The sequence below is a fragment of the Medicago sativa genome, chromosome 6 (assembly GCF_051527215.1).
Source record: "Medicago sativa cultivar Bolivia chromosome 6, Bolivia_mono, whole genome shotgun sequence".
NCBI lineage: Eukaryota > Viridiplantae > Streptophyta > Magnoliopsida > Fabales > Fabaceae > Medicago > Medicago sativa.
The window spans coordinates 44,916,132-45,038,027 of record NC_140754.1 but is presented as its reverse complement, the minus strand read 5'-3'; the positions used below and the strand labels follow the sequence as shown (position 1 = coordinate 45,038,027).

At 36.9% G+C, this 121,896-nt stretch overlaps 4 protein-coding genes, 3 long non-coding RNA genes and 2 other non-coding genes across 11 annotated transcripts; 4 read left to right on the top strand and 5 right to left on the bottom strand.

Moving 5' to 3' along the window:
• Positions 1-9,867: 9,867 nt before the first annotated feature.
• LOC146915445 (uncharacterized) lies at positions 9,868-17,006 on the top strand. Its single transcript, XM_085717837.1, has one exon. The coding sequence runs from the start codon at positions 11,348-11,350 to the stop codon at positions 13,952-13,954; it is 2,607 nt and encodes an 868-aa protein (XP_085573963.1). The 5' UTR covers positions 9,868-11,347; the 3' UTR covers positions 13,955-17,006.
• Positions 10,138-10,242, bottom strand: LOC146915446 (small nucleolar RNA R71). The gene has a single exon (XR_015017161.1). It is a non-coding gene; the product is annotated as a small nucleolar RNA R71 (small nucleolar RNA).
• Positions 17,007-28,010: 11,004 nt separating the features above from the next.
• On the top strand, positions 28,011-28,117 carry LOC146915444 (small nucleolar RNA R71). Its single transcript, XR_015017085.1, has one exon. It is a non-coding gene; the product is annotated as a small nucleolar RNA R71 (small nucleolar RNA).
• Positions 28,118-28,749: 632 nt separating this feature from the next.
• Positions 28,750-37,759, bottom strand: LOC146915443 (uncharacterized). Its single transcript, XR_015014601.1, has 5 exons — positions 37,065-37,759; positions 36,480-36,672; positions 30,852-35,162; positions 30,267-30,459; positions 28,750-28,949 (listed from the first exon to the last, which is right to left on the bottom strand). It is a non-coding gene; the product is annotated as an uncharacterized LOC146915443 (long non-coding RNA).
• Positions 37,760-50,798: 13,039 nt separating this feature from the next.
• LOC146915442 (uncharacterized) lies at positions 50,799-51,755 on the bottom strand. Its single transcript, XM_085721351.1, has one exon. The coding sequence runs from the start codon at positions 51,753-51,755 to the stop codon at positions 50,799-50,801; it is 957 nt and encodes a 318-aa protein (XP_085577477.1).
• A 24,974-nt stretch (positions 51,756-76,729) lies between these two features.
• On the top strand, positions 76,730-78,576 carry LOC146915441 (uncharacterized). Its single transcript, XR_015014602.1, has 3 exons — positions 76,730-76,926; positions 77,814-77,927; positions 78,259-78,576. It is a non-coding gene; the product is annotated as an uncharacterized LOC146915441 (long non-coding RNA).
• A 2,863-nt stretch (positions 78,577-81,439) lies between these two features.
• On the bottom strand, positions 81,440-84,127 carry LOC146915440 (uncharacterized). Its single transcript, XR_015013333.1, has 2 exons — positions 83,569-84,127; positions 81,440-81,651 (listed from the first exon to the last, which is right to left on the bottom strand). It is a non-coding gene; the product is annotated as an uncharacterized LOC146915440 (long non-coding RNA).
• A 13,996-nt stretch (positions 84,128-98,123) lies between these two features.
• On the top strand, positions 98,124-103,338 carry LOC146915439 (short-chain dehydrogenase TIC 32, chloroplastic-like). 2 transcript variants are annotated; one of them, XM_085717834.1, is made up of 8 exons: positions 98,124-98,320; positions 99,197-99,428; positions 100,046-100,125; positions 100,271-100,424; positions 101,434-101,512; positions 102,389-102,482; positions 102,849-102,895; positions 103,033-103,338. In XM_085717834.1, exons 1-8 carry the CDS (start codon positions 98,191-98,193, stop codon positions 103,189-103,191), a joined length of 975 nt encoding a protein of 324 aa, XP_085573960.1. In that variant the 5' UTR covers positions 98,124-98,190; the 3' UTR covers positions 103,192-103,338. The 2 variants fall into 2 exon arrangements, with proteins under 2 accessions (XP_085573960.1, XP_085573962.1); XM_085717836.1 differs by lacking the exon at positions 102,849-102,895.
• A 4,549-nt stretch (positions 103,339-107,887) lies between these two features.
• On the bottom strand, positions 107,888-113,971 carry LOC146915438 (SPX domain-containing membrane protein At4g22990-like). 2 transcript variants are annotated; one of them, XM_085717832.1, is made up of 12 exons: positions 113,769-113,971; positions 113,404-113,496; positions 112,721-112,779; positions 112,485-112,605; positions 111,965-112,276; positions 111,725-111,829; positions 110,836-111,290; positions 110,168-110,469; positions 109,777-109,982; positions 109,304-109,494; positions 108,800-108,933; positions 107,888-108,439 (listed from the first exon to the last, which is right to left on the bottom strand). In XM_085717832.1, exons 3-12 carry the CDS (start codon positions 112,771-112,773, stop codon positions 108,201-108,203), a joined length of 2,118 nt encoding a protein of 705 aa, XP_085573958.1. In that variant the 5' UTR covers positions 112,774-112,779; positions 113,404-113,496; positions 113,769-113,971; the 3' UTR covers positions 107,888-108,200. The 2 variants fall into 2 exon arrangements, with proteins under 2 accessions (XP_085573958.1, XP_085573959.1); XM_085717833.1 differs by having other exon boundaries at positions 109,777-109,967.
• Between the last annotated feature and the right edge of the window lie 7,925 nt (positions 113,972-121,896).

Here is a 121,896-nt window from a genome sequence, read left to right as displayed (position 1 = left end):
CGTTTCAACAGGAACCTTCTACAGTGCTGGGTTTATCAATGCTATTGCTGAAGATGCTGCTGAGAGTAGTTATGTGCCTACATTTGTTATACCAGGAGGCACTGTGAGAAATTGGGAGGCCATTGATGTTCCTTTAGTCATGCATGCTTCCATGTAATGTGTCTTGTTGCTCATGTTTTTCTTTGTTTTCAAAATAACAATCCTTTCGCTCTGCCCAAGGCGAAAGTGATATCATTGTAAGGGCATGTTTGTTTCGGCATTGCCGTTATTAATAAAAGTTGTCGTCTTTCTCGCGACTCTTTGTTTTTTACTTTTTAGTGCCTTTTTCTTGGAAATAATGGTAATGCCAGAAAAAACCAAAACATCTGTATTTTCTTATTAATTTCAAAAATCTGCATGAAAAACATTTTTTCTAAAATCATCCCAATCATATTATGCAGATTGAACCACAATAAACCCGTTGAACACAGTGACCCTATGGTTCCTCCAAATTTTGAATTCCCTGTATATGAAGCTGAAGATGAGGAAGATAATGAAGAGATACCGTATGAGATCACTCGACTGCTTGAGCAAGAAAGAAGAGCCATTCAGCCTCACCAGGAAGAGATTGAGCTCATCAACCTGGGTACTGAAGAGAACAAGCGAGAGATCAAGATTGGTGCTGCACTTGAGCCAGAAGTGAAAAAGAAGATTACTCAGCTTCTCCATGATTATCCAGATGTCTTTGCATGGTCCTATGAAGATATGCCGGGTCTAGATCCCAAGATTGTGGAACATCGGATACCAACAAGACCTGAATGTCCTCCTGTCAAACAGAAGTTGAGAAGGTCTCGTCCAGACATGGCTCTTAAGATCAAGGCTGAAGTGCAAAAGCAAATTGATGCGGGCTTCCTCATGACAGCTGAATATCCTGAGTGGATTGCCAACATTGTGCCAGTACCAAAGAAAGATGGGAAAGTTCGAATGTGTGTTGATTACAGAGATCTGAATAAAGCCAGTCCGAAAGATAACTTCCCATTGCCTCATATTGATGTACTTGTTGACAGTACTGCCCAATCCAAAGTGTTCTCTTTTATGGATGGTTTCTCTGGCTATAACCAGATACGGATGTCACCTGAAGATAGAGAAAAGATGTCCTTCATTACTCCATGGGGAACGTTCTGTTATAAAGTGATGTCGTTTGGGTTGATAAATGCTGGTGCTACCTATCAAAGCGGTATGACCACTCTGTTTCATGATATGATTCACAAAGAGATTGAAGTATATGTTGATGACATGATTGTGAAATCAAGTGATGAGGAGTAGCATGTGGTGTATTTGAAAAAGATGTTTGAAAGACTAAGAAAGTACAAGCTGCGGTTGAATCCTAACAAGTGCACGTTTGGGGTAAGATCTGGAAAATTACTAGGCTTCATTGTCAGTCAAAGAGGCATTGAAGTTGATCATGAAAAAGTCCGAGCCATCAGAGAGATGCCGGCTCCTCAAACTGAAAAGCAAGTCAGAGGTTTCCTCGGACGTCTGAATTATATTTCAAGATTCATATCTCACATGACTACTACCTGTGGACCAATTTTCAAATTGCTCAGAAAGAATCAGCCTGTTGTATGGAATGATGAATGCCAGGAAGCTTTTGATAGCATTAAAGAATACCTGTTGGAACCACCTATCCTTGTCCCGTCAGTGGAAGGAAGACCTTTGATTATGTATCTATCAGTGTTAGATGATTCAGTGGGTTGCGTTCTCGGACAACAAGATGAGACTGGTAAGAAAGAACATGCTATCTACTATCTGAGCAAGAAGTTCACTGACTGTGAGACTCGGTATACAATGCTTGAAAAGACTTGTTGTGCTTTAGCCTGGGCTGCCAAACGCCTGCGTCATTATATGGTGAATCATACAACTTGGTTGATATCCCGAATGGATCCAATCAAGTACATCTTTGAGAAACCTGCTGTTACTGGAAAGATTGCACGTTGATATGATAGGAAGAATTGAACCAAAAGCTTCCAACGGGCATCGTTTCATTCTAGTGGCGATTGACTATTTCACCAAGTGGGTTGAAGCCGCTTCCTATGCAAATGTGACCAAGCAAGTGGTAGTGAAGTTTATCAAGAATAACATCAAATGTCGATATGGTGTTCCCAACAAGATCATCACTGACAATGGTTCCAATCTGAACAATAGCATGATGCAAGCTTTATGTGAAGAATTCAAAATTGAACACCACAACTCGTCTCCTTATAGACCTCAGATGAATGGTGCAGTTGAGGCCGCTAACAAGAACATCAAGAAGATTGTTCAGAAGATGGTCACTACTTCAAAGACTGGCATGAAATGCTACCGTTTGCCTTGCATGGTTACCGTACTACAGTGCGCAGTTCAACCGGGGCAACTCCTTTCTCTTTGGTATATGGCATGGAAGCAGTTCTCCCTCTAGAAGTGGAGATTCCGTCTCTTCGAGTAATCATGGAAGCAAAATTAACTGAGGCTGAATGGTGTCAAAGTCGGTACGATCAATTGAATTTGATTGAAGAAAAACGTATGGATGCTATGGCTCATGGACAGTTGTATCAAGTGCGAATGAAGAATGATTTTGACAAGAAAGTCCGACCTCGAGAATTCAAGGAAGGCGAACTTGTATTGAAAAGAAGGATAAGCCAGCAACCCGACCCAAGGGGCAAGTGGACACCGAACTATGAAGGTCCTTATGTTGTCAAAAAGGCTTTCTCTGGTGGTGCTTTGATTCTTACACACATGGATGGTGTTGAACTCCCAAATCCTGTTAATGCCGATATAGTCAAGAGATACTTTGTCTAAAAAGAAAAGAACAGCGTGGTAGGTCGAAAACCCGAAAGGGCGGCCTAGGCAAAAATGCGCTTCCCGGTGGATCGAAAACCCGAAAGGGCGATCCAGGCAAAAGTTAGGGACAAAAAAATGAATATGAAAAAGCTCGCTGAGATTGTACGCAACTCAGGCAAGAACGAGCGCCTCGATGAGCCGAAAACCCGAAAGGGCGGTTCATGCAAAAATGAGGTTAACAATAAAAGACAAGTAACTATATCTGGCAAACCACCATCACTCCTTTGGGCATCTGCAACTGTCAATGATCATCTTCATCAGAAGCTTCTGTACTCGTGAATTCGAAATTTCTAAGAAATGTAGCGGTCATCGTGTTCAATGTATCACCAACCAATAAAATTACCATTTTCCAAGCTTTGTAAATCAGTGAAGTCATGCCTTTGGCTGACCCTCACTCTTCTACATCAAGTTGAGCCTGTGCTATTTGTTTGAAACTCTATTTTTCTTTCTATTTTCAATGCTATATACAAAATATTTTCTTCCTATTTGATGATGTCAATGTCTGAAACAAACATTTTTGAAAATTGAAAAATCCTTTTTTGTCTATTTTGAAAGCAAACCTGAGCAATAGGGTACATTTCAATGGAACATGCATGAATAAATGAATGTCAACGTCTACTTCAATACATGTTACAAGCAGGTTACTCCCCAGGATGATATGTGGTCAATGGCAAGAATGAAAACAGAATGAAATTGAAAAATGAAAATAAAAAGCTCGCTAAGTTGAAAACCCGAAAGGGCGGCTTAGGCAAAAATGAGCACTCCGCTGATTGACAACCTATGAAGGCAATTCAGGCAAAAATGAGGCAATGAAAAGAATTTTATTCCCCGGTGAATCGAAAACCCGAAAGGGCGGTTCAGGCAAAAGTGGGATCGAAAAATGGAAAAATGAAAAGAATGAAAATGATAAAAAGCATTGACCACAGATGCGAACATCCAATGTTTACCCAGCACTGACACGCCTAACAACGGCGACCTGTATCCAAGAATTTTCCAAGGGTCCCTCCTCTACAAGTTTTATTGCCCTCAGCCATGGTTTTGATACGTCTCTCAACGACGATCTCTCCAAAGAGGATTTCCATGTGAATATGTTATAGCACGAGCCGCTACGTGCCCAATCTTCCAATGTTTTGTCTGTCTCTGTGAAACTTCTCTGACAAACTACGAACCAATCATGCATTCCAAACATTCATGCATGCATAATCATGCATTTTATGTGCTCATACATTTAATAATCTTGTTATACCATACATACATGTTACATTTCCAATTTCAACTCTCAATCCAACTCAGTTTCCACTTTCAATTCAGTTCAATCTCCACTTTCAAATTCAACTCAACTGTCAAATTCAACTCATTTCCAATTTCGATCCAATCTTAATTTCAATTCAATCCAAATCTCAACTGTCAAATTCAATTCAATTTCGACCTTCAATCCAATCTCAATGTCAATTTAACACAGTTTCGATTTCCAATTCAATTCAATTTCAATCTCCAATTCAACTCAATTTCAATCTCCAATTCAATTCAATTTCAACTCTCAATTCAATGTTTATGTCTATGTCTCTGATTAATCTCAATTTTCAATCTCTCTTTCAATCTCAAACTTTCAATTCAATGTCTTTGTCAATATCAATCAACTCTCAATTTGCTTTCGGGCCAACAAAATGGTCATGTCTGTCTCCAAATCAAGTCAATATCAACTTACTCTCAATTTGTATCTTTCCAAATCAAACTTCCAATGCATATCTTGTTATCGGTCAAGTGGCTAGTTCGATCCAAAGAACAGCTTGTACCTGCTTATATACCTATACTTCCGGACAAACAACAAGTTCGATCCAAAGAACAGTTTGTACCCAGCTTATGCTTTGTCATCAGTCAAACGACAAGTTCGATCCAAAGAACAGTTTGCACCTACCTACATGATGTGGTGATGATCCAGCGGCGAGTTCGATCCAAAGAACAGTTTGTATCTACCCTTTTGTCTATATCTCCAGCCAAACAGCCAGTTCGATCCAAAGAACAGTTTGTACCTGTCTATCTGTTTGTATCTTCAATCAAGTGTCAAGTTCGATCCAAAGAACAGCTTGTATCTGCCTATATGTCTATGTTTCCGGTCAAGTGCCAAGTTCGATCCCAAGAACAGCTTATACCTATCTCTTGTTTTGTATTCCTTGGTCAAGTGGCTAGTTCGATCCAAAGAACAACTTGTACCCTGTTTTCTATCCCCTGGTTTGTCTACCCTGTCAATGTCCACCTGAATCCCCAGTGACATGACATGCTCCATAGACTCCAGTTGTTTGTCTTGCATTCATAATCAAAATATTGCATGACATTCATGATTTTGAAAATCCGAGAGCGTATTTTTATGTCCAAAAAACAGTGCAAATGTTAATATTTAAGTATCTTCGTCCTGTCAACTCAAAGACTTCGTCTCTTGACTCTCCGGACAAAGAAACTTAAATAGGGGCAGCTGTTATACCCTAATTTTGGACCTAAAAATACTAGCTCAATTCTCCTTTTCTTACATTTTAAGTCATTTGAACTGTCTCTGATCAATTACATCTTTCTCTGCATTTTATTTCAATATTACTTGCAAAATTCATGAAAAAGGGTATTTTAGTCATTTCCTGTATCCAAATTCATTTTAGTCCTTGGAAATTGTTTGAGTCCTTTCAAATAGTTTGAATAATTCTTTGTTTCCATTCTATGTCAAAATCCATTTCAAAAATCACATTTGAAGTCATTTTGAGTCAGTTTAGCCCTTAGGGGCATTTTAGTCTTTTCATGTATTAGAACTCTGTTTAAATTCTAAAAAATTGTCTCTGAGTCTTTTCAATTTGTCTAAATAAACTCTTGCTCTAACTCCATGTTAAAATCCATTTTAAGAATTGCATCTGAGTCATTTTGAGTCATTTTAGTCCCTAGGGGCATTTTGGTCATTTCACACGAAATTTTGGCAGAGAGAGGTTACTTTAAAGTACCTCATTTAAGTAGTTGGTTCGTTTTAGTCCATTTTGTGTTTTTTATTGGTTTCACTTTACGTTTATTCCAAATTACATTTTTAAAATTCAATTTTTATTAAGTTTTTTGCACTTTAGTCCTTTTCCTTTTTTCTTCCTTTAAAATTTTTCTAATTTGCATTTTGGTCCTCCAAGTCAAACTTTTATCTTTTAGTTCCTTTTTGGTCAATTGCATTTCAGTCCCCAAAAATTTTAACTATTGCAAAATGGTCCTAATTTTGTCCAGTCTATTTTTTTAGTCTTTTTTCTATTATTTTGCAGACAGGTCCTTGTAGTTCCCAATTTTGCAGAAAGGTCCTTTTGATAAAATCCAGCAAGGCCGAATTCACACAAGTCCAGTACAGGTGTCACAAGTCCATTAGTCCAGAGTATCACACTTGGCCTATAAATAGAGGCCAACTCATCAATGCAGAGGGGATCAATCACACAGTGCCAACTCACAAACACATTCACGTTTCTCTCTCCAGATCAAAAAGATCAAACCCAGAAATTTCACAAGAACACAATGAAGGTTTGAAGAATCTTCAAACCCTAACCGTTTTCCAGCAACACAATCCAACACAAATTCGTACCAAATTCATCATCAAATACACAGTTCAACAACAAATTCCACAAAAAACGAATCAAACAGCTTCAATTTCTCAATTGATTGAGAATCATTTCGATTCTCAGATATCTTCAACGAAGATTTCATCATCGAATCGTTGTCCTCTCCCTGCAATTCAAACCCTAAGGTGATCACAGGAAGAAGACAGTGAGAGAAGAGAAGAAGAAAGATCGAAAAGATTCGAAGCAGAAAAGAAGAAGAGGAGTTCACCGGTTCATTTCTCAGTTCGCAACAACAAAGAATCTACCAGACACATCAGGAAGGATTCACGAAGAATCTCCAGGTAAACTCATCAAATCCTCTCGTTTTTTTGTCATAAATCATCATCGAAGACTTGTGAACGAAAATGAACGATGAATCGAAACAAGAATCATGAAAACATTCGAAAAACTTTGAAACTGAAACCCTAAAAATGCAATTCGTGAAGATTCACCGTTCATTTGCAAAACCTGAGTTCAAATCCATAATCAGTGAAGAGGATAGAGTAGAGAAGTAGCTGTTTAAAAATGTAAAGAAAGTTTAGATCGGAGCATCTTGAAGCTCGCCGGAATCTGCACTTCTCACCGGAGAAGATGAAGTTTCCGGCGAAGCTCTACAACTAGTGAGAGAAGGAGAGCGTTCTAGAGAGAGAGAGAGGGATGTGGAAAGTGAGAGGGAACCGGTTCAAGGCCTTATATAGACCTGTGAACCGGTTCAACCCGCTCCAGGACCCATTTCCTGCCTTTCTTGAGCCCAATAACTTGCCTGCGTACTAGCCTGCTATGCGCACCCCCCTTTCCTGCATGTTTTACTGAAATTCTTGCTCACTGCACCCCCTGCCTTGCCTAAAAATCCTTTAAAAATTCCATAAGTTTTTTCACATGTTCTTGATATTCTTCTTGACTTTTTTGTGATAGTTTTATGTGTTAAAGCTTAAGAAAGATATATGTAGTATTTTCTTGTTAATTTGTTTACCATTTTCTTAAAATTTGTGAAGTTTTTGTATGTTTTGAGTCTAAAAATCCTTTGAAATCCTAAAAAATTTCTTACATGTTTCTTGTTAGTTTTGTGATGGTTCTATGATGATTTTGTATATTAAAGGTTAGTAAAAATGTTTGTGATGTCTTTCTTGCTTCCTTGTGATGTTTAGTGTTAAAACTTGTGAAAATTGCACAACCTTGATCCAAATTTTTGAAACCTATTGTTGATTGGTAACATGTGGATTAGTGATGAGCTTACATCTGTATTTGATGTGTTTTTTTTACTATATGTTAATGTGTTGTGGTTGATTACTTATTCTACAAGTCATGTGAACATTTGTTTGTGAAAATAAAGTGTAAAGATAAGTCTATGAATGTGCCATAATGATAACATGTAAAATGCACTATTATTTTGACTCGACTCACACATGTTTTGATCTTGATTTCTTTAGATTTTTGCATTGTTATGTTGGTATTGTGTGTCTATTTCAGGTATATGTTGATTAAAGGTCATGCGCGTCGTTATTAGGAAAAATGGTGGTGGAAAAAGAAGAAAAAAAAAGGTTAAAAGGCCAACAAGTCAGATGGAAAGGAAAGTCCAACACATGAGTCAAGTTGAATATGTCTTCACGTTTCAGAAGCACTTTGCCCACTTCCTCCATATTCTCCACTACCTTAGACATGATCTGAAGCACTCTCTGTTGAATTTTTTCCTATATATAGACCTTGGAGAATCAGTTGTAGACACCAAGCCTTTTAGAGAGAAATTCAGCAATTTAGAAACTTACTTATTCTCCATTTTCGTACTTATTGTAGGCTACGTATTTTAGTTTATTTTAAGAACAGCTACTCATATTTCAATTCCAATTCCATTCTTATAATACGATTTCAGTTTATTATTATTATTATCCCTTTTATTCCAATTGCCATTTGATAGCTATTATTAATTTGATTGTTCTGAGGTGATACGTAACCTTCCGAACCAAATCCTTTATTGCTGCTGCACTTTAACTTTACTTGTGAATTGATTTTGTCTTAAACATATCACATACTGTTGCGGTGTGGTTTGAAATTGATTTTTCATTGCTGTGATTTACTCTTGCCGTGCTTATTTCTTCAAGTCCCTGGGAGTTTCATTCAATTCCAATTGCTTGTAATTGTTGTGCTGCGCTGCTGTCCTGTTATTTCATATTGTTGCTGCACTTCTGTTCTGTTGCCGTGGCCTTTTTCTTATAATTGAAAGTATCCATCATTAACAGGTTAGTTTCTGCTCATTCATTTTGTTCTTTTAATTGTTTCAATGATGATGAATATTATAAACAAAAGCATGTTTATTATTATTACCATGTTTGAGTAGATTTTTATAGAGTCCGGAATATGATGAATGTCGTACCAATGATGCTCTGTTAATTTGTATGATTTGATATTGTAACAGGAATTATTTTTAAGTCTGAAAATTCTGATTTTTGAGTATAAATATTTACAGCGAAAGCTGAAATAACGTGATACCGGTTTCATATCGAAAGAGTGAAACTTGTATCTGACCGTAGAAAATTCAGAAATTGATTTTGAAATATAGCGAAAGTGTTTTCTTTAATTAATTTAGAAATTATAAATTTTCAAAAAGAGGTTTTAAAATTGTAATTGTGCATGCGAAAGCTGTCAGTTATAAGCTTAAAACTTGGTAACGGACGTGCGAAAGCCGACGGTACCTTTAAATTTGTTTTTCTACTAAAAATAACTTTTCGCACGTAAATTGATTAGTTTTCAAACGGAGTTTTGAAGTTGTAAGGCGTACACGCGAAAGCTGTCGAATAGATTACAAAGTCAAAATTCGGTGTCGTACACGCGAAAGCTGACGACCCCTTTAATTTAATTCTTTTTACGCGCGAAAATATTGTCCTGTTACAATAATAAAATACAATTTAGCAAGCATCAACGGTCGACACGAATTATATTCCGGTCTCTTGTCTTTAAAAGTAATTAAAAACAAGTTATTTTCCCAATTTTGCAACCAAATTTATTAGCATCGCCTTAGATAAACAACGTGACAATAGATAACGGTACTTGACATTGGTCTCTGTGGGATTCGACATCTTTTATACTAAAACCGATATTTCCGTGCACTTGCGGACCTATCACATAACTCTTGGCTTGATATTTCTTGGTAATTCTCATGTCATGGCTGAAATAAACCATTTGAAAATTGTCATGATATGGGGAATTAGGAGCCTTGATGCTATGGTAAATTTTAGATGTGCTTTGCCACCTTTAGATTAGAAGTCTCATTATTTTTTGTCAAGTTTTTAAGTGTTCCTTTTCCTTATAATTTTCATGCTATTAGACTTTGTGTTACTAACCATTTCATTTCATGTTTCATTCATTCATAAGCTGCGGCGAACAATTTCGAACTCAAACCGTCTCTGCTGCAAATAGTGCAGCAGAACCAATTCTCCGGAAACCCGACGGAGGATCCGAACTTGCACCTTTCTGTCTTCGTGCAGTTCGTAGATACGTTAAAGGCAAATGGCGTCGACCCTGAAGCCATTCGTTTGCGCCTATTCCCATTCTCCCTAAGGGACCGAGCCAGAGCGTGGCTACAATCCCTACCGTCCAATTCCATTACAACATGGAATGAGCTTAAAAAGGCGTTCCTAGCTAGATACTTTCCGCCGAGCAAAACGGCGCAACTCAGGAACCAAATCACCTGCTTTAGGCAGACAGACGGTGAGTCGCTTTTCGAAGCATGGGAGAGATACAAGGAATTAATGAGAGCTTGCCCCCACCATTGACTTGAGAAGTGGCTCATAATTCATACCTTCTACAATGGTCTGTTGTATAACACAAGAATGACCCTTGATGCTGCTGCGGGAGGTGCTCTCATGAACAAACCGTTTAATGACGCCTATGCTCTTATCGAAGACATGGCGCAAAATCATTACCAGTGGGGGAGCGAACGCGCTCAAGTGGAGAAAACACAACCCAAAGCAGGAATGTACGAAGTTAGCAACCTTGACCACATGAATGCTAGAGTGGATGCGTTGTACCATAAGCTTGACAACTTGTCCCTCGCTGCACCAGCTACTGCTGCTGCTGTGACTCCAAATTGCGAAATTTGTGGAGTTCTTGGACACCTCGCTGCCGAATGTCAATTGCTAGCTGGAACCGATCAGGCAAACTATGCGCAAGGTAACCGGTACTCTAACACGTACAACCCTGGATTGAGAAACCACCCTAATAACAATCCTACCTTTGCGCCCAGTCCTGCACCTGCAAATCCCCCTGGTTTTCAAGGCCAAAGAGGAGCCCCCGTTGCTCCTGTTGTTCCTAAAAAGTCAAACCTAGAACTTATGATGGAAAACTTCGTCTTGGCTCAGACTCAGCAAAACAAAGAGTTCATGAATCAAAACATTCATACAAATGAATTGATTAAGCAGTTGGCAAACAAAGTTGATGCTATGGCCACCCATAACAAAATGCTAGAAACGCAGATTTCCCAAGTGGCCCAACAGCAGGCAGCTACTGCTGCCCCAGCCGGAACATTCCCAGGCCAACCACAACCGAACCCCAAGGGACATGCTAACGCTATAACGCTTCGAAGCGGAACAGAGTTAGAAGATCCCGTTGCTGTGAGAGTTAGAGACCGAGACGTAGGAAAAGGTATTGACTCTGCCAAAAACAATGAGAATGAACTCGTTGACCATGGGCAAACATCCAAGCCTAAGGAGGTAGTGGAGAGTGAAAAAGAAAAACCTTATGTACCCCCTCCTCCATACAAACCTCAAATCCCTTACCCTCAAAGACTCGCCAAGTCTAAAACGGAAGGTCAGTTTAAGAAGTTCGTAGAGCTTCTAAAGACGCTTCATCTCAGTATTCCTTTCTAGGAGGCGATAACTCAAATGCCTTCGTATGCTAAATTCCTAAAGGAGATACTGACCAATAAGAGGAAGATCGATGACGATGGTACCGTAGCACTTACTAAGGAGTGCAGCGCCATCATTCAAAACAAGATGCCGCCAAAGCTAAAAGATCCAGGGAGTTTTTCAATTCCTTGTGTCATCGGTAACCATATCATCGATAAAGCTCTGTGTGATTTAGGTGCTAGCGTGAGTCTGATACCTTTGTCTATCTGTAAGAGGCTAAATCTAGGAGAGTTGAAACCAACCAAAATGTCCTTACAATTAGCTGACCGTTCCATAAAATACCCAGTCGGAATACTGGAAGATGTTCCTTTAAGAATCGGTCAATTATACATTCCCACTGATTTTGTTGTCATGGACATAAGTGAAGACTCTCACACCCCAATCCTCCTAGGAAGACCCTTTCTAGCCACTGCCGGTGCTATTATTGATGTAAAGAGAGGAAAGCTTACCTTTGAGGTTGGTGAAGAAAAGATTGAGTTCATACTGTCTAAATTCATGAAAGGCCCTGCCATAAATGACACATGTTTCTTTGTTGACATAATTGATGAATGCATTAAGGAACCGTCGTCAGAAGCTCCACCAACTGAGATGATGGTTGCGACTTCGACAGAGGAACTAAAGGAAGACGAGGATGATATTTCTCAACTTCTAGAATGCCTCGACCTTACTCCTGATCCGATGCCTGAACCAGAGCAACCAAAGATAGAGCTCAAAGAACTTCCCCAAAGCCTTAGATATGAGTTTTTAGACAGTGAATTGAATCACCCAGTCATAGTTAATGCCAACCTAGGAAAAGAGGAAACAAAGAAACTCCTTGATGTGTTAAGAAGATATCCCAAAGCAATAGGTTACACAATTAATGATCTCACGGGAATCAGTCCCTCTGTTTGTATGCACAAGATTATGCTAGAAGAGGATTCTAAAACCTCTAGAGAGCATCAGAGGAGACTGAACCCTAACATGAGCGAAGTGGTAAAGAAAGAAGTAATGAAGCTTCTTGATGCTGGGATTATCTATCCTATATCTGATAGTAAGTGGGTTAGTCCGGTGCACGTGGTACCAAAGAAAGGTGGCATGACGGTGGTGCAGAACGAGAAAGGAGTCTCAGTCGCCAAGCGCACAGTAACGGGATGGAGGATGTGCATTGATTATAGAAAGCTAAACAAAGCAACCAGGAAGGATCATTTTCCACTCCCGTTCATAGACCAGATGCTTGAGCGTTTAGCTAGGCACTCGTATTTTTGCTACCTGGACGGTTATTCGGGATTCTTTCAAATCCCAATTCACCCGGACGACCAAGAGAAAACTACTTTCACATGCCCATATGGCACATTTGCCTACCGGCGAATGCCATTCGGACTGTGTAACGCACCTGCAACATTCCAGAGATGCATGATGGCAATCTTTGCCGACTTCCTAGAAGACATTATGGAAGTTTTCATGGATGACTTTTCTGTGTGCGGTTCATGTTTTGAAAAATGTCTAGCCAACTTGGAGAAAGTATTGGAGAGGTGTGTAAAGGTCAACCTCGTGTTAAACTGGGAAAAGTGCCACTTTATGGTAAATGAAGGCATAGTCCTTGGCCATGTGGTGTCCAACAGAGGAATCGAGGTTGACAAAGCAAAAATTGAAGTTATTGAGAATTTGCAGCCTCCCACAACTGTAAGAGAGGTCCATAGTTTTCTGGGACATGCTGGTTTCTACCGGCGGTTCATCAAAGACTTCTCAAAAATCACCAAGCCATTAACTGGCCTTTTGATGAAAGACGCTGAATTCATCTTCGATGAACAATGCCTTGAGTCTTTCCAACTGCTGAAACGTGCATTGATCTCTGCCCCTATAATGCAACCTCCAGATTGGAACCAACCATTTGAGATCATGTGCGACGCTAGTGATTATGCAGTAGGTGCTGTTTTGGGACAGCGCAAAGATAAGAAATTACATGCAATCTATTACGCTAGTAGGACACTTGACGAAGCTCAGATTAATTATGCCACGACTGAAAAGGAGCTTCTAGCCATTGTTTTTGCAATTGATAAGTTTCGTTCCTATCTAGTGGGATCGAAGATTATCATTTACACAGACCATGCAGCTATCAGGTACCTACTAAGCAAGAAAGATGCAAAACCGAGACTTATTCGGTGGATACTACTGCTTCAAGAGTTTGACATGGAGATCCGAGATAAAAAGGGAACAGAGAATGTAGTAGCGGATCACTTGTCAAGAATCAATGATGGTAAAGTGGAAGAATTGCCCATAAATGACCATTTCCCTTATGATAGGTTGGTGGCATTTGTTAGAGCTGAGGCACCTAGATATGGTCATCTTGTAGACTTCCTAGAGGAAGGAAGCTCAAGCATAAAAAAGGACCCAGAGGAGGCATTAGCTTTGGGTAAAACTACAGTTCCATGGTACGCTGATATCATCAACTACCTATCTGCTGGAGTTCTGCCTCCCGATCTGACCTATCAGCAAAAGAAAAATTTTTCCATGACCTTAAGCAATACTACTGGGATGACCCCCTTTTATTTAAGAGAGGTGTTGATGGAATCTTCCGTCGATGTATCCCAGAAGATGAGATAGAAAGTGTCATTACCCACTGCCACTCCTCGCCATGTGGAGGACATATGGGTAAGTCTAAAACTGCTGCAAAGATCCTTCAAGCTGGCCTTTTCTGGCCCACCATGTTCCGAGATGTTCATATTTTCACTATGGAATGTGATCGATGTCAGCGCACCGGAAACATCTCCGGGAGACATGAAATGCCCCAAAAATACATCTTGGAAGTGGAAGTCTTTGACGTCTGGGGAATTGATTTTATGGGTCCTTTTCCGTCATCGATGGGAAATAAATACATACTTGTTGCTGTGGACTACGTGTCAAAATGGATCGAGGCCATTGCCTCTCCCACTAATGATGCAAAAGTAGTGGTTAAGATGTTCAAAAACGTCATATTCCCAAGATTTGGTGTCCCTAGGCTTGTCATCAGTGATGGTGGATCTCACTTTATATCAAAAATATTTGAAAACCTTATGACAAAGTACGGAGTGCGGCACAGAGCGGTTACCCCTTATCATCCACAGACAAACGGAATGGCAGAAATCTCTAACAGAGAAATTAAGCAAATCCTAGAGAAAACTGTCTCTGTTTCAAGGAAAGACTGGTCTTCAAAGTTAAATGATGCGCTCTGGGCCTATAGGACGGCATACAAAACACCCATTGGAACCACCCCTTTTAAGCTGGTCTACGGCAAATCCTGCCATCTCCCGGTAGAGCTAGAACATAAAGCATATTGGGCCATCAAAGCCCTGAACATGAACCATAGTGATGCCGGAGGAAAAAGGATGTTAGACCTGCATGAATTAGAGGAGTTGAGGTTAGATGCGTATGAGAATGCCTTGATCTATAAAGAAAGGACTAAAAAGTGGCATGATAGGCGCATTACTAGAAGGGAGTTCAATGAGGGCGAGTTAGTACTGCTATTTAACTCTAGGCTGAAACTTTTCCCTGGAAAACTTCGCTCTAGATGGAGTGGACCATTTGAAGTGACTAAAGTTAACCAATCCGGTGCAATTGAAGTTTGGAGTGGATCCACCGGAAAGTTCATAGTAAACGGCCAGAGACTGAAGCACTACCATCCAGCAGAGAAAATAGGACATGTCGCTACTCTAGTGATGTGTCCCCCTTAAGGGCCAAGCACTGAAAAGTCGAGCTACAGACATTAAACGAAGCGCTGCGTGGGAGGCAACCCACGAGTTTAAGTTTAGTTTTTTTAGCTAATTAAGTGAATAAAAAGATGCAATCGAAGATGATCAACACCATAATCCACCCCCTCCCCCATATTTTCATGCTAACATTTCCGCAGGTACAAACCACTTCATGATCATGCGTATGTACACGCCCCAGTTGATTCTATCGACGATTGATCTTGCTCGGTAATATCTTTCTTTTTCTCATATTTTTGTTTATTTTCATTGAGGTCAATGTAGGTTTTAAGTGTGGGGGAGGAATTTCCCACCTTAATGGTTTAGGATCTTCATTTTCATTAATAAAGTAGTGTTATCGAGTCAATGCATGTGCTGTCGAGTCATTTATGCTTGTGTTTTTGCTTTGTTATTTAATTTTCCTATTTCTTGAACCAATAAAATAAATTCCCAAATTTTCAAAAAAAAAAAATAATAATAATAAATTTGTTTTTCTTATTTGAAGGTTGAGTTTGATGATGATTTTGTGCATGTAAACACCTTTTCCTTTTTAAATCTCACTAAACTCATATCAGTTTCATTGTGAAAATTCTCTTTTTGAGAAAAGCACAAAGTCGCAGTCTTTGAGTAAGTGTATGAGTAGGTATTTTAAGGAGCACGTTCTAACTTTAATGGTAACTTAGACCCTTAAAAGTCTTCAGAGTAAAAGTAGTATAAGTTTGTGTGGGAAATAATGTGCCTTATTGTTATAAATTGTTAAACTAAAATAGGGCGGGAGAATGGCACCAACATGTGGAGGAAAGGACATTCTCTCTCTGACTTCCTAAATGTGGTGGTGACTCCCTAAATTGAGCTTAAGTTCCAAATCCCTCAAAAGAGGAAATAAATTCATCAAAGCTAGGGGGAAAGGACACCCTCTCCATAAAGACTTCCTACGCGGAGATGATAAAAATTTTGCAGCACTACTTAGGGTGATTTTGAATCTAGGAGGAAAGGACACCCTCTCCATAAAGACTTCCTATGAGGATAGATAGCCCCTAAGCAATCTGCAGTCCCTTGTGCTTAAATTGTTAATTTAATTCTAACTAAATTCCCATCTCTCTTATATGAAATGAAGAAATGACTTTTCTCGGTTGATTTACTGTTGAAGTTAGAACCTGTTTTCCTCATAATACCTCTTACACAGGCGTAATAAAAAGCTGGACTCCACACACACACTCACTTGAAACTGTTGTAGGGTTGATGTGATCTTTGAAAAGTGTTTAGGTTGTGATAAGTGCACCCTGAGAACAAAGCCTTGAAAAATAATAATGTAATTGATTTTTAGTTGATTATGTTTTTCTGAATTATGTTGATGTTGTCCCTTGTCTCTTGCTTGAGGACAAGCAATGGTTCAAGTGTAGGGGAGTTTGATAACATGTAAAATGCACTATTATTTTGACTCGACTCACACATGTTTTGATCTTGATTTCTTTAGATTTTTGCATTGTTATGTTGGTATTGTGTGTCTATTTCAGGTATATGTTGATTAAAGGTCATGCGCGTCGTTATTAGGAAAAATGGTGGTGGAAAAAGAAGAAAAAAAAAGGTTAAAAGGCCAACAAGTCAGATGGAAAGGAAAGTCCAACACATGAGTCAAGTTGAATATGTCTTCACGTTTCAGAAGCACTTTGCCCACTTCCTCCATATTCTCCACTACCTTAGACATGATCTGAAGCACTCTCTGTTGAATTTTTTCCTATATATAGACCTTGGAGAATCAGTTGTAGACACCAAGCCTTTTAGAGAGAAATTCAGCAATTTAGAAACTTACTTATTCTCCATTTTCGTACTTATTGTAGGCTACGTATTTTAGTTTATTTTAAGAACAGCTACTCATATTTCAATTCCAATTCCATTCTTATAATACGATTTCAGTTTATTATTATTATTATCCCTTTTATTCCAATTGCCATTTGATAGCTATTATTAATTTGATTGTTCTGAGGTGATACGTAACCTTCCGAACCAAATCCTTTATTGCTGCTGCACTTTAACTTTACTTGTGAATTGATTTTGTCTTAAACATATCACATACTGTTGCGGTGTGGTTTGAAATTGATTTTTCATTGCTGTGATTTACTCTTGCCGTGCTTATTTCTTCAAGTCCCTGGGAGTTTCATTCAATTCCAATTGCTTGTAATTGTTGTGCTGCGCTGCTGTCCTGTTATTTCATATTGTTGCTGCACTTCTGTTCTGTTGCCGTGGCCTTTTTCTTATAATTGAAAGTATCCATCATTAACAGGTTAGTTTCTGCTCATTCATTTTGTTCTTTTAATTGTTTCAATGATGATGAATATTATAAACAAAAGCATGTTTATTATTATTACCATGTTTGAGTAGATTTTTATAGAGTCCGGAATATGATGAATGTCGTACCAATGATGCTCTGTTAATTTGTATGATTTGATATTGTAACAGGAATTATTTTTAAGTCTGAAAATTCTGATTTTTGAGTATAAATATTTACAGCGAAAGCTGAAATAACGTGATACCGGTTTCATATCGAAAGAGTGAAACTTGTATCTGACCGTAGAAAATTCAGAAATTGATTTTGAAATATAGCGAAAGTGTTTTCTTTAATTAATTTAGAAATTATAAATTTTCAAAAAGAGGTTTTAAAATTGTAATTGTGCATGCGAAAGCTGTCAGTTATAAGCTTAAAACTTGGTAACGGACGTGCGAAAGCCGACGGTACCTTTAAATTTGTTTTTCTACTAAAAATAACTTTTCGCACGTAAATTGATTAGTTTTCAAACGGAGTTTTGAAGTTGTAAGGCGTACACGCGAAAGCTGTCGAATAGATTACAAAGTCAAAATTCGGTGTCGTACACGCGAAAGCTGACGACCCCTTTAATTTAATTCTTTTTACGCGCGAAAATATTGTCCTGTTACAATAATAAAATACAATTTAGCAAGCATCAACGGTCGACACGAATTATATTCCGGTCTCTTGTCTTTAAAAGTAATTAAAAACAAGTTATTTTCCCAATTTTGCAACCAAATTTATTAGCATCGCCTTAGATAAACAACGTGACAATAGATAACGGTACTTGACATTGGTCTCTGTGGGATTCGACATCTTTTATACTAAAACCGATATTTCCGTGCACTTGCGGACCTATCACATAACTCTTGGCTTGATATTTCTTGGTAATTCTCATGTCATGGCTGAAATAAACCCTTTGAAAATTGTCATGATATGGGGAATTAGGAGCCTTGATGCTATGGTAAATTTTAGATGTGCTTTGCCACCTTTAGATTAGAAGTCTCATTATTTTTTGTCAAGTTTTTAAGTGTTCCTTTTCCTTATAATTTTCATGCTATTAGACTTTGTGTTACTAACCATTTCATTTCATGTTTCATTCATTCATAAGCATTCCATATTTCATCTCCTCCTTCATCTTATTTCTTGCACTTTAAATTTTACCAAAAAAATTAGAATGTAAAACTTAGGAATTTTGTAATATTTTTTCCTATGCTTTTAAATTCTTGCAAGACCATAGCATGTATTTGTAACAGCCCGATTTTCGCTAGTTTTATTTTATTATTTATTTATGTGTGTTATATGTGCTCTTATGTGATTATTTGCCTCTGTGTGTATTTTTGGTTGGGAATTGTAGAATTCGGTGTAGAAGGGTATTTTAGTCATTTTGGACTTAGGGGCGTTTTGGTCATTTGAGGGCAGTGGCAATTTTGTAATTTTGCAGATAGTTATTTTTTTTTTAGTGCTTAGTAAGAGTATTATTTTACCAAGTTACTAGAGAGGGGGTAGTAATTATTTTAGTTACCATTAAGTGACCGTTAGTGTTATAATTTACCATTAAGTGAGTAGTGACATTTTGGGGTGTTAGAATAGAAATGGGTTAGGCCCATTAAGGTTTAAGAGATAAGCCCAATTGAGTAGAGATAGTATGTAAACTCTAGTTGTTGGTAAAACTAGGTTTTACAAACATTATTCATTTCATTTCATTTGAGAAAGAGATAGAGATAGAGACTAGAGGCAACAACAACAACAAGGGTTAGAAGGCAAAGAGGGATTCAACATCTAGGAGCAAAATTGAAGCTTGGGTTAGAGAATCTTGGTGTTAGAGGTAAGAGGGTTAGGTTTCAACCATAATTCACAACTTTTTCTCTTTACCCATTTTTGTAAAATTGTTGAATTGAACCTATTTGTTTTCAAATTCGTGTTCATGTTTTGATGCAATGTTTGAGTATGTAATTTGAATGATAATTGAGTTGTTAGTGATGAAATTACATGCTTAAGTGGTGGTTATATGTATACTTTGCATTTTTGTCCAAAAATGGTGATATGAGATGTTGTTGTGATGAATTGTTGGTAAATTCATGAGATATAGCTACTGTTGTTGCTGATATATGTTGTTGTTGATGAATAAAACATTGGGTAATCATAATTGGATGATTTTGTGTTGTTTTTGAATATTTGATGAAAAATGGGTCAAATGATGATTTTTGTTTAGAGAATGTTTTGGGGCAAATTTTATATGGAATTGAGTGTCTTTTCATGTTTAGAAATGTTTAGACAAACTTTGGGATCAAATTTGGGCATTGGGAAGTCAAAATTGGGGTTTTGGGGTGAAAATGAGGTTTTTCCCGAGAGGAACCTGTCACAACTCGCACTGGCGAGTAACGTTTACTCGCAGTTGCGAGCACTCGCAATGGCGAGCAACCTGCTCGCAGTTGCGAGCTGTTCAGTGCAGGCCCCCTGTTTTTGCGTTTTCGTGCCTTTTCACTCGTTTTTGTTTTGAACTGGTTTTTGGTGAAAACATGAATATTGTAGAGAATATTTTTGGTTTGACTTTCTAAGGGCGTTGGTTTGACTTGAATGCGATTTTTGGTTTGCAAGTTATGGGGAAACTACTCTTGAAACGTTTTATTGAAAAATCCCGCGTAACTCGTTCCAAGTCGACCCAATCCTTGTGGAATGTTTTTAATCTTTGAAAACTTGATTTTTAAGAGTGCAACAGTGATGGTTAAGCTGCGTTGAGGTGAACCTACTCATTTTTTGGGAAATTCTTTGAAAAATGATAATGGAGACGAACTTTGTGATTTTTATGAATTCGTCGGATTTGGCCGATGAAATGCTTACGTATCCTCTACTGCACACACATGTGGACTGTGAGAATACAAGGCATAGGCTATTGAGCTGGTTTACTTGGTTTTGAATTAATTGTTCAATTAATTTTAAGTTATGACTTGGAGAGACGAACTTGACTAAAGATGACTTTTGAGAATCAATTGATTGTGAATCCTTTATGGGGAAATGTTCTATGTTATGTGAAGATGATTGGTGGTGCAATTATGTGACAACTCTATGTTGTGTGATTTATGATGTTGTTAGTGTTTGTATATGTGTTAATTGGTGATGAATTGTTGATGATTGCATATATACATGTATTGGTGATGGTGAGGTGATTATTGTTTGTGTGAACATATGCATTTGTAGTTGAGTCATATGTTCATACATTCATGACTGATGGTGGTGGATTTTATATCCAAGACTGATGGTGGCGGATTTTATATCCAATTGAGGTGAGTACGATGTTTTTGTTGCATCGAAGGTGACGACCTTGGAGTGATTGGTACCACATGCATCTAGATGAGTCTAGAATCATTGCATAAACTGTTGGTGGGTTGAATTGCATTTGCAATGTGTTTGATGATTGTTCTGCTAACGGTGAATTGTGGATTGTATTATTGATTGTTAATTGTTGATTGACAAGGTGAGTTGGATATATGTGTATGATACACTTGTGGAGATGAACTTGGAATGATAGTATGTATATGTTGATATTACTTATGAATAATATGCATGAATTGTTATTCTTGAATATATCCTTCCATTTCCAATATTCATGATATATGTTTTTCGTGAATTATGATGATGTAATGCTAACCCTCAGTGGTTTACCACCTACCTTTCTGTATGGACGGGTAGATGGAGTGCAGGATGCTTTGTGTTGCTTGTTGATGCCGAGGAGTGGAGTCCTCTTTTTCATGCAAGTGTCTAGATTAGGGCTCTGATCTAGGATAGTCTTTGCATGTTGTTATTTGACTTTGTATTTTGGAATTGTTGAGCTATTTTGTTATTTGGAGTTGGGAGCATACATTTGTATTTTATTGGAGATCCAGATATGTCTATGAATTTATATGTTGTTCCGCTGTATGTTGTGTAACATGATCTTTATGCATGTATGATTTGTGGTTTATCCGGAGACGTAGCATCTATTTCTAGAATATTTCTGATATATTCGCGCGTTTTACCGCTTAATAGAAATAGGGTGTTACAGTATTTAGGCCAATGATGTAAAGGACAATGGACTCTAATAATGTACACCGACACAAGCACCGACACATGCACACACGTCACATAGATATTTTTAGATGTATGTCTAGGATATGCATGTTTAGATGTATGGTTAGGATTGAATGTTTAGATGAATGTTTAGGATTTACACTTAGAAAAATCTCTTTTCCAAAAAATATGAACAATATCACTCAAATCATTTTCACAATAAACCTTGGGATCCAAAATCCCATTGATTTTCCCTCTTATTTTCTTAATCAAATTTCAATGAAAATTAATCATACTTGACCTTTTTCCAAAATAACTAATCAAACCTCACTTTTTTCTTCAATCTCATGCCCTTAAGGCCTCTCAATCTCCATTCTTCAAAATTCCAATTTTCAAACTTAAAATCAATCAACAAAAACAAAAACATTTTTGGAAGAGAACTACGGTGGATTTGATCCCTTAAACGGGTACGTAGGCAAGGAATCAAAATTCCTTCAATTCAAATAAAATAAAAATTCAAACACTTCCTTCTCCCTCCAATTCTTCACTTAGAAACTCTTAGGTTCAAATAAACACTTTTCAAAATAGCATTTAAAAATAAAGCGCGCGCGTAGAAAATAAAGACGGTTCCTATAGGATACTATAGTCGTTATGGGTGCCTAACACCTTCCCGTAGCGAAAACAACTCCCAGACCTCGATTCTCAAGGGTTTTGCTTACTTTTTCCCTTCCCAAGAAAAAATAAGATATCACCGGTTAAAAAGGTTCAAACGTAATCAATGTTTGACACCCGAAAACCAGGATAAAACAAGATATGATGAGGAACAGGTTCTATCCCTAATGCTAAAGTAACCGAGAAAAGTCCTTTCTTCATTTCATATAAGAGTGATGGGAATTTAGTTAAAATTAAATTAGATCAACAATTTAAGCACAAGGGGCTGCAGATGCTTAGGGGCTATCTATCCTCGTAGGAAGTCTTTATGGATGAGTTGTCCTTTCCCCCTAGATTCAAAATCACCCTAAGCAGTGCTGCAAAATTTTATCATCTCCGCGTAGGAAGTCTTTTTGGAGAGGGTGTCCTTTCCCCCTAGCATTGATGAATTTATTTCCTCATTTGAGGGATTTGGAACTTAAGTTCAATTAGAGAGTCACCACCATAAATAGGAAGTTAGGGAGTGTCATTTCCCCCACATGTCGGTGCCATTCTCCCGCCCCATTTAACTTTAACAATTTATAAAGGGTAAAACATTTAAGCACATTGATTATTTCCCACACAAACTTATACTACTTTTACTCTAAAGACTTTTAAGGGTCTAAGTTAACACTAAAGCTAGAACGTGTTCCTTAAAATACCTACTCATACACTTGCTCAAAGATTGCAACTGGGTGTTTTTCTCATTGGAGATTTTTTTTCACAATAAAACAAGATATGGGTATAGCAAGGACACAAAAAACACAAGAAATCATTTTCATGTACAAGAAACACCCTTTAAAGAAGAGACAAAACAAAAAATTTATGCCATATTTTACATTAAAAACAAGCTACTTAATCATGCCTTTCGCAATAAAACAAAACAAAAGAATAAAGTTCAAGGGAGTTTGGAAACACTACGAATCTAGACACTTTAATAGCCCCCCCCCCCCCCCCCCCCCCCCACACACACACACACACACACACACACTTAGGGGAAGAATTGTCCTCAATGATTCAAAAGAAAAGAAAATTAAAAGAGAGGAAGAAGAAGAAGAAGTAGAAGAAGAAGGAGGAGTAGAAGAAGAGTAGGAGAAAGATAGAAGAGAGAAGGGAAGAGAGGAAGAGGAAAGCTCACAATATTTATTGAGGTCCATAAGGAGGACCTTGGAGATGAAGGTGTTGCATCATCCGTCGGAGCATCTCAATGTTTTCTTGTGTTAAGCGGTTGCCCCTTTGAACATCATTTCGAAGCCCAGAGATTTCAACACCTTGCCTTTGTTGCTTGGCGCTCATCCTTTCAACCTCGGTTCGCATCCATTCCCATCTTGCATCGTCATCTAGCTCTCCGGCTTCATGTATATGGTGCTCTCCCTCATGGTGCAAGTTGGCACCTTCTCCTTCATCATGGCCTTGCTCATCATGTACCTGGTCATTATCAACATACAACAAATTTTCTTCCATCTCGATGCCAGTCCGAGATGGGTTAGGAAGTAGAAGCAAGATAGGCACATTTAGTTTGAGTTGGTATTTCATGGGTGGACGATGTTTTATGAAATTCATTGCAATGAAAGTTTCAATGTTTAACCTATTGTTTCCCTCGATTTTGTTTATCCCCTCATCTTCACCCACTCCAAATTGCCTAAATATGTATGTGATGATTCCCCCCACCACTATCTCTCCCTTACCGGCAGGCCTAGTACCTACATGGTCAAGGTAATCAAGCAAATAGAAACAAGTGTTTACGGGGTGGTTGTAAAGCATTGCCCATAACATGGAGAGCTCATCCGACCTAGTGTTCCCTAACTCGGTTCTACCCCAAATAGTGCAAGCCATAACCCTCTAAAGATACCTAAGCACGGGATTATGATTGTTACTAGCTTTGTTGGATCTAGAGATAAAGTCCCTACGGCCGGTGATGCGTTCCCAAAAGACAGCGGGTTGATAGTCAACCGGCTTTAAACTTTGGTCCCAAGAGTCATGTATATACCCCTCATTTGCAAAGCCTAAAGCATCACAAAAGTTCTGAAGAGACATATCATAATCAACATTCATTAGCCGGAAAATAACTCTATGGTTAGGGTTATCATAATTCAACCCTTCCTTAGTGAAAGTAATAGAACTTAGAAACTCATAGGTGAAGTTCTCATAACCCCTCATAGGTCTCAACATCTCAATCCAACCTAGGTTTCCTAACAACTTATAGACATCATCCCTAATCCCTGACAACTTATAGACTTCCTTTGCTCAAGAACACAATCAAGAGACTTCCTTGCTCAAGCACAACTGCAAGAGACTTCTAACTAAACAAAATTACACAGAAAATTGTTTAAGGTTGAACACTTGATATACAATCAGAGGTGCTCACAATAAAAATCAGATACAGACTCAATGACTTAAGAATTTCTAAGATATGACTTTGAGACACAGAAATTCTAAGTGAATGCAGAACAATTTCAGCAGAGGTTTGGCACTTGTAAAAATGTTGTGAGTCTTTCGTTCAGCGTTCTTGCATTACCAATTTTTTGAGTCTTCACTCCTTTATATAGAGGTGTGAAAGAGACGTTGTGAAATTGCCAGCACATCAAAGAGTCGTTGTTGAAGCTTGATCTTTTACCAATGATATTTTGCCTGATTTGGATGTTGTCCTATGAAGAACAAATTTGAAATCCATTCCTTATCCAAAGGAACATCTATGCAGGAGAAGCCGTATTCTGGAGCTGTTTTCATGTCTTGTAGCGTGGACACAAAATAGAGTAGTGGAGAACGTGGTTGTACAATTCGTACATAAGTACAATGTCAACACTTTCGTCCAAAATTGCAAGCACATGCCTTCAAACACCTTTGAAATGACCGTTGCAATGTTCCACTAATTTTCTGCTATGTTTTCGAATCCAATAGACAGCTTTTGCAGTGTTGATTCTTCAATCTTTGAATCTTTTTCAAATGCAGTTGATCTTCAGCTTCTGGTGAAATGACTTCTGATGAGGCAGCTTCTGATGATGCAGCTTCTGATAACGCAGCTTCTGATGATGCAGCTTCTGATAACGCAGCTTCTGATGATGTGGCTTCTGGACCTCTTGTCTTCAGAAGCGGTAATCTTCAGGAGCACCATTTCTTCAGGAGCGCTTTACTCTCTTCAGGAGCAGCTTGACTTCAGGAGCGCTTTCCGTCTTCAGGAGCGTATTGCCTTCAGAAGCGTCTAAGCTTCATTTTCTTTTGCTCTTTATTTGCTCATTCAGAACCAATTAATGATGTAACTTTTTAACTGTGGTCCTGTACACTTGAACAAATATTAGCTAGTCCAATTTACAATTTTTAATACCTTGTTATCATCAAAACTCTTTAAGGTTCTTTGTTAAACACATTTTGTTCCAACAATTTCAAACTATAAGAATCAGGATATCTAGATGGATGCAAGGGTTTAGAGATTAGAATTTTATACCTATCCCGTTGCTTGTTGTCTTTGAACTTGATTCCATGATTCTTTTCTTGTGCTTGCTTCTTTGAGGGAGGTCCTCCGGAAGAGCTTGTTGGTTCCTTGCCACTTCTTCTTGAAGCCATTGACCTTAGGTTTGACCTTTGTGTGGTTTGGGGAAGGTTAGGGTTTGGTAAAGAACTTTGGTGGAAAGGGTTGGTTTAGGTTTGGGTTTGATGTTAGAGTAAGTTTTATGAGTTTAGTTGTGGAGTTTGGTTAAGAATTTGTGGTTTTGTAGGTTAGGTTAATGAGAATAGGGTTTTGGTGCATTATGGGTTTGGGTGGATAAAAGTTATTTTTGATTGGTGGTTTGTGTTATGAATGAAGTTTGTGATTGTTTGGTGAAAGAATTGAGTGGATTGATGAAGTTTTGAGGGAGTTATGAAGTTTTGAAGGTGTATGGTTATGGAGGTTTAGAGAGAAGTTTGAGAGATGAAAGAGGTTTGTGTTTGAGAATGAATGGAGAAGAAGAGAAAAATTGGGGTTATACCACACTAGAGGCCGGGCACGGCCGTGCCAACCTTGGCACGGGCCGTGCCAACATTCTGACTTCGATGGCCTTTTTTTGCTTTAGAAATCTGGCACGGCCGTGCCAACCTTAGCACGGGCCGTGCCAACCTTCTGGACACAGGGGCTTCAAAATTTTCAACTTTTCTCGAATCATACTCGGACAATTACCTACAAAACACTTAAAACAAAGGAAAACAAACAAAATAAAGCAAATAAATGTGTGGGTTACCTCCCACGAAGCGCTCGTTTAAAGTCATTAGCTTGACGGTTAGAAAAAGTCCTTAAATGGATCAAAGAGATCATGTTGTGTAGATGACGCTATAAAACGTTCTTCCACATCATGATCTTTAATCATGCAACAAGAGTAAAGAGCGGGACCTTTCATAACATTTTCCAACTCAAATCTACCACTTTGTCACTCACTTGAAAGACAATCCTACTGTTCTTAACATCAACGAGAGCTCCCGCTGTGGTGAGGAAAGGTCTACCAAGGATTATAGGGACGTCATCGTCCTCTTCAATGTCAAGGACCACAAAATCAGTGGGGATGTAAATCCCTTCTATCTTAACGGGTATGTCCTCAACAAATCCAACTAATTTCATGGTAGAACGATCAGCTAATTTTAATTCTATCTCGGTAGGTTTTAACTCTCCTATCCCCATCCTTTTAAAGCGAGACAAAGGCAGCAAACTAACACTAGCTCCTAAGTCACACAAGGCTTTGTTTATGGTTTCATTCCCAATTTCACATGGTATGGCAAAGCTACCTGGATCTCTAAGCTTAGGGGGTGTCTTCTGAATGATTGCACTAGTATCCGTGCCAAGGCTATTGTCTCATTGTGCTATATAGGCTCTTTCCTTGAAAAAAATTTCTTTAAAAACTTAGCATATTGAGGCATCCGAGACAAAGCTTCAGCAAAGGGAAGTTTAATGCAAACCTTCCTAAGTATGTTAACAAATTTTTCAAATTTTCCCTCCAAGTTAAGCTTAGCAAGATTTAAAGGGGATGGAGTTTTGTTCTCATCAAGTGGTTTCTTATCTTCTATCACAGTTTTATCATCTAAGAGCTTGACACTTTCTTTCCCAATATTTTTAACCTTAGCAAAAGTTTCGCCTAACTTACTACCCTCAATAGAAATGACATTAACATGAGCTTTAGGGTTGGCTTCGGTTTGACCAGGAAAGACTCCCGGTGCTTGAGAAAGAGTGGACACTTGTCGGGCTATTTGGGAGATTTGTGTTTCAAGCATTTTAGAATGAGTAGAGATAGAATCAACCTTGGTATTGAGTTTAGAAAGAGAATCGTTCAGAAATCCGGTTTGGTTTTTAAGTTCTTGAAGTTGTTTATTTTGGTTGGCAATAAAATTTTCCAACAAAATTTCCAAATTAGATTTCTTAGCGAATCTCTGGTTGTTTGCATAGCCAGGTGGTGCTACTTGTCCATAGGGGTTTTGATTTTTATAAAAGTTTTGATTTTGTCTCATCCCTTGGTTGTATTGAGCATAATTCATTTACTCAACACCGTTAATAGCACTACCTAGTTGGCAATCAACACCAACATGACCAGTTATATCACAGATTTCACAAGAAGAAGATGCAGGAGTAGAAGAGATAGCACCAACATTGAATTTTTCAAATTTTTCAGTTAATGCATCAATTTTAGAAGCAAGGTGATCATAGTTAGAGACTTCGTACATACCTGCCTCCTTTTTGGAGGATGAAGAACTAGTGATGGATCTCTCGTCGGTCCACTTGTAATGATTTTGAGCCATATCTTCAATCAAGGCGTATGCCTCCGTGTAGTTCTTGTTCATTAGAGCTCCACCTGCAGCTGCATCAACAGACATCTTAGTGGTATAAGACAAGCCATTATAAAAGGTGTGGACTATGAGCCAACTCTCTAGACCATGGTGAGGATAACGTCTAAGCATTTCTTTGAAACGCTCCCACGCATCATAGAGAGACTCCCCATCTTTTTGATTGAACCGAGTAATTTGGTCCCTTAGTTTAGCGGTTTTGGATGGGGGAAAGAACCGGGCAAGGAATGCTTGCCTCATCTGATCCCATGAGGTAATGGAACCGACTTCGAGGGAATGGAACCAAGCGCTAGCTCTATCCCTTAAGGAAAAGGGAAAGAGATGAAGTCTTACAGCCTCTTGGTTCTCCTTCATGGTTCCACTAATTCGTAGGAAAACAGCGATGTGAAGATTGCGATCCTCGGTGGGGGATCCCAAAAATTGGTTTTGCTGCACTAAGTTAAGTAGGGCAGGCTTAATTTCAAAATTGTCATCCTCAACCGTTGGGTACACAATAATGGCTTGTGGCTCAGACGTAGACGGCGATGCATACTCTTTGAGAGTGCGATTAGCCATGGCGGTATTATTTTGTGCCTCTCTCCTCCTTCTATGTAAAAACCTTTCGATAGGCCAAAAAGAGAATTCTAATCAAAAAGAAAAAGTTAATTAAATTAGTTAACTCCCCGGCAACGGCGCCAAAATGATTAACGTTGCACGGTCTATCGAAGTAATAGTAGTAAAAGAGTATCGTTCCGCTAGGGTGTTGGTCAATCTAATTAACTTTTAGAAAATGATTAGAGGAGAAGTGTAACACCCATACTAGAAATTACCTAGGATATCTAGTATGCTCGTTAAACTTGGCATTGGATACATTAAAATTACAATAATAAAATTTCTTCCGATCATATCATAAAACTACTTGTTTATACATTTAAAATAATACCACTGACGTGTACAACATACATGCAATGAAAAGTAAACATAATTGTCCAATTTCTTTCTCTACTTCATCACGAACTGCCCTGCTTGCGATCCACCTGTGTCTCTGAAATAAAATAAAAGGGATTGGGGTGAGACGGGATGTCTCAGTGAGTTCCACCTATCCTAGGCTGTAGGCAATCTCAGGGAACCTAGAATCGCCATTTGTCTCTAAACTCAACCATTTTTGGGTTTATGCAATTTATCATGCATAACTGAGCGATCGGGAGATAATTAGGATCGCTGTCTAAAAGACTGATATAATCCTGATGCTAATACTCAACTCATAATCATAATTATAATCATAATGTCTGTCATATTATGTTAGAAATGTTAGCGTTGAACAAACAATATTATCTGAGTTGATTTTACGGAATAAACTCAGGTGGAGTAACCCCGGAATTTATTCCACTCTGACCGGTAATAATTTCCAACTGGCGGGAACCCAACTGACGGGGATACCGGACTCCTCTTTTTGTCATGGGGTCATCCTTACGGATAGTGCCCGTTCCAACTGGCGGGAACCTTTCGTATCCAACTGGCGGGAATAGCGAAAGCCATGACTTATAAATTATTTAATATTATAAACTGAACTGATTCTCTGATAACTGAGTTAATCCTCAACTCCACTACTGACGGGGAGCTAGAGAGGAATAACTTATCTTAACTGATTTTCTTATAATGATAATTTTCCTGAGTCTAATAATAAAGACGTGGTAATTTCGTCTTTATTCTGAAATTAATTCTGATACTAACCTATTCAGGTTCTAGGCATATCGTTGTCATATGCCATTCCTAAAAGGTTATAAGATTTCCCCATATCCTGATAAATTAAATTCGTCTAATTAAGTCGAACTTTCATACTTAGAATTCTTTTCTTTCCAATGATTGGAAATCTACTCATGAATGATTTGTTTCAATGGCTAATTTACTCTAAACATTCTTTCACACAAATAAATATACACTATGGTAGTATATGATTAGAGGATATTCATAATACAATTTCGGCTAATATTCGATAAAATGAGAATTTAGAGTCTTAGCCAAACCAAACCATCATATCACTTTAAAAATATAATTTATGTTAGCTAAGAGTCGAAATAAAGTAATAGAATCCAACAATTCTCACTTTCCGGAATGTTAGCCGAAATTGCATATTTATTCATACTCACGTAAAACCTGTCACAATATTTTTCCTCTAACTCCTACATTACCATAAGCATATTTATCAACATAAAAACTATTTTAGAGTACACTAGCAAGGGAGTGAACCTTAAATCATAATGTCACTAAATTATGCTCTAATGTACCAAATCATAATTTATTATTCTAAAGGCATAATTTAACTACCCAAAGGGGAAGTTTTCTAACTAAAGGAACTCACCTCAAATCATTTGAAATAGCATAGGCTCATCTCAATCAACTTTTCAATCGCTTGTCCATTTCCGTCAAGCCTCTACGTTCTTTAATCACTTCCTCAAAACCGCTTAACTGTAGATTATGGCTTTTACTTCTCACTTTTGCATTTCTAACTTCAACCAAAGACACGCTCAACCTTGTAAGTATCCATAATATACCTGAAATCATTTTTAACAAATTTAACTTCACTTTGTAGCTCATTCCGGAAAAATCCATGTCAAACCCGTAAGCCATTTTTCAGCAAAATTTTACAAACTTTAAATACGTTTTCTGAATCCGTCCCTAATCCGAAACATACAAAATTTATATCCAAACTGAAGGGAATCCAGTGTAGTATTCAAAAATCCAATAATTACTCGATTATGGGTTACACGGCAGCATATACGGGCCAAAGAAAACCATACAAATTTTAACCCAATTCCATATCAATTTCTTTAATCCGATTCTAACTTCTCTAGTTATCATAAACAATAATAACATATACACAATACCACATCAGCCATCTATAATTTCTGTCCTAAGCTCAATTCCACCTCACTCAAGAACTTACCTCATTGAGAAATATTTTCTTCATCTTCTTTGAAATTGCACCCCCACCATTCCAATTTTGTGCTCTTGGATACAAATTATCTACATGTAATTTGTCAAACAACCAAAATTACTAATAAAATCACATAAGCCCCAATTTGGGATTAGGGTTTTGCCAAGGGAAAAAGAGAAGAGGAATACACTTATCTTTGATCCTTTACTCCTCCAACATGAAGGATTCCCAATGATTCTCTACATGTAAGCCATCCATCACTTGAGTTGAGAGAAAATTAAAATTAGGAAGAAAAGGTTTCGTTTGGACACTTCAAACAAGGGAAAGGACTATGTTTTGCTTCATTGAACTTAAGTGGATGATTTCAGGTACAAAGAAAAGATATGAGCTTGAAATGATGTCACAATGGAACATTTTGAGGTTGGGGGCGGTGGGAAAAAGGCTTCAGCCGAGAGAGAGGTTAAGAGGGAGAGAATTGAATGTTTTTCTTCCCATTATGTCCAAAAATATCTTCTATAGGATCCTTGCATTACCATTCTACCATTCTTATTCCTTGTAATTACATTACTACCATTAGTGAATAAAATGACTCTTTTATCATCTCATTTAATTAGAAAATGATCAAATTGTCCTTTCTCGATTATTTCTTCTCAAGCACGATAAAATGATACTGCATTTTACATGGGATTAAGTGGGATATTACACTCTACTCCCCTTAAAAAAAATTTCGTCCTCGAAATTTAGAGTTTACCCGTTAATAAGTACAAATAATTCCTCTATATTTTCGACTTTAGACTCTAACATACATCTGTCACTAACTGGTCCTTTATTTCTGACTCAAATATTGGTTTCCCTTGATACATAGTCTCCGGACTACTTAGCCATAGATACAACTGACTTGAATTAATATGTTAAACCGATTTCAGGACATGTTTTCCCAATCTCATATGTCGAAAAGATTCGATAATCACCTTCTTGTCCGTGATTTGTAGAATACATTATACACCCGATGCATCTGATATTTTTCGAGTAAATTCCTTGTTCCACATACTCTTAATAAATTGTCTTAGGTTACTCCTACTTGTTTACCTTCACTGAATTCTTGAAAAAAAAATCTCATACATTTAGTAACACTTCTATCGACTTCATCAACTTTTATCTTGTCTTGGACGGATATGACCTTTGGGTGATCTTTCATGCTATGTCTGGTCCCAATAAAATTTTATTTCTGAACTATGCCCCAAATAACGAGGTCTTATAATGATAATCATATCATACTCTGTATAAGATCGTCTTTACTCTGAGCAATATCTGACGTCAAGTTTATTTCATCAAAAGTAAGAATTGTTCCAACTTTCTCCGTTAATTAATACATAAATAGGTAAATGTTACTTCTGATGTCTGTTATGTTTTATCTGAATAAACTCAACATTGTGCTACCTCTAACATCTGTTGGAAGTACTAACTGACGAGTACAATCCATAAATCAGATTTAAATACATAGTGTACTAACTGGCGAGTACATTAAATATATAAATCTTATATGAGAATGGTGCACTGACTGGCGAGTACACAATACACGAGGTAGTACAACTGATAGCTTAATACATAACATATATTTGTAGTCATTCAACTTTGCTTCTTCTATACCAGAATTTAAATCAATCACGATACACCTTGATCATATTAGGATGAGTAAAAAGTATCATCATAGATCTTCTCTTGAACTTATATGTTCAAAATATACATTTCATTCTTGAACAATATTGTTATAGCTGTTACTCTAGGGAATGTCTTATCATCTTTTTCTTAATTCCATACTCATAATCTGAACATGCGTAGTCTCATACCGTAGATCACATAATTTTCTAACTTGTGTGATATCAATCTTTTCTTTACCTCAAAATATGGAGTTTAGATTCCTGAACTTCACGACTAAAATTGCATTCATATTCTGAGTAGTATCTGTTCCCTCAAATACATGTTAATGTTCCCTCAAATACATGTTAATATACCTGATATTCCATGATAGTATCTCAAACCAAAATATAAATAAAATCTTCAAGATACAACATTTATATCTTTGCCTCATACATGACTCCTTTTAACTAATCTGATACTTCTAAGTCATTCTTCGAAATCACGGCGTCGATTAACCGGGTTACATACTATAGGTGATTCCAATTTCCTATATTTAATAAGGTAGGAACACCTTCATCCTACTCTTACTACTTGAACTTTTTATATCTGTGAATCATGCGGTTTGGAAAATTGTTTAATTCGTCTCTTAAGATTTCTCATGAATATCTCATTCAAAGTCTTAAACTTTTGCACATTATGTTACTTCTTGCTGATTAATATCTCGCTGCGCTACTCTGATTTATTAGTTCACTTCGCTTAGGCGTACTGCTCCAACCATACTGTAAATTTCTCCATCTCATTACTACATGTTATGAACATGGGGCTAACTTTACACTTCTTGCTATTTCGAGCACCGACTTATGATCACTGACGAGTCATTTTCAAATACTGCAATTTTTTTTTCTTTAAACATGCACTACATACTTGTTCTCGCAAAGTGTTACTTGAATGATTCTCACATTCATATTATTTATGAAATAAAACATACTTGAAAATTCGCGGCTTATTTCCATTCTATTTCATTCATGTCGTGCTGATAACTATACTTACGAGCTCTCTTGAGATAACTTCAATTCTCAAAATCCATTCTAATCAACCAAGTCATTCTTTTAGTTTTTAGAACAATTACGTGAGAAAAATCATCAAAAGAAAATATTTGATTCCTTAATACTTTACTTCATTCTTAACACTTTCGCACTAACAACAACCTTCCATATAACGGAACCTTAAAATAAATTCTCAAATTCAAAAATCTTGATTAATCCTTATCACATCAACCTATTGTATTCATGCGTTAATACATTCTTGTGCTCTTGATAGAGCTTGACATCATTCGTCCATTAGTTCACTGTAGTTTGGCAACTTCTTATTCAGTCTTCATTTTTTTTTTCCAATTAGAAGTTACATCTTGTCTCTGACCGTTACCGGCATCTCTTTCCACTTACTGTTATCTTGTATTTCTTAGTTCGAAGAACAACTTAATATCATGATAAATGCAAGGGGTCTTATTCAATTTCCTTAGCGTACAATTCTTATTAGTTTAACTTTTCTGCAATTCCTTGCTAATAAAAAAATACATCCAAATCGTGTTCTAATCCGTAAGGATCTTTCCACTACTATTTATTCATCCTCCTTGACTCTTATGTTGCATAACATCTTCACTTTACTGATTCATAAATCTAGCACTTTAGATTTCGGGAGGTGCGACTAATCGAACATAGTTTATCTGACTTACGTTGTCCATTCAATGCTCGCATTGAGGGGATTTCCTTGTCTGCTCCAAAATAATTTACGTATTCCTTAATTAGTTCACCTAACAGTTCAAGCATCAAAATCCAGCTCGTTTCGGCATTCAAGTCTTTCACTTCTTACATACTCTACACCCACCGAGAGTTTATGAATTCCATTGTTCATCAGATAATTTTCTCATATCAAGTTCATCTTCTGATCCCGCAGTTCTAGTTACGCCTTTAGAAATACTCATTTCTTCTATACCTTACTTATGCCTCTTATATTGCGGCTCCTGTCAAAGTTGCAATTATCCCTTAGTCACCCTGAATATCTTACTTCAAAGGTATCCACATAAAAAGTGTCGTTCAACAATACATAGTACTCCGTCTTAATCTTAACATTTCCCTTATGTGCTTGAAGAATCTTCAGCTTCAAAGTTTAGCAACCACCATTAGGCATCAAATACTTCCTTAGCAAAATTCCCTATAAACCTGACACCCTGACTTTCCTTCTTCTTATGCTTCATTCCTCCTAGGTCCTATTCAGCTCTCAGACATTTGTTCTAACTGTCATATACTAGTTTGAGTTGATCAGGCTCAACTAGATACGACATTTAGAATAAATATCCGGAACCCAATGGTCCCACTGCATTTTATTGAATTCTAATGACCCAAGGCACGATCTGAATCGACCTGCTCTGATACCAAATTGTAACACCCATACTAGAAATTACCTAGGATATCTAGTATGCTCATTAAACTTGGCATTGGATACATTAAAATTACAATAATAAAATTTCTTCCGATCATATCATAAAACTACTTGTTTATACATTTAAAATAATACCACTGACGTGTACAACATACATGCAATGAAAAGTAAACATAATTGTCCAATTTCTTTCTCTACTTCATCACGAACTGCCCTGCTTGCGATCCACCTGTGTCTCTGAAATAAAATAAAAGGGATTGGGGTGAGACGGGATGTCTCAGTGAGTTCCACCTATCCTAGGCTGTAGGCAATCTCAGGGAACCTAGAATCGCCATTTGTCTCTAAACTCAACCATTTTTGGGTTTATGCAATTTATCATGCATAACTGAGCGATCGGGAGATAATTAGGATCGCTGTCTAAAAGACTGATATAATCCTGATGCTAATACTCAACTCATAATCATAATTATAATCATAATGTCTGTCATATTATGTTAGAAATGTTAGCGTTGAACAAACAATATTATCTGAGTTGATTTTACGGAATAAACCCAGGTGGAGTAACCCCGGAATTTATTCCACTCTGACCGGTAGTAATTTCCAACTGGCGGGAACCCAACTGACGGGGATACCGGACTCCTCTTTTTGTCATGGGGTCATCCTTACGGATAGTGCCCGTTCCAACTGGCGGGAACCTTTCGTATCCAACTGGCGGGAATAGCGAAAGCCATGACTTATAAATTATTTAATATTATAAACTGAACTGATTCTCTGATAACTGAGTTAATCCTCAACTCCACTACTGACGGGGAGCTAGAGAGGAATAACTTATCTTAACTGATTTTCTTATAATGATAATTTTCCTGAGTCTAATAATAAAGACGTGGTAATTTCGTCTTTATTCTGAAATTAATTCTGATACTAACCTATTCAGGTTCTAGGCATATCGTTGTCATATGCCATTCCTAAAAGGTTATAAGATTTCCCCATATCCTGATAAATTAAATTCGTCTAATTAAGTCGAACTTTCATACTTAGAATTCTTTTCTTTCCAATGATTGGAAATCTACTCATGAATGATTTGTTTCAATGGCTAATTTACTCTAAACATTCTTTCACACAAATAAATATACACTATGGTAGTATATGATTAGAGGATATTCATAATACAATTTCGGCTAATATTCGATAAAATGAGAATTTAGAGTCTTAGCCAAACCAAACCATCATATCACTTTAAAAATATAATTTATGTTAGCTAAGAGTCGAAATAAAGTAATAGAATCCAACAATTCTCACTTTCCGGAATGTTAGCCGAAATTGCATATTTATTCATACTCACGTAAAACCTGTCACAATATTTTTCCTCTAACTCCTACATTACCATAAGCATATTTATCAACATAAAAACTATTTTAGAGTACACTAGCATGGGAGTGAACCTTAAATCATAATGTCACTAAATTATGCTCTAATGTACCAAATCATAATTTATTATTCTAAAGGCATAATTTAACTACCCAAAGGGGAAGTTTTCTAACTAAAGGAACTCACCTCAAATCATTTGAAATAGCATAGGCTCATCTCAATCAACTTATCAATCGCTTGTCCATTTCCGTCAAGCCTCTACGTTCTTTAATCACTTCCTCAAAACCGCTTAACTGTAGATTATGGCTTTTACTTCTCACTTTTGCATTTCTAACTTCAACCAAAGACACACTCAACCTTGTAAGTATCCATAATATACCTGAAATCATTTTTAACAAATTTAACTTCACTTTGTAGCTCATTCCGGAAAAATCCATGTCAAACCCGTAAGCCATTTTTCAGCAAAATTTTACAAACTTTAAATACGTTTTCTGAATCCGTCCCTAATCCGAAACATACAAAATTTATATCCAAACTGAAGGGAATCCAGTGTAGTATTCAAAAATCCAATAATTACTCGATTATGGGTTACACGGCAGCATATACGGGCCAAAGAAAACCATACAAATTTTAACCCAATTCCATATCAATTTCTTTAATCCGATTCTAACTTCTCTAGTTATCATAAACAATAATAACATATACACAATACCACATCAGCCATCTATAATTTCTGTCCTAAGCTCAATTCCACCTCACTCAATAACTTACCTCATTGAGAAATATTTTCTTCATCTTCTTTGAAATTGCACCCCCACCATTCCAATTTTGTGCTCTTGGATACAAATTATCTACATGTAATTTGTCAAACAACCAAAATTACTAATAAAATCACATAAGCCCCAATTTGGGATTAGGGTTTTGCCAAGGGAAAAAGAGAAGAGGAATACACTTATCTTTGATCCTTTACTCCTCCAACATGAAGGATTCCCAATGATTCTCTACATGTAAGCCATCCATCACTTGAGTTGAGAGAGAATTAAAATTAGGAAGAAAAGGTTTCGTTTGGACACTTCAAACAAGGGAAAGGACTATGTTTTGCTTCATTGAACTTAAGTGGATGATTTAAGGTACAAAGAAAAGATATGAGCTTGAAATGATGTCACAATGGAACATTTTGAGGTTGGGGGCGGTGGGAAAAAGGCTTCAGCCGAGAGAGAGGTTAAGAGGGAGAGAATTGAATGTTTTTCTTCCCATTATGTCCAAAAATATCTTCTATAGGATCCTTGCATTACCATTCTACCATTCTTATTCCTTGTAATTACATTACTACCATTAGTGAATAAAATGACTCTTTTATCATCTCATTTAATTAGAAAATGATCAAATTGTCCTTTCTCGATTATTTCTTCTCAAGCACGATAAAATGATACTGCATTTTACATGGGATTAAGCGGGATATTACAAGAAGAGAGATTTAAAAGATGAGGTTCAGTTGTTGAAAGTAAATAACAATTAATAAAAATAGCCTTGGGATCATTGGTTCGTCATAATAACAAAGCCTTATCTAGACAAGACTTTAACTTCTAATTTCATGGTTTACACCTTAATTTCTAAAGACCGGTTTCCCTTTAGCCTCTCACCTTTCCGATGAAAGTCCGGTGAGAGTTTACCCCTAGTAACCAAGCCTATTTCGCTGACTTGATTACTAGAAGATGCTTATAAGGATTGAAACTACTTGTGTCTCAAGAATTGCAAAGACTATTTCACTGCCTTTGCAATTCTTGTCTAAATTCACTTGTTCCAACATCAAAGCTCCGCTTTCGCATTATGAATTGATGTTTGAGATGATGGATTAACAATTATCAAACCCTCCACTTTCGCTTCTACAGTTTGATAATGGTTAATTCATGTTAAAGTGGTGAATTTAGATTAGAAATTAAAGTTACATGAAATTAGGGTTAAAGCATTGGTTCGATTAGGATTACGTCATTAGACTTATGCAATAATCCCAAGACAAAGAAGTATACTCACTCATGTTCATCGTAGACATGGGGGAAGAAGAGAGAAAACAATAAAATAAATTGCGAGAAAGAAAGTAAAGAAAAGAAAAGAACTTTATTAAAATAATTGTCACTAACAAATTCTAAGAAAAGGTGAATGTTTATGATGGAGAGCTACTCTATTTATAGCTTTACAATTGACTTAAAATCTAAGCAAATATAAGGGCTAATCAGTAAAACTACAACAGAGTAACTTGGGCCCGAAGAAAAAGCAGCAAAAGAGGCTCTGGAGGGTGGCACGGCCGTGCCACATGTTGGCACGGGCCGTGCCAAGCTTCTGATTTTGTTGAGACATATTTTTGTCTCCGTATCTTCGTATTCTTGCACTGTATTTTCTCCAGTCCTCTTTCTTTTGCTCCAAGACACCTTCCACCATATATTCATTCCTGAAATAGAATAAAATGCAATTTAAAGTAAAAGATTCAAAAAGGAAATAAATTTGCAATAAAATAAAATCAAATCTAAATAAAACTAAACTAAATAATGCATTAAAATAGACTAAATTATGACTCATCAAAGCTCCTTGGTATATTTTGTTTGATGAACATATATTCCATCTTTGCATTGATTGATTTGAATTCCAAGGAAGAACTCCAACTCTCCCATCATGCTCATTTCAAATTCATCCTGCATTAACTTAGAAAATTCCTTGCAAAGAGATGCATTAGTAGAACCAAATATTATATCATCAACATATATCCGCACAACAAGAATGTATTTCCCAAGAGTCCTCTTGAAGAGTGTTGTGTCAACCTGGCCTCTTTTAAAATCATTTTTGATCAAGAAATTACTTAGTCTATCATACCAAGCTCTGGGAGCTTGTTTCAAGCCATATAGTGATTTCTTAAGTTTGTAAACATGGTTAGGATGCTTAAGATCCTCAAAACCAGGAGGTTGCTTGACAAACACTTCTTCCTCAATGACTCCATTAAGAAATGCACTTTTGACATCCTTTTGATATAATATTATGCCATGATTTACTGCATAGGATAGAATTAACCTGATTGCTTCCAATCTTGAAACTGGAGCAAATGTTTTAGTGTAATCAATGCCTTCTTGTTGACTGTAACCTTGTGCAACAAGTCTTGCTTTGTTTCTGACTACTTCACCTTTTTCATTCAATTTGTTTCTGAATACCCATTTTGTTCCAATAATGTTCTTCTGCTGAGGTTTGGGTACCAGATCCCACACATCATTCCTTTGAAACTGATTGAGCTCTTCTTGCATAGCTAGTATCCATCCATCATCGGAAAGTGCTTCATCAACTGTGGCAGGTTCAATCATTGATAACAGTACTATCATAGACTCTTCTTGTCTGAAGTAAGATCTTGTTCTTCTAGGACTTTCTTTGTTTCCAATGATTTGATCCTTAGGATGTGAAGACTTGTACTTGAATGTGTTCTTAGATTGATTGGCTTGCTGAGAGCCATCTAGAGCTTTATCAGAAGCAACTTCATCTTGTGCTTCTGAAGTTGGTTCAGCTTCTGGACTATCTTCGGATTCAGTTATCTGATCAGGTTCTGGAGTATCTTCAGGAACCCGTATATCTACAAAACTTTCATCTTGCTCTGGATTTTTATTTCCAGGCTCTTTGTCATCAAATTTAACGTGCATTGATTCTTCAACACAAAGTGTTTCTGAATTATACACTTTGTATGCCTTTGACCTTTCAGAGAAACCTAAGAAGATTCCTCTTTGGGCCTTGGCATCAAATTTCTTTAGGTAGAGCTTGTTATTTAGAATGTAACAAGTACATCCAAATTGATGATAGTAAGAGATATTGGATCTTCTTCCCTTAAAGAGTTCATATGCTGTTTTTTAAAGATAGGTCTGATATAGATTCTATTTTGGACATAACATGTTGTATTCACTGCTACTGCCCAGAAATGTTTAGCCAAATTGTTTTCATGAATCATGGTTCTAGCCATTTTTTTGTAAAGTTCCATTCTTTCTCTCTACAACCCCATTTTGCTGTGGAGTTCTAGGAGAAGGGAATTCATGGACAATTCCAAGTTTTTCACAAAAAGTTTCAAATGGTTCATTTTCAAACTCTCCACCATGATCAATTCTTACTTTTAAAATCTTCATTTCTTTTTCAGATTGTATTTGAGTGCAGAAGTTGTTGAATACATCATAAGCATTATCCTTAATTTTCAGGAATTTTACCCAAGTCCATCTGCTGTAATCATCAACAATAACTAATCCATATTTACTTCCATATAAGGATGCAGTGGTAACTGGTCCAAATAAATCAATATGAAGTAATTCTAAGGGTCTGGAGGTTGAGACAATGTCTTTTGTTTTAAAAGATGATTTCACAATCTTCCCTTTCTGGCATGCACCACAAAGTGCATCTGAATGATAGTCAATGTCTGGTAGGCCTTTGACAAGTTGCAACTTACTAAGCTTAGAGATTAATCTCCAGTTATCATGTCCCAACCTTTTGTGCCACATCCATTTCTTATCATTCACTAACAGAAGACAAATTACCTTCTGATCACCCAGTTCAGAGAAGTTAATCTTATAGACATTCTCCATCCTTTTTCCCTTGAATACTATGAACTTGTTATTTTTGTTTATTACTATGCAGTTGGTCTTTTCAAACATCACATCATAACCATTATTACAAAACTGACTGATACTCAAAAGGTTATGCTCAAGACCATCTACCAACCACACATTAATAATTGAGATAGAGGAGTTACCAATAGTTCTTATACCAGTGATCTTACTAGACTGGTTGCCTCCAAACTTCACATTTCCTCCTTCTTTCATTGTGAGGGTGAGGAACATAGACTTATCTCCTGTCATATGTTTTGAGCAATCGCTGTCTAAGTACCATGATTTTTGCTTTTCCTTTAGATGGTAGAGCAACAGATTTACTCTAGATACCAATTGAAGGTGGGAAAAACACAAGAAGAGGGGTTGAATAGTGTTAGCTTTTTCTTCGTTTTCTCCTAAGCTGAAATCAATGATCAGAAACAGATAGAGTTCTACTTCTGAAGTGATGTTCAGGACTAACATGCAGTGGATAAAAACAGAGAGAGAGAGAGAGAGAGAGAGAGAGAAAGAAGAAAGACACAAAGCAATTATACAGGTTCCTTCCACAAACCGGAAGCAGTTCTGTCCCCCTTGCACTTCCAAGGAGAGTTCACTAAAGATGTAATATCTGATTACAACTGTTCACTGCTAAACTTAGCAAGAGACTCCAAAATGCTCAAGCACAACTGCAAGAGAGTTCCTATGTTCCTGAACACAATCAAGAGACTTCATATGCTCAAGCACAACTGCAAGAGACTTCTAATCAAACAAAATTACAAAGAAAAATGTTTGAGGTTGAACACTTGATATAGAATCAATGGTATTCACAATACAAATCAGATACAGACTCTTAAGACTTTAGAATTTCTAAGATATGAACTTTGAAAAAGAAATACTATGTGAACTTTTGAATGTAGAACAATTTCAGTAGAGTTTTGGCACTGGTAAATTGTTGTTGAGTCCTTGCCAATCTCTAAGTCTTCACTCCTTTATATAGAGGTGTGAAAGAGACGTTTGAATTGCCAGCACATCAAAAGAGAATCGTTTAAAGCTTTGATCAATCAACAATGATCTTTTTTCTGATATGGTTATTGTCCTATGAAGGATCAATTTCAAATCCATTCCAATTGTGAAGGAACATTGTTGCAGGCAGAGCTATTTTTCTTGTCTTGTAGCAGAGACAAAAATAGAGTAGTGAAGGTAGTGGTTATACACTTCGCACAATTGTACTTTGTCAACGCTCTTTAAAGAATAAGCATCCAATGCCTTCAAATCCTTTCAAAATAGCCGTTGCTTCACTCTTTCAGTCTTCGGCAATGCTTAGACGATATTAAATCCATTGAACAACCTTTGAAGCTTTAAGTCTTGCATCTCCTGATGAACTTCAGCTTCTGGTGATCTTCATCTTATGATGAGATGCTTCTGATAAACTTTCTTCTGATGACATCATCACTTCAAGAGCACTATACTTCAGGAGCACTTCTCTTCAGATGCTTCAAGCTTCCTTTTTGTTGATTCCTTAGCTCTCTTTTGTTCTTCCGGAACCTATTTAAGATGCCAAATTTTTGTCTATGGTCCTGTACACTTGAACAAATATTAGCTTATCTAATTGACAATTTTTAATACCTTGTTATCATGAAAACTCTCAAAGGGTAATGTTAAACACATTTTGTTCCAACACAGACAACAATTGCATCCATTAACGATCTGAAAACACAGGACGGATAGCTGGCAACTGCTATGAACCAAATGAAAACTCAGGTCTCCGAGAATCTCCCTGCCCAATCTATACCAAACCCAAATGTCAGCTCAATCACCCTTAGGTATGTTAAGAATGTTGACGTAGAAGTAGGTACAAGGGCAGAAACGAGTGGCGAAAAAAATGAAAAAATTGATAAAAATAAGCAAACTTCTGCTTCTACTTCTGCTTCTGCACCTGCTCCTTCACCTAACTCACCTACCCCTAAACCTGATGAAGAGGATGAGCAGTCTAAACCATTTCCCTTTCCTCAAAGAGCTGTCAAGAGCAAAAAGACAGACTAATTAGACAAAGAGAGGGAAATTTTGGATGTCTTTAAGAAAATTGAAGTGAACATCCCTCTCCTTGAGGCCATCAAACAAATCCCTATGTATGCCAAATTCCTCAAGGAGATGTGCACGAACAAGAGGAAGCTAAAGGGGAACTCCTGAGTTAACATGAGTAGGAATGACTCTGCAATTATACAGCAGACAGGCTTGCTTCAGAAATGTGAAGACCCTGGAGTTTTTAATATTCCTTGTACCATAAGAGATATTGAATTTGGAAATTGCATGTTGGATTTGGGCTCTTCCATTAATGTTATGCCCACCTCTATTTATAATTCTCTTTCTCTTGGTCATTTTGCATCCTACAGGTCTTGTCGTTCAACTTGCAAACAAGAGCATTACTCGCCCGAAAGGTGTTGTCGAGGATGTGCTTGTTAAAGTTAATGATCTAATTTTTCCTGTAGATTTTTACATCCTTGACATGCAAAGAGAAACGAGTTCCACTAAGGCAAATCTCATTTTTTGCAGACCATTTTTGATAACTACTAGAACAAAAATTGATGTTTATGCAGGGACACTCTCTATGGATTTTGGGGATAACATAATTAACTTCAAAATCTTTGATGCAATGAAACACCCCAATGCAGAGCACTCTCTCTTTGCCTTAGAGTTACTTGCTGACTTAATTGATGATGAGTGTGCTAATGAGTTTACTGCAGATTCTCCCTCCTTTTCTGACCTTGATGACACTTACACTTGTGAAAGTTGCACTGATGTTCAATTATGTTCAACATGTGTTGAAAATGATTTACAGGTTGATAGTCATGATGTTACTGATGGCACTGACACTGATAATACAGACACTAGTGTTCTTGACACTGTCAGTGATGATACTTGCACTGATGATTTCACTAATCATGCCTGTATTGTTTCTTCCATTGATATACATGATGTTGCTAATGTTGACATTACTGCAAATTCTTCTACCATGCCACTAGAATCCATTGAGAAGCCACCCACTTTAGAGCTCAAACCACTCCCTAAAAACTTGAAATATGCGTATTTAAGAGAGAGTGAGACATTACCTGTTATTATCTCCTAGAATCTTGAAGCTGAACAAGAGGGGAAGTTGTTGGAAATATTGAAAACCCATAAGAAAGCCATTGGTTGGACATTAGCCGACATTCCTTGGATTAGCCCTTCCATGTGTATGCATAGAATACTATTAGAAGATGGAGCAAAACTAGTAAGGCAGCCACAGAGGAGCCTTCTTACACTTCAGGAACTACACCTTGACTCCTCGGGTGTGTTCTTTCCTTACTCTTACTTTATCCTTATTGTTACACTGAGGACTATGTTTGATTTAAGTGTAGGGGGAGACATTTTAGTTTTAAATTTTTAATGTTTTCAATTTTATTTTGAATTTTTATTTGTTTGTTTTTATTTTTTTTAAAGAAAAATTATGTTTTGGTATGATTTCATTGTTTTAGGCTTAGAGGTGTATGTCATGTTATGGATAACTTCTATGTTTTCTTAGTGTCATAAGTTGACTTGATACTAGATAGTGCATCAATTGTGATAAATCATTAACCTTAGGTTATGGCTTCCAACATTTGTTGTTTCTTGTGTGAATTCACTCATACTGTTAGTTACTTCTAGGGTTTGCCTTGACTCTTGAAACACTTGTTCACATACATGTATGGAAATGATCTAGGCCATCTTTCTTTCATAACCTACATTTAGCCAAATAAGCCTACCATGTTGTTATTATCCCTTTGTGAAGCCCCTTTGAGCTATTTATCCCATTCTTTGTTTATCACCTCATTACAAGCCAATTAAGTCTTTGTTTTATCCATTCTTTTTATGTCCCAATCTTAGTGGATGAAGGAGCTTGAATTCTAAATTTTGAATAAGTGTGGGGGGTGCTCATTATGATTCTAATTTTTATCTAATAAGGGAAAGGAAATATTATGTTGATTTGGCAAGATGGAAAGAAAAGAAAAAGAAGAAAAAAAATGAAGAAAAAAAAATGGAAAGAAAAAAAAAATAGAAATGAAAAAAGAAGGAAAAAAAATTTGTGCTAAAAGTTGTATTGTGGGCAAATTCTGATGTGAAGGCGTGTGAAAAGGCTATCATAGGATATGAAGAAATTATGGTGTTGAGTTCTATTATGTTGCTATATTTTGTTAATTTCAAATACCACTCATACTTACTATTCAATGAATTTCATGCTTCTTTATCCTCTTTGATTTATGGCTTAGTATTCCTTAGGTTTATCCCACCTGTACCTTGGCCCCGTTACAACCTGAATAAAGACCTTTTGATCTGTACATGTATGTGTTTCATTGTGTGGATGTCCTCCATCTTTGGGGACGTAAGAGGCTTGTCAAGCCTATGACAGTGCTAACTTTGATGATGTGCTTTGAGTGCAAATACTAACTCTGACACTCCATTTTATACAGATTGCACACACAACGAGGGATTGAGTGCACTTTATACTTATTTATTCTGTGAGGTTATATCATTCTTGATGCATTTTTAGTCTAATAGCCACCTTGTTCATTGCACCTGTCATAAGATGTTATTCATGATTGCTATGCTCCTTGAATCCTGGAATGTATAATTGCTTGTAACTTTGCAGTATGTTGTTTTTTTTTTTTTTTTGTTATCTTTTTACCTTGAGTCTTTATTCTTGAGTTTTGCTCGGAGAACAAAATCTTAAGTATGGGGGAATTTGATAAATGCATTTTTAATGTACTTTCTTCTATCTTATGTTATGGCAATTCTATGATTTCTCCCTTTACTTTTAGTGTTTTTAATGTGTTTTCTAAGTCTAGTTTAGTTTTACATTTATTTTATTTTTGCTACTGTTCTGGACCGGGCAAAAGGATCTTTGGCCCATTTACTTAGGTCCAATACAATCCAAAGCCCATACTCTACGCCTGGCAACATTACTTAAGACACACCCCTTCTCTGAGAGCGGGGTGCACGGAGTGAGTGAGACTGGTTCAAACGAACCACAACGTCTCTCTGCACGTTCCCGCAATAAACTCTCTAGCGGTTACACTTCCCACGATTTCGTAACCGCCAGAGCCAAGTGTGCCATTACAACGGCTCTGCAGCCCTTCATAGATTGGTCAACATAAATATTCAAAAACATCGCAGCGGATTTTAATTCAACAACATAATTAGTCTTGGCACGAAGGCCTCATCAAAACATCTCGTAATAATCCAAAAACTAAATCATAGTCATGTAAAATCATAAGCAGTACGTAAGGAATAGAAAATAGCCACAAAAGTTCCCATCTCGTTACGTATCAGAGCACCTAAAGACACAGTGAGAGATAGCCACTCACGACAGCAATCAACAACTACTTATTCTCGATCACTTGCAAGTTACTCATACGAAGAGCAACATTTCCAAGCAGAAGGGGTGAGATTCACAAACAATAATGTTAAGCATATAATTCAACAATTACATTTAACAACATAAACATCATCAACATGTCATAACAATGGTTATGTAGCATCATTATCATCATCATAATCAACTTCATAATCAACATCAATATCAACTTCATAAATCAACTTAACAACTTGACTCGACAATGCAACTTAACTCGAATATGCAACTCTATCATTATACTCATGCATGTGGTACCATTCTAGGGCATAAGCCCTCGTCGCTTTTGAGCATAAATATACTCCTAGTGCATGAGCCCTGGTTGCTATTGAGCAAAAGCTCCTAGGGCATGAGCCCTCGTCTTTAAATGAGTATGCATGGACTCAACATCTTACAACTTAGACAACATGAACGTCTTATATGACTCCAATAATTTGGATCAACATCTCACATCTTAGACCAACACATGCAGCTTTAATCAATAGTAAACAGCAACATGGCAGCACATCAATAATCTCAAGATATAACAATATCAAAATGTAATCATCATCTCAAAACATAACTTATAATTCACATAATGCATATACGATTATATATATCATCAGTAACAACATTAATTCATTTTATAACAACTTCACAGATCATCATTAATATTATATTCAAACATCAACAATTCATCAAGCATTTTTGTAAAAACATAATAAATTATACATAGCATATTTCCATGTCAAACCAAGGATACTAGAAAGATATCACAATTACCAACAACTTTCATGTTTATACCAAAGACCAATTTAAAACAGAGACGTGTGAAAAAGACGCAAAAACATGAAACAGAGAATGCTGTCACCGTACAATTTTACTAAGACCTCCTTGGAGTATTTTCATCGTAACTCAAAAACTAAAAGTCATTTTCACATCAAACTAAAGCCACTGGAAAGCTAACAAAATTATCAAAAACTTTCATGTTTACACCCAAGGCCAATTCGGTACCGATCAATACCAGTTTTCGTTTCGAAATCGAAAAGTTGTGCAAAAAGTCCATAAAAATTCACTGTGACCTATGTGCAGTAATTTGATAATAACTCAAGTTCTATAAATCATTTTGACGTCAGACCAATGGCATTAGAAAACTAACATCCGTACCTACAACTGTTGTGTTTACACCTAAGACCAATTCTGTACCGATCAATACCAGTTTCTATTTCAAAATCGAAAAAGTTGTGCAGAAAGTCCATAAAAATTCACTGTGACCTATGTGCAGTAATTTGACCATAACTCAAGTTCTATAAATCATTTTGACGTCAGACCAATGGCATTAGAAAACTAACATCCATACCTACAACTTTGGTGTTTACACCTAAGACCAATTCTTCACCGATCAATACCAGTTTCTATTTCAAAATTTGGGACAGAGATAAGAAAAAATCAGGAAAAGCAACTTATATTATTCAACTTCACATTCATTCAAAATCATCACAATCAACAACAACAACTCAACATAATTCATACCCAATTCATAATATGACATTAACAACAACAATCATCAACAACCACAAATCAACAACATTATAACATAAATCATCAATTATCACTCTTAACCCTAATTCTCCAATTCTCAAAAACTAAACCTACAACATGTTAAATGAAATTTTCAGAATCATAGACTCAAGATTATTGAATGATAGTCCCACCTTACCTTAAGAAATCAAAATCGCAGCCTCTCTTGGTCCTCTTCTCTTCACTTGACTTTTCTCCATTTTCTCCAAAACTGATCGTACGTTAAAAAGTTTCTAACCTAGCTTCTCTCCTATTTATAGCTCCTCTATCTATTCTATCTTATTCCTCTATCTCCCCCAAAACTCTCTAAAATCTCAAAACAACCCCTCATCTCAATATTTATTTTATTTTCAAATCTTATTTTATTAAACAATAAAATAAGCCACAACACCTCATAAAATCTCTAAAATCACATAAATCACGTAAATCTTATAAATATATTCTATACTCCATAAAATAATCAAATAATCAAAATGGGCGTTACACATCCCTCCACGGGGTGGTATGACATCCTCACCTTCACTTGTGGGGACGCCCAGAGAGGAACCAGCACAAATAGTTCCTCTCCAGCAAAGACCTCTGCAGGGTCCCCCATGACCTACAGAGACACCTGAAGATACCACGCCAAATGGTGCCCTCGTCAACAATCTGCTCAGCACGGTTCAATGACAAACGTCGTTAATCAAGGAACATAATCGACGCCTGATGGATCTGGAGCAAACGCGCCAACTAGTCCGAACCAGACGGACTCCTTCCCCAGTATGTAGCAGAAGAGGAATGAGCCCTCGCCAATCACATTACAGATTCCCGCGACACTCAGCAAGCGTCAGGTCTCCAAGTTACCAAGGAGATCGACGAGAAGGAGGTAACCTAGACGATCTCCACCCAGGCAATCTCCTCCCAGGCGATCGCCCTCTAGGAGGTCCCCTACTCACCGGTCTCCTCCAACGCGATCTCCACCAAGACGTAACAGGCGTTCTTGGTCATCCTCTAGCTCTGAGGACACTCGCGATGCCTGGAATTACCGTAATGCTTATGGCCCATTCACACGGCGCATCTGAGAAGCTCATATCCCCCCGCGGGCTAGAGAAGCCTCCACAGATGGACTTCTACGATAGGACAATCGACCCGGATGAGCACATCGAGAACACTGAGGCAGTTTTCACTGACAGATCGGTGCAAGGCGCTGTAAAATGCAAGCTTTTCGTCACTACACTAAGGCGAGGAGTTGTCACCTGGTTCAAGAACTTAAGGAGAAACTCCATCGATTCATGAAGCGACCACTGTTACGAGTTCACAACCCACTGCCAGGAATATACTTCGTTTCTTCAAAAGGAACATCCTAGCAAGGTTCGGAGTACCGGCCCTAGTGATATCTGATAATGGAACTCAGTTCACAGACCAAAGATTCCAGGACTACCTAAGGAAGATTGGAATCAAACAAAGTTTTACCTCCGTCGAGCACCCTCAAGCTAACAGCCTCGCCGAAGCAGCAAACAGGGTCATTCTACGAGGAATACGAAGGAGACTGGACACAGCCAATACTAAGTGGGCTGAAGAGTTGCATACTGCCCTCTGGGCCTACAGAACTACTCCCCGCTCCACTACTGGCAAGTCACCCTTTCAACTCACGTATGGGACAGAGGCAATCATACCCATTGAGCTAATCGAACTCACATGGCGAACTGACGTCAACAGTGACTTCCCAGCCAACACAGCGAATCAACGTGAAAAACTCGAATTTGTCGACGAAGTCAGAGACCAAGCTGCCTTGCGAGAAAATGCGCTAAAACAAAAAATATCCGTTCGCCACAGCAAAAAAGGTCGTAAAGAGAGAATTCGAAGTAGGCGACCTCATCCTCCGATGAAACCAGAAGGACTTTGAAGAAGGGAAACTCGCTGCCAACTGGGAAGGACCTTACAGAGTCCGAATGAAGACCGGAACAGGGGCTTACGGGCTCGAAGATCTCTACAAAGACACAATTCCAAGAACTTGGAACACCGAAAAGCTCAAAAAGTATTACACTTAGAGGGTAGACGACGTCAAACTACTCTAATGTACATACTCTGTTCAACACAACGAAATTCTCGCTCTCCAAGCGAACAATTAAACGGAAGAGGAAAGTCGTGCCACTCCTAATCCAAAAAATTAAAGGATAAGAGAAATCTACACAGCAGATTTTCTTACTCCTCAGTATGTACGCTTACTACTGCGACATCACTGCTCGGCAAGTTAGGTAGAACCCCAGCACGCGATGAGTGATTAACGCCTCAGTGCCTTGAACCTAGATTGATTTCTTCGTTCATTTGATGTTCTACATCCGAAACATAACTTTGGACACACATTCAGATAAACGATCTCTTCGATGTGAAGTACTGCTGACAAATACTCCGCGTAATAGTCAGAACTCTCAGGCCAAGACTCTTCCTTGCAAAACAACACAAAAGGTAAAATGTTCCAAACAGAGTAACTAAATACCTAGGAAGAGAAAGGAAGAACTTTGATTTAAAATAACAAGTCAAAGTAACAAGGTCGCAGGCGGGCATGCAAAACTCTCCAGCCATTAATTCACTCCTTCGAAATAATGACTACGGGGGGGTAGGCCATCCCACTTCAGAAGACTTACATCACTTCAAGCCTCGTTTCCCAAAAAGCGAGTAGCACTAAGAGCACACGAATTGTCACATGTTGTAAAACATACAAGATAAACAGTTCGCTCTCTACAATCACTTCAAACAGTATAAAAAAAGCCTCACACAACGAGCATTCAGATTCAAAACATTATACTTGAAAATAAAGCATACATTTTCGGACAAAGTATAATTGAGAACAAACTAATTATATTGCAAAGGTGCTAAAACCACGAAGGGTGCACAATGTCATTACAAGCATGTTTGTTAAAGAAAGATTAATTACAAGGCCCCAGTGGCCTGGGCATCGTCAATGTGCCCATTGTCTTCGTCAAGATCGGAAGGGGGAATGATCACCCCATCTTTTACATCACTAAGGGGATGAGTTCCTTCGATGATTAGGTCGACATTCGGGTTCACCACCTTCAGCTGAGTCACCGCCCGATCAAAGCCAAGCTTGACAACGTCCACCAAGCTTCCTTCCAGCTCACCAATCCTGTCCACAAGGTCGGCACGCCTCAGGACAGCAGTATCTTCCACCTCATCCTCCCCGAGGAGGTTCGCCTTTTTCAGAGCTTCCTCCAAAGACACCTTCTCCTCAGCCAGCTTCCGGGAAGAATTGGCCGCTTCCTCAAGAGCAGTTCGAGCTTCTGCCAATTGCTTCTTCAAGACGGCAAATTGACAGTCACGCTCATCAATAACTGACCTCTTGCTCCTTGCCTCTTCCTCAAGAGCAGCAACCTTAGCAGCCAGAACATCCCTCTCCTGCGCCAATGCATCGACACAGATTTCACCCTCTAGCGAAGCATTGTTTAGGGCCACGACGACCTCCAAAGCCTTCATAGTAGCAAAAACCCCGTTAGTTATCGCTTTACTCCGGCCAGCTGGACCCAAGTTCTGGATAATCTTCAGCTCGGGGTCGTCCAAGAAGAGGGTTGATTGAGGGCCGCACAGCTCCGGCTCAGACCACACTTTGGGAAGTTGAAGGAAGTCTCCCCTTTCAGAACGAACAAGAATTGCCCTGATCGGAGTGGTCGGCTCCTTAGCAGGTGTTCCCATCTTCTGCTTCCTTGCAGGCTCCCGCTCCAGATCTTCAGAAGGGTCCTCACCTTCCAAGTCCACCACAGGACTAGAGGTAGAGCCAGGACCAGAACCAACTATTAGGTGCTCCAAGGACTGGACGTTCTTGTGCCGCTTTTTGGCAGAGATTTTCTTGCTCGCCGCGCCCAAATCTTTCATTTTTCTACAAAACACAAAAAAGAAGAAAACTCGTCAGATCTGAGAAATGACGCACAAGAAATCAAGGTAACCAAGACAATCTTCAAAGTCTTCAGATGTCAACAACTCATGGGAATTGATGAGGCGGGGCTCTGTTACTGGGGTCCCGTTCGCACTCATCAATGGGTTTCCCCGTTAGTCAGTCTTGGTCCTCCGCGAAAGACTGAACAAACGCCCAAAGTTGTTGACGTAAGCCTTTTTCCTCATCCGAGAGATTGGCAAGGGTTCGGCCAAAATCCGTCGATTCATAGACAAAATGGTCCTGAGACCAGCATAGATGAAAAAAAGGACGGTGTTCCTGAACACCTTCCTTCATAACTTCCAAAAGACTATCTAAAGAGGCTCCACTCTTCGGTCGAACCAAAAAGAAGCGCTCTTTGAAACTCTGAACTTTATCAACAAATATCTCAAACATCTTCTGCGTCTGACGAAAGGAAACCCAATCCGCTCCTCGTTGCACGGTGAAAAAGGAGAAAAAGACATTCTTGGAAGCAGGAATGCGAAGGTAATCACACAACTAGAAAGCTCTCATAAAGGCATAAGAGTTGGGATAAATTTGCGAAGAGGACAGCTTGGTCCAACGAAGCATCTCTCGCTGGAAGTTGGAAAAAGGGAGCTGGAAACCCATGTCTTTGAAAACCACTTCATACATAGGAAAGGCATGGTTTTCATACTCCGTGCACACTCGATTAGACGTGCTCGGAAGAATCAACTCCCAATCTTCCACTTCTGAAATTCTAGCGCACTTGTTTTAATATGTTCTGTCAGATGTTTTAACGTTTGCAATGTTCCGTTTAATGTTCCAACATCACGTGATAAACAGAAGTAAAAATAAGAAAATAAATGACAGGAAAGTAAAGAACACAGTGAGTTTGTTGACCCAGTTCGGCACAACATACCTACATCTGGGGGCTACCAAGCCAGGAAGGAAATCAACTAGTGTAGTCCTTATTCAATAGCTCTCAGCAAACTCCTCATTTACACTATATGACCTAGGACCTATCCGTATAGACTTCAACCTAGGAACTCCTAGATATGAGATCCCATCTCACTATCCTAATGGTCAATCACAGCCTCTGTGACCTATTAGACCTAAACCAAAACAAAAGTAGAAGTTACCTTCCAACGCAAACAACTAGCACCTTGTTTCACAACTTCGGTGTAGTGCACAAGAGTATCAAACTCACACACAGTCCTAAACAAGTATCACAGGCGATACAAGAAAGGCACAAAGTAAGAGATTCTAAACTTGCATCACAAACGATACAAGAGCAGAATACATGAAGACTCAAACCGTAAAAATCTAAATTTTAGAATGACTGCTTCAATGAACAATTAGGTCTTGAAGTCTTCCTTTTATATTGAAGCAGCTTGGGCTAAATAATTCGATGGACTTCATCAAAGTGCAGATCGGTTCAGCTTAATCTGCAAGACAAGAATAAAAAACAATTCTGGAAAGTCCTAAAATGTCGGAACATTTATAGGAGCGTTCCAAACAATAATAAATATTTCCTAAAATATAATATCTACTTTAGAAATATTCAACAGCTGATTCTTAGATGATATGCGCGTTGCTTGATAAATAAGTTAAGGAAATATTATTTCCTTAAACAATAAAGGGCGCGCGTACATATAGGCATGAACCCAGGCACACTGAACCGTGCCAGGATGTTGGAACATTGTATCCAACATCTTACAGAGTTGCCTAACCACATGTTGGAACATTGGTTCCAACTTACAGAACAAGAATATTTGTTTTAGCAATAATGCAGCCAACACAAATACCCAACAATCTCCCCCTTTGGCAAATTTTTGGCTAAACCAAATTAAGGCCAGTACTTATAAAACAGAGGGATACAGAATACCATTTCTCCAATAGCATGAACATACACCAATGAAGAAACAACTAGCACACAGAATCTAAAGAGATACCTTAGATACACTTCCTCAAGTCATCACGAACATATATTTAAGAAGAAGGAGTAGCGGGTAGTATCACTCTGGAGATAGAAAGAGTGTGCATACATAGAATACGTAACGACTCTTCAATCACAGCTTCAGCTGGCAGAGGTATTACACTTGATCAGAGACATGCAGCAGCGGATCAGTTCAATAGCATAGTCTCAAGAGCAAAGGAAAAATAAATTCCTAAGCTACAACTAGGGAACATAAGTTCCTATACAGAGGATGTTCCAACATCCTTCACCACTAGAGCAGAGGAGAAATAAATTCCTATGATACATTCAGGGAACACAAAATCCCACACAGATATAGAGAGATGCAAGTTCTCTGAAGAGCAGAGGAAAACTAAGTTCCAATGCTACAGACAGGGAAAGAGAATTCCCACACATATATAGGATGTTCCAACATCCTTCATAGCGTCAGACAGGAGTACCTGCCACACATAGAGGCAAGGAAAAAAATAAATTTCCCATACCTACAGAGTGTTGTCACCAACCAACCATAGAAGCACAGAAAAATAAATTCCTATACTTACACGTGACAAATTTGGATGCCTTCAGAGTACTGCCACCAACAGCATATAGAAACAAGGGAAAAATAAATTCCCATACTTGCAAGTGACAGACACAGATGTTTAAGCTTCTGACTCAACATCCTTCACCCAGCTTGGACTAGCACAAGCACACATAGAAGTATCACTCCCCCTGAATATATGAACTTATGAGTGACTACTTACAGGAATATTCCATTACTCCCCATGAATACATGCATACAGAAATTCTGAACACTTAAAGGCTCCTAATGCATAGACAGACTTAAATCAGGATCTGGGCATAACATCTTTCAAGGAATATTCATTAACTAGCAAACCTATCAGCAGATATATGCTAGCAGACCTACCAAAGGTCACACAAACCACTTAGACTTTAAAAAGTCATACACACAGACATGTTCCATAATACAAAGAAGTAGCAAGGAACGTGTACACTCAGAATTCTAAGAAAAATAAATTCTCAGAATTACATCAAGATGTTGCAGCTTCAGTGCCAACATCTACACAGGGTCTTCTTAGACATTTTCCAACCTTCTATAGAGCAGCTGCAGGGAACATGTACATCATCTGAGAAAATTAAATTCTCAGAACCATCATAGAGATGTTGTAGCACAAGTGCTAACATCTACACAGAGTCTTCTTAGACATGTTCCAACATTCCAGAGAACATCAGCAGGGAACATGTACATAAAAAATACTGAGACCAAGATTCGCAGATTATCATTAAGACCATCAAGATGTTGCAACATGAGTGCCAACATCTACACATAACCTGACATAGTTGCAAAATAAATGCAACAACATGAAATAGCAGGCATACACAAAGCTGTAAGATTAGGATTAATGCAGACATAGAGAATATAGATATACCATTTTTCTCCCCCTTTTTAGCCACAAAATATATCAAATAGAAGAAAGAAAATGTAGAATCACCAAGAATAAACATAAGGGAAAAAGATAAATTCAGGGAAGTAGATAATACCAGTGGAATACCAATAGAAATGAAATACAGAGTATTAAGGTATTACAAATCAAAATAGGCACACACATGTGCACAAAATAGGGCATTGCCCATAAAATAAAGACAAACAATCATTCAGTAGTTCCAGAACTGCTATCTGAGTCTTCCATGTTGTCTTCATTACCATTATCCGCATTGTCATCCTCATCATCATTAACTCCTTCTTCCTCACTTTCTCCAATTCATTCTCAGCTGCAGCGTCCCTTCGTTCTAATGATTGGATCATAAGCTCAAACTGGGTTTTTCTTTCCTCCAGTATAACACAAGTGTCTTTGAGAGCAGCTACAATCTTCTGTTTTGTCATAAGTCCTGCAGCAGGTACAGCCTCAGATGTTACAACAATGTCTGGAACATGATTAGCACTAAACAATTTGGGGTGCAAAGTAAGAGGGGGTTCTCTCTTTTCTGGAACATCACTTGCCATTAGAATGTTGGGGTGCTGATCCAGAATAATGCTACATATCAGAGTTGGAAAAGCAATAGGCACTCTAGTGGCATCAGTTTTGGCATGCTTCATAGTTTGTGCGAAAATGTAGGTACCAAAATCCATCTTAGATTTAGACCCTACAGCATTTATAAACTTACCCAATCCAGTAGCAACACAGAGGAGTGTGTAGTGGGTACCCAGTTCACAGCAGCAATCCTGTTTAAAATAGCATATTTCACAGACAGTTTTCCAGACGAAATATTATTCTTTTTTGGGCCATACCTTCATTTGATTTGCAGTGATCTCTTGACACACTTGATTTTCTGTTACCTCCAGCTTGGGAAAATCAAACTCTTCAATACCAAGACATTTGTTGATGACGTTGGGAGAAAAGTTGACACATTCTCCTCTTACAAATACTCTTTGATATTCTCTGCTCAGGTATTGTCACATTCAACAGAGATGTTTACCAGAAATTCTTTTACCAACTTCTCATAACAATCACCGAGATCATATATTGTCTTCATTAAACCTGCTTCTTTGATGAGCTTCATTACAGACTCAATTTCTAGAGCCCCCTTGCCTAGTTCTCTTTCTAGTGTCAGTCTCCTATGATAGATAAATCTCCACCTTTGTGCATTCTCAGGCAGGTGAAATGACACCTTGTCAATAGGTACATTCGTGACTATCTCTACAGCTTTCTTCCTAGCAGACCTTCTTGAGGCAGATGGAATGATGTTTAGAACATCCTCTCCAACGTCACGTTCAGATTCATCAGATGACACAACCTTCCTCTTTCTTGTCTTCCCAACAGTAGATTTCACCTTCACCTTACTCCAACCTTCCTTAGGACCTACACCAACAGTCTTTTTCTTAGTTTTGGCGTTTTCCACCTTAGTAAGGACTGCCTTTCCTTTGTTACTCATTAGCCTCTTGGCTACACTTTCAACTTCTTTTTCAGCAAGTGGCGTGTCATCAGAGACAATATCATCAATGTTCACCATATCTTCATTACCTTTATTACCATACACATTTTCCTCTAGATCAGCCTCAATACTAGTATATTCCTCTTTCTTAGGAGTAGGTTTCTCGGTAGAGTGTCCAGAAGAAACTCTCTTATCAGAGTTAGTCTCCTGACTTGATTCATAATTCACTAGACCTTCTTTAGTCTCCTCCCTATATTCTTCATTTCCTTTAGAGTGAGTACTAACAATCGTATTTTCAGAGTTTACTTCCTCTGCTGAAGTAGTCTCAGAACAAAGTTTCTTATTTTCACCAATAGTAACAACATTCTCATGGTTATCAGGTTTACTCAAGGATGTTTCAACATCTGGCTCAACATCCACACTATCCTCATGTTCTTGTGCAGATACATCAATGTTTGCCTCCTTACCATCATTAGAAAAATCCATAACCATGGAAACAACACTATCTATGACATTCAAATTCTTTAAACCTAGCTTTCCACCAGATTCAGGTATATCAAAAATCAGAGGAGCATTAGAGTTACCTTTTTCATGTTCAGATCCAACAACATTAGAAGCTGTCTTGAGAGTGTCCACATTATCAGTGTTCTTCGAAACCTGGTTGTTGATGTCTTCCTCAGTAGTTATACGAGGGTTTCCCTTTTCACATAGATCAGATAGAGCAACCTCATATTCACCTTCGGTACAGTCTTCATTGAGGTGACTTTAGACGTGACTCTTTTTTTCTTTGAAGCAGACTTGGTGAGGGTTTTGCCTTTGGATTTGTTTGTAGGAACGGTTACGATTGGCTGAATCATTTTAGGAACTCAAGTGCTAATTTCTTGGCATCCATGCTGTTAAGCAATGATAGGAGAGAAGTTATTACGTGTTGTTTGCAGTTTCAAGTGGATGTTGGTCAGAAAACCTGAATTAACATGCAACAATGAATGTCTAGCTATACTTCTTGACCTATTAAACTGCTTCAACTTCTCATGAGAATGAATTCCAAATTTGCCCCTTAATTCATCACATTGCTTGGATTCTAAAACTATGACAGCAACATCACTTGATTGTTTCTCATATTGCCAAGAAACTTCATTATTCTTCTCACAAGGCCAACTGTCAGAGACATTTTTCCCATTATTTTCACAATCCAAAGTTAGACGATCAAATTCCTTAGGGGTTACTTGATGTTTCAACATTGTGTTTAACATTCACTACTAAAAAAACTGTGTTTTCGGACGGAATTTTCGGACGGAAGCCTTTTTGTCTGATTTTTTCGGACGGATTTGGGACAGTTTTAATGGAGCAAAATTTTCGTCCCAAATCCGTCAAAAAATCGTCTGAAATATTTATGACATGTTTGTTATACCCTAATTTTGGACCTAAAAATACTAACTCAATTCTTCTTTTCTTGCATTTTAAGTCATTTGATATGTCTTTGATCAATTACGTCTTTCTTTGCATTTTAAATCAATATTATTTGCAAAATTCACATAGAAGGGCATTTTAGTCATTTCCTGCATTCAATTCATTTTAATCTTTGAAAATTGTTGAGTCTTTTAAATTGGTTTGTATAAGTCCTTGTTTCAATCTCATGTCAAAATTCATTTCAAAAAATATCAGTTGAGTCTTTTTTTAGTCAGTTTAGCCCCTAGGGGCATTTTAGTCATTTCCTATGTCAAAATTTCTTTCAATCTTTGAAAATTTGTTTAAGTCCTTTCAAGGAGTTTGAATAAGTCTCTGTTTCATTCTATGTCAAAATCCATCTCAAAAAAATTGCATTTGAAGTCATTTTGAGTCAGATTTGCCCCTAGGGGCATTTTAGTCTTTTCAAGTGTCAAAACTCTGTTCAAATCTTAAAAATTGTCTCTGAGTCTTTCAAATTGGTTTAAATAAACTGTTGTTTCAATTCTCTGTTAAAAATCCATTTTAAAATTGCATCTGAGTCATTTTCAGTCGTTTTAGCCCTAGGGGCATTTTGGTCATTTCACACGAAATTTCGGCAGAGAGAGGTTACTTTAAAGTACCTCATTTAGGCCATTGGTTCGTTTTAGTCCGTTTTGTCAATTTTAATCGTTTCACTTTACGTTATTTTCCAATTACCAATTTTAATTCATTTTATTTTTATTTTTTAGTCCTAAATTCCTAAAAATTGCATTTTAGTCCATTTTTGTCCAAGTCATAGCCCAGTGCCACGTGTCAGTCTTTTATTTGTCCAAAAGTTAGTTACGCCACATGGCAGTTTGTTATTGGTCCAGGCATTACAGTCATCAGCTATAAAAGCTGACTCAAAGGCCAACTCAACACAGGTCCATTCATTACAAGACACATCATCACAAACAGATTCTACTTTTTCTCTCTTTGCATTTTCAGATCAAAGAACCAAAAAGCTCAAGAACAAGATGAATATCGCATGAACATTCATCATCACCTGCAAAAAATTCCAGAAATTCCAATTCCAATTCTAACACCGTTCATCACAAATCCATCATCATCAGTTCGGATTCATCACCAAACCGAACAAATCCATCAATCCAACAAGAATCAAGAACAACACTGTTCATCACGAATTCATCACCATCCACAAAGCTCAACATCACAGAATTCGATTTGAATTCGTCACTGTTAGTAACAGATTCAAATCGAAGCCTAAAATCAGAATCAAGACAACAAAAGGAACGGTACTGGAAAACGTTTGCAAGCTCAACGAATTCAAACAAGGAAGGAAGAAAGAAGACGTGAAGCATAGCAAACGGAGCAAGGAACGAGGACCGGACACACAACGGCGAGTTCAACAGGTAAATCGTTCATACTCCTTTTGTTCTCTTTCGTTATTGTTTCGCTCAAAAAAATTTTGAATCTCTTGTTTAGATCTAGGTTGTTAAAGCCTCGTTTTCGAAAAACTGAAGACGGATTCGTCTTCTCCATGGAAAAAGGGAGTCATAGATGTAAAAAAGTTTTAGATCGGAAGAGTTTTGATTCTCCGGCGACGGAAACGGCCGCCGGAGCTCCCTTTCCACCGGAGAAGACGACCGGAAGCAGGTCGGAGAAGAAGAAGGTATTGCAGACTCTCTCTCTCTAGAATTGTAGAGAGAGAGAGAGGCGCGTGTGTGTTTTGTGAGGGTTCCCCTTTGTTTTTCCTTTATATAGTTGCTATGGAATCCTACGCGCGCGCGTGCACTGCGTTACCATGTTCTCCTGCGCCCTTGGCCCTTGGATCTAGGGTTTGTGTAGGACTGGATCAATCTGACGGCTGCAAAGCATTTGGATCGTCCAGATCCAACTCAGACTTTGGATTTGGGCCCTTTCTTGCAGATCCTGTGGCTTTCCAATTTTTCTTTGCTATTTCTAACACTGTCTTTGATATTTGCATCCCCTAGCATGATTAAATGTTTTAGAAAACCCTAGGAAAATTTATAGAGTTTTTTTTAGTATTTTTGTGATGTTCTTGTGTTGATTTTACACTGAAAAATTTGATAAAAAAATATATAGACAATTGTAGTATTATTTCTTGAATTTCATGTTAAAATTTGGCTTAATTTTGTTTCTAATCCTTGAAGTGCACTTGTGATTCATGATGTGTGTTCTTGCGAAGAATTTACCATAACTTGAATGATTCTCTTTTAGTCATGTGCATATGTGGTATACTTGCTTGCTTTGCAAGTAATGGTGGTGGATAAGTAGTGTAAAATAGGTCTAAGTTCACATTAAAATGTGAGGCTTACTATGACTCTTAGAATCTCATTTCTTTTAAGACTTGGATGTCATGTCTTGAAAATGTGTTGAACCATGGGAATTATAGGTCATAGTTAAGCCTTGCCTTGATGAGGAATTCTAGGTCTATTTTACACTACTTTTGCTTATTTCATATCCATCCTTTTCCTCCTTTTGGTTATAATAGCTTTACTTACTTATATCCTTTTTTTCTATGCCTTATGTTACTAACAATTTCCTCTATTGTGTTTCATACCTCATGAGCATTTCATTTTCCATCTCACATCTTCATCCCTTTATTTTTCTACACTATAGAATTCATGCCAAGTTTAGAATGTAAATACTTAGAGGTTTTTGTATTTTACCTTTATGCATTTTAAATTTCTTGGCAAAGGGGCCATAGAATGTATCTAGGGCATGATGTAATAAGGACAATGGACTCTAATGATGTACACCGACACAAGCACCGACACACGCACACACCTCACTTTAGACATATAGCTAGAATATGCATGTTTAGATGTATGTTTAGGATTATATGTTTAGATGAATGTTTAGGCTTTATACTTAGAAAAATCATTTTCCAAAAAAAATGTGAACAACATCACTCAAACCATTTTCCAAATAAACCTTGGGGTCCAAAACCCCATTGAATTTTTCTTTTCATTTTCTTAATCAGAACTTCAATGAAAATAATCATATTTGACTTCTTTTGCAAATCACTAATTCAACCTCACAATTTCATAATCTCATGCCCTTGAGGCCTCTTTCTATTCTTCAAATTCCAATTTTCAAACTTAAAATCAACCAACAAAAACAAAAACATTTTTGGAAGAGAACTACGGTGGATTTGATCCCTTAAACGGGTACGTAGGCAGGGAACAAAATTCCTTCAATTCAACTAAAATAAAAATTCAAAAACATTCTTCTCCCTCCAATTCTTCACTTTAGAATACCTTTAGGCCTAATATCATATTTCAAAATAGCATTTAAAAATAAAGCGCGCGCGTAGAAATTAAAGACGGTTCCTATAGGATACTATAGTCGTTATGGGTGCCTAACACCTTCCCGTAGCGAAAACAACTCCCGGACCTCGATTCTCAAGGGTTTTGCTTACTTTTTCCCTTCCCAAGAAAAAATAAGATATCACCGGTTTAAAAGGTTCAAACGTAATCAATGTTTGACACCCAAAAACCAAGATAAAACAGCTGGCGACTTCACTGGGGAGATTCGAGAGTTACGCCTAGTCTTTATTTCCACGCTTGCGCTTGTATTTTTACTTGCTTCTTTTACTTGCTTTCCTATGTGAATAAATGTTTAATTTCTTGCAAACGTGTGGGGTGAGAATATCAAAAGTCCTGCACCCGGGCTGAGTGAACTTAGGATTTAGGAGGGATATAATCGACAATTCATTCCGGGGGTTGCCTCGTGTTTTGGATTATGCGATCAATCCCACATAGCTGAGGCATTTTGGGGGTGATGTTGTCGGCGCGTGTTGTCGCGTTTAGGCACTTTACTTCCAATTGTTCTATGACGCTATGAACCGTAGATAACCAAACCCATCCATGGCCATTTTTCTAGGATGTAGTGCGGAGGCTAAACCGAGTGTTGTCTCGAGTTTTAGTCGTCACGCGATACTACACTCAAGTTAGACCTTCCACGGATAATCATGGAGCGAGTGTTGTCTCGTGACACCATGATATACGTCGGAGAGGTTGCAACTTGGGAACCTTTTTTAGAACCCGGTTACTATTATCCCAAAGCCCTAGATTCACCGGACGCCGTGTCCACCCGTGACTCCATGACTTTGAACTTCAACCCACCATGTTTTCTCCGAACTTGAAACATAATCATGCATTCATGCATACATGCATACATGCATAAACTTTTTCCATGCATTTATCGGAGGACTTAGACAAGTCATCTTTTGAACATCACGGATGTGAACACCAAGTGATACCATCTCAACTAAACTTTTAGTTTTGCTCAAGAATTTCAAATAAAACCGTGTTTCTCCGTGATGTTCACAACCACTTTGACAAAGTCCTCTGACAAAAAAAAGAGTCTTTTTGCATTCGCATATCATGCATCATATGCATCATTCATCGGTCACAAATGGCTTCCCGTGCTCATTGTCTCCTGGTTCTTCTGCCGCAGTCTGAAAAGTGGCTCGTGTTCGCAAAGTCTACCAACCAGACAGAATTCATCAAACAAGATTTCACAAGAGAAGAATGATGGCTAATTTTGAAGAAAAAAATGCTCAGCTCCGTGCCGAATTGGCTGCTATGAAAGAAGATTTGGCCAAGGCACATGACGCTATGTCTGCTATGATGGCTGCACAGGAACAACCAGCCACTTCTGTTCCAGTTACTGCTGAGGTGATTCCCTCTATCCCACTGTCTACTGTGGCTACTGATGCTCGCTTTGTTATGCCCAACGGCCGTCCTTATGGCCTCTCAGCTTACTACTCTCCTAATACTGCTGCTGGTGTCTCTGGTGTTGCTGGTCAAGGACAGATTCCTGTGTCCACTGCTATGCCTCAGGTGACTACTGTTGTTACCGACCCTATTGTACACACTGTGCAACAGGTGATTGATGTTGATACTCCGCGTGGACAAGATCCCGCAATGGAATCTATGAAGAGACAGTTAAGGGAGTTGGCTGGAGAACTCCGTGAGGTCAAGGCTAGCCGGGGAAACAATGGTGCTCCTGCTAAAGCTCGTGATCTATGCTTGGTATCCCGGTTTGAGATTCCTAAGAAATTCAAAGAGCCAGAATTCGACAAATACAATGGGACTTCTTGCCCACACAACCATGTCATCCGGTATGTCCGAAAGATGGCGAACTATGCAGATAATGATGAACTAATGATCCATTGCTTCCAGAGTAGCTTGACAGATGATGCAGCAGATTGGTACACTAGCTTGAGCAAAGACAACATCCATACTTTTGAGGAACTCGCTGCTGCTTTTGAAGGTCAATATGAATTCAATACGCGTCTGAGGCCAAACAGAGACTCTCTTAAGGCCTTGTCTCAGAAATCAGATGAAACATTCCGTGAATATGCTCAAAGGTGGAGAGGGGCAGCTGCCCGTGTTTCTCCTCGACTTGATGAGGAAGAGTTAACACAAACATTCCTGAAGACTCTGAAGAAGGAATATAAGGAGAGAATGATAGTCTCTGCCCCAAACAACTTCTCTGATATGGTTACAATGGGAACTCGTCTAGAGGAGGCTGTCCGAGATGGTATTATTGTCCTTGAGAAAGGTGAATCCTCAGCCAGTGCACCAAAGAAGTACGGTAATGGTCACCATAAGAGGAAAGAATCTGAAATAGGGATGGTATCTGGCAATCCATCTGCAGCTGTTGCACAATTACCTCTGCCTTATCAATACATGCAGTACTCTCAACATCCTTTCTTCCCACCATTTTACCAGCAATATCCTCTGCCACCGGGTCAACCACCAATGCCCGTCAATGCCATTCCTCAGCAAGCACAACAACAGCCTCATGCTCAACAGCAACGGCAGCAACAACAGGGTCCCCGACCCAAACCTTCTTTTCCACCAATACCAATGCGGTATGGCGAGCTACTCCCAACTCTACTGGCTAAGGGACACTGCATCACTAGACCAGGCAAACCTCCGCCTAATCCATTACCTCCCAGGTTCCGGCAGGATCTAACATGTGAATTCCATCAGGGTGCTCAAGGCCATGATGTTGAAGGTTGCTTTGCTCTGAAATATATTGTGAAAGACCTGATAGAAAAGGGACGGTTGACTTTTGAGAATAGTGTTCCTCATGTCCTTGACAATCCGCTCCCAAACCATGCTGCTGTTAACATGATTGAGGCTTTTGAAAGAGTCCCCGTTCCTCAAGGGGATCCCATGTTGGATGTCCGCAATGTTGTTACTCCCTTGGTGCCATTACATGTCAAACTTTTCCAGGCTTCTCTGTTCAAACATGATTATGCTTCTTGTCCGGAATGTCTTCAGAATCCTATGGGCTGTTGTGTTGTGCAAGACGATATCCAGGGTCTGATGGATGACAAATATTTGATCGCCAGTGATGTATGTGTGATTGTGCCAGTGTTCCATGACTCTCCTGTTGAAAGTGCAAAGAATGTTGAGCCTTTGGTGATCAGGCTACCTGGCCCGGTATCTTATACCTCTACCAAAGCAATTCCCTACAAGTATAATGCAACCATGATTGAGAACGGGGTGGAGGTGCCTCTGGTATCCCCAGCTACAGTTGACAGTGTTGCCGGTGAAATTACAACTCTGAGAAGCGGAAAAGTTCGTCCACCCTTGTTTCAAAAGAAGGTGGTGACACCTATTGCCACGATAACTCCACCAGTTGCTCCTCCTGTTGATCAGAACCCCGGCCCAGCAGGCCAATCTATAGAAGAGTCCAATCTGGACGAAATCCTGAGGCTTATCAAGAAAAGTGACTATAAGATTGTTGACCAGCTGCTACAAACTCCATCAAAGATATCCATCCTGTCTCTGCTCATGAGCTCAGAAGCCCACAGGAAGGTGTTAATGAAGATACTGGAGCAAGCTTATGTTGACCACGAAGTCTCTGTGGATCAGTTCAACGGAATAGTGGGTAATATTACTGCCTGCAACAACTTGGGGTTTGGTGACGATGAACTCCCCGAAGCAGGGAAGTATCACAACTTGGCTCTACATATCTCGGTGCACTGTGGGTCTGACATGATATCCAATGTGTTGGTGGACACTGGATCATCTCTGAATGTAATGCCTGAATCAACACTAAGGCAATTGAGCCATCACGGAATTTCTCTGAGGGGTAGCAGCTATCTAGTTAAAGCTTTTGATGGATCCCGCAAGGATGTTCTCGGGGAGGTAGACTTGCCAATTACCATTGGTCCAGAGACATTCCAAGTTACTTTTCAAGTCATGGACATCAATGCTTCCTACAGTTGTCTCCTCGGAAGACCGTGGATCCACGACGCTGGAGCAGTCACTTCTACTTTGCATCAGAAGCTCAAGTTCATGAGGAATGGTAAGATTGTCACTGTGCATGGTGAAGAGGCATTTCTGGTTAGCCAAGTATCATCTTTCTCTTGTGTTGAAGCAGGGTCCGCTGAAGGGACGTCGTTTCAAGGCTTGACTGTCGAGGGTGCAGAACCCCGGAGGGCTGGTGCTAGCATGGCCTCACTGAAAGATGCTCAGAAGGCTGTTCAACAAGGGCAAGCTGCTGGCTGGGGCAAGGTGACTCAGATCTTGGAAAACAAGCGTAAAGAGGGCCTTGGATTCTCACCGACATCTGCTGTTTCGAAGGGAACCTTCTACAGTGCTGGGTTCATCAATGCTATTACTGAAGATGCTGCCGAAAGAAGCCACGTGCCTACATTTGTTATACCAGGAGGCACTGTGAGAAATTGGGAAGCCATTGATGTTCCCTTAGTCATGCATGCTTCCATGTAATGTGTTTTGTTGCTCATGTTTTTTTGTTTTCAAAATAACAATCCTTTCGCTCTGCCCAAGGCGAAAGTGATATCATTGTAAGGGCGTGTTTGTTTCGGCATTGCCGTTGTCAATAAAAGTTGTCGTCTTTCTCACGACTCTTTGTTTTTTACTTTTTAGTGCCTTTTTCTTGGAAATAATGGTAATGCCAGAAAAAACCAAAACATCTGTATTTTTCTTATTAATTTCAAAAATCTGCATAGAAAACATTTTTCTAAAAATCATCCCAATCATATTATGCAGATTGAACCACAATAAACCCGTTGAACACAATGACCCTATGGTTCCTCCAAATTTTGAATTCCCTGTATATGAAGCTGAAGATGAAGATGATGATGAAGAGATACCATATGAAATCACTCGACTGCTTGAGCAAGAAAGAAGAGCCATTCAGCCTCACCAGGAAGAGGTTGAGCTCATCAACCTGGGTACTGAAGAGAACAAGTGAGAGATCAAGATTGGTGCTGCGCTTGAGCCAGAAGTGAAAAGGAAGATTATTCAGCTTCTCCATGATTATCCAGATGTCTTTGCATGGTCCTACGAAGATATGCCGGGTCTAGATCCCAATATTGTGGAGCATCGGATACCGACAAGGCCTGAATGTCCTCCTGTCAAACAGAAATTAAGAAGGTCTCGTCCAGACATGGCTCTTAAGATCAAGGCTGAGGTGCAGAAGCAAATTGACGCGGGTTTCCTCATGACAGCTGAATACCCTGAGTGGATTGCCAACATCGTACCAGTACCAAAGAAAGATGGGAAAGTTCGAATGTGTGTTGATTACAGAGATTTGAATAAAGCCAGTCCGAAAGATAACTTCCCGTTGCCTCATATTGATGTGTTTGTTGACAGTACTGCTCAATCCAAAGTGTTCTCCTTTATGGATGGTTTCTCTGGTTATAATCAGATACGAATGTCACCTGAAGATAGAGAAAAGACGTCCTTCATCACTCCATGGGGAACGTTCTGTTATAAAGTGATGCCGTTCGGCTTGATAAATGCTGGTGCTACCTATCAAAGGGGTATGACCACTCTGTTTCATGATATGATTCACAAAGAGATTGAAGTATATGTTGATGATATGATTGTGAAGTCAAGTGATGAAGAGCAGCATGTTGTGTATTTGAAAAAGATGTTTGAAAGACTGAGAAAGTACAAGCTGTGGTTGAATCCTAATAAATGCACATTTGGTGTAAGATCTGGAAAGTTGCTAGGCTTTATTGTCAGCCAAAGAGGCATCGAAGTTGATCCTGACAAAGTCCGAGCCATCAGAGAGATGCCGGCCCCTCAAACTGAGAAGCAAGTCAGAGGTTTCCTCGGACGTCTGAACTACATTTCAAGATTCATATCTCACATGACTACTACCTGTGGTCCAATTTTCAAATTGCTCAGAAAGAATCAGCCTGTTGTGTGGAATGATGAATGTCAGGAAGCTTTTGATAGCATCAAAGAATACCTGTTGGAGCCACCTATCCTCGTCCCACCAGTGGAAGGAAGGCCTTTGATTATGTATCTATCAGTGTTAGATGATTCAGTGGGTTGTGTTCTCGGTCAGCAAGATGAGACTGGTAAGAAAGAGCATGCCATCTACTATCTGAGCAAGAAGTTCACCTACTGTGAGACTCGGTATACGATGCTTGAAAAGACATGTTGTGCTTTAGCCTGGGCTGCCAAACGCCTGCGTCATTATATGGTGAATCATACAACTTGATTGATATCCCGAATGGATCCAATCAAGTACATCTTTGAGAAGCCTGCTGTTACTGGAAAGATCGCACGTTGGCAAATGCTGTTGTCTGAATATGATATTGTGTACAAAGCTCAGAAAGCAATCAAAGGAAGTGTCCTTGCTGAGCATCTTGCTTGTCAGCCTCTTGATGATTACCAGCCAATTAAATTTGATTTCCCTGATGAAGAGATTATGTATCTGAAAGCGAAAGACTGTGAAGAACCACTGATCAATGAAGGGCCGGACCCCAATAGCAAATGGGGATTGGTATTTGATGGTGCTGTTAATGCTTATGGTAAAGGAATTGGGGCCATCATTGTAACTCCACAGAGGCACCACATTCCTTTCACCGCTCGAATAACTTTTGAATGCACAAACAACATAGCTGAATATGAAGCATGCATCTTGGGCATTGAAGAAGCCCTTGACCTGAGAATCAAACACCTTGACATCTATGGAGATTCTGCACTTGTTATTAACCAGATAAAGGGTGAATGGGAGACTCATCATGAGAAGCTAATCCCATACCGTGACTATGCAAGACGTCTGTTGACATACTTTACAAAGGTTGAACTGCACCACATCCCTCGGGATGAAAACCAGATGGCTGATGCTCTCGCTACTTTGTCTTCCATGTTTCGTGTGAACCATTGGAATGATGTGCCCGTAATCAAAGTGCAACGTTTTGATAGACCCGTTCATGTGTTTACTATTGAAAATATGCCAGATCAAGCTGATAGAGATGTGAATGATAAAAAGCCTTGGTATTACAACATCAAACAATTCTTGCAGAATCGTGAATATCCACCTGGTGCTTCCAACAGGGATAAAAAGACTTTGAGACGATGGGCTAGTAGATTCTTTCTGGACGGAGAAATCCTATACAAGAGGAACTACGACATGGTCTTGCTGAGATGTGTTGACAAACAAGAAGCTGAGAAGTTGATGCATGATGTACATGATGGTACCTTTGGGACCCATGCTTCGGGCCACACTATGTCGAGGAAATTGTTAAGAGCCGGCTATTACTGGATAACTATGGAGCGTGATTGCCACAAACATGCTAAAAGATGCCATAAATGTCAAATTTATGCTGACAAGATTCATGTGCCTCCACATGCTCTCAATGTTATCTCTTCCCCATGGCCTTTCTCTATGTGGGGCATTGATATGATCGGAAGAATTGAACCGAAAGCTTCCAACGGACATCGTTTCATTCTAGTGGCAATTGACTACTTCACCAAGTGGGTTGAAGCTGCCTCTTACGCAAATGTGACCAAGCAAGTGGTTGTCAAGTTTATCAAAAATAACATCATCTGTCGATATGGTGTTCCCAACAAGATCATCACCGACAATGGTTCCAATCTGAACAATAGCATGATGCAAGCTTTATGTGAAGAATTCAAAATTGAACATCACAACTCTTCTCCTTACAGACCTCAGATGAATGGCGCAGTTGAGGCCGCTAACAAGAACATCAAGAAGATTGTTCAGAAGATGGTTACTACTTACAAAGACTGGCATGAAATGCTACCTTTTGCCTTGCATGGTTATCGTACTACAGTGCGCAGTTCAACCGGAGCAACCCCTTTCTCTTTGGTGTATGGTATGGAAGCAGTTCTCCCTCTAGAAGTGGAGATTCCATCTCTTCGAGTGATCATGGAAGCAAAATTAACTGAGGCTGAATGGTGTCAAAGTCGGTATGATCAATTGAATCTGATTGAAGAGAAACGTATGAATGCTATGGCTCATGGACAGTTGTATCAGGTCCGAATGAAGAATGCTTTTGACAAGAAAGTCCGACCTCGAGAATTCAAGGAAGGCGAACTTGTATTGAAAAGAAGGATAAGTCAGCAGCCCGACCCAAGAGGCAAGTGGACACCTAACTATGAAGGTCCTTATGTTGTCAAGAAGGCTTTCTCTGGCGGTGCTTTGATTCTTACACACATGGATGGTGTTGAACTCCCAAATCCTGTTAATGCCGATGTAGTCAAGAAATACTTTGTCTAAAAAGAAAAGAACAGCGTGGTAGGTCGAAAACCCGAAAGGGCGGCCTAGGCAAAAATGCGCTTCCCGGTGGATCAAAAACCCGAAAGGGTGATCCAGGCAAAAGTTAGGGACAAAAAAAATGAATATGAAAAAGCTCGCTGAGATTGTACGCAACTCAGGCAAGAATGAGCGCCTCGATGAGCCGAAAACCCGAAAGGGCGGTTCATGCAAAAATGAGGTTAACAATAAAAGACAAGTAACTACATCTGGCAAATCACCATCACCCCTTGGGGCATCTGCAACTGTCAATGATCATCTTCATCAGAAGCTTCTGTACTGGTGAATTCAAAATTTCTATGAAATGTAGCGGTCATCGTGTTCAATGTATCACCAACCAATAAAATTACCATTTTCCAAGCTTTGTAAATCCGTGAAGTCACGCCTTTGGCTGACTTTCACTCTTCTACATTAATTTGAGCCTTTCTACTGTTTGAAACTCTATTTTCTTTCTACTTTCAATGCTTTATACAAAATATTTCCTTTCTATTTGATGATGTCAATATCTGAAACAAACATTTTTGAAAATTGAAAAACCTTTTCCTGTCTATTTTGAAAGCAAACCTGAGCAATAAGGTACATTTCAATGAAACATGCATGAATAAATGAGTGTCAATGTCTATTTCAATACATGTTACAAGCAGATTACTCCCCAGGATGATCTGTGGTCAATGGCAAGAATGAAAAAACAGAATGGAAATGAAAAAATGAAAAATGAAAATAAAAAGCTCGCTAAGTTGAAAACCCGAAAGGGCGGCTTAGGCAAAAATGAGCACCCCGCTGATTGACAACCTGTGAAGGCAATTCAGGCAAAAATGGGGCAATAAAAAGAATTTATTCCCCAGTGAATCGAAAACCCGAAAGGGCGGTTCAGGCAAAAATGGGGTTTGAAAATGGAAAAATGAAATATTGAAAAAGCATTGACCACAGATGCGAACACCCGTTGTTTACCCAGCACTGACACGCCTAGCAACGGCGACCTGTATCCAAGAACTTTCCAAGGGTCCCTCCTTTACGAGTTTTATTGCCCTCAGCCATGGTTTTGATACGTCTCTCAACGACGGTCTCTCCAAAGAGGTTTTTTCCCCTGTGAATACGTTGCAGCACGAGCCACTACGTGCCCAATCTTCCAATGTTTTGTCTGCCTTTGTGAAACTTCTCTGTCAAAACTGCCAACCAATCATGCATTTCAAGCATTCATACATGCATAATCATGCATTTTATGTGCTCATACATCCAATAATCTTGCTATGCCATACATACATGTTGCATATCCAACTCTCAACTGTCAAATTCAATGTCAATTTCAATTTCAATTCCAATGTCAAATTCAATTCAATTTCAACTGTCAAATTCGATGCAATCTCAACTTTCCAATCTCAATTCCAAATCATGTCAACTGTCAAATTCGAAGCAATCTCAATTTCAATTCCAATTCAATGTCAATTCGAAGCAATTTCCAATCTCCAATTTCAATTCCAATTTCAATGTCAATCTCCAATTTCAATTCCAATTTCAATGACAATCTCCAATGTCAATAACCAATGTCAATGTCAATGTCGATATCCAATGTCAATGTCAATATCCAATGTCAATTTCAATTTTCAATTCAATTCCAATCCAATCTCAAAGTCAATTGCAACTCTCCAATCCAATGTCTATGTCTCTGTTCAATCTCAACTTTCAATCTCTCTTTCAATGTCAATTTTCAATTCAAATCAATGTCAATTCACTCTCAATTTACTCTTGGGCCAACCAAAATGGTCATGTCTATTTTCAAATCAAGTCAATGACAATTTACCCCCAATTGGTATCTTGTTAAACCAGACTTTCAATTTGTATCTTGTTACTGGTCAAGTGCCAGGTTCGATCCAAAAAAGAACCACTTGTACCTGCTTATATGCCTATGCTTTCGGACAAACGACAAGTTCAATCCAGAGAACAGTTTGTACCCAACTTATGCTTTGTTATCGGTCAAACGACAAGTTCAATCCAGAGAACAGTTTGTACCCAACTTATGTGTTGATTCGGTCAAACGGCAAGTTCGATCTAAAAGAACAGTTTGCACCTTCCCACATGACGTGGTGATAATCCAACAAGCAAGTTCGATCCAAAGAACAGCTTGTATCAACCCTTTTGTCTATGTCTCCAGCCAAACGGCCAGTTCAATCCAAAGAACAGTTTGTGTCTGCCTATCTGATTGTATCTTCAGCTAAGTGTCAAGTTCGATCCAAAGAACAGCTCATATCTGCCTGTGTGTCTATGTTTCCGGTCAAGTGCCAAGTTCAATCCCAAGAACAGCTTGCACCTATCTTTTGTTTTGTATTCCTTGGTCAAGTGGCTAGTTCAACCCAGAGAACAGCTTGTACCTTATTTTCTATCCCCTGGTATGCCTACCCTGTCAATGTCAACCTGAATCCCCAGTGACATGACATGTTCCATAGGCTCCAGTCGTTTGTCTTGCATTCATAATCAAAATGCTGCATGGCATTCATATTTTTGAAAATCTGAAAACGTATTTTTATGTCCAAAAGCAGTGCAAATGTTAATATTTAAGTATCTTCGTCCCGTCAACTCTAAGACTTCGTCTCTTGACTCTCCGGACAAAGAAACTTAAATAGGGGCAGCTGTTATACCCTAATTTTGGACCTAAAAATACTAACTCAATTCTTCTTTTCTTGCATTTTAAGTCATTTGATATGTCTTTGATCAATTACGTCTTTCTTTGCATTTTATTTCAATATTATTTGCAAAATTCACATAGAAGGGCATTTTAGTCATTTCCTGCATTCAATTCATTTTAATCTTTGAAAATTGTTGAGTCTTTTAAATTGGTTTGTATAAGTCCTTGTTTCAATCTCATGTCAAAATTCATTTCAAAAAATATCAGTTGAGTCTTTTTTTAGTCAGTTTAGCCCCTAGGGGCATTTTAGTCATTTCCTATGTCAAAATTTCTTTCAATCTTTGAAAATTTGTTTAAGTCCTTTCAAGGAGTTTGAATAAGTCTCTGTTTCATTCTATGTCAAAATCCATCTCAAAAAAATTGCATTTGAAGTCATTTTGAGTCAGATTTGCCCCTAGGGGCATTTTAGTCTTTTCAAGTGTCAAAACTCTGTTCAAATCTTAAAAATTGTCTCTGAGTCTTTCAAATTGGTTTAAATAAACTGTTGTTTCAATTCTCTGTTAAAAATCCATTTTAAAATTGCATCTGAGTCATTTTCAGTCGTTTTAGCCCTAGGGGCATTTTGGTCATTTCACACGAAATTTCGGCAGAGAGAGGTTACTTTAAAGTACCTCATTTAGGCCATTGGTTCGTTTTAGTCCGTTTTGTCAATTTTAATCGTTTCACTTTACGTTATTTTCCAATTACCAATTTTAATTCATTTTATTTTTATTTTTTAGTCCTAAATTCCTAAAAATTGCATTTTAGTCCATTTTTGTCCAAGTCATAGCCCAGTGCCACGTGTCAGTCTTTTATTTGTCCAAAAGTTAGTTACGCCACATGGCAGTTTGTTATTGGTCCAGGCATTACAGTCATCAGCAATAAAAGCTGACTCAAAGGCCAACTCAACACAGGTCCATTCATTACAAGACACATCATCACAAACAGATTCTACTTTTTCTCTCTCTGCATTTTCAGATCAAAGAACCAAAAAGCTCAAGAACAAGATGAATATCGCATGAACATTCATCTTCACCTGCAAAAAATTCCAGAAACTACAATTCCAATTCTAACACCGTTCATCACAAATCCATCATCATCAGTTCGGATTCATCACCAAACCGAACAAATCCATCAATCCAACAAGAATCAAGAACAACACCGTTCATCACGAATTCATCACCATCCACAAAGCTCAACATCACAGAATTCGATTTGAATTCGTCACTGTTAGTAACAGATTCAAATCGAAGCCTAAAATCAGAATCAAGACAACAAAAGGAACGGTACTGGAAAACGTTTGCAAGCTCAACGAATTCAAACAAGGAAGGAAGAAAGAAGACGTGAAGCATAGCAAACGGAGCAAGGAACGAGGACCGAACACACAACGGCGAGTTCAACAGGTAAATCGTTCATACTCCTTTTGTTCTCTTTCGTTATTGTTTCGCTCAAAAAAATTTTGAATCTCTTGTTTAGATCTAGGTTGTTAAAGCCTCGTTTTCGAAAAACTGAAGACGGATTCGTCTTCTCCATGGAAAAAGGGAGTCATAGATGTAAAAAAGTTTTAGATCGGAAGAGTTTTGATTCTCCGGCGACGGAAACGGCCGCCGGAGCTCCCTTTCCACCGGAGAAGACGACCGGAAGCAGGTCGGAGAAGAAGAAGGTATTGCAGACTCTCTCTCTCTAGAATTGTAGAGAGAGAGAGAGGCGCGTGTGTGTTTTGTGAGGGTTCCCCTTTGTTTTTCCTTTATATAGTTGCTATGGAATCCTACGCGCGCGCGTGCACTGCGTTACCATGTTCTCCTGCGCCCTTGGCCCTTGGATCTAGGGTTTGTGTAGGACTGGATCAATCTGACGGCTGCAAAGCATTTGGATCGTCCAGATCCAACTCAGACTTTGGATTTGGGCCCTTTCTTGCAGATCCTGTGGCTTTCCAATTTTTCTTTGCTATTTCTAACACTGTCTTTGATATTTGCATCCCCTAGCATGATTAAATGTTTTAGAAAACCCTAGGAAAATTTATAGAGTTTTTTTTAGTATTTTTGTGATGTTCTTGTGTTGATTTTACACTGAAAAATTTGATAAAAAAATATATAGACAATTGTAGTATTATTTCTTGAATTTCATGTTAAAATTTGGCTTAATTTTGTTTCTAATCCTTGAAGTGCACTTGTGATTCATGATGTGTGTTCTTGCGAAGAATTTACCATAACTTGAATGATTCTCTTTTAGTCATGTGCATATGTGGTATACTTGCTTGCTTTGCAAGTAATGGTGGTGGATAAGTAGTGTAAAATAGGTCTAAGTTCACATTAAAATGTGAGGCTTACTATGACTCTTAGATTCTCATTTCTTTTAAGACTTGGATGTCATATCTTGAAAATGTGTTGAACCATGGGAATTATAGGTCATAGTTAAGCCTTGCCTTGATGAGGAATTCTAGGTCTATTTTACACTACTTTTGCTTATTTCATATCCATCCTTTTCCTCCTTTTGGTTATAATAGCTTTACTTACTTATATCCTTTTTTTCTATGCCTTATGTTACTAACAATTTCCTCTATTGTGTTTCATACCTCATGAGCATTTCATTTTCCATCTCACATCTTCATCCCTTTATTTTTCTACACTATAGAATTCATGCCAAGTTTAGAATGTAAATACTTAGAGGTTTTTGTATTTTACCTTTATGCATTTTAAATTTCTTGGCAAAGGGGCCATAGAATGTATCTAGGGCATGATGTAATAAGGACAATGGACTCTAATGATGTACACCGACACAAGCACCGACACACGCACACACCTCACTTTAGACATATAGCTAGAATATGCATGTTTAGATGTATGTTTAGGATTATATGTTTAGATGAATGTTTAGGCTTTATACTTAGAAAAATCATTTTCCAAAAAAAATGTGAACAACATCACTCAAACCATTTTCCAAATAAACCTTGGGGTCCAAAACCCCATTGAATTTTTCTTTTCATTTTCTTAATCAGAACTTCAATGAAAATAATCATATTTGACTTCTTTTGCAAATCACTAATTCAACCTCACAATTTCATAATCTCATGCCCTTGAGGCCTCTTTCTATTCTTCAAATTCCAATTTTCAAACTTAAAATCAACCAACAAAAACAAAAACATTTTTGGAAGAGAACTACGGTGGATTTGATCCCTTAAACGGGTACGTAGGCAGGGAACAAAATTCCTTCAATTCAACTAAAATAAAAATTCAAAAACATTCTTCTCCCTCCAATTCTTCACTTTAGAATACCTTTAGGCCTAATATCATATTTCAAAATAGCATTTAAAAATAAAGCGCGCGCGTAGAAATTAAAGACGGTTCCTATAGGATACTATAGTCGTTATGGGTGCCTAACACCTTCCCGTAGCGAAAACAACTCTCGGACCTCGATTCTCAAGGGTTTTGCTTACTTTTTCCCTTCCCAAGAAAAAATAAGATATCACCGGTTTAAAAGGTTCAAACGTAATCAATGTTTGACACCCAAAAACCAAGATAAAACAATGTTCAAACAAGGTTTGTTCCCACGAATTTCGCACGGATTTTCTTAAAAAAACAAATCCGTCCCAAATCCGTGTGAAATTTTGAGACGGATTTCGGACGGTTAATATTTGAGGGATTTAATTTGGAAAATTTCATATCCCTCTTCTCTCACTTCGAATTTTCATTCACGTTTGCGCCTTTCCTATTTCATCTGTCAAAAAAAAACTTTCCCCTCTTTCACAACCTTAATAAAATCAATTTCTGAAGCTAATCAATCAATATCTTCCAAAAACATTCTCAAACTCTTCATTAACGTTTTCAATCTCTTCAGGTCTCAAGCTCTTCAAGGTTTGCTTCTCTTCTCTTCATTCAAGTGTTTTTCAATCTTTTGATCGTTTTCGTGCTTTTCTTGGTTTGCCTGTTGAATTTGAACCTGAAGTTCCAAGAAGACCTCCTAGTGCCAGGTTGTAAGACTAGAATATTCTTGGTTTCTTTAAATTTAATGGTTGATTGGAACCCTAATTGTTGATTGAAACCAAAAAAAGATTATATTGATTGATTGGAATCCTAATTGTTGCTTTGTTTCATTCTCGATAAATGTAATGGTTCCTATTCCATATTGGCTATACTATTTCAATTTCCAGTTTGATTGGCTACAGATTTGATTTACATGTTTAATTTACAGAGGAGGATCGACATCTCATGCATATACTGAAGCTTTGAAATGACAGCTTTTAAAACTATATCTATGTTATGTTTGATGTCCATTTTATTTGCTTATTTTTGTTTTCACATCTCTGAAACTTTGTTTGATTTCATTGGTTAACCTAGTTTTTATTGTTCCGAGGTTTTGTGAATGGTTCTTTGCTTTATGATTTGTTTAGTTTGTATAGTTTAATGTACACATGTATAGTTTGTAGCTCTCATCACTTTTCAAGTCTATTTCACACACAATTTTTTGGTTGCAGCCTACCTTATAAAAGTCTTCGGAAAGTGATTTGTTGTTATTTACAATCAAACTATTTTCTTACATCCTTGCAGCATTAGCACTAGAGGTACGTGTATGTGTGAATTTGAATAAAGCTTACTATGTGTTAGGCTATGAAAGCTGGATCTTTAAAATTGATGATAATTTTATCACGAGAAACTTTACTTTTTAATGTAATTTTGTGCATTTTTTATTGTGTTTTGCAATGTTTGATAGCATATTAGTATTGAATGTAAATATTCATTATGGTGCTGAAAACCCCTAATTATGATTAGCCATTCTTATTGGTGCAAAATCATATAGGTACAAAATCATAGGGCTTTATTGAAATTACATATTTAACGGAGAAGCAAACAGAATTAAACTTACATTAGCACACTCATATATTTAGAGTGATTTTGTAATTGTGCCTTCTTGATTTTCCTACTGGTGTATACAACTGCTGTCAAATAGCTTTGTGAACTGTTTTAGATTGTAAGCTTTGTTGGTTTGTTGCAAAGAGGTCGTTGTTTTTATGGCTACTGGTTATGAGAGCAATAAAAAAACGAGAAGATAATTACACGCTACTTTTGGCACGATCCAGCTGTGTTTCTGTGCTGTTTTTACCGCTGTTTTGGTGTTTAGCAGTAGCGTATCAGCAGCGTTTTCTGCTGTTGCTGCAGCTTCTGTGTTGTTTTTCCCTTTCTGTTAGTGGCTAAGGGAGCTTAATTCTCATAGTAGCCTTTGGTTTATTTTTTCTGGTGTACTGTTAGCACCTTCTTTTTGGTTTGGGAGGTAGTGTTTGAAGCAATTGTTTGCTCAGTTGGGTTTAATTGTACTGCCAAAGCTATTTTGGTTACTACTATGTTTTTACCCCTTAGTATATATTAGCTTCATGATTAGTTTGGAGGTGGGTAGTTTGTTTTGGAATTTTACTTGTTTATTGAGAGGTAGTTAATCAAATTGTTGTTTTAGATGTCTAGAAGAGGTGCTAACAGAGGTGGAAGGACTATATCCTCTCGAGGCCGATACTCAATTGGTAAAGGGAGAATTGCTGTTCAAGTTACACCTACTATACCATCTCCACAAGTATCTATAAATCAATCATTATCGCATGCACAAACTACGCCATCACCACACATAAATAATCGATGCATGTATATTAACAATGCTTTATATACAATTCAGTCGGTTCTTAACATAAATTTCGCTAAACGACTTTGTTTTAATGATACAAAATGCCTTTGCTGACGTAAGTTTTTGGTAGTTAAGATAATATTGGTGTAGAACAGTACAAACAGTGCACGAAATACTTTATCTAAGTGTTTTTTTTTTCATTAGTTACATGTAATTTACTGAACAATTAAAGACTCTTGAAAGTTTTAAATTGCTAACATGTTAATTGGGTGCAATTTTGTAGAAGTATTGTAAATGGCAACCTAAATATGATGCTAGGATTCGCCAAATTTTTGAAATCAAGGGAGAAGGTAGATCCAGAGGTATGATGTATCAAGAGAGAAAAAACTATGCAGAAAATTCCGAATACAGGCCAAAGTACATCTCTAAGCCAATTTAGAGGGCAGATGTTGTCTCGCCTATCCCTGTTTGTGCAGTTGATTGTGTAACTTTAATTGTTGAGTAGTGACTAATGAACAATTTAGTCATGTTAGTTTGTGATATATTGTGTTACAACATTGAGCACTTATATGAATCTAGTTTATATAATTTTGTTTAGACATTGAGCATTTGTTTACTCTTGTATTATTATTTACTTTTATCAGAATTTATCTCAAACTCATTAAAAAATATTAATTGTGGCAATTCTGTAAAATAAAAAAAATTATAACCACATCTGAAAAGCATGGAAAATATTTTAAACCAAATTAAATCCGTCCGAAAATCGTTGGAAAATTCATCTTAAATCTGTCTGAAATCCGTAGGAAATTTTAACTCAATTCCGTCCGAAATCCGTAGGAAATTAAATTAAATTCCGTCCGAAATCCGTTTGAAAGTTAGTCCAATAACCTACAACCGTGTCTGTGTGAAAACCGCGCGAAATCCGTCTGAAATATATTTCGGACGGAATTTGGGACGAAAATGCGATTTGCGACGCGGTTGTTTCGGACAACGCCCTATCCGTCCGAAAATGGATTTTCGTCCGAAATCCGTGGGAAATTTCTGTAAATTCCGTCCCAAAATCGTCTGAAATTCCGTCCGAAAACGACCTTTTTTTAGTAGTGATTCTAGTTTGTTCATCAGTCTGACTCTTTCTCTGAGGTACCCGCAAGTAACCACTTTCCATAGTATTAACACATCTTAATTGATCTTCTCCTCTCTCAAAATGCGACACCACCCAATTACTTGAGGTTAAGTTTTTGATTCAGTGACCCATACCTTATTATTCAATTCAGAGATTTTTGCTTGATGAGTGATCCTATCCATTTCCAGTTTATTGGTGATCTTTTTCTGCTCCTCAAGTTGTTTCCATGTGACAGTGTTCTGGTCTTTTAGTTCTTTGTGAAACACTGCTAGATCATCATAAGTCAATTCTTCTACTCATGGCTCAGTATCAGAAACAATTCTACTGGAAAATGTAGGAATATATTTAGTAGATCTTCTTTCTTCATCTCCTTCAGAGTCATCATCAGACCCGAAAACAGTTAAACTTTTATTTTGTTTCTTAAGATACGTAGCACATTCTATTCTAATGTGACCATAACCTTCACATTCATGACATTGTACTCCTTTGTAGTGAGAGTTCATTTCATCAGGTCTTGTCACCTTCTCTTTACTAGGTTGATTGTCAATGTTGGGTCGGATGTTCTGACCATTTGGCCTGGACCTTTTGTCAAACCTTTTGAAAATCTTCTTGAATTCTCTCCTAAGAAGTGCCAGAGACTCTGACATGTCTTCATCATCTTCTTGATTTGCTTGTGACTCATCAGCCTCTACACAAGATGGAAAAGCAATCCCCTTGCCTTTATTATCAGTTTTTCTATTGACAGTTATTTCAAAATTTTGCAAGGACCCTATCAATTCATCAACCTTTAAGCTTGAAATATCCTGAGCCTCCTCAATAGCAGTGACTTTCATGTCAAATCTCTTAGGTAGAGATCTGAGGATCTTCCTTACAAGTTTTTCATTAGAGATTTTCTCTCCAAGAGACTCAATAGAATTTCCAATATCTAAAATATTCAAGTGGTAGTCCTGAATGCTCTCATCTTCTAACATTTTCAGATTCTCAAAATTAGTAGTAAGAAGTTAGATTTTAGCACTTTTTACCTTAGTTCTGCCGTCATGTGCAGTTTTGAGAATCTCCCAAGCATCCTTAGCCACAGTGCATTGCTTGATCAGTCTGAACATATTCATGTCTACCCCATTGAATAATGCATTCAATGCTTTGGAGTTTCCAAGAGCCAGTTCATCTTCAGCAGCAGTCCATTCCTCTTCTGGTTTCAACACATTTGTCCTGTTACCATCAACATCAAGTGTCACAGGATGTTCCCAACCTTTCAAAACTGCCTTCCAGGTTTTGCTGTCAATGCATTCCTCTTCTGGAGCTCACCCTAAAATAGGCAGGGTGCCTGCTCTGATGCCAATTGAAATTCTAGCGCACTTGTTTTAATATGTTATGTCAGATGTTTTAAAGTTTGCAATGTTCCGTTTAATGTTCCAACATCACGTGATAAACAGAAGTAAAAACAGGAAAATAAATGACACGAAAGTAAAGAACACAGTGAGTTTGTTGACCCAATTCGGCACAACACACCTACATCTGGGGGCTACCAAGTCAGGAAGGAAATCCCCTAGTGTAGTCCTTATTCAATAGCTCTCAGAAAACTCCTCGTTTGCACTTTATGACCTAGGATCTACCCGTATAGACTTCAACCTAGGAACTCCTAGATCTGAGATCCCATCTCACTATCCTAATGGTCAGTCACAGCCACTGTTACCTATCAGACCTAAACCAAAACAAAAGTAGAAGTTACCTTTCAACACAAACAATTAGCACCTTGTTTCACAACTTCGGTGTAGTGCACAAGATTATCAAACTCACACACACAGTCCTAAACAAGTATCACAGGCGATACAAGAAAGGCACACAGTAAGAGATTCTAAACTTGCATCACAAATGATACAAGAGCAGAATACATGAAGACTCAAACCCTAAAAATCTAACAATTCTGGAACATTTATAGGATCGGTTCAGCTTAATCTGCAAGACAAGAATCAGAAACAATTCTGGAAAGTCCTAAAATGTCAGAACATTTATAGGAGCGTTCCAAACAATAATAAATATTTCCTAAAATATAATATCTACTTTAGAAATATTCCACAGCTGATTCTTAGATGATATGCGCGTTGCTTGATCAATAAGTTAAGAAAATATTGTTTCCTTAAACAATAAAGGGCTTGCGTACATATAGGCATGAACGCAGGCACACTGAACCATGTAACACCCTATTTCTATTAAGCGGTAAAACGCGCGAATACATCAGAAATATTCTAGAAATAGATGTTACGTCTTCGAATAAACCACAATACATACATGCATGCATAAAGATCATGTCACATCACATAGCAGCGGAACATATACATACAATTCATAAACATCTCCAAATCTCAACTTAATACAAGTGTATCCTCCAAATCTCAACAACCATAACATCTCAAATCCAAATACATAATCAAATAAAACAACATGCAAGAACTATCCTAGATCAGAGCCCTAATCTAGACACTTGCATAGATAAAAGAGGAACTCCACTCCTCGGCAACATCAAGCAAACAGACTAAGCATCCTGCACTCCATCTACCCGTCCATACGGAAAGGTAGGTGGTAAACCACTGAGGGTTAGCATTACATCATCATAATCCATATAAGATTAACAAGAACTTTGAAGATGAAAGATATAATCAAGGATAAAGAATGACAATCCATACATAATTCCACAATATTCTCAACATATAAATATTCCAAGATCATTCAATATCATCATACCAAGTTCATGTCCACCAGTGTATCATACACATATCACAACCTCACCTTGTCAATCAACAATTAACAATTCAATCCGCAAGTACAATTAGCAATAATCAACCATCAAACACATCTTAATTGAAATTCAATCCACCAACAGTTTATGCAATGTCTCTAGACTCATCTAGATGCATGTGGTACCAAAACACCTCAAGGTCGTCACCTTCGATGCAACAAAAACATCGTAATCACCTCCATTGGATATAAAATCCACCACCATCAGTCATGTATGCATGAACATATGACTCAACTACAAATGCATATGTTCACACAAACAATAATCACCTCACCATCACCAATACTTGTATATATGCAATCATTAACAATTCACCACCACATATCATATATACAATCACCAACCACATCCAAAATCACACAACATGTAGTTGTCACATAATTACAACACCAATCATCTCCACATAACATATAATAACTCTCCATAAAGGATTCACAATCAATTGATTCTCAAAAGTCATCTTTAGTCAAGTTGGTCTCTCAAAATCACAACATTAAATTAATTGAACATTTGAGTCAAAACCAAATAAACAAGCTCAATTGCCTATGCCTTGTATTCTCACAATTCACATATGTGTGCAGTAGAGGTTACATAAGCATTTCATCGGCCAAATGCGACGAATTCACGAAAAACTCAAAGTTCGTCTCATTTTATCACTTTTCACAAAATTTTCCATTTTCAAAGCAAAACAAGTTCAAACTTGATGGAACCAATCACAACCATTTTTAGAAATCATATAAACATTATACAACTCTAATCCCACTTCAATTTCCGGAGAAAACGGGTTTTTGGAAAAATCAACGTTTGGACCGTTTTTACAAAAGTTAGACGATTTTCATAAATTCAAGTCCAAACCAATTCAAATCATGTTCCAGTAGGATTAAAGGTGTAAACAGAGGTTAATTATGTCCAAAGAAACATTTTAGAAGTATCGGATTGGTCCCCAAGTGCTCGAAATCAAAAATCAAAAATTGCTGAACTGGGGCTAGGACGCGAAAGCGTCCTCTGCACGCTTTAGCGTCCTAGTTCCAGAACTCCTGGAACAGCACGTTGTTGGGACGCTTCTGGGACGCTGATGGGATGCTTAAGCGTCCTAAGCACGCGAAAGCGTCCTTCATCAGAATTCCAGAACTCTGTTACGGGTTCTAACCCATTTTACCCTAAAATCCAATTTTCAATCCCCCCCAATTCACCAAAACAAGTTCCAGAAAGTGTTTATAGGTCAAAATAGGTTCAATACACTTAAACACATACAAGTTTTGGAATTAAATCATCAACATAACCAAATTCACCAATTTCTCAATTCATTCTCAACTTTCAATAACAATATCAAATCTCATCATTAATTCACCAATCTTGATACCCAAAGTACCAATTCAACAACAACATATTCTAAATCAATAACAACAACTAATGAGTACAAATTCATGCACAATTCAACATCACAACATCAATTCTCATCAAACTTGCTCAAGAACACAAAACACCAACAACTATACATTTGAACATGTTAATTCATGTACTAACATGCAATTATCACATAAATCATGTTCTCAAACATAACAACAACAATTATGCACGAATTTTACAACAATTAGGTTCAATTCATCAATTTAACAAAAATGGGTAAAGAAAAAAAAAGATGAATTATGGTTGAAACCTAACCCTCTTACCTCTAGCTCCAAGATTCTCTAACCCAAGCTTCAATTTAGCTCCTAGATGATGAATCCCCTCTTCAAGCTCTAACCCTTGATCTTGTTCTTCCATCTAACCTCTATCTCTTCTCTTCTCAATGAAAATGAAATGAAAATGTTTGTAACCCTATCTCTTCTCACTAACATTAGTTTATATAGGCTCACTTAATTGGGCTTATCTCACCAACCTTAATGGGCCTAACCCATTTCTAATTCAACCTCAAAATGTTACTACTCACTTACCGGTAAAATATAACACTAACGGTCACTTAACGGTAAATAAAATAATTACTACACCCTCTAGTAACTTGGTAAAATAGTAACTCTCACTAAACACTAAAAAAAAATAACTTTCTGCAAAATTACAAAATTGCCACTGCCCTCAAAATGACCAAAATGCCCCTAAGTCCAAAATGACTAAAATACCCCTCTAACACCAAATTCTACGAATCCCAACCAAAAATACACACAGAGGCAAATAATCACATAAGAGCACGTATAACACACATAAATAAATAAATAAAATAAACCTAGCGAAAAATCGGGCTGTTACAAACCATGTCAGGATGTTGGAACATTGGTTCCAACTTACAGAACAAGCATATTTGTTTTAGCAATAATGCAGCCAACACAAATACCCAACAACTTCTCCGATGGTCCCAAAGGGAATCTCACCCACTCCATCAGTAGCAAAAGCTGACTCCGTTTCCAGGGGATCTTCCCCCAACCAAGAAGAGACAGGCGCAGCAGCTCCCTCGTTTGCCATAAAAGACCTAAAAAAGCAAAGGATAAAGTGAATCCAACATTCAGATCCACCATTCCTTCACCCATCAGGTCAACCACGGAGAGGAAGGGATCAAACACCACCGCTAAAGGTTAAGAGATAAAATCTATCCACATGTCGAGGAAACCAATTCTCGGCGGAGAGGCCCAAAGCTTATGAATGAAACCAAAGCATGTCGCCAATGTTTCTCTAACTTCTACAAGAAACAGACATCAAAATCCTAAAAACTCTTGACTCACGGTGGAAACCACCGAGTCGGAGTAACTTCTACCCTAAAAGCATGCATTACTACGGTTTCTAAAATCAAAAACTAAGGAAATCAAAAGCACAGAAACGAAAGAAAAGGAGTCATCTGAGAATTACCTGCTATGATGGATTAACTGGACTTGAAAGTGAGAAGTTGAAGGTTCGAAAATGCTTCGCCTTTGAAGGAACTCTTGGAAAAGCTTCTAAGTTTCTGAGAAATGAAAATGCAGTGATGTTCCAAACAACGTTTGAACTATTTATACTCGTTTCATAAACCTTCTCAAAGGTCGCGAGGCCCCAATCCAATGCAACCCTCCACATACGACTCCTTACTCAAGTAGCATACATGCGATCCTGATCAAATCAAATCATCCATCCAAGGGCTCTGATCACTCGTAGCAGTTCTTTAAACATCAGGATTAAATCAACGGTACTGATGACATCTTGGGAACACAAACCAAGAACACTCTGCAGACTATAGGTACTCAAGTACTACAATAGCCTTTACACGTGTCATTCAGAAACCAAAGGTCGTGTCTCCTCAATTTCTCCCTCGAGACGGGGGCAATAATTACGGAATGACATTCGACCAAACCTCCTGACGAGGGAATATTTTTGCCTGAACCTGCTTGACCGAGCACTCAGAGGCCGAACATAACTCACCTCTTTGGCGAACTTACTTAGTCAGAGGACAAACGAGGTTCTGAGGATAGTGAATGTGTTCACACACTCGTTCGCCTAGTTCTCATGGCACTCTCAATCACCATTGCTAACAGTTCCTGAATTAGGTGACGTCGTCACATTTGACAGATAAGACTCACCTCACTCTCGAACAAGAGAGCACACGAAAGCGAACCTCCTTTCCAAAACCGACCACGAACAATCAAAACGCCTGCACTTAAGTCATCACTCTTCATCAAGAGCAACGGCACACCCCTTCTTCGTGAGGGGGGTGCACGGAGCGAGTGAGACTGGTTCAAACGAACCACAACGTCTCTCTGCACGTTCCTACAATAAACTCTCTAGCGGTTACACTTCCCATAATTTCGTAACCGCCAAAGCCAAGTGTGTCATTACAACGGCTCTACAGCCCTCCACCTCTATAAATAGGGGACTCATCGCAGTCCCCAAGGTAGAATCTATCTCTTCCTTTTAAACCCTCACTCTCTAATCTCTACTGACTTGAGCGTCGGAGTGCCTGCAGGTACACATACCCCATCCGCTCCAAGAAGCATTCTGACGCATTCCACCACCGTCTAAACCAACGCATTCAAAGCACCGGCAGTCACCTTCTAATCAGGTACGATCACCTACTTATTTTCTGAATAAATAGTAATTTTACACCTTTCATTGCACCGGGAATAACTGGAGCTTCTTTTATCGGTTTGAGGCCTACGACCATGCATTGGAAAGCTAAGAGAAAATTCTACAGCTTTCATTTCGAGGCCAAAACCCAGTTCGGTGCTCACAGGAGTCAAATAATCCCGTTTTGTTCCAGACATTATTTTAAATAATTAATTTTGAGACAACTTATAATTTTTGACCCGATACTTTTAAGGCCTGTTTCTCCCATGTATTATAAAAACTAAAAAACGCTGCTAGGGCTGCTCATTCACTTTTCACAAAATAGAAACCCTAAGGCAGCCGCTTGCTATGGAGAACTAATCTCTCTTTCGATCCATTGGTGAAGGAACTTTGTTGTTGACTCTTGAGGTTCGGTTTTAATAGCAATTTGTTATGTTTATGCTTATCATATATCAATTTTTGTGTCTCTTTTATGTGTATGAATTTGGTACAATTGATGCTTAATTATTCTGTTTCATATTCATACCGTTGAGATTGTTAAAATTAATTCACCGCTTTGAATAGAAATTTGTATATGCTTTCTTTTTCGCTTGCAAAAAGGGTTGATCGAATCTTGTTATGATATTAACTTTGTTCTTGGTGACACTTGATCATCACCATAGTTAGTTGAACACGTATGATGCTTAATCAAACGAATTCTTTATAAAACTGATTTTCGCTTGTCAAATGAGTTTTATAATCAACCAAAGCATAAATTCTTAAAACAAATATTTTCTGAGAACCTGTGATAGATGATAAACAAAGTCTTCTAAAACCAGTGGATTGTTTTTCTATTAATTGAATTCGTCATCCTAATTTGTAAGTTGTTCCGTGAAGCAAATAAAAAACCCCCCAATTTATATTTTAGAATTCATAGCTGTTGTTCTTTTTATTGGCAATTGTTAAATCAGAAATCTTCGAGAGACGACCAAGGTTAACTACCTTGTACTACTTGTTTTAAAACATTTATTTTTGATCATGCACAACAACGATCATCCCAGTAACAAAAAATCCACAGCCGATGGAATCCTTATAACTATAGCATGTCAAGAGGATGTCCAACTTAGTCCATTCATGACCCTAAACAATGTCCTTCATATCCCAAAATTGTCCACTAGCCTGATTTCCATACAAAAACTCACAAAAGACCTATCATGTAATGTTATTTTCGATAATAAATCTTTTGTTTTTTAGTACAAAGAATTGGGGAGGACGATTGGAAATGCTAGAGAATGGAATAGTCTTTACTATGTGGATAACCAAGACTCAAGCCTAAAGTTACTTGGAAACAACTCTCCTTTTTTCAGAATCAATAAAGACCAACAGGGAGAAGGTTCTCTTGTTCCATTATCGCATGGGTCATTCATCGTTTAGAGTCATTAAGCAGTTATTTCCTTTATTTTTTTAAACATTTGATGTTGAGAGTTTTCAGTGTGAGGTTTGTGAGCTTGCTAAACATAAGCGTGTACATTTTTCAGTCAGTAATAAAATGAGTACTTTCCGTTTTATTTAGTTCATACAAATGTGTGGGGTCCCTCTAATGTTCCAAATATATCAGGTGCTTGTTGGTTTGTAACTTTTATTGATGATAGCACCCGGGTTACTTGGGTTTATTTGCTTAAACACAAATATGAAGTTAGTTGTGTGTTTTTTTCAGTTTTTCTCCATGGTTAAAAATCAGTTTGATCTGAGCATTAAACGGATTAGATCCGATAATGCCAAAGATTATTTTAATCACGGATTAAATTCATTATGTCAAAAAGAATGCATAATTCATGAGTCCTCCTATGTTAAAACACCCCAACAAAATGGAATTGTTGAGAGAAAAAATGGTCACTTGTTGGATCAAACCCGTGCTATGTTATTCCAAAAAGCATACATGCGATCCTGATCAAATCAAATCATCCATCCAAGGGCTCTGATCACTCGTAGCAGTTCTTTAAACATCAGGATTAAATCAACGGTACTGATGACATCTTGGGAACACAAACCAAGAACACTCTGCAGACTATAGGTACTCAAGTACTACAATAGCCTTTACACGTGTCATTCAGAAACCAAAGGTCGTGTCTCCTCAATTTCTCCCTCGAGACGGGGGCAATAATTACGGAATGACATTCGACCAAACCTCCTGACGAGGGAATATTTTTGCCTGAACCTGCTTGACCGAGCACTCAGAGGCCGAACATAACTCACCTCTTTGGCGAACTTACTTAGTCAGAGGACAAACGAGGTTCTGAGGATAGTGAATGTGTTCACACACTCGTTCGCCTAGTTCTCATGGCACTCTCAATCACCATTGCTAACAGTTCCTGAATTAGGTGACGTCGTCACATTTGACAGATAAGACTCACCTCACTCTCGAACAAGAGAGCACACGAAAGCGAACCTCCTTTCCAAAACCGACCACGAACAATCAAAACGCCTGCACTTAAGTCATCACTCTTCATCAAGAGCAACGGCACACCCCTTCTTCGTGAGGGGGGTGCACGGAGCGAGTGAGACTGGTTCAAACGAACCACAACGTCTCTCTGCACGTTCCTACAATAAACTCTCTAGCGGTTACACTTCCCATAATTTCGTAACCGCCAAAGCCAAGTGTGTCATTACAACGGCTCTACAGCCCTCCACCTCTATAAATAGGGGACTCATCGCAGTCCCCAAGGTAGAATCTATCTCTTCCTTTTAAACCCTCACTCTCTAATCTCTACTGACTTGAGCGTCGGAGTGCCTGCAGGTACACATACCCCATCCGCTCCAAGAAGCATTCTGACGCATTCCACCACCGTCTAAACCAACGCATTCAAAGCACCGGCAGTCACCTTCTAATCAGGTACGATCACCTACTTATTTTCTGAATAAATAGTAATTTTACACCTTTCATTGCACCGGGAATAACTGGAGCTTCTTTTATCGGTTTGAGGCCTACGACCATGCATTGGAAAGCTAAGAGAAAATTCTACAGCTTTCATTTCGAGGCCAAAACCCAGTTCGGTGCTCACAGGAGTCAAATAATCCCGTTTTGTTCCAGACATTATTTTAAATAATTAATTTTGAGACAACTTATAATTTTTGACCCGATACTTTTAAGGCCTGTTTCTCCCATGTATTATAAAAACTAAAAAACGCTGCTAGGGCTGCTCATTCACTTTTCACAAAATAGAAACCCTAAGGCAGCCGCTTGCTATGGAGAACTAATCTCTCTTTCGATCCATTGGTGAAGGAACTTTGTTGTTGACTCTTGAGGTTCGGTTTTAATAGCAATTTGTTATGTTTATGCTTATCATATATCAATTTTTGTGTCTCTTTTATGTGTATGAATTTGGTACAATTGATGCTTAATTATTCTGTTTCATATTCATACCGTTGAGATTGTTAAAATTAATTCACCGCTTTGAATAGAAATTTGTATATGCTTTCTTTTTCGCTTGCAAAAAGGGTTGATCGAATCTTGTTATGATATTAACTTTGTTCTTGGTGACACTTGATCATCACCATAGTTAGTTGAACACGTATGATGCTTAATCAAACGAATTCTTTATAAAACTGATTTTCGCTTGTCAAATGAGTTTTATAATCAACCAAAGCATAAATTCTTAAAACAAATATTTTCTGAGAACCTGTGATAGATGATAAACAAAGTCTTCTAAAACCAGTGGATTGTTTTTCTATTAATTGAATTCGTCATCCTAATTTGTAAGTTGTTCCGTGAAGCAAATAAAAAACCCCCCAATTTATATTTTAGAATTCATAGCTGTTGTTCTTTTTATTGGCAATTGTTAAATCAGAAATCTTCGAGAGACGACCAAGGTTAACTACCTTGTACTACTTGTTTTAAAACATTTATTTTTGATCATGCACAACAACGATCATCCCAGTAACAAAAAATCCACAGCCGATGGAATCCTTATAACTATAGCATGTCAAGAGGATGTCCAACTTAGTCCATTCATGACCCTAAACAATGTCCTTCATATCCCAAAATTGTCCACTAGCCTGATTTCCATACAAAAACTCACAAAAGACCTATCATGTAATGTTATTTTCGATAATAAATCTTTTGTTTTTTAGTACAAAGAATTGGGGAGGACGATTGGAAATGCTAGAGAATGGAATAGTCTTTACTATGTGGATAACCAAGACTCAAGCCTAAAGTTACTTGGAAACAACTCTCCTTTTTTCAGAATCAATAAAGACCAACAGGGAGAAGGTTCTCTTGTTCCATTATCGCATGGGTCATTCATCGTTTAGAGTCATTAAGCAGTTATTTCCTTTATTTTTTTAAACATTTGATGTTGAGAGTTTTCAGTGTGAGGTTTGTGAGCTTGCTAAACATAAGCGTGTACATTTTTCAGTCAGTAATAAAATGAGTACTTTCCGTTTTATTTAGTTCATACAAATGTGTGGGGTCCCTCTAATGTTCCAAATATATCAGGTGCTTGTTGGTTTGTAACTTTTATTGATGATAGCACCCGGGTTACTTGGGTTTATTTGCTTAAACACAAATATGAAGTTAGTTGTGTGTTTTTTTCAGTTTTTCTCCATGGTTAAAAATCAGTTTGATCTGAGCATTAAACGGATTAGATCCGATAATGCCAAAGATTATTTTAATCACGGATTAAATTCATTATGTCAAAAAGAATGCATAATTCATGAGTCCTCCTATGTTAAAACACCCCAACAAAATGGAATTGTTGAGAGAAAAAATGGTCACTTGTTGGATCAAACCCGTGCTATGTTATTCCAAAAAGCATACATGCGATCCTGATCAAATCAAATCATCCATCCAAGGGCTCTGATCACTCGTAGCAGTTCTTTAAACATCAGGATTAAATCAACGGTACTGATGACATCTTGGGAACACAAACCAAGAACACTCTGCAGACTATAGGTACTCAAGTACTACAATAGCCTTTACACGTGTCATTCAGAAACCAAAGGTCGTGTCTCCTCAATTTCTCCCTCGAGACGGGGGCAATAATTACGGAATGACATTCGACCAAACCTCCTGACGAGGGAATATTTTTGCCTGAACCTGCTTGACCGAGCACTCAGAGGCCGAACATAACTCACCTCTTTGGCGAACTTACTTAGTCAGAGGACAAACGAGGTTCTGAGGATAGTGAATGTGTTCACACACTCGTTCGCCTAGTTCTCATGGCACTCTCAATCACCATTGCTAACAGTTCCTGAATTAGGTGACGTCGTCACATTTGACAGATAAGACTCACCTCACTCTCGAACAAGAGAGCACACGAAAGCGAACCTCCTTTCCAAAACCGACCACGAACAATCAAAACGCCTGCACTTAAGTCATCACTCTTCATCAAGAGCAACGGCACACCCCTTCTTCGTGAGGGGGGTGCACGGAGCGAGTGAGACTGGTTCAAACGAACCACAACGTCTCTCTGCACGTTCCTACAATAAACTCTCTAGCGGTTACACTTCCCATAATTTCGTAACCGCCAAAGCCAAGTGTGTCATTACAACGGCTCTACAGCCCTCCACCTCTATAAATAGGGGACTCATCGCAGTCCCCAAGGTAGAATCTATCTCTTCCTTTTAAACCCTCACTCTCTAATCTCTACTGACTTGAGCGTCGGAGTGCCTGCAGGTACACATACCCCATCCGCTCCAAGAAGCATTCTGACGCATTCCACCACCGTCTAAACCAACGCATTCAAAGCACCGGCAGTCACCTTCTAATCAGGTACGATCACCTACTTATTTTCTGAATAAATAGTAATTTTACACCTTTCATTGCACCGGGAATAACTGGAGCTTCTTTTATCGGTTTGAGGCCTACGACCATGCATTGGAAAGCTAAGAGAAAATTCTACAGCTTTCATTTCGAGGCCAAAACCCAGTTCGGTGCTCACAGGAGTCAAATAATCCCGTTTTGTTCCAGACATTATTTTAAATAATTAATTTTGAGACAACTTATAATTTTTGACCCGATACTTTTAAGGCCTGTTTCTCCCATGTATTATAAAAACTAAAAAACGCTGCTAGGGCTGCTCATTCACTTTTCACAAAATAGAAACCCTAAGGCAGCCGCTTGCTATGGAGAACTAATCTCTCTTTCGATCCATTGGTGAAGGAACTTTGTTGTTGACTCTTGAGGTTCGGTTTTAATAGCAATTTGTTATGTTTATGCTTATCATATATCAATTTTTGTGTCTCTTTTATGTGTATGAATTTGGTACAATTGATGCTTAATTATTCTGTTTCATATTCATACCGTTGAGATTGTTAAAATTAATTCACCGCTTTGAATAGAAATTTGTATATGCTTTCTTTTTCGCTTGCAAAAAGGGTTGATCGAATCTTGTTATGATATTAACTTTGTTCTTGGTGACACTTGATCATCACCATAGTTAGTTGAACACGTATGATGCTTAATCAAACGAATTCTTTATAAAACTGATTTTCGCTTGTCAAATGAGTTTTATAATCAACCAAAGCATAAATTCTTAAAACAAATATTTTCTGAGAACCTGTGATAGATGATAAACAAAGTCTTCTAAAACCAGTGGATTGTTTTTCTATTAATTGAATTCGTCATCCTAATTTGTAAGTTGTTCCGTGAAGCAAATAAAAAATCCCCCAATTTATATTTTAGAATTCATAGCTGTTGTTCTTTTTATTGGCAATTGTTAAATCAGAAATCTTCGAGAGACGACCAAGGTTAACTACCTTGTACTACTTGTTTTAAAACATTTATTTTTGATTATGCACAACAACGATCATCCCAGTAACAAAAAATCCACAGCCGATGGAATCCTTATAACTATAGCATGTCAAGAGGATGTCCAACTTAGTCCATTCATGACCCTAAACAATGTCCTTCATATCCCAAAATTGTCCACTAGCCTGATTTCCATACAAAAACTCACAAAAGACCTATCATGTAATGTTATTTTCGATAATAAATCTTTTGTTTTTTAGTACAAAGAATTGGGGAGGACGATTGGAAATGCTAGAGAATGGAATAGTCTTTACTATGTGGATAACCAAGACTCAAGCCTAAAGTTACTTGGAAACAACTCTCCTTTTTTCAGAATCAATAAAGACCAACAGGGAGAAGGTTCTCTTGTTCCATTATCGCATGGGTCATTCATCGTTTAGAGTCATTAAGCAGTTATTTCCTTTATTTTTTTAAACATTTGATGTTGAGAGTTTTCAGTGTGAGGTTTGTGAGCTTGCTAAACATAAGCGTGTACATTTTTCAGTCAGTAATAAAATGAGTACTTTCCGTTTTATTTAGTTCATACAAATGTGTGGGGTCCCTCTAATGTTCCAAATATATCAGGTGCTTGTTGGTTTGTAACTTTTATTGATGATAGCACCCGGGTTACTTGGGTTTATTTGCTTAAACACAAATATGAAGTTAGTTGTGTGTTTTTTTCAGTTTTTCTCCATGGTTAAAAATCAGTTTGATCTGAGCATTAAACGGATTAGATCCGATAATGCCAAAGATTATTTTAATCACGGATTAAATTCATTATGTCAAAAAGAATGCATAATTCATGAGTCCTCCTATGTTAAAACACCCCAACAAAATGGAATTGTTGAGAGAAAAAATGGTCACTTGTTGGATCAAACCCGTGCTATGTTATTCCAAAAAATGGTCACTTGTTGGATCAAACCCGTGCTATGTTTAACCGCATCTTATCTTATAAACCGCTTACCTTATAGTGTCCTTGACTCTAAAACTCCTATGGAAGTTTTATCCTCGTTCTGTCCCAATTTGTCTACATATAGTAATCTCACCCCTAGAATATTTGGGTGTACGTCGTTTGTCCATATCCAAAGTGATGGTTGAGGGAAACTTGATCCTAGAGCCTTAAAATATGTCTTTATAAGGTATTTTTCCACCCAAAAGGATTACAAATGTTATCATCCACCATCTCAAAAATTCTTTGTCTCTCGAGATGTCACCTTCCATGAACAAGAAAGTTACTTTGTTCAAACTCATCTTCAGGGGGAAAATTCATGTAAGGAAGACGAGCCTCTTCTAATTCCTGACCTTAATCTTGGATTAGAAGTTGAGGTTGAAACTGGAGGTGACAATGTTGAGACGGAAATTGATTTTGAAAATCATGTAAATGTTAAAGCCGATGTAAGATATGGGAAAAATATAAGGATTTATACACAAAGAAAGACCATTCCTGAATCTACTAATGTCCAAAAGTCTGATCCGACATTACATGAGGTAACTTTGCTTGACCCTTCAAATTCTTGAGACACAATTTCTGAATTTTCTCATCCACATGAACCAGAATCTAACTCATCCTTACATAAGGAATCAGAATCCATCCCAATAGAGCGTAAGAAACAAAAATCTAGAGAAGTACCACCAATAGATTATGAAGACTTACATCTTCCTATTGCCCTTAGAAAGGATCCTAGAACTTGTACCAATAAGCCACTCTACCCTCTATCCAACTATCTATGCTTTGAACAGTTATCACCTACCTATAAAGCCTTCCTCAGCAACCTAAACCATACCATTATACCTACCTCTTTATCTAAGGCATTGTCTGACAGGAAATGGAAACAAGCCATGGACATGGAAATGGAGGCACTTGATAAGAACAATGCTTGGGAATTAGTTCCTTTACCAAGTGGAAAGAAACCCGTAGGATGCAAATGGGTATACACTGTAAAATACAAGGCTAATGGTTCTATTGAGAGATACCAGGCAAGATTGGTAGCCAAAGGATTCACTCATACTTACGGAGTAGATTACTTAGAGACATTTGCTCCAGTTGCAAAAATGAATAATGGTAGGGTGATATTATCTTTAGCAGCTAATTACAACGGGAACTTGCACCAATTTGATGTGAAAAATGTCTTCCTTCATGGAGAACTTGAAGAGGAGATCTACATGAATGTGCCCCCTGGATGCAGTGAACATACTACTGTCAACACCATTAAGAACGATCAATCTCCAATCATTTGTTTGCCTACTAAGATATCCACGAACCATGAACATACACCCACATTTTCTTGAGCTCGTTGCCTCGTGCTTCAATATTTTTTTCGACACTTTGTGATCGACACTCCTTTCACACACTAATTGCAACATTTGATTGATCAAATTGGATATATGAATAAAAAAATTAAATCCCACCCTATTTGCTTGACAATGTACCCAATTAAGCAAATCATCCTTATCTTTCCATTTAAATACTTCGGAAAAAAATGAGTTGTGTCAACTTCGTTGGCATCAAGTGGGACGATACCGGAATCAACATATAATGAAGCTTTAACATGGTCGGAAGCTCGATCAATATTTGGTTTGGCTTCAACCTTAGTAGGTTTGACATCTCCGGAATTTTCGACCAAAATTTGTTTTGTCTCACCCGGATCATCATCCGCGTTCTCAACCATAACTATAAATAAACAATACATAACTATGAATAAACAACTAACTAATGCATAAACATCAATTGCATAATGAAATAAAAAAAACAAAAAAATAGGCAGTAGCATTCATTTTTTTAGCCACCGCATCGATAGTTAACTACCGAATTCCATCGGCAGTTAACTGTCGATGCCCCATACTTCAGCACTTAATTGCCGATACGTGCATGTCAGTATTTTTTCAAATACTGTCAGTATTTTTGCGATTAAAATAAGCAATGCCAGTTTTTTTTTACGTCAAAAGTTTGTTGAAACCTCCTAGGATTGATGCTTCAATGATTTTGGATCAAGATTGTGGAAAAAAAAATGGATTTGGGGGTATAGATTGAAGAGGTAGGAAAATGTGATGATGAAATCGTGAGTAAGGGAGTAGCTTGCTGTTATTAGCTGATATAACAGTGTATCGGTAATTAAATGCCAAGGATTTCAAAATGATAAGTCAATAATTTAGTGGTTTTAAATGTTTATTTTATTAAGATTTTATGTGTTTTTAATTACTTTCTAGAACTTTAGTACTTCAATTTGTTTGTTATTTAATTTCATGAACAAATATGGTGAAAGATTGAGGCTTGGAACAAAAGAAAGGGTTTTGGAGCATGGTTAAGGAAAGGAAGGATCTAGAGCATGATACGGGGTTGATTGAGGTAAAAAATATGAAGATTATATGCAAAAATATCAGACATAGTCGTGCCTGACAAACCCAGACCGTGCCATCAATTCAAAGTGCAAATTCCAGGAACCTGCGCATGGTTCGTGCCTGCACAAGCACGGCCGTGCGCGATGCTACAACCCCCTTTTTGCTGTTTTGCTGATAGACAGAATCGGTCCGTGCCAAGCTGAGCACGACCGTGCCAAGTTCCAGGCTGCTATGTTTTATATTTTTCAGACCTAAAATCCCATGGGTTGCTTGCTATGTAATGTTTATGCCTTTTCTTAGGGCTTAAGTTAGCTTTTAGGCTATAAATAGAGCAGCCACCAGACCTTATTATTCATCTTTTGTTCTTGGAAATTCTCTGCGACAATTATTTCCATTGAATTAAAGTTCTTATTTTATTTCTTGTTCTTTAAAATTCTGCACTTTTATTTTCAGCTATTTACTTTCATGTTCTTCTCCTCCTTAATCTCTATGTCTACAATGAACATGAGTGAGTATACTTCTTTGTCTTGGGATTGTTGGATGAGTCTAATGACCTAATCCTATTCAAACCAAGCCTAGAACCCTAATTTTATGTAAATCTATTTTTCTAATCTAATCTCACCGTTCTTAATTCTTATTTCAAATATTAACCGAAGTATCGAAAGAAGAAGGTTAATATGGGACATGTGAGATTAGACAAGGTTCAAGAAACATGAGAATAGTCTAGTAAACCTTGAGACCTTCGCTCTTAATGGGTTTCAATAACGATCAACCATGAGAATATGTGTGGTTGTTGTTGAAACACACTCATTGATTTCAAGAGAAACCTTGATAGGCTTTACAGAAACTGGTCTTTAGAAATAGATTTAACATAAAATTTAGGTATTAGGGTTGCATTGTGAAAGATTTGTCATTATGACGAACCAATAACCCCGAGGCACTTTTTATCATTATATTTTCAATCAAAATCCAAACTTTTAAACCTTTAATCTTTCAGCTAATCAATTTGAAAAGAGAATCAAAATTTACAACAACTCCCTATTGGAACGATACTTTTTACTACTCTGATTAAAACCGTGCACATGCGGATAATACACATCACAAAACCGATGGCAGTTAACCGCTGAGGAATAGGAAATCGGCGGCAGTTAACTGTCGAGGGGCATTTAGGTCATTTTATACAGTATTGTCTTTTAGCCATCTTCTAAGTGTGGACAACAATTTTCATATTAGCATATTAAATTGAAAGTGTTTAAATTCGAAAAAGTAATAGTGATGTTGACTCCACCTATACTATTTACTTATCCTTATTTTTTGAAAGATTTACTTATCCTTATGTTAGCAAAAATGTTATCACATCATTAAATTTTTAGAGATGGATTTAATTTATGAAATTTAGAAGTAGTGGATCAAAATTATAAAATTAAAAATAAGGACCGATATCCATTATTGATAAAATAGGGGATGAAAATTGCGATTAAATTTTAAAATTATCCTCAACTCACAACCATCTACTTCCTCCATCTCACAATTATTGTTTCTTTACCATTTTTTCTTTTTATCAAAATAATTGTTAGTTTACAATACCAATGCAGTATTTATTATTTTTTTCCACTATTATACTCTTATTTATTGAATTTCATCCAATTTAACTACTCTACTAACTACAATTAATAATGGTATTTTAGTAAATACTATTAGATTTACCATTAAAATCAACATAATTAATCATTTTCTTAATAATCGTACACAAACTTTAAGCGACTAATGTTGTGAGACGTAGATAGTATTTTATTTTTTATGTTTTCATGTTGTCGTCTAAGGGATCAAGTTTCCACACTATATTAGGATTCATCGGTGGTCGGATCAAGAAACTATGTTATGACCATCTTACTTCAATCAATGTTGTGGCCATATTTCTTGATGATGTGGCAAAGTTAATGTTATCAATCATGATCAATTAACTATCTTTTCTCCATTTTTTTTTTCTTCTCCATATGTACCTGTGCATGCGTCCCACGGGTTACACGCTAGCAGCACTTCACATTAAATTGGACCGGTCATATTATATTGTTCTCTTGCTAGCAAAACATCACTAAGTAGTAGAACACAACATTGTTATTTTTATCCACTCTCACTCTTCACATACCTTACACACAACATGAGTCCTTCTGAGTTTACATTATCATCCTCTGCAGAGGAAGTTATTCCTTCTAAGTTTACATTATCTTCCACTGCAGAGGAAGTTACTCATGGGATCGATGGGAGTGGTCTTACTGCGATTGTTACAGGTTTACATCTACATTTTTACTTACCGTTTAATTTTGTTATCTTGCTTCCTTTTCAGACCTTAAATTACTATTTAAGTTTGATTGCATCCGTTACGTTTATTTTAGGTTTTAAGTCAATCTTTTATGTTTTAAAAGTTTTAAGTTAGTCCCATTTGTTTTAAGAGTTTCAAGTTGATCTACTTTGTTTTAAAAGTTTCAAATTGGTTCAAAACGTTACTCACTTAAAAATAAGTTAGTCCCTTCCGTAACTTGCCGTTTATTCAGGTTGTCAATATGGGTGAGGAAATATAACTTATTTAAAAAATCAATTTTAAAATATTTTTTTAATTTTTTATGCTTTATTAAACTCAATATCATGTAATGGAACGGACTAACTTATTCCAACGTAAGTAATGTTTTATACCAACTTAAAACCTTTAAAATGTAAGATGTCAACTTGACACTTTTAAAAACATAGAGGGCCAACTTAAAACCTAAAATAAACATAAGAGATCAAACATTTAATTAAGTCTACTATTTAAAAGAGTCGGTTCTATTTTACGGGTCATGTTAATGAATGTTTTAGCATTATAAAGACACTTAAAGATTAAAAAAAAAAATTAAGAACAATAATAATGATAATAATCTATTCCAAATTATCTTTCAATTTCTGCTATTGATTACTGTGGACAAAACTCTATTATGCTTCCAAACTTTACTTAACAAGAACAAAAAAAAAAAAGCTTATAAAAGATTAAAATCTTCCAACCATAAATAAATTCACTACCAACATAATCATAACCATGTCAAATTTTCAAAATCAAGTTCATCAAAATAACAATTAACAAATTTTGGTCCAAATTAACTACCCCATTAATTGCATATTTTTTGATACAGGAACAACACATGGTATTGGCATTGAGACTGCAAGAGTTCTTGCCTTGCGTGGTGTTCATGTGATTATGGGAGTGAGAAATATTACTGCTGGAAAAGATGTTAGAGAAGCGATACTTAAGGAAATTCCTAAAGCTAAAGTTGATGTGATGGAGTTAGATTTAAGTTCAATGGCATCTGTTAGGAAATTTGCATCAGAGTTCAATTCCACTGCTCTTCCATTGAACATTCTCATGTAAGAAAAATATTACATGACCTACACTACCAATGGTTTACATGTTTTGTTCATTGGTCTTACCAATTAAGGTCCTTGAGAATGCCCTGGAGCACTCGTTAGCATTTCCCATAAGAAAATTCATACACAAATCAAACACATGAAATTCATTACTTATTTTCTTAGTGTTAAGAGTCCTACATCGGATATAAGTTGGTCATGTATTTATAAGTGGGGGCAATCCTCATCTCCAAGCCGGTTTTGTGAGTTGTGTTAGGCTAGACAACCATTTCTAAGATGGTATCAGAGCCTCTTCAAGATCCATTGGGCCACCTACTATCAGGTTTTCACTATCGGGCCACCCATCATTTATGTCCACGAACCAAGCCTAATAGTGATGGTCGTGAGAGGGCAATCCTCGTCACACAAGCCGGTTTTGTGAGGTTGTGTTAGGCCCAACCGCCATTTCTAAGACTTAGTCATGTGAAAATGTCAAAGGAAGCTTTTATGTGACAGAGTTGTAATGTAGTTTTTAGTTTTTCTTAAGGAAGTTAGTCTCTCCTTTTACACCTTGATTATGATTATTCAAAGAAATACATGTAGTAATGTTTTTCCGGTTTTTTTTTTTTAATTCTCAGAAACAATGCAGGAATTTGTGCACCACCTTTCACACTCTCCAAAGACAACATTGAACTACAATTTGCCACAAATCATTTAGGTATGTAAGAATTGTCTCATATTGGGTTACATAATTCTTCTAATGTTTTTTTAATGGTTACATAATTCTTCTAATGTTTTTTTAATGCATAATCTGAGAAGAGAGTGAAAACAATCTTATTTAATTTTTATTATTTATTTCACAGGTCATTTTCTTTTAACAAATCTTTTGTTAGACACAATGAAGAAAACAGCTAGTGAAAGCAAGAAAGAAGGAAGAATTATTAATGTCTCATCTGATGGACACGGTTATACATATGATGAAGGAATCCTTTTTGATAAGATTAATGATGAGTCAAGGTAAGAAAATAGGAATCCTTAATGCATACTATTGGAACTTGAGCTCCAATATTTGTTAAATCATAAACATATAAAAAAATATTATCAATTTTAAGTTTATATTAGGCTTAATAGCAGTTTTAGCTCCCTAACTTTCCCAAAGTTGCGATTTTGGCCCTCTAAGAAAAAAATTACGAAACTGCCGCTTAAGTTTTGCACATGTGGCAGTTTTACCCCAAGGCCAATTTTGACTCTGTCTACACTAACGTGGCACCCTATGTGAGGTGTCACGTGTTATTTTTTTTATTCTTATTTTTGCTTTGGAGGACCAAAACTGCTACAGTTGCAAAATTTAAGGGATGGTTTTGTAGTTTTTTTTCTTAGGAGACCAAAATTGCAACTTCGTGAAAGTTAGGGGGCGAAAACTGCTATTAAGCTTTTATATTATTCATTTTTGTTGACATCAACTAAACAAATGATGTTACATTTTGGCTTACTTTGCATAAATTTATTGTTGTCCTATGTCGCTGATATAAGGTTATAAGGTAAAGTCTTTACCTGAAACCAGTTGTGTAAAATTCAAGGTTGAGTCAAATCACTCGGTGCTTGTTTTTTTTTTAAGAACCTAAATTAGATCATCCAAATCGAACCTAAGACCTTAAGGAGGAGCATAGTCCCAAATCACAAGTCAATACCACTAGACCAACCTAAATGGATTCACTCGGTGCATGTTAATTTGGATTTGCAGTGCCGAATCGTAGTAAGCCACCGTGATTTCGTGAAGACCAACATGATTCGAAACATGCTTGCCCGTCGCTAACTCGTTGTTGCTCGCATGCTCCTTAGACTCCCTAATTAGTTGTGTCATAGCCTAGTTCAACCTTGAAAGGATATAGTTGCGGTAGTGTAGACTTATGCAAACCTTAGTTGAATGTAGAAATTAATTAAGCATGAAGATGCAATTATAGTGGTGTGTTTTGTAAGAAGAAATATAATTTATAATTCATTATTTTTGTTTCCTTGTGTACAGTTACCAAAGATGGAGGGCATATGGTCAATCTAAGCTTGCTAACATTTTACATGCCAATGAACTTGCAAGAAATTTCAAGGTAAGATAATGGGCCTGTTTGATTCAGATTTTTTTTTAAAAAAATTTATTATTTTTTTTTAAAAATCACTTTTTTCATTTTTAAGTGTTTGTTTAAGATTTTTAGAAAAATCATTTTATCAAAAAAATCTATTTTGACCCGAAAATAAAAAGCTATTATGATTAGTTTTTCTCAAAATCTATTTTTTTTCAAAAACAAGAAGGCAACACATGTACAAGTCAAAACTCATTTTTTTCAAAAAAAAATGGTTTTTATGGGTAGTAGGCAAACAAAAATAACTTCAGATTATTTTTTTAAATCTCTAAAAAAAATCTTTAGATTCTTTTAACACAAAATCGATTTTTTTTTTAAAGCTGAAACAAACGCATCCTATATTACTAATATTATTTTAGGTACCATAATATGATTATGCCTTTATTCATTTAATAATAAAAAGTTTGAATTATTGTCTTCTGTACTCTACCTTACCGGTTCTATATGATAGGTAGCTTCATAATCTATTAGGTAATGTTTGGCTAAATAAAGTAATTGACTACTTTTAGCACATGTGTTTATAAGTATTTTCATATATATACTATAAACTGTTTTCATAAGCTATCATGAAGAGCTTATGGAAATAAACAGAAATCAGCTTGTGGACATGTCATAAATTGTTTCTATAATTTATATCGAACAGTCTCACAAGTGTTTAAATTAGCTTGGAGTATCCACTGTTCGAACCTCAGTCCCTGTATATATTATGCAGTGTCTTTGTCAACTGAACTAAACTTACTGGACGACTCTCTTTTCTTTTATTTGTGTAAAATTAATTTTCTGATTTTGCTTCATTCACTTTCTTTAAAACACTAATATGTCTAATTGTTTCATCTTGGTCAGGAAGAAGGGGTTGGTATTACTGCAAATTCTCTTCATCCAGGATGTATTGGCACCAATATTGTAAGTCGTGAGGTTGGTCAAACTATGCCACCAGGTAAATATCCCAACAGGTTGTTCTATTCAAAATGCCATCTGTTTTTTAGGTCATTATTTACCCTCTAGTATATCGGGGGGCCTTGCTAAGGAAACGTAAGTAAAGTTTAACCAATGATGTTTCAGGAAGAGATCAAACTCACATATACTGGTTGATTCGACCTTAATTGAAGTTCATTAAAACTTAACACGACCATTTAGTTTTAATAAAAAAAAAATTAAATAATCTCCCATTTCCCTTTTGGAATCCGCTTCTGTTGTCTACAAGATTATTTTTATTGATATTGCTTTTATCCAATAATATTTTTCCGTTCAGTTTATGAAAGTTGCTAAGTTTTATTGTTATGTTTCTCTCTGAATCATACAGATCTACGAAAAATGCTAGGGAAAATTGTAGTTAAAACTATCCAGCAGGTATTTCAACAGTGTAATTTGATCTATTGAATATTATTGATTATCTATTTAATCTAAAATAGAATTTAAAAGTTCAATATTCAATTTGTGTTTTTTTTTGTGTCTACGTTAATGTTTCAATTTTAACCTCATTGTAGGGAGCATCAACAACATGCTATGTAGCATTGAACCCAAAAGTGAAGGGTATTAGTGGAAAGTTTTTTTATGATAATAATGTGGCTGAACCAAGCTCACAGGCAAATGACACTGATTTGGCAAAGAAACTTTGGGATTTCAGCATGAAATTAATTAAATAGAATATCCAAAAGTATATGTACTTTTATGTTACAGGCATTACTGCACTGTAACTAGTAGCTAATTACTCTTGCAATTTATCTATTTTAATTACTTTAATTCCAGTTTAATAAATTAAGTGTTTGTTGAAACACAGTTGTTTGTGATGAGGAATCTAGTTTTATAGAATTGGCATTGTAGAGAAAATATTATATTTCCAGATGGGTTTGTAAGGAATTATCTATTTGGATAAAAGAGATGCCAACTATGTTGAAGTAAACAATGAATAACTCACTGCTAGTATGGATCGATCAGAAGTTACGACTCGATCGTGTATCAGATCGTAACACCATATTTGTTTCACTACGGGTTCAAAAATGGCAAAATGATAATAAGATCAGTTTAAAAGATGCATTACATGTTCTTTGATGCCAAATAGGTGTAGAAAGTCTTTATCAATCGCGGTACGGTGATTTGAGACACAAGTTTCGCTAAAATGAAACTTTTGATGGAAGAGAAAGGTTGGGTGAAGATGAAGAAGTATAGTACAAATGAGGTTTCTGATGACTGATACAGGATAATGGTGGATTGGACACTAACCTTCAAGGAGACATTTTGAGATTTTTTAGGAGTTGTACGTAATCCAAGGGTTCTAAGGAACAAATTTTTTTTCTTTTATGTCTAAAAATATGAACTTTTTAAGACCAAAATAACTTTCTACCCTTTAGTTAAAAAATAAAAATTTGGTTAAATTACACCATGTGTCCTTTAAGTTTGAGGTTTGTAACAGATTGATCTTTTAAGTTATTTTGGTCACACATAAGTCCTTTAAGTTTGAGGTTTGTAACATATTGGTCTTCTAATTTATTTTGGTCACACGTAAGTCCTTTAAGTTTGTAAACATTTTCAATTTAGTCATTCTGTTGATTAAACCGTTACAAAAACGATGATGTGACAGCAGAATGACCACATGTGTAACTAAGTAATGCATGCCAGGGGTGGACCCATGTTGAACCCCGGGGATGTCGAGATTTACTATTATTTGGTTATATATAAGATTTAAGAGAAATGATATTTATACAACCATTTTGTGACAACTTCTAGACAATTTTCTCTTTTATACTCACACTGTGTTCTAATTTTCTTTCTTCTTTTTTTTCTCTCTATTCTTTTTTATCAATAAAAAAGGAGAAGAAAAGAAGTTGTCACACTAGTTGTCGTAAAAAGTTATATAAATATCTCTACTCTCTGGTTTGTATCTCATAAATGTTTGTCAAAATCAAAAGAGAGTGGATGTCCACGTTATTATGTCATTAACCAACACCAATAAACCATACACTCACTTCCATCCATTTTTGGTGGATAAAGGTGATAAATACCATCATTAACCAACACATGTGGTCAATCTTTAATGATCAAATCTGCTATTTTTGAGAGGTTTGTAGATATACTCCCTCCGTCCCATAATACATATGACACAGTTGATCATATTACGCATGTCAATGCATAATTTTGAGCTTAAATATCTTGAATAATATATTAGAAATTTTTTCGAAAATTTGATATTTCGAAAATACTCATCGAGACGAATCTAACATCTTATATGAGTATTATTTATCTTTGTATATTAGTAGAAAAATATAGTCAAAGTAAGTTAGATCAAAATTATACATTTTCAAATGAGTCATCTATTGCGGGACGGAGAGAATATTGATTAATCTGACAGTATTTGATGGTCATTTCACAAACATAATCTAACAGTATTTGATGGTCATCTGACAAACTTTGAGTAAATAGACAATTACCCCCCTGAAATTGTAAGTTTCATCAATTACCCCCCTGAAATTAACAAAACTTCAATTACCCCCCTGAAATTGCACAACGTTAATCAATTTACACCCTCCGTCAAATTTTTCTGTTAGTCAACATGACATTTTGCAAATACCCCCCTCAAGTTTTGCACTTATGTGCAAAATGTCCCCCAAACTTAAAAATGTATATTTTTTCTCTTCTTATCCTTCATCTTCTTATCCTTCAAAATGACTGCATTACTGTGGAGCATAAGTGCAAAACTTTCACTACCTGTTTGATAAGTTTTTGAACAATGTTCACAGTGGCATAAGTTCATATGTTAGTCACCGTAAATCTTCATAAATCAAGTTACTTTCAGTTCCTGATTTTTATTAAGGTGGCCAATTATTGACAAAACATGAATTCCTAGAAACTAAGAAAATTCTGTTTCATTTTTCGGTTCAATCAATATGAAATTATTTTGCACTTCTAATGATTTGCCTTCCAGTCAACATGAGCTTTAGTGTACAATACGCTAACATGCCATACATAATATACACAACTAGAGTTTTAGAGTGGTTTATATTGTTATAGAGTGAAAGCATCAACTAATATGACAAGAACCTGCAAATAAGGAAGAGTAAGCACAACCTTTTGTATATGCAGAAAGTCATACATATTTCCACAGGTATATATTCTCAAAAAAAAACATATATGCATTGAAAATGACAGTAGAGTTCCTAATACTTTTTGTTTGTAAACAAACAATAATGTAAGTGCCTCTAATACACGGTTAATGTTTGATCGTTTCAGGGAACATATATGGTTGTATACCGTCAAAACTTAGCTAATATGCTCCACAATTCAGTGATAATGCAGTCACTTTTAAGGATAAGAAAAAAAAAATATAAATCTTCAAGTTCAGGGGGCATTTTGCACATAAGTGCAAAACTTCAGGGGGAGTATTTGCAAAACGTCATGTTGACTAACATAAGAATTTGACGGAGGGGGTAAATTGATTAACGTTGTGCAATTTCAGGGGGGTAATTGAAGTTTTGTTAATTTCGGGGGGATAATTGACGAAACTTACAATTTCAGGGGGGTAATTGCCTATTTACTCGACAAACTTTAAGTGTGAATAGAGTGAGTGACATTTGTTTATTTCAGATCAATAAATGAATTTTATTTTTTTTTGTTATAATTAAGACCGTAGATAGTACCTATTTTACATGAGAAGTGATATTTGTACAACCAATTTTACATAACTCTTGTGACACCTACTTTTCTTCTTTTTTTATTGGACAAAAACAATGGAGAGAGAAAGAAGAAAAGAGAGAGAATAAAAATACATGTAAATATGAGAGAGAGGGTTATTTTAAAAGTTCAAAAAATAGATGTACAAATATCATTTCTCATTTTATTCCTTAAAAAAGAAAATTCTATGAAGTTAATATTCATCCCACTGCTTTGCAAATATTTTCCACTAATTTAAAAAGTAGATATTCAACCATGGTTATGTTGACGGAACCAGTACAAAAATCTGTATTAGTTAAAAAAAAAAAAAAAAGAGTAATGATATTTAAACGTATTTTTTTCTACATCTAGTTAATCACGTTTAATTCAACTGCATAATCCTTCAACCACAATTAACTTCATAATTTTTAACGTGGTCTATATTAAGATATATTCAACTAAATCAGCCATAATTTTGCACATGGTTAACCATATTGCACATGTGTGTCTATGGAAATAATGGGAGCAATGTTCCGCAAATCGAGTGTTAACACTCCGAGTTTACCGAGTTTTCGTTTTTAGATACTAAAGTCGTGTTAACTCTGATGTAAATTCTGTTTCTGGTAAAATCGGAAGGTTTGACAAGTTTGACCGAGTTAACACTCGATAAACTTGTGTAAACTCGACCGAGTTTATCGAGCTTTACGAGTTTACATCTAAAAAAAATTAAAAATTGGCCCTTTTTTCTGGCTCATTTATTAACAACTTTAGAAACTTGTGAAACTTCTTTTTTTGGATGGTTTTATGGATGGAATACTTATGAAACTTATGATTTTTTGCGTTAATTTTTAAGTCATATTTTGTATTATTGACCTATTTACAATATTATAGTAGCTTATATATGTCTTGCATATAATAAATTTTATATAATTTTAATTTTAGGTAAACTCGTACGAGTTCTCGAGTCAAGTTTACTTAGACAAAACGAGTTGAGGTAAACTCTCGAGTTGTAAAACATTGAATGGGAGGATCTTTCTTTTAAAGAGGAGGAGAGTCTTTCTTTCAAAGACTTAATATCTAACATTGTGTGTTTTTAATATTGAAATGTAATGATGTAAAGTTATTCTTAAATGATTAATGAATATCGTTTAAAAAATTTGTTTAAGATTATGGGTTGGAGAGGTCCATTTAACTATCTAAAAAGGAATGTATCTATTGTGATGCTTACATCGAAAAGGCGTGGACATTAAAAATTAGAAAATAATGGGCAAGATTTAGCAGAACAGGGCAATGACGAGCATAAATCGGTGTCTATTATTTGGTGATTTCGTCTCAACCGAAAAAGAAACAACATAATGCACGACGTGGCAATTAGATCATATGATATCCTTTGTAACCAAAAAAAGATCATATACTATCAGTGTGTCCAGATGTATATATTTAGGTTTTTGTTTTCTTCTGAAGTCAAGCCACGTGCATGCCATTTTATTTTGAAATATTATTATTGTGAACTAGGTTTCTTTTGAAGAATTGTAAATAATTTATCCTTATCCAACTTCGATAAAAATTAATTACATGACATGAATAATTTACTAATGATATCACAATCAAATTTACTAAAGTGGTTAACTTTTTCTCCTTTGCCTGTGTTTGAATCTGAGACCTCCAAATACCTTAACTCTTAGTTCAAACCAGTTGAGATAACAAAACAAAATTATTAATTCATAAATAGCCAGCCCAGCATCAATTCATTTACATCCTCAACTCATCCTAACCCTAACTATATCAAAAAGGATGAAAAAGAAATACAAGTATAACTCAGACAACAAAGTAACAAATCATCAAAGAAAAATTAAAGTGAAAATTGAACAATCCATTTTACCAAAATTCACATTGAAACAACCTACATAAATAACAACCTAGATACTTTTCCAAATGTTCGTGAGCCATAAGACTTGATTGAAAAAGAGCATTATCCTCTTTCAATCTGAGCCTCATAGGATAGAAATCAGTATAAGGAATTGTAGGTATAGCAGGTTGCTATGATAGAGAATACTGAAATGACGAGTGAAGGAAGCAAGGTGACATTAAGGAGCCTACTCTGACCCAAAAAACCAGCCAATGTAATGGTAGCATCAGCAATTACTCTAGCAATTGTTCCGGCCTCGGTAGACAGAAGACCGCCATTGTAGGTTCCACGAGAAAGCCTTGATGACATGACGCGTGAAAGCAGTGACAAGTTCACACCTAGAATCAATGATATATTGTCAAATTATGCTCTACTCAAGACAAACCAGAAAAATAATCGAAACAAATCAAATCAGTTCCTAACCATATCAATCACAATAATGAAAAATAGGGTAATAGTCATTTATGTCCTTGAATGTGTAACGAGTAGTCAGAATAGTCCCTATTGTATCGAAATTTCAAAATAGTCCCTGATTATGCGTTGTTTGTCAAAATAGTCCCTTATGTTAAAATAGTCATTTTGGTCCATCACTATAGTTACTGGTTTCACGTGTTGGGACAAGATTTCATGTTTTCTTTGCACCTTTACATTATAATCTGGCGCAAAATCTTAAAATATAAGGAAAAATAATAGTTTACCTTCTAGTACTTCAGCAGAAACAAATAGAAGGAGACCCGAACAGATGTATTGCGGCTCAGAGTACGGAAAGATTACATGGAAGCTGAGTAGAACTCCAATGCAAACCATTATTTCTGATGTCAACAGAATTTGCCTAAAACAGATGGAAAATATGACCCCTCAGACCAATATGAAAAATAATACAATTTTCAACAACAATAAGGCTCTAAATGGTTTTTTAATTCCTTTGACAGAGCAACATTATAATCTCTATAGGGTGTTTTCTTTTTCCCTCACTATTTTAGCGAGAATTGACATGCGTTATGTTTCACAATACATCTTTAATTAAATTCAATTAGACAATAATCGTAACTATGGATGACAATCAAATGTATCATGGACTTCATTGGAAACTAGTGCGAAGACGTGGCCGTTTGTCCGCTCTTCTCGGTCTATAATTTATAATTTCTCAAAAAAATAAATGGAAGTTACAAAATTGTATGCAATGATTTAGAAAAGATTACCTGTCCTCAAACATGTTGCTTATGTAGTTTCCAACAACAATGTTTACAGGAAGAACTGTCAAGCCAAGGCAAGCAAGAAAAACCGCAACTGTGCTGGTTGACCAGTTGAAGTAGTATGTTGTGACGACACTAGATTCAGATAGTAAAATTTCCATTACATATTTAAGCATGAAATATATCAATAACTGAACCTGCAGTTTTTACAAAACTTCGGTCAGGTAACGCATTTAACTTTCCATTTCATCCAATCATCATCTTCCATTGGAACATGGTGAATTTTATATAATAAATATCACTGCAAGAAATCTTATATAAAACATGGTAATCTTGTAAAAAAAAACCTAAAATAAATAATCAGCACACTGAAGGGACCAGTAATCAATTCAAAAATGGTTAGAAAATTGTGTATCTAGTGAATTCATTATTAATTTATAGAAGCCCAATATCATAAAAGTGAGAATGAGTTCACAAACCTTCACAGAAGGTGTAAGGAGTCGGTATGCCGATCCAATTGAATTGGCCGGAAGGCGAGATTCCTCTGGAGCTTCCTCACTATCATCATAATCTTGGTCAATGTCTTCGTCTACCTTATCATCCGAAGTAATTAATAATGGTTGTTTTAGGCCTTTTTCTAGTGCACTATTGTCTACTGCACCATTGTCTACTGCACCATTGTCCACTGCACAGGGAGAAAAAAAGTTTTATTTTTAATTTTGCTATTCAACAGAATCATAGAACTCAAAAAAAGGTCAGAGTAGTACCGAATGAAACAGAACGTCATCTAAGATGATGTAATCATACAAGGAGAAATTTAATAAAAATGTTAAACAATAATCAACATGTAGAGGCAATAAAAGTACATACCAACATTTGACTGATTTGGTGTATGATTCTCTTCAGCAAAATGAGAAGGTTCCTGAAAAGAGATCCATAACCATACTAGATATACCAGCCAAGCAACAGCCATAACCCACCCAGGCAAGGTATTTTGATTAAAAGTAAGGTTGTAAATCTTAAAATTAGTCTGAAGTATGCCAGCTAATGCGGGACCACATGCCATTCCGAGAGCACTAGCACTAACAAAACCAGCTGATGCTTGCATGCGGATTTTGAGTGGAACACAATCACTTATATAACGCCGGTTAACAGCTCTGGCAGAACCCAATCTGCACAAGAAATCAAGTGTTTTCAGCAACATAAAAAAGGTCTTAAATGTGATTATAAATGTCATACACAGATCAGTGCATTTGGAACTCATAACAAGCAAAAAGCATAACTTTCATGTACCAGTAAAATAATGGTATATAAAATCTATGTACCACGGACAATTCAGATTGAAGCCGTGTCCGTTTCCGACATGTATCACAGTCTGACACCAACACAATATCGACACATGTTACATTACGTCAACTTTCATTTTCTCAAATTAATATCGACATCAACGTGTTAGTGTTGTCGTGCTAGTGTCACATGATAAATTATGTTCATCAAGTAATGACAGGAGAAAATTAAAAAAATAGAATATTGCTTACCCACAAAAAAGACGACCGAGTAAGAGAATCCATATTGAATTAACATCATATGCACATGCATAAAAGATGTTTCCGACAAAAAGAGCCACGCTGCTGAATACAAGAGGCCTAAAGTACGATTTGTTCGACCATGCACTAAAATACACAGAAGAAAACACCTGTGCAACAGCCATCGCCCCAATAACAATACCACAAACCGTTGGTGCAGCACCAAGGCTTGTAGAGTAATCATCTGCTGTAGGAACAATGATATATGTATTGATCATATACAAAAATGTGTTTGCCAAGTTCAGCAGAAGAGACATAAAATGGTATCTTTCATCATCAACATGTTCCTCAGAAGGGGTAGGAAGGTCGTCTTGCATAATGAGTGCATGTTGTGCCAAAAAGTTAAGAAAGTTTGTTGAGTTGGATAACCTATCAACAGCTGCGTTTATCTTATCAACGACAGGATCCTGCATATAAAACCAAGTAAATCAACACCAACCTTGAGCTATTCCTTAACCAGTTAATAAAGCATGCATTAACAGATCAATTTTTAGAGGAGCCCAAATTGATTCGAGAAGTGTTGAATTGATTTTCACATGTTTGGATGTTCTCAGGAAGAATTGATTTGGTATCTAGGGATGATTCAAACTTGAAGCAAGAATTTTGAGCTTAGCCTTCTACAATTCATTTCTAGCCTCAAGTTTATTGTTCAATCTACTTTTACATACGTATTTAAACGTAAATCGGTTTATATTCAACTCAGTTTTAGCCAGAATCAATTTTACATAACCAATTCATTCAAAAGCATTTTTTTCCACCGCACAACCAAACACGCACCAAGTGGAAAAGAAAATATAAAACAAGATTAGTGTTTTGAGGACAAGGAAATGAGAATAAAAACCTGAAGAGGAAAAGCAGGCTGATCATAAATTGATAGGTAGCTCCCTTGACGATCTTGAAGCTCGTGAAGATTGCGAGATAAGGCTCCCACAACAGCACCTATCCCCTACAAATTACATATCCTTCAGTCGATGTTCATTCATTAAAACAAATTTTTATATTTATAATAAATTTGTATTCGAGAATTTCTCGGTTTCTAAATATAATTATGTGAACGCCATTTTTGAACTGAATATATTACCACATGCTTGAACACTTGTTGCAGCTGGGAGTAAGGATGATTTGCACGAGTTTTGACATAGTAATCAGTGAATCTATAGCCAAAGCGCTTATCAAACTTCTTCAATATCTTACGCAAGCCAACGGCATTGATCTCCACAAAATAGAGTAGGTTTAGTAGTTCTTGTCCAACTGTTCTATAAGATTCTCTTAGTTCGGCTATTTTGTGTATCTCAGGCTCCTCCTGCAAATCATTATGCATTTCTCCAAGCTTTGCTATCCTGCTTGCCAAAAGCCCTTGTTGCTCCAACAGGAAAAGGACAATCTTCTCAATCTGAATTTTTACAAGAGTAAAAAAAATGATTGAAACAAATATAAATTAAACGATTCGCAGCAACATATAGCAAAATCAATGTAAGACAACAGCAATGATTCATTTTACTCGGATAATCACATTTACTCATAAGCAGAATCCAATTTGAGCTTTAAAATTTCATTTAGTATTTCATCATTATGCATTCAACAAAGGAATTAACAAAAACCTGATTATCCAACATTCGTGAGAAATCCTTGAGAACATGTCGCCGATCTAGTGTACCCTGTTGAATTTGTTGAGCATATTGCCTTACTCGCTTCTTCATGAGTTTGTAGTTTATGTAATATCTATAATAAAATAAAATAAAAATCAAACTTATGAATCTAACGTACCACTACTTTAAGACTAATATTCAACTCAAAAATTTTAAACCTTCAACAACACAAGAGCAAACATACATACCCTTGCCATTCTTGAATTCGTCTATCTTTCAACTTCTTCCCAAAGGCAACCATCTCTTCCTGCAATCATCAAAAACGGCTTTTCTCAATGAAAGTAAACTAAATCAATAACAAATTAAAAGGGTCTCTCAAACCAGGTAGTTGAACTGAACAAGTGGTTAATGAGTTTCAGTTAAGGTCGAGTCAGGAGTATTGTTAAAAAAAAAAGGTCGAGTCAGGAGTATCCTTGTTCAATCCCCGACTAGAATAATCATTGGTCAGACTTTACTTACTTCCAGGGAGAACTACGGTTTACCATGGCCCCTCTCCGGCCTCTCAAAAATGCCTTTGCCAATGAGAGTAAATTAAATCAATAGCCAATTGAAAAAGGGTCTCTCAAACGAGGTGTTTGAACTCAAGTGGTTAATAAGTTTCAGTTAAGGTTTGAATCTGGGTTAGAATAATCATTAGTCAGACTTTATTTACATCCCAGGAAAACTCCGGTTTACCATAGTCCCTTTCTGCATAAACCAGAGAGTTAAGACCAATAAAAATAAAAAGTGTCTCTCATTTTATTCATCAAAATCAAAACTATACACTTCATAACAATTTCATTTCACAATCAACTATTTCAATCATGCAAAACACATCATAACATAACATAACATGATATTAATTAATTCATGACCAACAAACAACACTTACAAAGGTAATTGAATATTGTTGCTGTATCAAAAATTAAGCTTCAAAATCACAACACCAGCTGCAACAACCACTTTGTACCACCAAAATATGAATCTGCAAATATTCACAACTCAACAAGTCATTTTCATTCATAAATAACATTCATAGTCCATACAAAACTTCACTCTGGCTTTAAATTGGTCCATTCGGATTAGTCGGTCCTTGAGCCAGATACCAGTATCAAAATAAGATATTCATAGAACAAATTCACAAACATTAAGAAAAGACACATGATGTGAAAATTGAAACATATGAACCAAAAACATGAAAAGAATGAATGAATTGAAACAAAAGTAATTGAGATCGAATGAAACAATAATACATACCCCTGTGTGTTCTGTTGTGTCTTTCCAGCTTAGGAACAGAAAACCACGTTTTTCTTCTTTCGGATTGGTTTTAAATATTCTCTTCTAATTTTTGTGAAATGAATTAACACAAGAGAGAGAGAGAGAGAGATGAATTAACACAAGATAAACAAACACCGAGCATAGCATGTGACAACAACCAGTTCAGAAAGAAAAGAAAATGTGACAACAACCGTAATCTATATCTATATAAATATAAAAGGCTTAATTGCACTTTTGCACCCTATATTTTGCCAATTGTGCGATTTTGCACTCCATTGTTTCAAACGAGCGATTTTGCACCCTATATTTTGCCAATTGTGCGATTTTGCACCCCATTGTTTCAAACGAGCGATTTTGCACCCAAAAAATCAAAAAAATATTCTGTTTTTTTCCAAAAAAATTAAAAAAATCGAAAAAAATTTAAAAAATTAGAAAAAAAATCAGAAAATATAATCAGATTTTTTTTAAAATTCTGGAATTTAATTTTCAAAATACAAAAAAATTAAATTTTCAAAATTTTAAAAAAAGGTCAGATTTTTTTAAAAAAATTCTGGAAAAAAATTTAGTTTTTAAAAATCTAGATACCAATTTAAAAAAATGTCAGATTTTTTTAAAAAATTCTGGAAAAAAATTTAATTTTTAAAAATCTGGATACCAATTTAAAAAAAGGTCAGATTTTTTTAAAATTTTGAATATTTACTTTTTTTGTATTTTGAAAATTAAATTCCAGAATTTTAAAAAAAATTTGATTATATTTTCTGATTTTTTTCTAATTTTTTAAATTTTTTTCGATTTTTTAAATTTTTTGGAAAAAAACTGAATATTTTTATGATTTTTTGGGGTGCAAAATCAGAAAGGGGGAAAACTATGGGGTGCAAAATCGCTCGTTTGAAACAATGGGGTGCAAAATCGCACAATTGGCAAAATATAGGGTGCAAAATCGCTCGTTTGAAACAATGGGGTGCAAAATCGCACAATTGGCAAAATATAGGGGGTAAAAGTGCAATTAAGCCAATATAAAATATGGATACACTTTAGTTTAGCTTCCTTCAAAAAAAAAAAAATCAAACCTTTTTTTTTAATATAACTCAGTTGTCAGATACAATTCATTATTATATTTAAAGGTGAGGTTCGAACTCCGACTCATTCATATTATAAACTATATTCTAATCAGCCGAATACACGACAAAAAAAATTAAGATTTTTTTTGACAAGAAAAAAAATTAAGATTTAAAATTATGAAAGTTATGTCGAAAAAGTAAATAAAGTTTGATCATTTTATAATTCATCTTTGATGAAATTCATTAATCGTTTAAACTCAATCATTTTGTTTTTAATTATTTTATTAGTTTATGTTCTTTATACAATTAAATTATGAATTTTTCAAATAATTGTATAAACTTTACAGCTTTTTATTTGATGTGGACACGTGTGTGTATTAGTGGTGGTACTTGCATTACAACCTCACAAGTATGTTACACTTCGCTTTTTTATAGCATTTTTTGGTAGTCATTGATTTTTTTTTGGTAGTGCGCTTTTTCATAGCTTTGTTGGCATTAGATCTTGTTTAAAAATATAAATATTTTATTTATTAAAGTGACATTCATGATTATATTATGATTGTATTGTCTTCGTGAGCGTAGCTCAGTTGGTATGAACAATGTATAATATATTCAAGGTTTATAGTTTGAACCTCGGTCACCACCAAAAAAAAATATTATGATTGTATTGGAAGGAGTTTCAACTCAACACCTTGAAGCTATAGAACTAATTAAGCGTGAGAAATTTGAATGTTTATTTATTTATTTGGTCTTAGATGAAGTGGTTATCTACCAAATTAAAAGCACACACGACTGTGAGGTCGCGTTCGAACCCGAGTCATGACATCTGGTCTTACAATTTCGACATTTGTCAGTTGAACTAGAACTTCTAAACATGTGAATGTTTATTTAAAAATTATATTTAGTCTCGATTTTTGAATGGTGTAAGTTTTTTTATATGCAAACAATTAAAAATAAAACCGATAAAATGACAATAACAAGCTTATAATCTTATTTATAAAAGGTCTTAAGTCTTTTGGACAACTTTTTGGAGCCAAAAATGTTGTTGCACTTTTCCTTCCTAATTTTTTGCTGTTTATTTATATTTTTAGAAAATGATCGAGTATCTTATCTTATTTATGAAAGGTCTTAAGTCTCTTAGACAACTTTTTGGAGCTGAAAAAGTTGATCCGCATTTCTTTTCTAATTTTTGTTGTTTCTTTATAATTCACATATCTTATCTTATTTATAAAAGTTCTGAAGTCTTTTAGACATCTTTTTGGACCCAAAAATGTTCTTGAAGTCTAAATTACTTCGGGGGTTTTAGGATTTGTCTATTGGAACTATTATCAGTGATTTTTTTTTTTCATAACAAGGATTGGACCAAGGGTCGACCCTAATCCTTATCAATGTATTTTTCATTACAAGGATTGGACCAAGGGCCAACCTTAATCCCTTATCTTTTTACATTAGTTTTGGATGTTCTTATAAAACACATCTAATAGCTAGCACTAAGATGTATGGGTTTTGTAGATGATGTAGTCTTAATTGGAGAGTCGAGGCAGGAATTGAATGGGATGTAGGAGACCTGGAGTCAAGTCTTAGAAGCGTAAGACTTTTGTTTGAGTAGAAGCAAGACATGGTATATGTAATGTAACTTCAACAAAAGACGAAGTAGTTCAAACTTAGAGGTGAAAGTTGGAGATCATATCATAGAAGTTACACAGTTTAGATATCTTGGGTTCATTCTTTCAACAAAAAAAATCTTGGGTTCATAGTACCAAATAATGGAGAAATAAAATCAGATGTAATTCATTGTATTCAAGTTTGATGGTTGAAATGTAGAAGAGCCTCATGTGTTTTTTGTTATACAAACGTGCTGTTTAAGTTGAAATGAAAAAATACCAGACAGTTGTCAGAACAAAGATGTTTTATGGAACAAAATATTGGCGGTTAAGAACCAACACGAGAATAAAGTAAGTGTGTGGATATGGGGATGTTGCGTTGGATGTGTGGTGATATCAGATGGGATAAGATTAGAAATGGCAACATTGTAGGGATAGTTGGGGTAGCACCTATATAGTATAAATATTGTGGAAAATAGGTTTAGGTGGTTTGGACATGTGTAGAGAAAACCTGTAGATTCTATAGTAAGAAAAGTAGATCAAATAGAGGATAATCATAATACAAGAGGTATAGGAAGACCTAGAAGAATTATAAGAGAAACTATGAGGAAAAGTTTATAGATTAAGGAGTTGAATTTAAATATGGTTTATGATAGAACAATATGACTTACTTCAATCCGTGTAGTCAAGCCCACTTAATGGGATAATGTTTGGTTGTTGTTGTTGTCATCATCTTTTCGAAGCATTAACTCATGCTCAACAACAACTATTATCCATTTCATGATCAACTACCACATTTATTTGTCAATGAGATAATCAACTTCCCGTGCATCGCACGGGTCCAAAATCTAGTGTGAATATAAAGTCGTTTAGAAGAACTCGAGTTCAATATTTTGTTTAAATAGTTATAGTTTTTTTTTAAGAAACTAAAGTGGGTTCTGTTTACATAATTGTAGTTATATTCTATTTACTTTTCGATAAAATTCCAGATTATTGTGCCTTTTTTTTAGGAGTTGAAGATGAGAGTGAATATAAGAATTATTTTGAAGTTTTATTTTTTGTGAGTAAGTTTAGTTAGACTTTATTTACTTCTCCATAGAATTTCAGTTTATATTCCTCTTTTCTTTATAGCCAAAAAAATTAACAAAAAAATAAAGGAATATTTATTAAGAAAGTAAACGAAAGAGAGAAATTGAGAAATTGGTCAAAGAAAACATAAATTAAGAAAGTTTAGAATGGAATAATTGTATTTCAATTATTATTGTTGTTGTCCAAATTAAAGAAGGAAAATGATTGGGAAGAAAAGGAGTGGTGGAAAAAAAATACATAAAAAAATGGAGGCAGAAATATTAAAATAGATTCCGTTAGAGATTCAGCGTCTTATTAGCCGCCATTTCTTATACTCTCTCTAGTCTCTAGGAAGTGAGTTTTAATTTGACTGGACTCATTCTTTTTTTAATAATGGGTCATGTTAACTTGTGCCCTTAGGGCACAAGTTAAGAAACTAAAAATGGAATTAAAAACTAACTTTTGTATTGAAAAGACAAAATTTCAAACTTTTAATATATTGAATGCACAATTTCCAATGAAAAGTTTCTATGTTTAGTTTCTAAACTTATGCCCTAAGGGCACAAGTTAACATTTCCCTTTAATAATTTATACTTTCCCTGGTCTTAATCATGAACATTCTATATTTATGTATAGGTATGTTGAACAACCGGTGTATTTTGATTATATTAAAGATTAGAGATAATAGTTATTTAATAAATTGCCCTAAAAAAAAGCTATTTAATAAATTTAAAGAGTGTTTTTTTTTATAATTTTTTTGAAAAAGCAAAAATGAATTATATTAACACGGACAACGTAATTGTTACAATACAAGGTGTGCCAAAACAATCATGAAAATGTCAAAGTCCAAATGTAATATCCCGCCTGTCAGCATCGGTATATTACCCGTGATCGGGCCAGAGGAATTAAATTCATGGAAAAGTAAGTTAAGGGAAATAATTTATGACATGTCAGCATAATACAGATAAAGTATCAGTGTCGTATTAAACACGTTTAAGACAAGGGCAATTTGGTAATTGCACGGGAAAGGATATTTAATTGTGATTGGCCCAAAATATCTCATTTTGATCTCATCCTTTCTCTCTCTTGTTGGCAAGGTTTCTTCTCCTTCTCTCTTCTCTTCTCTCACGCCATCCTTTCTTCACCTCTTCACCAAACTTTTCTCAAACTTCATTCCCTCATGGTAATCTTTCCAACTATGTTCCTTCATGGTCTTTAAAGCATGTGAAAGCTTAGTTTTGGTTTGATTCTCTACTCCTCCTCATCAAGAGAAGTTCATGGAGTTAAGGTTTGGTTTAGAGCAAGTTAGAGCATGAACTTGTACATGATAAAGTTTCTTCAAGATCAAAGAAGCAATATTGGACTTGGGTTGAGTTTGTTTTCCAACTCCATCATCATAAGGGAAAAATCATGAAATTAGGGTTTTGGTGAAAGAAGCTTTGGAATGGATTAGAGATGAGCTGGAAAAGATCATGATGCTAGGGTTTGCAAGAAAACAACAAGATTGGTAAGGTTTGAGCCAATGAAGCAAGTGGATCAAAAGCTAGGGTTTTGGCTTGTTGAGTTTGAAGCTTGGAGCTATCACAAGAACATGTTTAGGTGAGTTCTTAGATAGTTTATCCTACCTTTGGATTGTACAATTCTTGTGAGAAAACATGAATTTTGCTATGTTATGTTAGTTTATATGAATTAGGGTTTTAGTAACCCCCTTTGTACCATTTATGATCAAAACATGTTAATGATGCCATGTATTCCATTTCTAACTATTTTTATGTGTCCTATAAGTTCCAGGTACCTTATAATGCTTGAAATTGAGGTTTTTATGAAAAATCACGTTTTCTGCAGAATTCTGGACTACTACAGTTTGCCAGGCGAGCTGGGGATCAGTGCTCTCTGGAGTAGCTCGCCATGGCGAAAAATTTCGCTTGGCGGAGAGAAATTTAGCCAGGCGAAATTGACTGCACAACATGTGTTGTCAATTCGTTCTGTGGCCAGCATGGGCTATCCGAGGCTCGATCTTGCAGTACCTTATTAAACTATGAAACCCCTCAATTCCAAGTGTTTAAGGTACAATACCAAACAAGGTTTTAAACAAGGGAAAGACATGGTAAATCGTTAACAAGGCTTGTTGATAAATGATACGCATGAGTGTTGCGTTATGCAATATGTTCGGGTAGTGATGAACTAAGAAGGGGAATGAAAATAGAGCCTTGACATAGTATGTCAAGAACTAGAAAGTTAAGCATGAATCCTGTATGGGATAAGACGCGAAGTATATTCTCTTCGCATATGAACAAGTATGATATAGCGGGCATGTTAAGCCGTGGATTGATTAGTTAATCTCTCCACTAAGATTAAGTATGTACATGAACAAGTATGAATTTACCGCTAATCGGATCGATCAAGGTTCCGAGGTAAACATGTAAGCATGATTAGGTATATCTTAAATAAACGGCAAGACCATGACAAGTATAACGTAGGTGGCATGTCTCTTGCTATCCACATCAAGGGGATACAAGGGGTTCTCATTAAGAGAACGATTCAAGCCGTAAGGGACCCGCATGTCACCTAGCACGCAAGACTAAGTTTGTAACCGCATGTCGGTGTTCGTGTCTCTTGTTATCCACGTCAGGGGGATACGGGAGGTTCTCGACTTAAGGGGAACGGTTCAAGCCGCAAAGGACCCGCACGACACAGAGGGAGTCCGATGTACGTACATCGGTCATGATGGGATTGTTCTCGGGGTTACTCCACCCGGGGCTCTCCGTAAAATGAATCAAGATAATGATTGTTTGTTCAACGCTAACATAATAATAATGAATGAACTTATGCACGTTCGTGTAGCTTATGTTATGATTATGTTCATGTTATTGCAAGAATGATTTCAAGCATGTCTAAGTTGTGAACAAGAGCATGAGATGCTTCAAGAAAGTACAAATCATGAATAGAACAAGTAAAGAACATGATACCGATGACGATCTTAGGTTTCCCCTAATCGTCCGGTTTAGAATCGTGCCATGATCATGATATGTTTAGGCCTCGATACATAGAGCGTATACTTGGCAATGCGGTCCTAGATTCCCCCTCGACCGCCATGACACGTATAGGAAGTGAAGCCTATAACAAGTAAAATGATCCGATGACGGGTCTAGCATGCACCACTGTCTAGGAAAGCAAGTCTCCACACTAGTATAATCAACCGTCAGGTTGTATAGTAGGCACGTGGTAACCATAGGTTTCCCCTGAGGTTACCTATAGCCTAGGATTTAGGGGAACTCACTGAGACATTATGTCTCATCCCAATCCTTATTTGTTTCAGATAAACAGGTTGGATGGCAAGCTAGTAGCCGAATGGATGTTTCAACAAGTGATCGTTCGTTCCCGCAGCAGGATATGATGGATTCCAAGGATGTATTTTATTATTCTTAGAAAAGATGAGTTGTATATCTTGTACGAACGCATGTTGTTGTAAATAATATTCATTCGAAGTTTTTATGTTGTATATTTTAATGTATCGAGTACTAAATTCAACACACGTGCTAGACTTTCTATATACGTCTGGTATGGGTGTTACACCAAACAAGATTACAACCAAGTCAGTCGATGGCCAGACATGAAAAAGGGCTCGACCGCCATATGGGTGCCAAAGCTAAATACAACATTACTTGCTTATAACCACCACAAAGAAGATGATTTGACTTTATCTAACATATATGGTAAAGAGCTTTGTCTATTTCTAAAAATCCCGTCATTCCGTTCATTCCACAAAACCGAAACACAAAGCAACCAAATCAAGTGGAAAAATGATTGTCGCGATCTCGAGCAACCTGCGTAATTAATAAATTGCAAAAAATGATCTGAAGTTGTCTGAGAGTCGACCCCTATCACTCCTAGCCATGCCCGCACCAATGGCCATAAGGCACCAAAAGTTGGGCAAGACAAGAACAAATGATTGACATCTTCAACGTGCCCGCATCCAATGACACACAACCGCACCTCCAAGGGAATAATTCCACGGTTTGCCAAATTATTTTTTGCAGGTAAACGGCCCCACAGAAACCGCCTAGCTAGGATAGAGACTTTGACAGGTACCTGTTTATGCCAAATTAAGTCCATATTTGGATGTAACTGGGGTTGTTCCTGCGATGTCAGCATGTCATGAACTCCACGTACTGAATACTCACCATCCTGATCCGGTAACCATAGCCATCAATCTGCCACTAATTCCTGCAAGGAAATTGTAAGTAATAAAACCCTACATTCCTCTACCACCTCTTCCTCCCATGCCCACAACCGCCGACGCCACTGCAACGCCTCCCCACCGACATCCACCCCCAACAAGAACATGTTCCAAACTATGATTGATTTGTTAAC

What these genes read in the sequence shown, in the direction of transcription:
- LOC146915445 (XM_085717837.1), top strand. Translation starts at nt 11,348, where the DNA reads ATGCCTTCGTATGCTAAATTCCTAAAGGAGATACTGACCAATAAGAGG.
- LOC146915442 (XM_085721351.1), bottom strand. Translation starts at nt 51,755, where the DNA reads ATGAAAGATTTGGGCGCGGCGAGCAAGAAAATCTCTGCCAAAAAGCGG.
- LOC146915439 (XM_085717834.1), top strand. Translation starts at nt 98,191, where the DNA reads ATGAGTCCTTCTGAGTTTACATTATCATCCTCTGCAGAGGAAGTTATT. An exon ending in TCTTACTGCGATTGTTACAG is followed by an intron (nt 98,321 to 99,196) that starts GTTTACATCTAC and finishes TTTTTGATACAG; the next exon opens with GAACAACACATGGTATTGGC. An exon ending in TAGTTAAAACTATCCAGCAG is followed by an intron (nt 102,896 to 103,032) that starts GTATTTCAACAG and finishes ACCTCATTGTAG; the next exon opens with GGAGCATCAACAACATGCTA.
- LOC146915438 (XM_085717832.1), bottom strand. Translation starts at nt 112,773, where the DNA reads ATGGTTGCCTTTGGGAAGAAGTTGAAAGATAGACGAATTCAAGAATGG. An exon ending in CTCGGTCGTCTTTTTTGTGG is followed by an intron (nt 110,470 to 110,835) that starts GTAAGCAATATT and finishes TTTCTTGTGCAG; the next exon opens with ATTGGGTTCTGCCAGAGCTG. An exon ending in ACCAAATCAGTCAAATGTTG is followed by an intron (nt 109,983 to 110,167) that starts GTATGTACTTTT and finishes CTCCCTGTGCAG; the next exon opens with TGGACAATGGTGCAGTAGAC.